A 144,179-nucleotide genomic window follows, 5' to 3' on the forward strand; every position below is an offset into this window, starting at 1 on the left:
TGGAAAAATCCCAAAAAGGTGAGCAGGAATCTAATTTTAGCTTCACATTAAACTTCATGCTTCCGGGCACACCTTTGCCACTGCAATAGTAAAATGTCCTTGTCACAGTTCTTGGATGGGATTTCACTTGTTGATTAGTGTAGCCCAGGTTCAGAGCCCCTCTTTCCAACTCTCTTCCGCTTCCTCCCTTCAGCAGAGTATGAGAGTCTGAGTCAACTACAAGGTTTGGTCTCCATACCAGGATTAAGACAAAAGCCTCTGAGGAATGGGAGAAGTGACATGTAAATTTAATGGCATTTAGATTTCTATGCAGTCCTAACACTGTCATGTTTAGAATTCCTCACAGTGAGCGTTATACATATGCCAAGAAAGCTAACCATGAACTCACTCGTGCTAGCTCCCTTGTGAGAGGGCACTGGCTCACGGCCTCCTTGACAGCTCCGTGGGCAAACTCTAATGGATCTGCTCTCTCTAAAGCTCTAGTGGGAGGATATGAAAACAAGAGGGTCCGTCCTTTTAGTATGAGAGGTATTATTTCTCAAAGGAGTTACACACAGAGAAGTGAAGTTCCTATATTCAGTCTATACGTCATTCTGCCTCCTACTTTGGAGTTGCCAGGGTTAATTAAAGTCAACTTTGTTATGGATATTTCAAGAAAATCTTCAGCAGCATCTTAGAAAAATTATTAAAGAAAATTATCGAGCGAAATTGTTTCAGGTCTACAAAAGAGAAAAGTGGAAGTCAATGTAACAACCAGGGCTTTTGACAAAATCAAATAGAGAGTAAATCGGATTCATTTTCAAAATGAACAATGTATAGACATAACTGACAAATAATTATTTTTTAAATAATTATTAAAAAATAGAAAGAAATAATATGAGTTTTAAAGGATGCTGAAACGAGGTTAGGGTCTGCAGAGATTATGAAATATATGCAAATTCTCCATTTTCATCTTAATAAATTTCCACTCCATAGTTCCCAGAACCCAGCTTTCTATTAGAGAGAAAGACATCTATCTATATGTGACATAAGTCTTCCTCATAATGTGTGGTCTCACCAAATCAGGTGGTGGAGGAACCAAGTATAAAAGCATCCTCAAAATCAGGAGGGGGCATTTAGAAAAAAGATATACACTCTGATAGGAAATTATTTTCAAAATTAAAAGCATCGTGGGAAAAGTGTATTATTCAGCCAAAGGAACAAGCTAAAAAGGCTATTGAAAAGTTGATTTACTCATTGTTTAATGCCAGATTCAAATGTAATTGCAGCAGAGTAATTAGCATTAGATTATTGCATAGCAGTTTTGAAAAATTATGTCTTGGCCAATTTGTTTTTCTAAATCTGTATAATATTAGCTAACATGAGTCAGGCTATGATATTTTTTAGATTCTGCCTACTTAGTGCCAAAGCCTTTGGATCAAAAGTAAAAAATGTGTTTACAGATGGAAATCATGAATTTTTTTAGCTGCATGGCACCTAAGATCATTTAAGTACCTTATAGTTCTTGCTCACAAGAACACGGTTTTATACCAGTTTTGTGGCAGAGGAGAAAACACGTCATTATTTGCCCAAGAGAATGGTTTTGTATGTGGTAGAGAACCGTCTTTCCTGGGAGCTCTCTCTGGGTGCCTGATGCATGTTAATAAGGAATAAGACACCAGGCATAGCAGTTGGAAAGGGTAGCTAGGCACCATCTCATTCTTTGAATTTCAAACTCATGGAGCCTGCTGTTTGTGTAGTCCATTCCATGTGTGCTTGACTTTAATCCCTTATTTCCTCTACACACGGACAAACGGAACTCACTGCCATAGTCAAGGCTTACTCTCAGCGACCCCCTGTGGGTTTCTGGGACTAGCTCTTTATAGGACTAGAAAGCCTAGTCTTTCTCCCTTGGAGCTGCTGCTGGTTACAAACTGCTAACCATGTGGATAGCAGTCCAATGTGTAACCACTACACCACCAGGGTTTCCTAATGGTTCTACCCTGGATGGCCACTCATGAGCTTTTAAGACACTGACAACTATTGACCAAAGTATGATGTAGAGCATTGTCTATGTGGACTATGTTATGCCAATTGATCTGTGCCGCTCATCCTACAAAGTATGGGCATGATGCTCCGTGCCTAGAGTCTCATTCTCTCAAGATGTTTGTTTTTGTTTAAGACTTTTTTTTTACATTAGGAGGTCCTAGATAGACTGATGAAAAAAAACCCACATGGACTAAAACACAGCCATAGAACATATCAGGCGTACTGGCTAGGTAGAAACTGGCAGAATCCATGAGATTATGGCCTTCATCACCCTTCACATATGGAACTGAACTCGCCCCATGGCTCAATTTTTGTACAAACAATATCCAGATTTATAAGGGAAACAATAATTCTAGTGAAATATGAATACTTAGACTAGCCACTTATTAAAAGGGCAACATTTACCGAAGGAAAAAAGTTCAGAAAGGCTAGCAAAGGAGGAGGAAACAGAAACCATAGCGAGGAAGTGGGACAAGTGATGTTACATTGAGGAGAGTACAGTCAATGAGATGAAACAAAATGTGTGTAAATTGCCGAAAGTAAACTTTATGACCTCCTTTATGAACATCTATCCATTCACAATAAACACTGAAAACATGAAAGATAGACAAGGCACAGGGGAGATGTGAATTGGATAAGTTTATATGGGGCCACCTCCTTCTCTAACCACCTAGCTTTTCATCCCTCACCCACTGTGAGGTTAGCGTGGATCCATCCTCCACACGTTCCTGAGTTCCTGTGAATGTAGTAAAAAGCTCTGGTCCCAGGAAAAAAGTGGCATGGTCAGTATTCACAGGGAAAGACAGGGAGATAGACTATGGCAAGATGCCAGGAAAAGCTTTAGGAGGGAACCTTGAACTCAGCACCACCCAGAGCTCTGGAGATGGTGCCATCGAAATAGGAGCTGGGGTAGGTAAGGCCTCAAGTTGATGCAGCACATCCCAGGCAGGTCCCAAACAAGAGAATACAAACACCTCACTACCATTAAGTTAGTTCCTACTCACGGCAGCCCTGTAGGACAGGGTAGAACTCCCCCTGTGGGTTTTCCAGTCGGTAACTCTTTTCAGGAGTAAAAAGCTACATCTTTCTCTTGTGGACCAGCTGATGGATTTGAATTGCTAACCTTTTAGTTAGCAGCTGAGATAGTTAAGGTTTATTGTGCCAACCTGGCTGATAAACACACATGGGATTAACGGAAGAGCAGAGAGCTAAATGACTTGGCGAGGCTCACCTTTTTTTGGTTCTCGGGTCTCTTGCTCTCTAATGGTCGGACCAGGTTGTAGCTGCCTTAGTCAGTTCTCTGCTTCAGCTAGCAAGGCTCACTTTCTGCAAGACATCCCTGAGGAGAAGCCACATGGACCTACCCCGATGCAGTCCTGGGTGCTGGAGCAGCCATGTGGAGACCTCTGCCAGCACTGAGATGCTTACACACTCACTGATTTGGCTTTCCTTCTGCAGTCGGTGTCATTGTGTGTATTTTGTGAGATGGAGGAGGACTTTGTGGATTGGTGTCAGACGTATGGGCTAATGTTGGACTTATGGGCTTGGGAAGCACTGGGCTGGGATGCTTTATTTTTAAAAAATCATCTTATTGGGGGTTCATACAACTCATCACAATCCATACATACATCAATTGTGTAAAGCATATTTGTACATTGATTGCCCTCATCCTTCTCAAAAAATTTGCTCTCCACTTAAGCCCTTGGCATCAGCTCCTCATCTTCCCCCTCTCCCTTCCTGCTTTCCCCTCCCTCATGAACCCTTAATAATTTATAAATTATTATTTTGTCATGTCTTACACTGTCTTACGTCTCCCTTCACCCACTTTGCTCTTGTCCGTCCCCCAGGAAGGAGATTATATGTAGACCCTAGTAATCGGTTCCCCCTTTCTACCCCCCCTCCCTCTACCCTCCCAGTATTGCCACCCTCAGCACTGGTCCTGAAGGAATCATCTGTCCTGGATTGCCTGTGTTTCCAGTTCCTATCTGTACCATTGAACATGGGATGCTTTCTTAATGTACACTTACCCTTTATATAAAGTTCTCTCTTCTGTGTATATGAGTTTCTGTGGATTTGTTTCTCTAGTCTACCCAGACGAACACAGAAACCCAACACTTAGCCCACTATGCCACCAGCAAACTGACCGGTTGGCATAAGGCCAAAAGGCAAACACTTCAGAGATCAACACAAACTCTTGGAGACCTGTCATCATAGCCTCTATCAGGCCACAGCTGCAGTGCACCTCTACTTTCCCTCTCCTTTGGTCTCAGCTACAATCTCCTCAGCCCAGACCAACTCAACCCCATAAGTCCCATATGAGTCCATGAGTCCCTCTTCAGACTCACACAGCTACATGCAAACGTGCAGAATGCAGGAAGAGCACAGGCTGGTGTGTGCAATATTGTGTGGATCCAATGGCAGAGGACGCATCCCCAGAGCTCTGGCTGCAACCGGCGTCCACCAGAAGGAAGATGAAGGCAGAGACAGAAGGGGACGGTTCTCATGGGGCCATCATTATGAGAACACCACACCCAAGGTACCAGCAGGCTGTGACCGGATTGACAGATTAGACTCCACCCTTACACTTTCATATATCATCAAGCTGACATGAAATTATGTAACCATCACAGAGTGCCTTAAAAAAGGTACAATCAAAGCTGGTTTATGAGAGGCTCTGCTGGGCCAGTTATGTCAGGAGCCCTGGTGGTGTGGAGGTTACATATTGGGCTGAGATCCACATGGCTGGCCATTCAAAACCACCAGCAGTTCTGAGGGAGAAAGATTTGGCTTTCTAGTCCCATAAATACTTACAGTCTCGGCCCCACAGGGTGTCACGGTGAGTCAGCATTGACTCTAGGGCAGAGAGTTTGATTTGGTTTGATTGAGCATTTATTAGCAGAACTGAAACTTTGTAATATGTCCTGGTAACCAATTACTCTAAGCATGTTCTCACTGGCATTATAATTAATTATATTTTTCTGTGATTTCTGTATAGGAATTGCAATGCACATTAGAACCAAAAGCATAAAACAGAGAACATTAATAGACATTACATACATTTTTTTGTTTAATAACGGTTCTATGATTTTGTAGCCATAATTTTTGACTTACCCTAGTAAGCAAAGTCAATAGACAACATTAGCCTCAATAAAAATTCTTAAAACTTTCCCCTTGTGAATATGAACCAGACAAGGACACCCATTAGCACCACTACTATTAAACATTGTAAATCCTAGCTTTAGAAAAAGGCAAGAAAGAGAAGTAATAGAAAGCCAAATTGGCAAAGAAAAAGTAAAATGACCTCTCTGTGTACATAACATAATACTACACATAGAAGATTCCAAAGACTCGATAGGGAAATTACTGAAACCCATTGAAAGACTCACTAAAGGGGCAGGGTACAAAACAGACATAGAAAAATCAGTCAGTCTTTATAATAACAAAGAGAACTCCGATAAGAAAACCAGGATAACAATACTATTTACTGTAATCAAACAAATGATGAAATACTTAGAAATAAATATAATCAGAGCATAAAAGCTTGATACAAAGAAGCTACAGAAGCGAGCTGCATACATGGACAAACATGCTATGGTCATGGGGAGGAAGAGTGCACGTTACAAATACGTCACTATTACCCAAAGCAACTTACAGATATAATACAACTCTGATTCAGATTCCAACGTCAGTCAAAAAGGGAAAATCGAATCAACAACTTTATATGGAGATGAGACCTTGGATAAGCAAAACTCTAAAAAAGAACAAAATAGGAGGCCCCCTACACCCAAATTTTAAAACACATTGGACCAGTGGTGCTCAATCTGTGGGTCGTGACTCCTTTGGGGATTGAACGACCCTTTCACAGGGGTGACCTAAGACCATCGTAAAACATATTTTTGATGATCTTAGGAAATGAGACACTGCTCCTCTATCTGTCTCCAGGTGGGTCTGCCCACATGCAGATATGCCCACATACAAGTACCTGGCATGAAGACTGTTACACACGCTACACGACAAAATTTCATTTATTTGTAATTAGAAATAAATATTTCTCAATATATAATTACATATTGTTTTTGTGATTAATCACTATGCTTTAATTATGTTTTCAATTTGTAACTATGAAAATATATCCTGTATATCAGATATTTACATTATGATTCATAATATTAGCAAAATTGCAGTTTTGAAGTAACAATTAAAATAATATTATGGCTGGCGTCACCACAACATGAGGAACTGTATTAAAGCATCGTGGCATTAGGAAGGTTGAGAACCACTGCATTCTACAGCCATAGTAAAACTAGCCTATTACTGGTACAAAGACCAGTGGAAGAGGATTGAGAACCCAGAAATAAGACCACCCACCAATGGATAGTTGATCTGTGACAAGGCACTGAAATTTGTTAGATGGGGAACAGATATTCCTTCTAACAAATGATGCTGGCAAAACTCTATATATTTTAGCACAAAAATGAAACAGGACCTATATCTAATCATATACAAAATATACACTCAATACATATACTCATCATATACAAAAATAAAAACTCAACTCTAGATGGACCAAAGACCTAAAGGTAAAGCCTAAAATGATAAAGATCATAAATGAAAATCAGGACAAACTTAATATAGGGCTTCAGAAAGTTCATGGAAGAGTTCTTTAAGTTTTCAATTCCATTTTTCCCATTATCTCTTTTAAACTACCTTCATAATGCTCTGAAGATGACGGGGTTCCAAAAAGTTCATGGGGAAATGGAATGAAAAGATAATGAAATTTTCTTATGAGCTTTTGAAGCCCCTTTATATGTGGCATAAATATACTATCAAACATAAATTAAAGTGTACACAAACTAAATGTCTGAGACTTCCTAATACTTAAATACTTAGGAGCATCAAAATATTTCACCAACAGAACAAAATAAGAACCTTCAAAATAGAAAATTATTTTGACAATGGCATATCACACAAGGGATTAATTTGTAAAATTTACAGAAAATTTCAAAACATCAGAACAAAATATACAAATAATTTAAAATGGGCATAGAAAATTAACAGTTTTCTAAAGAACACTTTCAGCACATGAAGACATGTTCATAATAATGAGACATTATATTGATGCAAATCAAAACGCCAGTGAGATATCATCTCACCAATGTTCCAAGAAGCATAAAATAACAAATGCTGCCATCTGGGTGAGAGACTGAAACTGGCTGGGTATTCTTACTTGCATGGCTCTGGGGGCTACTGAAGCAGGCTTGGCAGAGATATCACAGGTGGCAAAAGTGGATGCATCCTCCCTAGGTCAGCAAGTCAGGCTTGTGACTGGATAGGTGTATAAATCCAAGGTCAGATGTAATCGAACTATTGCATTACATGATATGTGAATTCTATGTCAAGAAAACGGCTTACAAATAAATAAATCCAGGGTCAGTAGGTCAGATGGCACGTAGCCGATGACTCCTGGGATCTGTAGGCAATCGACAGGCCATTAGTTCAATTCCAAAGAACTAGAAGTCAAAAAGCACGGTTAGCTTCTGCACAGCTTCCATTTTTATAGGAATTAGGCCACAGCCCCGAGAAACCTTCCTTTCAATTTCATCAGGGTGGAGACCTGAGTAAGGAAGTTGTACTCCACTCTAATGATCTTACAACTGATTGGCTGCTTGTAGCGGCTCTAATTATGGAGTTGATTACATTGTGTTAGGTAAAATCATTGGGGATTACCAGGCTTTAACTGCCAAACCACTGAGAACGCTGGCTCAGCCAAGTTGACACAACATCAAACTATCACACAAGGGGAGGGAGAGCAAATCACTAGCCAGAGGCAGACATACATTAACTTAGGTGGAGAGGAAGGCAATATATATAGTAAAGGGGAGGGCAGCCCCAAATGGTCAAGACAATGGAAGCAAGTGAGAGGCCCACATGCCTTACAGTCAGCAGAGAGAAATACTATTACATATATAATCCTATTATAACAGTGATAACAATTATCTGTGAGGGTATACATAGATTAGAAAGCTTAACAGAATGGGAATGGGCATGAGATTATACCCACAAATATATATTGCTTAAATAGACGGTGTTTTAGATGGCATTTACTTCCCCCAAATATACCCATGAATGTAATAGAGCATGTTGTTCATCTCCAACTCATACCAGCCCCACATACAAGACACATCAATACCAGATCTTTCTCCATCATCACAGTGTTGTATTCAGCTCTTTCATTTCATTATTTCTGCTTTAACTACTCTAGTTCAAGAGCAAGTTTCTTGACTTTCTTTTCTTTTTAATGATCTGTGCTTTCTTCATGTGTGATGTTATTGATGTCATGCCACAACTTTGGTTTTCTGTCATTAATGTTCAATGCATCAAATCTGTTCTTGAGTTGTTCTATAAAATCAAGTGCGATACACTTGAGGTTGTATTTTGGCTATCATAAACTTGTTTTAGTCTTTTCATCTTCAACTTGAGCTTACATATGATAAATTAATACTCTATTCTAAAGTAAGTCCCTGGCCTTTCTCTACTAATATTTATGGTAGTGAACTTTATACATTCCATTTTACATCTCATATATTGCATTTAATTGTGCTCATGCGGAGCTTGTATGTGGATCAAGAGGCATTTGTGTGAATGGAACAAAGGAATGCTGTCTGGCTTAAAATCTGGAAAAGTATGTGACAGGATTATATCCTGTCACCATATTTATTCCATTTGTATGCTGAGCAAGTCATCAGTGAAACTGCCTTAGAAGAATGTGGCATCAAGATGGTTATGCAACTATTACAACCTTGCCTGCTGAAAGTGAGGCTTTGAGGCACTTGCTGATGAAGATCCAGGATTGCAGCCTTCAATATGGATTACAACTCAAAGTAGAGAAGACCCAAAGCCTTACAATTTGAGCAGTAGGTAACATTATGATAAGTGAAGGAAAGTTGAAGTTGTCAAGGATTTTGTCTTACTTAGATACACAATGAATGTTCATGGAAGCAGCAGTCCAGAGATAAAAAAAAAATGAGATGCTTTAGATAAATCTGCTGCAAAGGGCTCTTTAAAGTATTGAAAAGCAAGGACTAAGGTGAACCTGACCCAAGCCATAATATCTTCCATTACCTTATATGCCCTGAAAGTTGGGTATTAAATAAAGAAAACAGCATTGGTGAATTTGAATTGCAGTCTTGGAGAAAAATATTGAATGTACCATGGACTGCAAAAAGGACAAGCTGACCTGTCCTGGAGCAAAGACAGTCAGAAAGCCCCTGAGAGGCAAGGATGGGGAGACATTGTCTTACATACTTTGGACATATTTTCAGTAAAGACCAGTCCCTGGAGAAGGAGGTCTTATTTGGTAAAGTAGAGGGGTAGGGACAAAACCCTGAAGGAGATGAATTGACACAGTGGCTCAACAATGGGCTCAAGCAAAGGAACAATTGTGAGGATGCCACAGGCCTAGGCTGTGGTTCATTCTGTTGTGCCCAAGGCTGCTTGCTACAGGTCAGAACTGACTCTACGGCACCTAACACAACATGTTGCATAGATGATTTTAAATTTGCCTAGATTCATTCTTTATACATCTTAGGCTCAATTTATTAATGAATGTTTGACCCCGTTTCTTCTCATTTTGAGTCATGCCCCATCAGCAAACACTGCTGTTAGTTGGTGCTAAGTCAGTTTCAATGCATAGCAACCCTTTGTACAACGGAACGAAACATCACCAGTTGTTCTTATGTTTGAGCTCGTGGTTTCAGGCACTTGTCAATCCATCTTGTGTAGGCCTTCCTTTTCCTTTGCTGCCACTCCATTTTGCCACACACGAGGCCCTTTCCAAAGACTGGTGTCCCCTGATACCAAGACCAAACTGCAGAAGACGGAGACGACGTCTCTTGATGGCTGTCTCTAAGGAGCACATGTCTGGCTATTCTTCTTCCAAACCAGCCAGGTGTTTGATCTTTGGGCCGTCCGCAGTACTTTCCTATTCTTTGCAAGACCATAATTCAAATCCCCTGATTTTTCCTCTATTTTCCTTATTCAGTGTCCATTTTCCACATGCACAGAAAAACATGGACAAAATCATCGCTTAAGTCAGGTACACATAGACCTCAAAATAACATCACTGCTTTCAAATACTTTAAAAAGGTCTTGTGCAGCAGATTTACCCAATGCGATATGTCATTTGATCTCAACTGCTCCTTCTATAGGCATTGGTTATGGGTTCAAGCAAGATGAAATCCAGAACAAATTCAATCTTTCCTCCATTTATCATGATGTTTAGTTGTGAGGATTTTGTTCTTTTGATTGAGTTGTAAGATAAAAGGCTAAAATTCTTGAGTTTCATCAGCAAGTGGCTCAGGCCCTCCACAATTTCAGCAAGCAAGTGTGTCATCTGCCCACCACAGGCTCTTAATAAGCCTTTCTCCTATCTTGAGGGCACCTTCTTCCTCCTGTAATCCAGGCTTTCTGAGTATTTGCTAAGCATTTGGTGGGAGGATACAGCACTGATGACCATCATTTCTAACTTTAAACTATGCAGAATCCCCTTGTTGTGTTCACATACGTGCCTCTTGGTCCAGGCACACTTTGAACACGAGCATATAGAGTGTCTTGGACTTCCTATTCTTTTCACACATATCCCTAGTTTGTTATGATTCACAGTCAGCAGCCTCGGCATCGTCAATAAAACACAACTAAACATCTTTATGGTATTCCTTGCTATCAACCAAGATCCATATGGAAAAGAAACAAAAAATATTAAAAACTAAAACAATTTTAGAATGGGTCAAAGACATCTGTCAAAATGGACTTTATGCCTCAGCTGGCAAGGATCACTTCCAGAGAAGCAATACATACTTACCTTGATGCAACCCTGGGTGCTGGAGAAGCTGCATGGAGGTACTGAGATGCTTACACCACCACTGGATTCAAAGACTTTGTATCCACTGGATTGTGATCCTCCTGCATTTGGCATCATTGTGTGTGTCTTGTGAGTTTGAGGAGACTGTGTGGATCAGGGGATGACATATCGGATAAATTGGAATTATGGGCTTGGACTGGACAGGGTTGGGATACTATCTGAATGTACACTTACCCTTTATATCAAACTCTTATACATATGAGTTTCTGTGGGTTTGTTTCCCCAGTTTACCCAGACTAACACATTATGGCTCTTTGTCTGATAACAATGCTGCACCCATCCCTCGACCATGCTCAGAGGGGAATTACCGGAGTTTTGATCCATGTGTGGACCATGCAAAGGGATTTTGGCCTTTGGGTGTCATTCATTGCCTTTTGAAAATAGCATGCGCACAATTTAAGCTCTGATACCATTCCCGGTTTCGGATTTGGATTTTCTTATTTGAAATCCTAGGATCATATAGATAAGTATTTTCTACCATGTGCACATGAGTACCATTCAGTAGATATGTAGGAATCAAACATGTAAGTTTGCTTGCTCCAGTAATTACCTTAAAGAAAGGGATAGGAAAAAGGCAAAATTAATTTCAAATCTGTGGGAAGGACAATAGCTTACTCTGTTGGTCTGGGTAAACTAGGGAAGCAATTCCACAGAAACTCATGTATAAGAGAGAATTTTATACAAAGGATAAGTTTACATTCAGAAAGCATCCCAAGCCAGTGCTTCCCAAGCCATAAGTCTGATATTAACCCATATGCCCAACACCAATCTACAAAATCTTCCTCAATCTCACAAAACTCATACAATGATGCCGACTGCAGGAGGAAAGCTGAGTCAGTGAATGCATAAGCATATCAGCGCTGGCAGGGGTCTCCATGCCGCTGTACCAGCACCCAGGGCTGCATCGGCATAGGTCCATGTGGCTTCTCCTTGGGGCTGTCTCACAGGAAGTGAGCTTTGCCGACGAAAGCAGGGAACTGGCTAAGGCAGCTGCACCCTGGTCTGACCACCAGAAAGCAAGAGACCTGAGAACAAGAAAGGCGAGGCTCATGGAGCCATTTATCTTTCCGCCTTTCAATTAGCCCCACATGTGTTTATGGGCCAGGTTGGCACAATAAACCTTAACTATCTCACTTGCTATGGGGCCTTTTATTAACTGTGTCTGAAACTCCCACTCTGTCACTGAGTGGAAGCATGAAAATAAGCTATAAAGGACTCTAACTTGGGGATTGATCATTTTACCATTAAGTTGGGTATGAGTAAGCCTTCGCAGAGACAGGAGACAGAGAGCTCCGTGGCCAAAGCAACATAAGAACCACAAGCAGATCAAATGAGAGGATGGTGCTCTGCCTGAATGTCTTTTAGTGCTTAGTAGCTACTGTGTTTGTTGTCCATTCTGGCCAGAGCAGGAAGGTTGAGAAGAGGGAGAAAAATGAGCTGAGGAGTTAAAGAAAGACGAAGAAGTGTGTTCTTCTAGGAAAGAATGTCAGGTTAGAATCAAGAGGAAATTCTTGTACAACATCATCTTTAGCAAGGTACATCATCTTAGTCACTTATAGCATTTAAAAAAATAAGCAACCAATGATTAGAATAATTAATAATTAACATAATTTTTGTATGAATTAAATATAAAAAAAATTCTGGTTAGAATAAATTTAAATTTACTGTTTTTAAATTTACTGAACAGTAAACAATATGTGTTAAAACAAACAACCAAACAATCCCCCCCAAAGCTTCAGCTTACTTTGAAATATTGTGGGTACAGAGCTTTTTCAGAATAATAAATTATTTGCTGTGCCTTTGAAAGATTTTTTTAACAGTTTAAAGACATATGCTACTAGGAATTGATCACTTCTCTTGTTTGTTTCTTATTCTTTCCTCCCTCATTCCCTTCTCTTTCTTCCCTTTTTCCTTCCTTGATTCTATTGATCGTTTCCGCATTTCTACTATGGGCCTACATAATTCTTCTGAGATAAAAAAAGTAAATGAGGTAGGGAAATAATTAGGTTTGTTGATGTTGTTGTTTGTTTGTTTTTGATTTAGTATTAGCTTAAGTTTCCAAGCGATGGTGAAAGTGTTTCCAGTATGCTTTCAAGGTTTTGAATATTCAACATTGTATCATTTATGTCCTTAATTACAAAAATATGAGAATATAGAATGCAGATTTATTCCTGGGTGTGCGTAGAAGTTACCTGGGTCTGTTGAAAGTTCATTCCTATGAAGTACAATCATCATAAATGATTTATGTGACTTGTGGGTGGGGAATCTTCAAGCGTCGGTGCTTGATTAGTATTGGGAAAGGCGACAGCATATAGAAGTTAAAGACAGATACACAGATCAAAGTTGGTGTCAGAGTGAGGCTCAAATACAGGCGCATGCTCTGTATTTTTATAAGGAGACACCAATCTCTAGAAAAGGACATCACGCTTGGTGAAACAGGGTGAGTGAAAGAAATCCCCTCACTGAGATGGATCGCAACTGACTGCAACAATTGTTGAGCTCCAGCAAAAGTGTGGGGATGACTCAGGGCCACACAGTGTTTTGATCTGTTGAATGTAGCAGTTCTATGAGTTGAAGCCAACTTGTTCGCACCTACGAACTAACATTTCCTGATCAAGTTATCCTTGGGTGATTTAAACAGTTAACATGTTAACCAGGGCTTGGCAGTTAGTCTACCCAGTAGCGCTTTGGAACAAAGACCTGGGCACCTCGCACACAGGGCGTTGTCAGGAGTCAGAGTCACCAACATCGAATGTTAATTGCATTGTATTGATTAGAGAAAGCAGTCTCAAACTTTCACCTCCCCCAAACCAAACTCACAAGTATTCAGTCAATTCTCATTCATTAACAACGCCATAGGTCAGACTAGTCCTCCTACTTTGGGTTTCCAAGGCTATAAATCTTTACAAGAGCAGAAAGCTCTGTCTTTTTCTGTGGAGCACTGGTGGATCCAAACTGTTAACCTTGTGCTTAACAGCTCAGTGCATAATTCAGGTAAGCAGATGGTGAGGAAATTGCTAGATTAAATAATAATAATTTTTATTTGTTCTTCCTGGGCAAAAATTTCCTGAAATAGTAAACTCATGTGAATGTAGGTAATCCAGTATAAAATCAAGTCAATGAAAACAACCAGATGATGGTTGGATATGTACATTAGCTATGTGGATATAGTGATTTCAGCCCTTGGGTCTTTGATAAAGCATTAACGTGAAAATTCTGTCTCATCTTTGAAATTAAAATAGACTCAGCTTGAGAATAATATTTGCAAAGATTGTTGATGGTTAAAATTTGATCCTTTAAAAGCCTTATTAAAGTGACTTATCTCCAAAATGCCTTTCTTATGTTAAAATATCTACCCAATAAATCCAAGCACAAATTAACTTAAAAACAAGCAGACCATTAATGACAGAAGAACAATTACTATTATTATATTTGATGATACATATCTGAGTCAAAAATGCTACAACAGAATAACCGTTTCTTAAGAGCACGGATGTTTACATTTTTAAATATTTAATAGCTGATAAAGGTCAGCATGAAGTGTGTCTTTATTTGCAGGGGCCATTGCAAAACTGCCATGTATACAGAAAGAAGCTAACGACACAATAATTTTGTTGTTTTTCCCTAAAAACAACAGTTAAAAAAAAGAATTATTTACATTTTATTGAATTTTCCAGCTGCTGGCTATAATGTGTATTGTATTTTTCAACTCCAATCCAATCAAGTAAATTATTAAGGTGTCATATTTTTATCATATGCCTTTACAAGCAGAACACATCTTAATACTGAGGTCCAAATATAAAAAAACGCTGCTTTTTTTTAGAAAAAATAACTTTTTTAAAACTTTTTTCCTGTATATATGCTTTTTTAAAAAAACAATTTATTAGGAGCTCATACAATTCTCATCACAGTCCATACATATACATACATCAATTGTATAAAGCACATCTGTACATTCTTTGCCCTAATCATTTTCTTTTTTTTTCCTTTTCTTTTTTTACATTTTATTAGGGACTCATACAACTCTTATCACAATCCATACATGTACATACATCAATTGTATAAAGCACATCCATACATTCCCTGCCCCAATCATTCTCAAAGCATTTGCTCTCCACTTAAGCCCTTTGCATCAGGTCCTCTTTCTCCCCCCCCTCCCTCCCCGCTCCCCTCTCCCTCATGTGCCCTTGGTAATTTATACAACGTTATTTTGTCATATCTTGCCCTATCCGGAGTCTCCCTCCCCCCCTCCTTCTCTGCCGTCTCTCCCCCAGGGAGGAGGTCACATGTGGATCCTTGTTATCAGTTCCCCCTTTCCAACCCACTCACCCTCCACTCTCCCAGCATCGCCCCTCACACCCTTGGTCCTGAAGGTATCAGAGTGATAATTAAACTGGCATCCTTGGTCAATGACTCAGAAAACTTGGCAGGTTAGTACAGTGGCTGGTGGAAGTTGGGGTTGGGTAAAGAGTTTGGGTGAAGATCTGGGGCAGGCCTCTGGTCAGAACTTCAGGTCTGGGCAATGTTCACTCCTGACTTAAGTACTTACTACCTCAGGGCTTCAAGCCAACCCTTTCTCCATGCTTTCATTTCCTATCAGCATAATGCTCAACATAACACTGTACTGTAATGAGATTATGAAGTCTACCAGGGAGAACACAGAGGCACTGTCATGGTTCAGTCATGGTTACTAGGCATTTGGAAATACTTAGGAATCTTTGGATGTTAAAGTGATAGCACATCTGTGTTATTCTAGGTTTTCATATAGCTGGCTCACACTCATGGATAAAATTGTTGCCCGGTCTAGCACCATCTAAAAAAAAAAATCGGTGCATTTGAATCCATTGCTGTGACTCTTTTACCTTTTGAGAAACTTCCAAGGTAGGAGTTTATTTTACAGCACTAAATCAGCTAATCATACATTGTGAAGAGTAAGATCTTCATTGGCTAATTTTTGAAAGTAGCTCTCCAGGCCTTTCTTACTGGTCTGTTTTTAAAAAATAAAATACTTTTTGGGGGGGGTCTTACCTCTCTTATCACAATCCATGCATTCATCCAGTGTGTCAGGCACATTTTCACATATGCCGCCATCATCATTTTGAAAGCATTCTTTCTCCACTCGAGACTCTGATATCAGCTTCCCATTTCTCTGTCCTCCCTCACGAACCCTTGATAAGTTATAGATTATTATTTTCATATCTTATATCACCCTGTGTTGCCCCTCACACACTTTTCCATTATTTGTCCCCTTGGGAGGGGGCTATAGATTGATCCTTGTAATCAATTTTCCCCTCCACCCCCACTCCCCTAATCCTCCTGGTATCTCTACTCTCATTGTTGGCCCTGAGGGGTTTATCTATCCTGGATTCCCTGTGTTGCTCGCTCTTATCTGTAGCAGTGTGCATGCTCTCATCCAATTTTAAAGGTAGAATTGAGGTCATGATAGTGGGGGGAAGGAAGCACCAAAGAACTAGAGGAAAGTTGTGTGTTTCAGTGGTGCTATCCTGCACCCTGACTGGCTCATCAATTCCCTGTGATCCCTCTGTGAGGGGATGTCCAATTGGCTACAAATGGGCATTGGGTCTCCATTCCATGCCCCTTCCCCCTTTCACATTGGGTATGATTTTGTTCTGGGTCTTAAATGCCTGATACCTGATCCCATTGACACCTCATAATCACACAGGCTAGTGTGCTTCTGATGTGGGCTTTGTTGCTTCTCAACTAGATGGCCACTTATTTATCTTCAAGTCTTTATGATACCAGACACTATATCTTTTGATACCTGGGCATTATCAGCTTTCTTTACCACAGTTGCTTATGCACCCATTTTGTCTTCAGCGATCGTGTCTGGAAGGTGACCATCACAGAATGCCGGATTGTTAGAAAAAAATGTTCTTGTGTTCAGAAAGTACTTGAGTTGAGGTTCAATGTCCATCTGCAACCTTAATTCTCATCATATAGATATGAGTACATAGTTCTATTCCACTCTTGATTATCTATCTATCAATCATCTATCTATCTATCTATCTATCTATCTATCTAAGTTGGTTTTAATCTGGAAAATTTTCTGAAATATCAGTGACATAGCTTCTGTCTTCTAAGCCATCATTGTATGTCAAACTGGGTGATGGTGCAGACATCTTACCATAAACTAATCCTTATTTTCTTTCATCCGGAGTGTTAAGGGTTAATAGACTAAATAAATTGCCTAAAGCGACTCCATTTTAGAAAAAAAAAATGTTGTTTTAGAGAAATATCACTGTGACCCACTCCCGCTAATCGCTTGGAACGTCAGCAAAAGGGTTTTGCTGACGTACATCTGGTCCAGGACATGTCGACCTAACCGCATTCTGTTATCTTGTAAAAACCCCCTTTCCCGTTCCTTGCTCAACCCCTCCCCACCGCACTAGCTTCGATTATAAAAAGAAAAGAAAAATTTGACTCGGGGCTGCAGTGTGGGACCCTGCGTGGCCATGCTGTAGCCCAAACCCGGGTTTGTCTTTCCTTTTGCTAGTTGTCTAGTTCCTTAATAAACTTTTCTTTCTTGAGCAGTTGTTTGTGAGTCGGTGATTTTGGTCAGGCTCCGCTCCCTTACACAGAGAGGCCAATATTTGACAGTTGATAGACAAATACTGTAGATTAGATCATCAAGTATTGGAAGATGTGTGAGCTTCTCAGGCTCTCATTTCTGAAAGTATAGATGAGTCAATCTTCATAGCCTTCTGATTAGAATAAAACTACCCACATATAAAGAATACCACATATAAAGACTTTTTTTTAAAAAAAAGTGGGATGGAGTTGTGGTTTAGTTTTTTTCTTTTTCAATCAAACATTCTTGACTGTGAATATTGGCTGCACCTTTTCCTAGTTTTATGGTCTTGGACCAGAGCCTAACATCCTTGAAGACTAGTTTTCCTATCAGCTTAATTGGATATTATTCTCCAGATTTGATGACTTGGTAAGATAAGCTATACACAGCATCACTGATTATGCCTGACAGTATAGACCACTATCACCCAACTAAATCTGCTTACTATATAATTAACTGTTGAAGGAGAGGAACTAGCACTGTACTGATAAATAAAATTTAAGATAAACATTTTACTTTGATTTCAAGGAGTCCCTTTAATCCAGGAACCCAAATTAAAAATAAAAACCTTTCTCAAAACTACAGAATTATTCTTGCTTTTAGGTTAAGTAAAACCCAAACTATTAAACTAGTCTGTAGCATCATGGCAAACTTGCTTTGTCTTTCTGCCTTGAAAAAAATAATAAATAAATCCATTATCTTTTCATTAAAAACTGAGTGCTTTAAAAATGTTAAGTTGAGGACATTTCATGGTTACATATATACGGACAGACTTTTTGAAGTAATTTAAACATTTCAAATCAATACATGTTAATTCCAGAATATGATGATCCAGGTAGTTGTGCATTTTCACCTGCTTACAAACGATTGAGGTGGAAAAAAAGAGAGAAGCAGACTAGCACAGTCAACATGGTGAACCAATGGAATGAGACTTTAGCAATTACTGCAACAATCAGAGCGACCTTTGTGACTGAAAGGTTGTAAAGCAGAAAAATATTTCTCTTCATAGTTTATGAGATTTCCTCCTCTCATGACCCCATCTAAGCCAGGGACTTCAGGAATAGCAGTACTTGCTGAGCCAGATGAGAAACACAGATTGGTAGCTGGCTTCCAGGCCTCCTAAAAAACAACAAGAGGACTTCATGGGCCATTAGAGACTTTGAAGTCTTACTATCTTTCTGGAGGGATGCAGGAAGATAGATCAGTCGGGAGAAATTACTCCTCCCCCAATTCCACCAAATAGGAAAATCTCTCTGTCTAATGCTTATAGAGTTTCACCAAAGAGCTTAAAACATGTTAATGATGTAACTAAAGTGGATAAGATTTTTATAAACCATAGATTTTTAAAACAGCTTTTAAACAGTTTTATTGACACTTACGTCACATATCCCCTTAAGCCACAATACAATAGTTCTAATCACACCGAGAAGAGTTGTGCAATCATTACCACAATCCATTTTAGAATACACTTTTGTTTTTACCCCTTGATTAAATCACTTTTAAAATGAGTTGTGTAATCACCATCAGTTGAGTGCCTCTCACCCTCCCTATCTTCCACCCCACCTCTCCCTCCCCTATAAACCCTTGCTTCGGTTCTTATCTCTATGCCTTTATTTCTGTGCTTCACAAACTGAAAATAACAAACAGCAGTAAAAAACAAACAAGATAAAGTGATTGGAATAAAATAATAATACCCATTGGAACCGTTGATCTTATTAATTTCTATTCATGATTGTTTATCCTGCCTATCTTATATAGCTAGACAAGAAGAAGAAAAATCCTACACATAGATCTAGGACTGTGTTGACATTTAGGAATATTTTTTAATTGAGTTTGATGAGGTGCCACATCCTGCCCCAAAGTCTATTTTTGAGATTCCTCAGGGACTTCATTGCTCTGTTCCTCTTGCTGCTCTGTTGTGCTCCCTTTGTGTTTCACCCCAGTGAGTATGGGTGAGTCATATTGGGCACAGTTCCCTCACTGTATCTTTAGCGTTGTCTCCTGTAGCACTGTGCATCAATAAGGGGACACTGTGTCTAGTGGTGGGGCTGGCCTTGTGGTCCTCTCTGTTCATCGGCTGTTCTGAGCAGGAATATCATCCTTGGGACTTGGTGGGCCAGGATGCCCACCAAGTGGGTTATGTCCATTCCTGAAGGACATGGAAGAGGTGGAGGTGGGGAAAAGGAAGGGGAGAGCCAACAAACCCAGGGACAATGGAATAGTAAGTGATCTAAAATCGATATAGTGAAGAGGGCATGGAATGAGGGTGGGGTTTGATTAAGTCCAGTATAGTTGAGAGGAATTACTGAGAGCCAAGTGAAGGTCGAGCATGGTAGTTGAACAGGAGGAAAGTATAAGGAAATAGAGGAAAGAACTGAGAGGGAAAGTACATTTAAAGAGGTATAAATACAGGCACGTACATATGTAAATATATTAATATATAATAATAGGGATATAGGTCTACGTACATCTATTTATATGTTAACTATTAAGGTAGCAGATGGACATTGGGCCTCTACTCAAGTACTCTCTCGATGCAAGAATACTCTGTGTGAATAACCCAGTGTTTTGTGATGCTCACCTTTCTGATCTGATCACTGAAGACAGAATGTGTGCATAAGCAAATGTGAAGAAAGCTGATGGTACCTGGCTATTAAAAGATACAGCCTCTGGGATCTTAAAGGCTTGAAGTTAAACAAGTGGCCATCTAGCTGGGAAGCAATAAACCCCACATGAGGAAGCACATGAGGCTGTGTTATCAGAAGACCCAAAACAATCATATCAATGCAAACAGGGGGAGGGGCAAGCATACAGAGTGGATACCCAAAGTTCATCTGTAGAAAATTGGACATTCCTTCACAGAAGGGTCACAAGGAAGAGAAAAGCCAGGAAGTGTGCCAATCAACATCCCTCTAGTTCTTTAATGCTTTCTCGGTTCTACCTTACAAATCTGATCCCAGTTCTCCCTTACAAATTGGGCTAGGCCAGAGCATGTTCATTGGCACAGATAAGAGCTCTCATACACAGAATCCAGCACAGACATATCCCTCAGGGATAATAATGGGAATGGTGGTATGCCATGAGGGTAGGGGGAAAGTGGTGGGAGAAAGAGGAGGCCGATTGCACCCCCACCCCCCAGGGTGATGAGCAACAGCATCATGGGTGAAGGGAAACAGTGATGGTGTAAGATATGACAATAATAACAATTTATCAAGGGTTCATGAGGGTGGGGGTGGGAGTTTAAAATGAGGCGCTGATGCCAAGGGCTCAAGTAGAAAGAAAATGTTTTAAAAAAGATGATGGCAACCTATGTACAGATGTGCTTGGATATATGGATTGTTATAAGAATTGAAAGAGCTCCCAATAAATGATTTATTAAAACAGGGATAATAAAGGTAAAACTAAAAATAGTGAGTAAGAAAAAAAGACCACTGTGAATATTAAAAAGGCCAGGGAAGAAATTTTTGTCATGGAACTAGCAAGTGATATATACACCTAGAAGAATTTCAAGTTGGGTCAAGAAGGAGGTCAACTGACCAATATCAAGTTCAATCCAGAATAATCATAATTACATCGATCAATATCTGATAATAAAGCTGTTTGACACACTTGCCTATGGCTAGTGGGCATCTGCCAGCGCCTTAATCATACCAGATGCTCTGCAGATGAGTTTTGAATCCCTACTGTCCGCCACAACCTTCTACAAATTGTGTGTTTGCACTTTAGGCTCTGATACTTTTCACTCTGTCATATTTGAATTTTGTATTTGTTGCTTTTGAATCGCGCAGACTGGTGTGTTTCTTCCACGTGAACCTAGTCGACATTTTAGTTAGCTGACTGCTTGGTTGAATACCAGCTTTGAAGACCCCACACTTTGCTGTAGCGCCCTTATCTTCAGGATCATTTCATGGAGGTGAGTCTGGAGCAGGGCCATGTGATCGGAACTAACTGTTCTTGGATTGGAGCTTGAGTTTGATGGGGGCCCAGAATCCATCTGCTTGTCCCTGTGATGTGCATTAATCAGATTTACTTTGGCTGTCATATTATGACAAAGACCCCATAAAATCGAATAGCATAGACCAATATCCCTCATGAATATAGATGCTAAAATCCTCAAAAAAAAATCCTGGCCAATAGAATACATCAGTATATCCAAAAAAAAAAATTCACCAAGACCAAGTGGGATTCATTTCAGGTATGCAGGGACAGTTTAATACTTGGAAAGCAATCAGTGTAATCCACCACACAAATACGACAAGAAATATAAACCACATGGTACCAATAGATGCAGAAAAGGCATTTGACAATACTCAAGACCCATTTCTGCTCAATACATAAAGTCCCCATGGCATGGAAGAAGCACCCAGCCGGTGTGATCCAAGGATTATAAATAATAAGGTTCAAATCTGAGTAAGGTAATACTATAAGAGCTTAAAATTTGAACCCCTGGTATGCAGAAGGCTTTGACTGACAGCTCTAAAATTTGAGCAGTCTGCTTGGTGATCTATCTTTGGAATGGGCACAAATATGAATCTCTTCCAATCAGTTGGTCAAGTAGCTGTCTTCCATACACCCTTGGCATAGACGAGTGCGTGTTTCCAGAGCTTGGAACATTTCCATTGGTATTCCATCAATTCCTAGAGCCTTGTTTTTACCTTATGCTTCTAGTGCAGCTGGAACTTCTTTCAGCACCATTGGCTCTTGTTCATATGCTACCGAATGAAATGGTGGAATATCAACTAGTTCTTTTTGATACAGTGAATCCATGTTTTCTTTCTCTCTTCTTTTTATGTTTCCTGTATCATTCAATATTTTCCCCATGGAACAATGCTCTATGCAGGAACCGATTGCTCTTTTCCTTATCCTCCCAACATGAGAAACTGATCCCAGTTACAGGTGAGACCTTCTCTGAGGGAGTTGTTTTTAATGTGTAATAATAGAGGTGATGTGTGCATCATGAGCATTAGGGAGACACAGTTGATTAAGGGAAAGGATTAGATTAGGATTAGGTGAGACCAGATGGCTACTTTGATTTGATATTTATCTTTATAGTAGTGATTTTACACAATATTTCTCCTTTTTTATTACTCATTTTATTGGGGGGGGCTCTTACAAATCTTATACCAATTCATCATTAAATTGTATTAAGCACACTTGTCCATATGGTGCCATCCACAGTATAAAATATTTTCTTTCTACTTGAGCCCTTGGTATCAGCTCCTCTGTTTTCATCATGCCCTGGGTACAACATTCCTGCTCAGACCAGCCAATGCACAAAGAGGACTATAGGGCTGGCCCCACCATGAGACACAACATTCCCTCACTGACCCACAGCACTTAGGGGGGCAGCACTGGAGACACTGCCGAGTGCCCAATCTTCCCCATGCACAGCGGGTTTAAACATGAAGGGAGTGCAACAGGACAGCAAGGGGAGCAATCTCTCGGCACCTTCTCCAATATTCATTTTCTGTTTTGCTTCTCTAAATTGGACTAGTTATCAATGTTATGTAATATCTTGCTATTTTGGTTTGCATTTCCTAGATGGCTAGTGACCATGAGCATTTTTTCATGGGTTTGTTATCCATTTGAATGGTATTTTTCATGACCTGTCTGTTTATGTTTTTCCCCACATTTTAATAGGATTAGTTGTTTTTCTTATTGAGGTGTTACAGAAATTAGAAATTAGTATTATTAGAAATTAGTTCCTGGGCCATTGTGTCGTTACGGGAGACTTTTTCCCATCATGGGGGTTTTCTTTTTACTCTTTTGATGAAATCTTTTTATGCATGTAAGTGTCTTATTTTTAATAGATTCTATTGTTTTTCTTCTACCGTATGTTCTTTCTTTAATATATTTGGCAAAATGTGTGTGCCCTGCAAAAGGGCACTTAGGTTGATTCCCATTTCTTCACTGATGATCCTAATAGTTCTGGAATTTACAATTAGGTCTGTGATGCATCTAGAGTGTGTTTTTGTGCAAGCGGTCAGGTGTGGATCCTCTTATCCTTCCGCAGCTGCATATCTAATTTTACTAGCACTGTTTGTGGAAAAGGTTGTCTCTTTTTCATTTAATATTTTTAGGTATTTTGTCAAAACTCAGTTACCGATAAATAAATGCATTTATTTCTAGCTTTTCTCTTGCGTTCTATTGGTCTACACACTTACATTGTACCAGTTGCAGGCTGTTTTGACTACTGTTACTGTGGAATAGGTTTTGGGTCAGATGGGGCTAGGCCTCCCTCTTTGCTTTTCTTTTTAAGAAGTTCTTTGCTTATCCTAGGTCTCTCCCCTCTTCACATGAATTTGGTAATTAGTTTTGCAGTTTTTTTAAAGTAATGAAACTTACACTTGTGTTGGAATTGAATTGTATCTATAGATTTCTCTGGGGCAGTGTTGTTATTTTTCCAGAGTAACATTTTCCTAGCCATTAACATGGGATAGTCTTCCATTTATGTAGGTCACATTTTTTTTGTAGTAATGATCTATAAAATCTTTTGTACAGGCCTTGTATTTCTTCTTTTTCTTCTTTTTAAATCATTTACTGGGGGCTCTTAGCTCTTATCACAATCCATCCATCCATTGTATCAAGCACATTTGTACATGTGTGTTGCCATCATTATTTTTGAAACATTTTCTTTCTACTTGAGCCCTTGTTAACAGCTCCGCCTTTTTCCCCTCCTTCCTTCACCCTCCCTCCCCCATGAACCCTTGATAATTTATAAATTATGACTATTTTTCATGTCTTACACTGACCACTGTCTCCCTTCACCCACTTTTCTGTTGTTCTTCCCCCACCTTCTCCCTACCCTCCTGGTATCACTACTCTCATTATTGCTCCTGAGGGGTTTATCTGTCCTGGATTCTCTGTGTTGCAAGTGCTTATCTGTACCAGTGTACATGCTCTGGTCTAGCGAGATTTGTAAGGTAGAATTGGGAACATGATAGTGGTAGTGGGGGCAGGAGGAGGGAGTAAATATTAAAGAACTAGAGGAAAGTTGTGTTTTGTTGGTGCTATACTGCACCCTGGCTGGCTTGTCTCTTTCATGTGGCCCTTCCGTGAGGGGATGTCCAATTGTTTACAGATAGGCTTTGGGTCTCCAACATGCCCCCCTCCTTGTTTGCATCAATATGATTGTTTACTCTGGGTCTTTGATACCTTATACCTGATTCTATTGACACCTCAGGATTACACAGGCTGGTGTGCTTCTTCCATGTGGGCTTCGTTGCTTCTCAGCTAGGTGGCCACTGGTTTATCTTCAAGCCTTTAAGACCCCAGACACTATATCTTTTAATAGTGGGGCACCTTTGGCTTTCTTCACCGCATTTGCTTATGCACCCATTTTGTCTTCAGCAATCATGTCGGAAAGGTGAGCATCACAGAATGCCAGGTTATTAGAACAAAGTGTTCTTGTGCGGAGGAAGTACTTGAGTAGAGGCCCAATATTTGTCCGCTTGGTGAGGTTTTTTCCATGTATTTAATCTTTTTCTGTGGCTATTGTAAATGCTATTGCATTCTTGATGTCCTTTTCATTGCTCTCTTCACTGGGAAACAGAAATTCAATAGATTTATGCCTGTACATTTTGTATCCTACTACTTTACCAGGTCCCTCAATTATACCCAACAATATTTTTGTGGAGTATTTATGATTTTTTCATATAAAATTATATCACCTTCAAATAATGAAAGCTTCACTTCTGCTTTATCCATTTGCATTTCCTTGCTTTCCTTTTGTTTTTAATATTTCTGGCTAAGACTCCTGGAATGATGTTCAGCAAGAGTGGTGATACGGTATAACTTTGATTCTCATTGTGAGGGGACATGTCAATTTTTCTTCACTGAGTGTGATATTGGCCATTGGTTTTTCATATATAGCCTTTATTGTGTTGAGAAATTTCCTTTTAATTCTATTTTAGTGAAAGGTTTTATCAGAATAGGTGTTGGATATTGTCAATTACCTTTTCTGATCACATGGTTCTTGTTTGTTTCCATGGCAGATTTCATTGATTGTTTTTATGATGTTGAACCATCCCTGCATTCCTGTCATGTATCCAATTTAGTCATGATTAATTATTTTTTTGATATGTTGTTGGAATATATTGGCCAGAATTTTGTTAAGAATTTTTGAATCTATGTTCATGATGGGTAGTTTTCTGTCCTTCTGGATTCTTTGTAAGATTTTTGTATCAGGGTTATGGCTCCTTCAGAGAATGAGTTTGGGAGTTTGCTGTCCCTTTCTATATTCTGGAGCATCTGGTGTAGAATTGGTGACAGTTCTTCTCTGAATACTTTGTAGAAATCCCTCGTGAAACCATTTTGTCTTAGGCTTTTCTTGGCTGGACTTTCTTAGTGACATTCTCCATTTCTTTTTTTGGTTGTTGTTATGGGTCTATTGAAATTCTCTAGACCAGTCTGGGTTGTTTTTTTTTGTTTTTGTTTGTAGATCCTGTATTTCTAGATATTTGTCTAGATCTTTCTTCTAGGATAGAAAATTTGTTGGGATGTACTCTTTCATAGGAATGTGATCTTTTTATTACCTTTGCTTCTATTGTTATATCTTTTCATCTCTAATTCTAGATATTAGTATCTCCTCTTTCTTTTCCTTTATCAAGCTTGCCAATGAATTGTTAATTTTATTAATCCTTTTAGAGAACCAATTTCTTATTGACTTTTCCATTGTTTTCCTATTCATTTATATCTACTCTAATCTTTATGATTATTTCTTCCTGTTGGTTGAAGATTTATTTTCTTGCTAATATTCTAATTGTTGAAGATTCTGTGTTGATTTTAGTTTTCTCCTCCTTTTTCACTTGTGTGTTGATTGCTATAAATTTCCCTCTGATATATATATATATATATTGCTGTGTCCCACAGGTTTTGCTATGTTGTATTCACATTCTCATTTTTTCAAGGAGTTTTAAAATTTCATTCATTATTTGCTCTATTATCCAGTCATTTTTAAGTAGTATGTTAAGTCACCATGTGTTTGACTTTATGTTTTTTCTTTTTTATTGATTTCTAGTTGTATAGTGTTATGGTCTGAGAAAATAGACAGCAGAATCTTAATGTTTTAAATTTTATTAAGGCATGCTTTGTTGCCTAAAATGTGGTCTGTTGGGGAAAAATTTCTTCTCGAGATGGAGAAGAATGAATTTTTTTCTGTTTGGTTGAGTGTTCTCTGTATGTCTAGAAGGTCAAGTTGATTGTGTTGTTTAGTTCTTCTTATTTTGATTGAGTGTGTTTCCCGATGATCTGGTGTACTGAAATCTTCTACCACCACTGCTGAGCTATGTATTTTAAGGTTATTTCATTAGGAAAATATATTTAAGATTATATTTTCTTGTTCTATTATCCCTTTAGTCATTACGCGGTGTCCTTTTTCTTTCTCTCTGTTGGTGTAATGAGTACCTGTTGGGATGCTAACTACAAGGTCAGCAATTCAAAACCACCGGCCACTTTGTAGGAGTAAACAAAGTTTCTACTTCCATAGGCTTGGGAAGTCATAGGGGCATGAAAGTGAGTATGATGTTTTTTCTGTTTTCACTATTCTTTATTTTATTAGAGCAATAATTCTCAACCTGTGGGTTGCGACCCCTTTGGGGGTGGAAAGACCCTTTTATAGGGGTCACCCAATTCACAACAGTAGCAAAATTAGACTTGTGAAGTAGCAACAAAAATAATTTTATGGTTGGGGGTCACCACAACATGAGGAACTTTATTAAAGGGTCATGGCATTTGGAAGTTTGAGAACCACCTTATTAGAGGTCAATTATTAGAGTATTAGTATTAGAGGTTAACATTTCCCTTCTTGAATTTGGGGCCTCCAATTAGCTTGATAATTTTTTTCATTCTTTTTTTTTTTAATCTAGTTTTGTCTTCACATTTAAGCTGTCTCTGTAGGTGGCATACTTTCTAATCCACTTTGTTTCTCTCTGTCTCTTGACTTCTTGACTGTGCATTGAATCCACTGATATTAAGTATCACTATTTATTTCACTACTTATATGTATGGGGTTTGTTGCTGTTATTTTCCTGTGAGGGCTTTTTAAAAAATAAGTTTATTTGTTTCTTTGTTATTCCTCTATTCCCTGTTATTTCGAGTACTGTTTCAATTGCGTAGAGTTCCCATTGTTGTTGCTTTGTATGTTACTCTTAGGTCTCTCTACTATTGTAGATTCACTATCCAAAGTGCTCCCATTAATATTTTCTGTAAAGCTTGTTTCCACAAATTCCTTCAATTTTTCCTCTTCTGGAAATATCCTTGATTCTCCCTTGCACATGAGGGGTAATTTTGCTGAATGTAGAATTATTGGTTGGCATTTAAAATATACATTTTTAATATTTTATAAATAAAATAAGTGTTACCTTTTTATTACATATGGTGTATTTGATATATTTTACTGACTTGTTTTCTTCTCTTCATGGTTTCTGCTGAGGAGTTCAATTTGCTCTTCTTATTTTTCTTTCATGTGTGACTTCTTTTCCTCTAGCTGCCCCAGAAGTTTCTTCTTTTTCTTGAAATTGCAGGGATACCTAAGATCTTTCTTCTTTGCCAGGGGATGGGGATAACTGTGGCCTTCCTTGCTGGGTGTGAATCACATCCAGAGCCTTCCTTGCCAGATTGGAGGGGTGGGGAGCATCAAAGGCCTTCCATGCTGGGTCTTTGGGATGGATGGGGTCTTTCTTGCTGGAATGCAGGTACAGCTGCAGAATTCCTTGCTTATGCTACTGGATTCTACGGCTTTCCCTTTGGGGCCACAGGTGCAACTTGGGTCTACCTTGCTAGGCCCCAAGGATATCTGGGGCCTTCCTTGATTAGGGATGATTTGGGTCTTCCTGGCTGGGTTGTCAGGCCTGTAGGGCTGTCCTTTCCCAAGAGCAGTGTTTGGCAGAGCCTACCTTTCCGAGTGGCAGTAATGACTGGAGCAATGACCTTGCAAGGGGGCAGGGTTATTAGTTGCTGGATTGACCAGGACAGCCTGTGCTGGGAGAGCAGGCCTAGGCAGGACCTCACTTTCTAGTTCCCAGGGACAACAGGCCTTCCTAATTGGGGGGAGGGACAGCTGGGCCCTTCCTTGTCCAGTCACAGGGACATCTACCTTGTTGAGTCTCAGACACAGCTGGGAACTTCCTGCGTGGAGGATGGCCAGAGCCTTCCTTCTGGGGGAAGAATGTGATAGTCTGTTGAGGTTTTCTTGAGATTATTTTTAATGGTAATGTATGTGATGCTTTGGCTTAGGTGATTCAAACTCACCAGCCTCGCTGCAGGATTCAAAGGTGAGGCTGTTTACTGATGTAAGTAGACGGATCATCTCAGAAACCCTATATAGGGTTGATAGGGATTATAAACAAGGGGATGGTACTGAGTTTGGTTTTTATGTGTGTAAAAGGAGACTGGTGGTGAAGTGATTAAAGCACTGGTCTTCTAACTGAGAGGCCCATGGTTTGAATTCACTACTGTTAAATGGAGGAGATATGCATTCTTCTTCTGGGAATATTAGAGCAATGGAGATATTCTCTGTCCACGTGGTTACTATAAATTTAAAACTACTCAAGGCAAGGTCCTTGGGTTTTTATGGTTTTATGTGTCTAAAGAGACATGACACACAGATTTTTAAACCAAAGTAATAAAATATTTATGTTCCATAACAAGAAGTTTGTTTAAACTTTTCAAGTGGGTAAAATAAAAGAATCATTATCCCCTTCTTTTCACTCAGGATGTGGATTCAATTCAAAGCATCAGAGTTCTGTGTCTCTATTCCTGGATCAACTGTCTCCATTGGTAATCTGATCCGACAATTCTCTGACACTACCTTTGGTGATCTGTAATAGGCTTGTGGAAATGTGGACCTTTCAGGTTGTCAATTTGTCTTATAATCCCCTCTCCTACATCCCAGGGCTTTTCATTTCTTTCTTCTATGGAGTTTTTAGTTTGTTTTCTTTTAAATATGGTAAATTCTGGGTTCATGTTTAGTCTTACCTCCATGCTGGGGCCTTCCTTCTGGGGAAAGAATGTGATATTCTGTTGAGGTTCCTTCTGCTTGCAATATGTCCATCTAACACATACTGGTATTTTCCCTGGGAAATAAAAATTAGTAAGCTTCCCTGGGACTTCATGTGCCCTTTGATCTGTAAGAATGTTATTATTTCATCATTTTTTAAGTAGGCTGAATGGACACTGAATTCAGCAAATGGGCATCACCCATTGTAGTTAGATGCTGTTGAATGGCTGCTGACTACTGGTGATCCCGTGCACAATGGAGTTAAATGCTGGCCAACCTGAGCCATTACAATAGCTTACAGGGGAAAGTTGACTGATTTACAGATGTCAGGTAACCTGGCCTTTCTCCTAGTGTATCTTAAGCTTGAAGATCCATTGATTCTTGTTCAATGTAGCAGCAACAGAAGCTTCGAGTGGCAGACAGGTGAGTTTTGTATTTGAGGTGCTTTGGCTGGGAATTGAATCCCAAGTTCTGGAATGGAAGGTAAAAATTCTACCACTCCAAGTTGACATTATATGACAAATTATGGCACAGATGTGCCCTAATTACACATCTATTAAAGGCAAGGTTGGATACTCGTTGTCTGTCTTCTTCTTTTTTGGGGGTACTGTTTTCCACTTCTCTGTGACATGCTGTGAGCTGTGACAGTGATGTCACTAAATATGTATGAGATCCCAGGCATGGCAAGCTGCACAGACTCTGTCAACGATGGATGAATAACTTGACTGGACCGCTTCTTATTGAATAAGCCACTCTCACAGGAGATCATACACTTGTGATGTATCGACAAAGATCAAAGGAATGCTGGTGTGTAATTGGTTAACCATTAGCTTGTAATCTATGAGGTCAGTGGCTCAAAACTACCAGCTGCTTCATGAAAGAAAGATGAAACTGCCTGCCCCTGTAACCATCTCCGGTCTCAGGAACTCCATGGAGTTCTACTCTGTTTTATAGGATTGTTATGGGTCTGCATCACATTGTCGGCAGGGGATTTTTTTACTTGTCAAAAATGGCTTTGGTGGTTAAAGAAATATCTTGTTTTCGTTACCCACTGAAGGCTCCTGTAAGCTCTCTCCAAGTCCTGTCCTGGTTTCTCTGGGAAGTTAGACTTCCCTTCAGCCAATTTTGCTTCATTATGTGCATTACATGGTTTTATTATAATAAGGATAAGTGGCAACCATTTTTGGATATATTGAATCTGGGCAGATGCTGGAAAATTTAAATGGACTACTTGATATTAGATAAGAAAATACAGTCACAAGAGTTTCTGTAAAAATAATGATTTTCTAAAATTTAATAAGTTCAAGAGTCTTGCATAAATATATCCTCTACACTCAAAGCAATTTTGAAATCAGACAGGTGAAGCCTATATCTCACTCCTTTCGAGATCCAGATGTTTTCTTGCTAGTACTAGATATTTCTTGCCTATGTCATAGGTATCACTGGTCCTGTATGTACCAAGTCAAAGACTATGAGGACTCTCCAAGAAGCCAGATTCTTTTCCTTTCAGGGGACAAGAGTGGGCCAAACTGACTGGCGTGCAGAAATAACACGCATTGGAGTCATTACAGTTGTGAGTTTCCCCTCCTCCTGGGAAGGCCCTCCCTCTGAGACTGAGCCTGAAAAGCCTCGGAGGACTTGAAGGGGTCATGATCCCTTTCTCCATGGAATGCGTGAGAAAGAACACAACCGAATTCATTATCAATGTTTATTTCCTACCATACACCAAATGTACAGCACTGAACACAATTCTGTTGCTTTGATGTAAGAAATATTAATTGTTTGAAGAAACGGTGTACAAACAAACTACTTTAAATAAAAAATGCATACATCATTTTTTTGTTTACAAAAGACCCAATTTACAGTATTGAAAAAATTACGGCAAAAGAAAAAAGTTCAGCACACATTACAAAACACATCAACTACAAAGGAGGCAAATAAAATGCGAATATACTTTACAAAACATCCTGTCAAACAATCCAAACACAAATAAATTAGCCTGAAGTCAAACAAAATGATAGCAATAAATACATAGGTTGGTAAGCAATTTCATTTAAATTAAATATATAACAAGCTTGTTAAAATATTTAGCAAATTAAACTTTTGCCTTTATAATAAGTGAACTCATTTGTCTGCGTCTATCAAGTACTGTATAGCAAAATGTTTGCAAGTACATAGCTTTAATAGAAAATTTGTTTGGTGTCCCACTTATAATAGACAGCACATTTGATAGATCTTTTTAAAAAATGGATTTTTAAATAAACACCATTCCTATCTAAAACAGACATCTCATTTTCACTAAACTAAGAGTCAAGGGTTCACATGAACCCCCAAAGCAAAGATAGAGCCCCACTTAATGCATAATAAAGACTAGCATTTCATGAGTGTGGAATTACAGCTGAGTGATACTTTTAATTTGTGCCGATAAAAGTGATAACAGTGGAATATACCAAGCCTTTGAATGCCATCACATTCAATCTAAATATCAATGAGGCTAATAAAAAATAAACACTTTTGTCATAGCACAGTAAATTAAGTCCACACTAAGGTCATGTGTACGTTTACACAGAGGCACATCTGCACATGAGGTGTGTGTGCATACCCAAAAGGCAGTTTAGCTGGTTGTCTATACCTTTTTATTAAAAAAAATAAATATAAAAAAACTTTTGAAATAATGCTTAACTACTTACAATCCCTGAAATAGACATTGCCTTTACTATAGCAACTACTAAGCTCTGATCCATTCAGAAATTCAAGATTGCAGGCTCAATTTTATGTGTATGAGTGCATGTGAATGGATGTGTGTGTGAGTGTGTGTGTATGCATTTGCACATATTTTGTAGCACTTGGAGTTCTATGGAAATATATATATATTATTAAATTTAAAGTTGTCTTGTTGCTTAAGAGGGAATAAACCAATGTTGACAGCATTAAGGTAATTACCTAGATTGCAGGAGCATGTTTATGCATTAATGTATTTTCCATACTTTTCATTCAAGCCAGTAAGATAAATGCTATTTCAGGGGATATGGTATCTACAGAATTTTCCATTTGGATGCGTTTTTATTTGCTAAGTACAAATCTACATCAATATTGTCATTTGTATATTGTACCAACATATGGCAGGAAAGCTTGGCCGGTCAGATCAAGTTTTGTTTCCCATCTTGGACTAAGAGTTGCCAACTATCTGATATATCTTCAAAACAAACAGACTTATCTGCATCACTGAAAGAGCTTATGTTTTTTAAAAAGGTTTCAAATAAATAATTCATATTAAAAAGTCTTACAGCCAAGTGGAATACGTTGCTGATCTCTGTATTTAATTATTGCTAACAAATTCTCAGGCTGTTTTCCAGGGTACTGTGCCTTTGTGAGTGAGTGACTTCCAGTAGTGGGCGCCATCTGTCTCTTTCACACATCTCACTTCACAGTATAAATTATAAATAGGAAAGCTAGTAACAAGGGGAGAAAAGAACACACATATCATAGTGACCACAGTGCAGTCCTTAGACAAAACTTTTCTCCACACTTAGTGTTTTCTCCTTTAAACCCAGCAAGATATGTGGTTTCAGAATAGCATTTCTATTAAATTCTATTGGAAAATAAGTTAATAAAACACACTTGTAAAAATATGGCTGACTTCACAATGCAGTTAAAAGATAAATAACTCTTTGATTAGAAATAAATAAAATATAAAAATGTCACATTTATTTTACATATGCTTTACAAAGAAAAGCGCAATGGAGAAATAAAATATATGAAAATAAATAAGATCTAACATCTGACTGCATTGCTTATAACCCAAATAGGCTATCAGAGTTTTCCTTTCCTGTTTCTGTCAGCTGGGGAAAAATTAGTGCAATGTTGCAGTTGTATATGCAGTGCAGCAACCTGCGTGCCCCGTTGCACAGGAGCCTCCCCCGTGCCATGTGGAGTCACTGTTGGTGGTGACTGCTACTCCTGGTAGGGCTGTCATCCTACACGTGGATGCCCTTCACTGCCTGCTTGATGCTTTCCAGGAGAGCTTTGCATTCTGGGGAATAGTCCCGCTCCAGATTGCTGTACATGTCTGTGAGTGTATTTACATAGGCTTCAAAATTCTGCTCACTGATAGGCCCCTGCATCAAGACAAAACACAGTGTATCAAGCACAGTGACTTAAGCAAGTTCAGGGACAAGAAAGTTACCTGTGATTCCGGAGTCTGGGAGGGCAGCCAAGGATTCAAACAACAGAAGGAATTTGAGCAGGTAAAACCAGATTGAGTGTGGACTGGGATTTATAAGAATATCATGTTTGTTTTTTTAATAATGGGAGTAGTGCAATACGAAGCTACAGGATTTTATTGTTCCATTCAAAGACATGTAGAACAGCTCATGGGCCCCTCAGGCCTGCAGTACTCTGGACACAGTTTGTGAACAAACTATGTGCGGAAGGTCAGTGTGGACAAGCCTGTGAGGGTGACTTGAACTGAGGAAGCCAGTGACTTTGAAAGCACTGGTTAGGACATTGGGATTTAATGTTGGACCAAGTATTTCACTAAGCAACCATACGGTGGAAAATCTCCCATCTCCGTTCTCAGATACCATTATGATCATTTTTTTCCCTTGGCACTCATTGTAAATATATTTTGATGTCTACAGTCTATTCTCCAGTGGAGTATCAGATTTACAAATGTAAAGATCTGTCCATGCTTGTTTCACTTATGTGTGTGCAATGGTTTTTATTTGTTGCTGTTGCTTAAGCTGGTGCTTCCAAGATCGGGCATAATCAATGTGTGCAACTTGAAGGTGTGAATGAAAGAACGTGGATGGTACTCATTGAAGGGGACTCATCTAACTCGAGTGCCTTTATTTCCCCATCATTTTGATAGATAATTAAACAAAGACATGCAAAACCCAGGGTTGTGTACCTCACTTGAAGGAGCGTTTGAAAGAAGGACTTGAAAAAGTCTAAATTGTTCTTGCTATTGTTACTATTTAGGATGTAAATGCTCTAAATGTGAGAATTATATAACCGTGCTCAGCAAAGTAGCAATCTAAAGTACAGTGTTTGCATAATAAGGATTTCCTGCTCTCCTGTCCCATGTTGGCTACCTTTGCTACGCTGTTTGTGGAGAACCATCATAAGGTCTCAATGAACCTCTGTGGAAAATCATCAGAAACAGCTGGATTGGATGAAGAAGAATGCAACATCAGGATCCGAGGAAGGCTAATTAACCATCGGCCACATGCAGATGACACAACACTGCGGAAATTGAGGGTGAATTGAAGCACTGGTTGATGAAGGTCAAGGATTTCAGTCTTCAATGTGGTTTATAGCTCAATGCAAAGAAGACCCAAATCCTCACAACTGGACCAACAGATAACAACATGATAAATAGAGAAAAGTTTGAAATTATCACAGATTTTGGATCCACAACCAATGCTTATGGAAGCAGCAGTCAAGAGATCGAACAATGTTTTGCGTTGGGTGAATCTTCTGCAGAAGACTTCTTTAGAGTGTTCAAAAGCAGGGAGGGTTACTTTGAGGACTAAGGTGTGCCTGACCCAACCCATGACCTTTTCAATGACTTCACAAGCATGTGCAACTTGGCCAATGAATAAAGGAGACTGAAGAAGAATCGATCCATTTGCATTATAATGTTGGGGAAGAATATTGAAAGTACCAATGACTGCCAAAATAACAAACAGATTTGTTTAAGAAGTACAACCAGGATACTACTCCTCAGAGGCAAGGCTGCCAAGGCGTCACCTCACGGATTTGGGCTATGTTTTCTGAAGAGAACCGTCCCTGGAGGAGGGACATTATGCCTGGTCAAGCAGAGGAGCTGCAAAAGGAGGGACCCCTTTGACAAGATGCATCGACACAGTGGCTGCAGCAAGAGCTCAAGCACAGGAACATTTGTGAGGACGATGTAGGAGCTGGCAGTGCTTCTGTGTGCATAGAATCGCTCTGGATCACAACCAGCTTGATGGCTCCGACCAACAACTGTGCCCAAGACCGTATGTCCTGGACTAGCTTCGGAAACTTCCGGAGTCGCGTTTATTCCAACTTGACAATGAGAGTAACAGTACTCCCTTGCTAGTGTTTTTGTGAACATTTTATATAAAAATCACCATACGAAATTCCTTGTTGAAGTTTTGATAGCAGAAGGGTTATGCATTGAGCTGTTAATGGCAGTGACAGCAATTTGAATCTACCATGCACTCCACTGGAGAAAGATGAGGCTTTCTGTCCTGGGAAAGATTTCTGATCTTGGAAACCCAGAAGGGCAGTTTGATTATGTCCTGTATGAGTGCTATGAGTTGGAATCAAATCAATGGCAGTGAGTTTTTGGTTTGAGTAAAGAAAATGTTCAGGAAAATGAATTTAAGTTAACAAATGGACAAATTTTAATAAATGATATTATTAATACTATTCAGTAGTTGTAGTAATATTAGAAATTAAACAATATTTTTGTGATCTTTGTTACTATATTATTGATTAAAGTCACTCAGTGATGTAGCTTAACTTAAAAAGTTTATATGTATTAAACTATAAAGCAAACTAATATTCTGTAATTCTAAATGATTGACATATGTAGAATATATATTTAGATTTGGAAAGTAAGGATGATTTACTTACTTTTGTGATTTTCATTCTATATGAATTCCAAATGAGGTGAACTCAAGAATGTTCTTCAGTGTGAAGGAAGCATCAAGTCTTTGGGAAATTAAATTTATTTTGTAGATTTTGAGTTGGTCAATGAGGAGTAAGGTTAGGTCCCAGATTTTATAAATTGTGAAATGTTTACCTGGAACATATTTTTAGTGAGGGAACTACAGCCTTTCACTTTCAGACTACATTATGAAATAAGTGTCATGTACACTCTCAGTCTAAATCCTTCCATGCTATCATGGTCAGTATGATTTACGTATACTGTGGATGCATATCAGATGCACAGGGCGATGCCTGCAGTGATAAGCCATGGTAACTCTGTGGCTGTTGGCAGCTTCTGTGAACGTAAGTATCTCTAACTGCAGCATGTAAAAGTGGCCCCTCAAGCCCAGCATGGGACAAGAGCGTTTTTGCTGGGACTCACCATCTGTGGGAGCTGGATGTCAGCAAGGCTAGAAATGAGTGCTTGACTCAAGCCGGCCAGCTCCTTCAACAAGCTCTCGTTGCTCTGTTCGATAAGTTTGTTCTCCTCCTCTATGGTTTTCAAGTTGCTCTCCATGGATGTGATCTATAATGGAGACAGGCGGGGTGGGGTAAGAATGCCTTCTTCTTGAGGGAAATTCATTGTCACAGACCTAAAACTGCTTCTTTTCGTAGAACTGGGATGTCAGCCATAGGGCTCTGAGGTTTGGATACATAATAGCCTTGCCCACAGACAGAGGGAGTGTATCCGAAAATGAATTAATACAGATACGGTTAGATTAAAATTTAACATGCTATCATTTACTTTCCTTTTGATCGTTCTTAATTAGTTCCAGTCATTTTCTGCGTTCTTTTGGGTTGAGATTTTTGCGTGTTTCATTTTGTTATTTTTGTTAGGGTTTTTCAATAGGCTTTTCTTTATATGAAATCAAGCACGGGTAATTCTGTATAGAAAGTAACTAATAACAATAGTTTCTTAAGGGGAGAAGGGGCTAAATGGAGAGGTAATAACAATGAGTAAAACAATGTAGAGAATGGTTTCAAATTGATTGCGGTAATGATTAACAATCTTTTTAGTATACTTAATCAATATATTATAAAAATATTTTTAAAAGCTCTGATTCTAATAAATACATATTCGGAGATAACAGAAAAAATTAAAGAAATAAAAATATGCCTTGATTTCTTGGATTTTAAATGAACACATTTATCTTCTGATCACATTTAAAGAAATCACTTTTAACTCTATACAATTGTTTATTTATGAGATTATCTGTGTTATTTGATGATAAAACTCTGAAAATACTCAGAAAAACCTATGAGTAAATTTGCCTACAGCATCAAATCGGTGATGACCTGTTCTTCTATTTTTTTTTAAGTAAGAGTGTATGAGAAATGCTCAGTATATTCACTACAAAATATCTGTATATTTTCAAGGATAGATTTAAAAGTTCAACATTTTGACTTATTAAGAATTATGATTATAGCAGAGATAACTGATTATTGAATTTTCTTTACCTGGGTCTGAAGTTTCATCATATCTGCTTCAATTTTAAGGTTGGACTCATTTAGTTCCTTTATTTCTTCATCGAGATGCCTTATCTCTTCATCACTCTCTACACCTACAAAGAGTAAGACTCTTAGTTCATCCAGAAATCACACATAAGACTGTCACTATTTGTGGCTTGCTAAGTGAAAATCAGACATTAGTTTGAACTCCTAGACATTTCCCCAAAGTCATACATATCCATGACTGGAAAAAAGTGAATAGAATGAGCAGCAACATTTAATTTCTTAGTAAGAAAGAAAAGAGGAAGTAGGAAAATATACCACTTAAAGCAGTTCCCTTTTACCGCCTGTATTGTCAGATGTTTGTTTTCTCACTTAAACTCTCCTACCACCCTCAGGCCTTGTTGTGTTACATCTGTCATATCCTTTCCAGACAGGCAGGTAGTGAGCCTCAGACAGAGTAAGCCAGGCCACATTAATCACCAAAACCAAACACTGCCATCGATAAAGTGCCAGCTCACAGCACTGCCTTGTGGCTTTCTGAGATGACAAATCTTTAAGGAAGTAGAAAGTGTCATCTTTTTCAAATGGAGAGGCTGGGGTTTCAAACTATCGATCTTTCAGTTAGCAGACATTTGCCACCAGAGCTCAACCCCAAATAACTCGCTTGAGTTTAAGTGGCAGAGACAGAATGAGAGTGCAAAGCCCCTTTCTCTAGACCCCACGGGTTCTCTACGCAAATGCTGCAAGAAGAGTCGGGACATCGATTATGTATAGTAGTCAAGTTCTCTGTGTAGCTGAGGTGGACCTTATAGACCACAATTGGTGAGAGCTGGGAGGGCAGGCGTGGGTATAGAATCCTAAGGTACACAAGAGGGGGTTGAACCTGAACTTAGATAATAAACAATGGAGAGGAAAGAACAGAGGTGTGGGTTGATGCTATCCTTCAAACTTGTTCTTGAACTTGAGAGACTTTCTCTTTTGTAAAATAAATAGTATCTATGTTGTGAGTATAAATAACACAACATGTAATATGCTGAACATAAAGAGGGGCTATTTTTCTATAGGTTTTTAGAAAACATAAATTTTATTTATTTATACAAATTGAAAGTTATGATTAATCCAAGTGATGACTAATCCCAAGAGATGACCATTAAAAAAGATAAATGTAAACTATTCACTCACACTTACTAAGATTGATTTTATAAAGAAGGACAGGCTTGATATGATTGAAGGATATCCTCATATATTTTCCTAGGTAAGTGTTTTGGGAAATCGTCCATTACCTACTGAAGGTGAACTTTCCCATTCCCTGTTACGGAACAATCCCATATCTAAATAAACACCCAGCACACAGCTACACATGTACAACAGGGGACAGTGCTAAACATAAAAAGAATTACTGTTCCTGGCAACAGGACCTAGATGCAACCTTCCATTCACCACTGCTTCAAAATATAATGTCAAAATTTAAACTGGAAAAATTCAACAGAACACGGCTCATCTGCTTTTGCCCTGTTCCACTACCCAGCTATCAGTTTGTTGCACTGTGGTAGCTTTTGTGTTCCTGTGATGTTGAAAGCGATGGAAAGTAGTAAACAGAACTATAAGAGTGATATAGGTACGTGGCTATAGCAGATGTACTCAGTATATTTGGATCTCTCAGTAGTTAAGATTTTGGCTTTCAGATAATACATATTAGGCTTACACACAAAAATTGTATCTCTGTACATTTTTTATTTGAGGAAAAATTAATGCATCTTTGACTACTTTAGCTACTCAAGGGGTGAAGAGGTGATTTCCAGCAGGACGCCAGGAATCGCACTGGGAGTTTTGCCACATGGGAATGAGGAGCTACAGCTGGCGCTCTTGGCGATTCCCGCCACACATCCTTACCCCCAGTCGCTTTGAGCTTGATGGTCATGAGCTGTTCAGAGACTCCGCCCTTTTTGATGGCCTGTGCGTTCAGAGGACATCCAGATAAACTGCAGAGACAGAAAGGACACTGATGTGTGGAATGTGGAGTCTTTCATCTATAGCTATGTGTTTAAATTCACTTTCTACCAGTCAACGTTTCTCTACACATGGATTGCATCATAATTTTTATAGAAAGCAATGGGTATATACCAATTCAAACAAAAAACAAAAGGTACTCAAATAACCTAAAGCTTTTGTGGGTTTTTTAAAGTCCCAGCATACTGATACTATACAATCATGATGCAATTCATTTGGCTGTGTCATTATTAGTGGTAATTTTATTTTCTGTGAGCCTAGAATGTACATATTACTATGAAAAAGAATTTTTTCAAATTACTCAAAATTCCACGTGTAACATATCTTAACTCTATACAAACAAATAAATCCATTTGTTATGAACTAACTCCCATCAGTATTGGCACAAAATAGTACCACTGGTTATCACCCCTCCTGCTAGATAGAGTTCACTGTTGGAGTATAGGAAAGTTTCTAATGTATTCTTTGACTTTTCACACATTATTGTTCAACTTGAGGAATCACTAGTCTGAAAGGGCAAGGAACCACCATGTCTTTACATGCAGCCACCTCCTGGGTGTTCCGCCCTGTCTCTATGGAGTTGAGCCCTTCACCTGTAGTTACTGCGCTGAACCCAATCTACCTAGTCTGTGGCAACTACAACACTGCTAATGATGTGCTACTAACAATATTAAACAAAGCTTGTTTCTACAGCATATGATCACACGATTTTGTTGTTCCAAGAATCCATTAATTCCTTTGTAATTAATTTTGTTGTATTTTGTAGAAGTTGTTCTATCAAATTCATAGTTACTTGTATTGCTATCAGCCATTTAAAGTACTATTTTTCATAGGAATATAAGTTCAATTCAGATGTGAAAGCATCTCTTTAACATGGAAATTAGGCTACTGGCAAAGTGAAAAAAAATCAGGAGCAGATGCCTCCAAAATATTTCCTGAATTAATGTTTTTCATAAGATTACTATTCTATATTGAGAGTGTGTACAAAGGTATGTCAAAAAGTATTGCGACCAGAGTGCCAGTTCACTCAAGCACATTGATTACAAACAAGATGTATGTTCAACCAGTCTCTGAGATTAGTAGATGGCTTTAGACAAATTTTCTCAGTAATTCACTTTTTTATTCTTGTTAATGCACTTTCTCAGTGCTGTCTGAAAAAGATGCAGTCAAAATAGTGGCTTCTGGGTAAATCTGCTGGATCAGCAAAACCCAAGGCAGATTAGGCCACTGTTTATTGAGATTCCAAATGGATAATCTTGATAGATTTTCTTAAAGGACATAGAATGATCATGAAGTATTCTTATGAAGATGTTTTAAGAAAATTGAAAATTGTGTTGGTGAGGAATTAGTCAAAAAGTTCCCTGAGGATTTTTATTTTTCCATCATGACAAGGTAAAGGTGTATTCTTTTACGGTACGAATGGCTGCCATATAGAATTTTGTGGGGAAGCCTTACCCCATCCAACTTACGTCCCTGAGTTTCACACTTCAGATTTCATTTTTGCTCTCAAAACAAACAAAAAAGAAATTGAAAAACCCCCCCACAATTTTTGTGTCCCCAGAATGTGCCAAAACTTCTGTTTTGATGTGGGATAAATCCAAGACTTCTGGTTTGATGTGGTGTAAATGAGCAGAATTTCTCAAGGAAAGGTTAGAGAGATGGGAAGTCCACCTTCAGAAGTGTATAGAACTCGATGGAGAATTCATGGAGAAACAATCACTTCAAATTTTGATATTTTTGTTTAATCTCTATGATCTTGTAGCAAAACTTTTAGACTTTCGTTTTAAAATAGAGAAAACTGATAGAGGTGTAATATTTGGTACGCTATGAAGTAGTTTACACAGGAAAAGAGAATTATAAGCTGAACATTCACCATGATTCTACTTTGGAAACACCTAGCTGTAGATTGTGCCCTGCATCTGTTAAGTTCTACTTTCTAAAGATATTGGTGAGACCACAACTATAAGAACAAAGAAAGAGCAGCCGAGGCTCTCAGACCATGCAGTCATCCAATTCAGCCACCCAGGTAAAGATATGTGATTGCCGAATGCTCCTAACCCACTTATCACTCCCTTATTTGTGCAACATAAAGAGTACTTTTCCAGAGTGTGACTCACCTCAGCTGGGGACAATTCCCATGAGGGGGCAATAAAAAGGGATTGACTTATCTAAGCCATATGACCGTGTCCCCTGGTCGCCTTTATTAGGTAAACACTCTTACATTAGTGTTGACTATACCTTCATGGACATTCATGGTTATAGGAATGGAGTGTGTGCGTGTCCAAGTTTGCCTTGCTATCTGCCATAACCGTATCCTCAGAACATGGTTGTGACCTGGAATAATAGTGGATATATGTGAAGTGGTCTGTGGTTAAGTTCATTTGTAATGTAATAGCTATTAGAACCTCATTAGCACCTCTTATGCGCCTCCCCACTAGATAACCTGCTTTGTCTAGACAGCTCTCTCTCACTACCACAGAGAGTCACCCTACAGGACAGAGCCTGAGACTGTAACTGTTTACATGAGTAGAGAGTCTCATCTTTCTCCCAAGGAGCAGTTGTACGTTCAGACTGATTGGTGTAGGAGGTTACATGTTGGGCTATTAATCTTAACAAGCTTAGCAGTTTGACTTATGAGAGAAAAAACATATTACATTTTTCCAAGTTATTTACCATAAATTAAATAAATGAATTTTAAACAAAGCGTGTCTCCAGAACAACAAGCAATAGGTTTGATTGTTAGACAGCTTCCTTTGAAATCCTAGTGCTTCCATTTATGAACACCAGACCTTGGTCAGGGCCCTTAACTTAGCTAAGATTCAGCAAAAACGGAATGGCTGCAGACAGTCCTTCCCCGGAAGAGGGATGTGCACTTTGTGCGTGTTAACACAGCTGTGGCACAGTGCCAGCCACGAACAGAGGTGTGACTGTGTTCCAGAATGTGGCCATGCGTTCTAGGCTGTAGCCTCATCTCAGTTTTGCCGTTTCCCATCTGTATGAGAAGTGGGCAGTTCCTCGGCACCTTTGTTTTTGTTTCCTTTTCTCTCTCGAGTGAGGATAATTATAATGCGTATGTAGCTCCTAAAGTTTTGACATTTTTTTATGAATGGCCATGTACATTTCTTAAGATAGTACTCTCCCTTGCAGTAGTAAGAGCCCCAAATACTGTTAGCTGCTATCATAACTAATTGTAAGTGATTGTAAAAACACACTGAACAACTTCAGGAATTTTAATTTTTAAAACATATAACATATGAAAGCTCACCATGAGTTAGAATATGTGATTCCAGTGTAAGTCAATCCAACCTTAATGAATTCCTGCATATATAACATATACTAAATATTATTTTTACAAAAGGAAAGGAAATAATCCTGTCGAACACCTACTACACGCCAAGCCATAAGCTAGGCATTTTAAATTTTCATTAAACTCTGTAGATACTAAATAAACAGCACCCCCCTTAAAGCGATACCTCAAGTTAAATTCAGTTTCTTAAATCTTTTATCTAGCAAGCTATATCTAATGATGAATAATACAATTTTAACAAATCATTTATCTTAATTCTTTTCCTAGAAAATATTATCTTTGCATTATTGCAGTCTATTAAAAGGAAGCACACAATCTTCTTTTTCTTATTATGAAATATATCGTATGTACAAAAAGTAGTTTTCAGTTTAAAGAATACTATCAAAAGGAATATCATTTGCCCTAAAATACAGAATGTGCCTCATTGTACCTTTTCAATTGCCATCTTCCCTCAACAATTGCCTTCATCTGTCCCCCTAATGACGAACATTTTCTTAAATCCTAGTTGAATAATGTCCTAACTTTCTAAAATATAACCGTGTCACACATGCATGTATTTTAACTTCCAAGTGCTGCTGAAACACAAGTACCACAAGTGGGTGGCTTTAAAGAACAGACATTTGACATCTCACGGTTTAGGAGGGAAGAAGTCTTGAGTTTGGGACCAGCGCAAAGTATGTAGTCTGCTCTGGGGGGAAATGCTTCCTCAGCTTCTCTGGTTCCAGTAGTCCTTGGTGATTTCCACATGGCATCTATGTTTGCCACATTTGCATTTGTTTGCTTCTCTGACTAACACCCCCCCCGCCCCCCACCGTGACCTTTTTCAATAATCTCAGAAAATGGGCTAGTCTGAAGACACACATCCTACATACATGACCTCATTAACAACCCAAAAACTCTCTTCCCAATGGGATTACATTCATGGGTCTAGGAGTGAAGATTCCAGTACAAATTTCAGGGAGACCCAATTCAATCTGTAATAGCATGTATCCTGGATTTTGCAATTTTTTTTATAAACAGTATTATCTTGCACATTTTCTTCCATACATTTTCCTACTCAGCTTTATTCTCTAAAATGCACCCATGCACGTGGTGACGCCTTTCCCCCTGCTTTGTGACACCCCCCCCCCCGCCCCCGCTGTGGGAAGCCGCTCTACTATTTACGTAGTGAGCCTGCGGTTCACGTCCTGTCCGGAATTAGAGAAGCAAAGCTGCACCAGACACTCTTGTAATTGTTTCCCGGCTCCCAGGTGTGACTTCCTGGGAATTTGCCCTAACACCAAAGGCCTGGGCCGTAGGACAGGCTCATGCTCAACTTGAATAACAATTCTCTTTCTCAAGCGGCAGTCCAGGAGACTACAAGTTAGGTGAAGAGAGTCGTCCTCCAGTCTGGCATGTCACTTACAGACAACTCCCTTGTTGCTCATCCAGGGACGGCCTTCAAATCTCATGTTACCATCAACGGTGGCACAGACTCGCCCGAGGTCAATGCCTGAGAGGGAAGCCAGTTTGCAGTCAAAGTGCCACTTGGTTTGGGATGGAGGTTTTGATCCAGACTCGAAAGAGGAAAACGTGTGCTGTGGGGAATATGAGCCTGCTTATCTGAAAATAAGCCACTCAAAACATTCAGGCTTTCCTCATGAGCAAGCTTCATCCATTTAAATAAGCACTTTCTGCAAAGCTTCATTGTCTTGCATCATCGATAGGTATCTTCAGGGTTGATCAAACTGTCAAAAGGGTCCAGCCTTTAGTCAAGGCGTGAAGACTCACTAATGTGTCACTGTAGTTTAAAGTGACATCATGGCCAGCAAGGTGAAAGGCTCCCGGCATGGAGACGTATACAGGGAAGCTTCCGCTCCTCCTGATTGGAGTACAATGTGACCCTAAAGTGCCGAGCTGTTGTCGTGGTGGCACTCATCAATGTTTGCACTCAGTGATACAGCTGTGAAGTTTTTGTGACACCGCACCATGCCCTCTAAGTCCCCTTTCGTCTAGAAGATCGAGTGATCACTGGGCCAACCTCTTCCCCACTGCTCTGACTGAGTCCTGTCTTTCCGGCAGTGAGGTAACGATAATTTTGGCATAAAAGCAAGCCAGTTCGTGAGCGAGAAGGAATGATCTAGATATGTAAAGTCACTGTCTATAATGACATCCTGGAATGGAGTAATGACACCACTTGTAGCTAGCCACATAATTACATTAAACACAGCATCGTAGGCGTTCCTTTAGAATACATGCTACAAATGCATCATTTCTGAACTGGCACCTGAAAATTGAGTAGTGAATTCTCAGGCATGAAGAAAGTAGCATTCTTCACGTATCAGCTTCTTCAAACATCTATTTGGAAAGACACATGGTTACAGCAACTAGAGTGCTGAGGTTAATGATCTTCAGGAATGTTTTCCTTCCTATTTCTCCAAAGCAACCTATATGAAAGCTCACATTGTGAGGCACTTGGTTCACGGAAGGCTGTGGTCTACACATGGAGACCTCTTTGGACTTGACATCAACGCACACTCTTTCAAGTTATTTCCCTAGGACCTACTGCCCTGTAGGCATACTTACTGACCTAGCTAAATGAGTGTTTTGCTTGTGATCAGGGACAGCTGTGGAAATAATGTGCACAAGATCAGAAATTTCTTGCCTCAACAGATGCCAAGAACGTGTGTGCCTAAGGATTATCTTGGCATCTTGTGACTTGGGAAATGCATGCTGTGACCTGAGGGCTACCCCTGAATCTCCTAACAGGCATAACTTTTGCAATCATGTACTGTAATCAGTTCCTGAAACCTCACATAATTTCTAAACCAATCTGAGCACACACCTCGCACTGATTTTCACTCCTTTACTTTTATGATCGCCAATACAAACGCTGTAGATTAAGTTCCTAACTTAACCCTTGTCTGTGGGTTCGCAGCTGTGCTGTTTCACCCCGTGATCTACACAGCTCCCTGGTCTAACGGCTTCAAGGCTGAATACCTCTTTTTGCTCTCACTTTCGATAGAGGTTTGGTTCCTCGTTAGCACACTCAGTTGTCAAACAATTGCAGCATCAACAATAAAAAGACAGAAAACGTGTGTTACCTTCTGTGGGTGACAAAAACATTATTGACGTGGCCTAGCCCATTACACCCAGGCAGGGGGCAGTGGGGGAGCTCTTGTTTGTTGACTTTCCAGGAGAGGGAAGCCCCATTGAGAGGAGTCTCCTTCTGTCTCTTGGCAGCCAGAGGACAGCCAGAAGCCGTGCGGTGGGAGGTGTATTTACCTGAGATGTGACCTTGGCTGTCACAGCCTATCACAGGACACCTAGACAGACACAGTGGAGACATTGCTGCTAGGAGACACCGGGTGATGCTCATTCCTTTTCACATGCAGTTCAGAAATAAACGGAATAAGGTGACCGTAGCCATTCCGCACTACTCGGAAGGCAAGTTGTCAGGTTATGGCCTTTGGGAAATGTACAGCGACAACTGTCTGAATAGTACACGTGGTCCACAGGCTCTGAACTAAGCAGATGCTTTCTCATTTACCCTTCATTCTAAACCCACCAATCTGTCTTCACTAGGCTCTCACAGTCTTTGATCTGTTTTCAGGAGAGACCAGTCCCTGGAAAAGGACATCGTTCTTGGAAAAGCAGATCAACAAAAGAGAGGGAGACCCTCACGAAGCTGAGTTTACACCGTGGCCGCAACAATCAGCGTGCACACTGCCGAGTGTGTGTGAGGACGCACACAACCACGGCAGTGTTGCCTTCCTCCAATTGTGCCGAGAGTGGACTTGACAGCACCGAACAGCACGAACAGCCGCCCTACGGGCCGATCACGCCGCCATCTCATTTTAGAGGTACGGGAAATGAGGCTGACGGTACTGAAGTAACTTGCCCTCAATTTACAAAAATGGAGCCATGTTTAGTCTCAAGGTGTGATGGGTTCTGGAGATGACGCCCTAAGCAATCGGTTATTTTGTCTCCCCAGAAAGAATGAAGATAAAACGTGCTACTGTCTGGCTCAAAATCATAGAGCACATCTCTCACAGAACTGGCCTTTTGGTTTCCAAATGTGTAAATATTATATCTAGAACTGTTGCAAAAGTAGGGGTGTTAATTTACATATTGCTAGCTTTATAATGGTGACCAAGACTAGTTGTTGTTTTAGATAAAATTTCACCTTAAGAAAATTTAACAGTTTAGAAGAAAATACTGCTATATTTATTATTCTTTTTAATTTATATAAATATACTGTCTTTTGAACTACCGGAAAAGAACAAAACTTCCTAACTTTTTAGCATTTATCAAAGATCTATGGAAATACATATATCTAGGATTGGGACCATTTCCTGGAACCGCCAAACAGTCTAACTCTTGCTGCAGAGATACTTGTGTTTTGTAGGCTGTAATTTCCCGGGAATGCCATCAATACCCATTGCATCCCAACCTAGGCCTGCACCCGCCTTTTGCCCCTCCTATGTAAGCATAAAGGACAGTGTGCCCTCACGTTGTACTTACTTAAGTTCAGAGGCTTCTTTTTCATCCTTGGTAGGGGTCATCTTGACACCACCTTTCCTGGCACGAGGGCAGCCAGACAAGCTAAAAGAGTTAGCCAACAACAACAATACATTCAAACAAAAACAGAAAACAACAATAATATGATCTGGCTGATTGCTGCTGCAAACATGCTGGTGCACATCTCAGAAGGAACCGGTCCTACCTTCTGTGGGAAGCATAGTTTCCAGTCACATGACCAGATCCATCACAGCCTGGGGTTGGGCACCTGGAAAAAACAAGCAGAGCATGGAGGGTGGTTGGGGAACAGGCGCACTAATGTTTTTTGTAGAACTAAACGGAATGAGTTATTTTATGTGTAATTAATCTTTGCTCTAATGTCATTCGCTTTTGGCTCAGTTTACATTTTTAAGGGGAATTGTAAGCTACGATGCTACTGTCCAGTGCGTGGTAGACAATATATTAGTTAGCTGTTTTAGGTATAATGCCCATTAAAGGTGGAGATGGTCAGACTTGCCTCATGTACAGTCGATATGTTATCAGAAGGGGCCAGTCCTTGAAAGGCCACCTGCTTGGTAAAGCAGAGGCCAGTGGAGAAAAGGAAGATGTTCCATGACATGGCCCCATACAGTGGCTGCAACAATGGGTTCCACTGCAGCAACAATTCTGAGGGTTGTACTGGAGCAGGAAGTGTTCCGTTCTGTGGTTTACAGAATTTCTATGGGCTGGAACCAACTTGAAGGCACAATATGCTTTTTAAAAAGCTTATATTTAAAGGGACTTGAAAGTTAGTTTATAACTTACAACTAGATTACATCATACAAAGCTTTTAATTTTTGTGTAAGAAGTTTTCTGAATTGTTTACAAATACTTTATTTTCTCCAATATTCTATTCAACCGTTATAATCCAACCTTTAGTTTCAAATGAACAGTGGTATATATTTGAGATCTTAAGACTTGGTATATTGACATGATTACTAAAAAAACATTAATAATTTGTGCCTGTTCAATCTTGCCTCAGAGCCCATCTTAATGGCCAGCATTGCTCCCAGACTTTTTTCAAGCATGGACTCCTTTTATATAATAAGAAATATCAAATCCAGGGAATCCAGGGTGGATGATCCCTTCAGGACCAGTGGTGTGAATGGCGATTCTGGGAGGGTAGAAGGAGGGTGGGTTGGAAAGGGGGAATTGATTACAAGGATCTACATATAACCTCCTCCCTGCGGGATGTACAACAGAAAAGTGGGTGAAGGGAGACATCAGACAGGGCAAGATATGACAAAATAATAATTTATAAATTATCGAGGGTTCATGAGGGAGAGAAGAGCGGGGAGGGAGGGGAAAAATGAGGAGCTGATGCCAGGGGCTTAGGTGGAGAGCAAATGTTTTGAGAATGATGAGGGCACTGAATGTGCAAATGTGCTTTACACAATTGATGTAAATATGGATTGTGATAAAAGTTGTATGAGCCCCTAATAAAATGATTTTAGAAAAAAGAAATATCAAAATCTACACTGTATGAATACAGTTATAATAGCTGTTGGAAACAGTAGAACAAAATAAATAATATATTTTAGTAACATATATTTGAAAGGTAGCAGCAATTATAAATAGGAAACAGAGCTCAGTCACTGCCATTGAGTTGTTGCCAACTAAGAGCAATCCCATAGGACACCCACAGTACACCTGGCCCAGGGGGTCTCTGTAACTCTCCAGGAGTAGAAAGTCTCATCTTTCCCCCATGGAGTGGCTGCTGGTTTTCAACTGCCAACCTTGCACTTAGCAGCCCAAGGGGGCGTCCCAATACGCCACGAGGGCAATTTGTAATGTGTATCCAAAACCAGAAAACAAACTCACTGCAATTGAGGCAATGCTGACTTGCAGTGACCCTATAGGACAGGGCGCAGGTGCCCTGTGAGTTTCTGAGAGTGTACCTCTCACAGTAGCAGATTGTCCTGTCTTTCTCCTGCAGAGGGGCTGATGTGTCGAACTTCAGACCTTGAGAGTAGCAGTGCAATGTGCATCTACTAGGCATGAAGGCTCCTACATAATAGGTCTAGGCTACATAGTATATGTGTGTATACTGATAATCTATACCACTGTTCAAAGTTTTCTAAGAATTCTCAGTTGATTTCCCTTTTTCTTTTCCAACCTGGCATAATTTGGTGGCATAGTACTTACACGTGGCTGCCAACTACAGGGTCGGCAGGTTGAAACTACCAGATGCTCCATGGGAGAAAGACGAGACTTTTTACTCCTGTGAAAAATTTGGTCTTGAAAACCCACAGTGACAGTTCGACCCTGTCCTATCAGGTGGCTGTGAGTCAGAACCAACTCAATGGCAATGAGTTTGAGATTTTTTATAATTTGTTTTAATTAATGACTTTTTATTGTGGTTTAGATGAATTGAAATTACAGAGAAAATCGTTTTCCATTCAACAATTCATACACATTTTGCTTTGTGACATTGCAAGCCACAGAATGTAACAGCATTCTTTCCATCCTTTCCATACACTATTTTATTAATTTGATTAATTTTACTGCTTTATATTTTATTTATTCTCTATTGTATTTTAGAGGGTAGAAGGTGGATTATAATTTTATTATTATATATGTAATGTAATTATGAAACAATATGAACACCAAAAGAGGAGATATGTGAAATAAAAGAGAAACTTGGAAAACATAACATAAATAAGTGAAAGTAATATAAATATGACTTTAAGATCTTTTTGATTCAGTTGAATGTCGTTTTTGTAAAATTCAATGAGAAAGATGCTTTGACACTGATTTAACATATAAATTCTGAAATTGACAGAAAATATATTGAGTGTGTGTTATAGACAAATGTCTCCCCAAACTATGTAAATCCTAAACACTGTACTTGTGGTACTCCCCTTTGGAAAGAGGATTTTCACGGTATGTTAATGAGACCATGTCTGTAAGCTGTGTTGTAAGCCATTAACTTTTGAGATATCAAAAGAGTAGATGTAGCACTGAAGCAGAAACTCACAAATGGTAATGGATTTATGCCACGAGGAAATCATCAAGAAGCTGAAAGCAAGAGACAAACATGTTCTCTCTGAGTGGTCTAAGAGGCTTCTTCTAGAACCAGTGCCCCGAATATGGATTTCTAGTTTCCTAATCTGTGAAAACATAAATTTCTCTTTGTGAAAGCCATCTACTTGTGGTATTTCTCATATGGCAGCACTAAGGAGCGAAAACAAACTGTGACATCATTGATTTGCAAAATTATCATAAAATACAAACCTCTAAGGCAAGCATGTTAATGAACTTAATTAGAGTGATTTGATTTTGATCATTTCAACTTTTTGATGAAAAAGCACTTTTCTTATCACTGAGTTAGATTTAATATAAAGCTTGATAGTAACCATACTGAGATTGAAGCAGAACTTCTAACTGGTTCATTCCTGTTTAACTGTCTGCTGAAAACTTGCATTCCCACCCCAGATGTACTAAATCAGAATTTATATTTCTATAAGACCTCATGGGATTTAGGGATCCTGCTAAAAAGGAGAGTCTGATTGAGTATATCTGGCAGAGTGTGGGAAACTGAGAACCAGAAAGAAAGTGTGTGCACTAATTCTCTACATTGGTATTTAAGGGGCCTGGGAGGCCAACACTGGTGGAGGAAGGCCTTCACACTCGTGAGTTGGAGATGAATCCCAGTTACACTCTCCTAACTAAAAGTTATTTCCCACAATGCCCACCCCACAATAATGCCAATCTTAAGAGGCTGCCGCACACACGTGCTTGCTTGAAAGGTAGCTTCTGCTTGAAGGTCATCTGCCTGAACGTTGCCTGCCATTGAGAGCAGTCAGACTGCCCTACCCTAAGTGTGGCCCACTCCCTTCTGAAAAGCATCATAGGTTGCTCCCCTGGAGAAGAGCTCACCTAAGGTCATGCCCACTCAGAGACCACCTAGAGTAAGCCACCACCTGAACTCTAGAACTTGCCCTTCCTGTTACAGGTGTGCATGACGTGGCTTGCATGCCCCCAAAATGATATAATCCCATGAAAGAATACATTTGCCCTCACTCTCTGGTGCTGGTCTCTGCGGAAGGGGTGATCCTTCGTAGGCCTTGTCTGATGTTTCTTTAATTTACCTTTCAAGGACAAAATCGTCGCCCCCAAGGACCCATTTGATTGTGGAGGCTGGTCTCCCAAGGGTAGAAATGCAAATTCATTATATCTGAGGTGAAAAGGCAAATTCTTCACCAGGGGTTAAGCAGAATGGATGGTTTGAAGATGTGGAAGCACTGGGCCGTGGGGCAGCGAGCCTACGCTCCCATGGACTTACTTCAGCTCTTGAGAGTTGGCAGCCATGAGGGATTTGAGAGTCTTATCTGCCAAAGGGCACCCAGAAACACTGAAAAGAAAAGGAAAGCATTAAGCACATGCAAACTTGACTCTGGTGTCGGTGTGAGCTTGAGAGCACACACGTTTACAGGAGGTTGGATGGATGAAGAAAAACCTAGTTTCAACCTGAATCTGCTAGTCTAATCTGTCTGGATTTGTGTTTTTTCAGTCTCAGATTTATTTTTTTATCTTTTAAAAGTTTTTATTCTCCCATCTCCCCTCAGATTTCTTATTAATGAGATTTCTGAGCTCTGAAACTCAGTGGTACAGTGATACACACAGTGAGCCCCTCCTAGTGCGTCATGGAGTGATGATTGAATGTTTTAAAGTTTCTCGCTCAAAAGGAAAAAAAAATTGTATCCCTGAAGAAGCTAAAGTGAAAGGATATAGCCTTTAACAATATTACAGCCTTGAATAATAATGCAGCCTTTATTAACTAGTTAGCCCCCTGAAGCTCCATTGCATCCCTTACTTGGAACTTAGAATGCTGCATCCTGCTGGATGAAGCACCTGGGTTTCTACTGTCTCGCCTGTGTCCCACATAACTCTGAAAGTGAAAAAAGCATACAACCTGGACTCCAAGATCCGAAAAACTTTTTGACTCCAAATAATTTTTTTCTCTACTACATAACATGAAAAGACTGAAGATTTACCTTGACTTTCTATCTGGAAACTATGAGGACAAACAAAAGTCAACTCGATCCTCGTCACTTCCTGACAACGTATTTCTTGAGTGGGTGGGTGGTGGGGGGAAAGGGAGAACTAGAACCAGTTGGTGAAGACTTGACTGCACAAGGGGGAGTTAGGTACCTGCGGTGAGATGCATAGTTTCCTGTTACGTGGCCACTTCCATCACATCCTGGGGTTGGGCAGCTAGGTTAATAAAACAAATTAATATAAACAATTAGGGCAGAGTGCATGCCATGAATGTGGATATTACTTACTCTGTCTGATATGATACGAGGTAGTGTGTCTTTTCAGGATATGTCAGTACAGAGTAGGACATGCAGAAGTTAATGCACTGAAAATGTATGTGTATATAATATCAGTGGACTAGCTAAGAGAAGTAGAAAAAAGCATATGAGTAAAATTATAAGTTACTTCTCAATTATCTCTTTGCAACATCACATCCAATTCTCTGATTCAAAAGATATAGGGAAGTGATGTTAAAATATAGGTCCTGCGGATCATGCACTCTCTATAAATGGTGTTATACTTATTTGTATTTTTAAATGTTATAAAATATTATCAATCCATGGTTCACAATGAGTGGCTTTTAAGGAAGAAATACACATTAACATAACATAGTACAAATCAAAACATTTTATAAACTTTTAAGAGAAAGGCAATAAAGTAATATCTTCCTAGAAAACTTATAAATACCAAGTGGAAAACAAAAGTAGTTGAACCTAGTTACATATGCTGATCTGTAAACAGGTATTTAATGGGCAAGTTACTGATTGTATAGAAATAGGTAAGGTGCTTAGTTAAGCGAGCCCCCAAGCAATTTCATCTACAGCTTGAGTTCTACAAGGACTTTCTAATCCACAATGAAGCTGAGTATTGAGTCCTCCCAGCCATCTGGCAAGGACACTCCAACAAGACTCCATGGGTGCACTTAATTCCATCTCTGCAGTTAATCAGGTCATAGGAATATCATGTGTGTTTAAACAAAATAAAGGTAGCTAGCAGTTTTTCTTCCACAATTAATATAATCAACAGATTTCTTATTTTTGGTCATTTAATTTTCTGTGCTGTTGTTCATAAGTCACGCATTCAGAGTAGGCAGATTGACTCCCACCTCATGTGACAGTGTTCGTAATAGAAGAAAAAAATCAATTATGCCATTCATGCAAGATTTGAGGACAAATAACATTCAATGTTTCTAGGACAGTTATGAATAGGAATGGACTCTATGGCAATAGTTTTTTAAATATATTTTTGGAAGCTTGGGTGGTACCAGTAGTTTTGGATCAACTTCTAATCTATAGAGTGACAGTTGGAATTCGCTCCCTGTTGCCACAGCCAAAAGAACTGCAGTCTGCTTCTGAAACCGTGAGAGTCAAGGAAACTCCATGGAGAAATTCGACTCTGCAACACATACATTCGCCGAGAGTCAGAATTGACTCAATGGTAACAAATTTGATTTTCTGTTTTTTAAATATATATTTCAACCTGTGAGTTGTTTTCCAATCCTTTGAAATAATCATAGGTTATCTATTACAGATTACTCAAAGTAATTACTTTCAGAAGATGCTTCATTTTAGGCCTGGATATAAACTGTATCACTTCATATATATATATATATATATGTATATCATATACATATTTATATATTATTGAAAACTTTAATAGTGATTGCCAGTTTAACAGAGTTATCTTGCGAGTACATTCACTCACTGGATGGTGAAATATTTTTTTCTAAATATTAAAAAAAAAGAGTAGACCTACTACTTGCTTATCAACATGGGTAGATTCCAAACACCAGGTCATTATGTGAAAAAATACCATGATGTAAAAATAGAGGATGATGACTGCATCAGATCACAAATTGGGGGATGACAGCATCATTACACAATGGTGTAATTACATCACCCAAAATTACATGATCACGAAACTGCCAAACCACTGAGGAACATGGCCCACTGCAGTTGACACAACCTTAGCCTTTGTGGCCAAGGCCACTCTCTCCTCCCACTTTGTGGGTTTTGTAAGTCCCAGATGTACATCATTAGTGTGCAAAATAACCATTAACATAAATGCTAATTTTGGATCTGGAGATCATCAGCTAGGGTTTTGAGAAACCTAACAAAAACAGCTTGGTGCTTGTGGTGTTATGGGTGGATGGGATGGGAATTGCAACCAGCTAAGAAAGGTGTAGGATAGTAGACTTTCTTTAATTGAGAAGATCAGTTAAAAAAGAGGCATAAGGTAGAGATAAAGTGAGGTCAAAGGAGTTCCTTTAAAAAAAATCTTAACATATCTTAAGCTGACAGATACAGAAGAGTCTGGAACAGGCACTGATGCCTTACTGTAAGGATTGCTCATTGCTAAGAGTTCTCATGAATCAGCAACTTTAAACATACACACTTAAAAACATTTTGTTCATTTGGAAAAAACATTTTTCCCAAAACTTCATTCATTCACTCACTCACTCACTCACTCACTCACTCACTCACTCACTCACTCACTCACTCACTCACTCACTATCTCACTGACTCACTCACTCACTCTCTCACTCACTCACTCACTCACTCACTAGCTCACTCACTCACTCACTCACTATCTCACTCACTCACTCACTATCTCACTCACTCACTCACTATCTCACTCACTCACTCACTCACTCACTCACTTACTATCTCACTCACTCACTCACTCACTCACTCACTCACTCGCTCACTATCTCACTCACTCACTCTCTCACTCACTCACTCACTCACTCACTCGCTCACTATCTCACTCACTATCTCACTCACTCACTCTCTCACTCACTCACTCTCTCACTCACTCACTCACTCACTATCTCACTCACTCACTCACTCTCTCACTCACTCACTATCTCACTCACTCACTCACTCACTCACTCACTCACTATCTCACTCACTCACTCTCACTCACACACTTACTCACTCACTCACTCACTTACTATCTCACTCACTCACTCACTCTCACTCACTCACTCACTTACTCACTCACTCACTCAATGTGTTTAATACACCTGCCAGTCAGGACTGTGCTTTGTTCAGGATGTAAATGCAAACTCAGGAACTGCCTGTTCCTCTTTTTGGTTTTTGCCATCTCCTGGCCTAGAATTCCCTGTTTCCCTTAGTCATGTGATGATTAACCAACATCTCCTCCTGCCCAAGGTAATAGGAAACTGCCAGCTTAGCCAGGAGAAGGAGCGTTTGTCCTGGTGATCATCAGGACTGACTCTTACATCCCTAAGGAAATTGGGTGAAAAATTCTAAATTATGACAGACACACCTTGGGATCCCCAGGATTAGACAATATTCAGGGTGTGTGACTAGGTGCTATGTCCACCATCTTTGTTAATCTCAGTAAAGGGGCTGAGTGACAGTGCCTCTCTTTTGTTGTGCACACACCTGAATTTGGATTCTCCCACCTTGGTTCATTTCTTGTCTTTGAATCCCCTCTACCGTGTGGTTTCTCTCTTTTTTTTTGTAGACATATTAATAATTTTATTTCTCACTGAATCTCCATGGAAGCAGGGTTGCTTTGCTCCCTTTTTAAAAAAACATTTTATTAGGGGCTCATACAACTCTTATCACAATCCATATATACATCAATTGTGTAAAGCACATCCATACATTCCCTGTCCTAATCATTCTCAAAGCATTTGCTCTCCACTTAAGCCCCCTGCATCAGGTCCTCCTTTTTCCCCCCTCCCTCCCCACTTCTCCTTCCCCCCCCCCTGAGCCCCTGACAATTTATAATTATTATTTTGTCATATCTTGCCCTATCCGGAGTCTCCCTTCACTCCCCTCTCTGTTATCCGTCTCCCAGGGAGAAGGTCACCTGTAGATTCCTGTAATCGGTTCCCCCTTTCCAACCCACTCACCCTCCACTCTCCCAGTACCGCCCCTCACACCCCTGGTCCTGAAGATATCATCCACCCTGGATTCCTTGTGCCTCCAGCTCCCATATGCACCAGTGTACAACCTCTGCCCAATCCAGTCTTTCAAGGTAGAATTCGGATCATGGTAGTTGGGGGGAGGAAGCATCAAGGATCTGGGGGATAGCTGTATTCTTCATCATTGCTACATCACACCCTGACTGACTCATCTCCTCCCCTAAACCCCTCTGTGAGGGAATCTCCAGTGGCCGACAAATGGGCTTTGGGTCTCCACTCTGCACTTCCCCCTTCATTCTCTGTGGTATTTTTTTTTTTGGATGATGCCTTATACCTGTTCCCTTTGGCACCTAGTGATCACACAGGCTGGTGTGCTTCTTCCATGTGGGCTTTGTTGCCTCTGAGCTAGATGGCCGCTTGTTCACCTTCAAGCCTTTAAGTCCCCAGACACTATCTCTTTTGATAGCCGGGCACCATCAGCTTTCTTCACCACATTTGCTTATGCACCCGTTTGTCCTCGGCGATCGTATCATGGAGGTGTGCAGCCAATGATATGATTTTGTGTTCTTTCATGCCTGATAACTGATCCCTTTGGGACCACTCGATCACACAGGCTGGTGTGTTCTTCCATGTGGGCTTTGTTGCTTCTGAGCTAGATGGTCGCTTGTTTATCTTCAAGCCTTTAAGAACCCAGATGCTATCTCTTTTGATAGCCGGGCACCATCAGCTTTCTTCACCACATTTACTTGTTCACCCTCTTTGGCTTCAGCAGTTGTGTCGGGAGGGTGAGCATCATAGAGTGCCAATTTAATTAAAAAAGTATTCATGCATTGAGGGAGTGCCTGAGTAGAGGCCCAAGGTCCTTCTGCCACCTTAATACTAAACCTATAAATATAGACACATAGATCTATTTCCCCATCCTCATATATATATTTGCATGTACATGTCTTTGTGTAGACCTCTATAAATGCCCTGTGACTCCTAGCTCTTTCCTCCATCTCTCTTGACTTTCCTCCTGCCCCACTACCATGCTCCGTCCCCACCTGGGTTACAGCTATACCTCTTCTTTACGTAACCTTACCCTTGATCATTCCCTACCAGGCCTGCCACTCCCCCCTCACCACCATTTTGGGTCCCATGTTGTTTCCTTGTCCCTGGGTTTGTTAACACCACTTTTATATTATAGGAGGACTTCCGCCTATTTTGAGTTATTTTTTTTCAAACTTGCAATGACACTTGAAACTAAATGCTAGGCTCTTAATATTTCATGTTCTAACTCCCTTACAATCTCATTGGTTAGATCTTTTTTCCTGCCGTAAGGGACTCCTCTCTGACTTCTTTGTGGCTTTTCTCTTGCAGGTGTCATTGTGTGTGTACGTTCTCACACTCTGCGCATGGTTCTCTGCCCTTCCTTCATATACTTCTTCCCTCCAAACCTCACCTCTCGGACATACCTGTTCTGCTGTCATTCCAGAATCTCTGCAGATTGTGGGCAACCCTTGAGAGGTTGGTACCACTGGGTTGCCCACAATCTGCAGAGATTCTGGTGTGACAGCAGAACAGGTGCAGTTTGTGGCCTATAGAGTTTGCTTCCTGAGCACGCCTCTATTACTCCTGCTTGTCCATTTCCTGATTCGACAAGTCCTATTTTGTCTCATGGTTTCTCAACAAATCTGAGTTCTAACAAGCCCTCCAATGTATGTTCCATACAGTCTCCCGTGATTGAGATCGCGCCCACTTCCTTAACTGCAGTTACTCCCTTTCCCTCCTGACCATGACCCCTATAATTCTCTGTGTACACACTTCCTCCCACACAAATACACGAACTGCCACGGAGTTGATGCCGACTCACAGTGACCCTACAGGATAGAGTGGAACCGCCCGGCGAGTGTCTGAGACTGTGACTGTTTACGGAAGTAGAAAGCCCTGTCTGTAGAAAGCCCTGTCTGTCTCTCGTTGGACATCTGGGGGTTTTGAACTGCTAAGCTTTCATATCTCAGCCTAACAAGGAGTCCTGGTGGCTTAGTGGTTACACACTAGGCTACTGTTCTCATGGTCTACTGTTTGAAACCACAGCAGCCCCTACCAATAGCTCTGCTAGAGATAGACTGCTTGGGCTTTCTACTCTCATGAACAGTTACAGCACCCAAAGCCCACAGCGGGTCACTCTGAGTCAGCATTGACTGGTAGTAAGACTGGTTTTGGTGAGCTAACCCTGAGGCACTACTCACCAGCCACCCTCAACCCACCCCCCTTCTCCCCACCTGGCTTACCATCCATAAGCCTTGACCTAGAGCTTCACTTCATTGTTGCACGTGCAGGCACTGTTTCTGCTCTGGGACCAATGAGTACTGCATTCTAGTCATGTCCTAGTTGCCTTCAGGGAGTCTGACTTCCTCTTGGCAGACCATCCAAGAGATGCAATTAAGGAGTGAGGGGAACAAGAGCCCTTGGTAGTCTCTGAATTGCTTCCTCCCCTCCCCTCACCCCAGCCCCTGCCCCCACTACCCCCATTTCTGGATGAATCCTTGATAATGCCCTCATAGTGCTATGGGGCTAGTCATGTGGCTTCTAACTGAAAGGTCAGCGGTTCAAACCCACCAGCTGCTCTGCAAGAGAAAAATGAGGCTGACTGCACATAAAGACTACTGAAGTAGGTGCCAGCTCTCTAAATTTTTTCCCTGAGTTTGAGAACACATGGAGAAGCTAATGAAAACCATAATTCTCTTAACCAAATAAAAATTTTCATAACATCTTACAAAGTTTTGTAGATCCTCTGTAACCCACCCATGGATCCTCTGAGATATTATATTTTTAAAAATTATTTTGGTGATATATATATACACCAAATGTGAACATAAACTAGGGGCTACCCCCCCAAAAACTGTATTTTTTCCCAAAGCTATGTATTTAACTTTTTTACAAAACAATATTATCACATTCAAAGTACTCTCCATTATACTTAATACATTTGTCAAATCTGTGATTCCATTCTTGGAAACATTTTCCAAACTTATTTGTTTCGATGGCTGACAGCACCCCCTTGTTTTTGTATTTTTATATTAATAAAACATTTTATTGGGGGCTCTTACAACTCTTATAACAATCCATACATCAATTGTATCAAGCACATTTGTACATATATTGCCATCATGTTCGTTTTAAAAATTCATTTTATTGGTGACTGATACAACTCTTATCACAATCTCCTTTTTCATGTTTTAATTCACCCTTTCTACACCTTCAAACCTCTGTCCTTCCATGTCCCTCTGCATTCATGGAAACAAAAAGAAGTTGCATGGAGCGAGGTCAGGCGAGTAAAAGGTGTGTGGGGCAAGCTGTTTTTTGGGTGTTTTTTTTTTTGCCGCAAATTGGCACATAAACATAGTTGCAGAAGCAGGTGCATTTTCGTGGTGATAAAACCAGTCCCCTGTCTGCCACAAATAAGGCCTTATTTTTGTCATACACCTTATTTAACCTTTTCAGAACCTCTAAGTAGAAAGCTTGATTAATAGTCTGACCTGGTGGAATGAACTCCAAATGCACTATGAGTTGACATTTTCATCTGTTCAGGAAGGTGATGAATATCCAGAATGAGGTTTGTCTTTAGTCAACATTTAACCTTTTTTGAAATGGAAAAACCCAGTTGTACACTCAAGTTTTTTTTTCTCATACCACTGTCCTGAGTATTTTTCCTGAGCAGGAAACAAAATTTCAAGCCACACGCTGTTCTTTTAAATTGGCCATCACAAAAGATGAAGTTCAAGTGAAACTGCTTTTATGAAAACATTCACAGTGACCAAGAAGAACTTTCCCAGGTGATGCTACTGGGTGCATAAGAGAATGATTTCTCTCCAATACTCGCCTAGTGGGGAAATGCATACTACAAAAGCTCTACCATGCCTAGTGCAGTTCTGATTTTTTGGGGGCGGGGTGGGTACCCCCTTTTATATGGACCACACAATAGCAATGGTTTCTAAATCAAAGGAATATGAAGTATGGCTGGGAGGACTCATAACTATGGAGAAACTGTAACAAAATAGGAAAAGCTATGTCAAAAACAGGGTTAAAGGACAACTATAAGGTTGAAACTTTTTTCAACGTATAAATATTGCTAATAGTTTTATATTTTTAAACATTATAATGTGATAGAGAATATACAGCAAAAGTCTGCCTTTTTCATGAAATATAAAGATGTACAGCCAGAATGCTTCTCAGAAGTGGAAAGATTTTGTCTCGTGTGTTTTGGTCATGTGATCAGAGGAGACCAATCTCTAGAAGAGATCAAGTAGAAGGGCATAGAAAGCGAGGAAGACCCTGGAGGACATGGGGCAACACAGTGGTTACAAAAATGGGCTACAATATAACACCAGTGAGATGATGGCAGAGGACCGGTGCTGTTTCATTCTGTCATACATAGGATCACTGTGAGTCAGAATTGATTTGATGGCTCCTACAGTGATGACAGCCATAACATGAAAGAGCGGAGGATGGTATATATAATTCCTTATAGATACCTCTTGCTAAAAGCTAACCTCCTTTCTTCATGAAAATTCTCAAGAAGATTGAAATAGAAGGGAAGTTCCTAATCTGATTATGGGTATAGATAAAAACCAATAGTCAACATGATAACTACTTGAAAGAGATTGGGAATATCCTCTTTATGATTGGTTATGAACAATCCCCAGCTAATGAACAAATTTCATCTCTGTAAGTTGAATTTATATATCACCATGGTTAGGAAGAGTTCATATATAACATCAATTAGTCAAATGTTTGTCTTCGTATGTAGTATATAATGTATCCTTCTAAACATAAAATCATAAAGAAACACTTCCAGATGCACTAAAATATTTTAACAGAATAATACAGTAATAATAATAATATTTGATGTGTGTTACAAAGTAGTGTTCACTTGTCATTACAAACCATTGTTTGCATCTCAAACTTTTAATATATTAGAGTTTACATGGGTTGGTTTATAACTATAGATTGCATGGAAATTGGATGCTCAGACCTAAGGAACAAGTGTACAAAAATGATCAAACTCCACCAATCTCTTCAACATTGAGTAGAAGCTCTAGCCAGAGTGATAAGGAAAAAAAGTGTCTCAATTACAAAAGCGAAACTAAAATTATCTTTATCTGTGGGAAACACAATTCTATGCCAGAGTTCCCAAGAGAATTTCTTGAGTCAAGAAAGGAATTTAACAATGACTAAGAGCACAAGGTCAACATCCAAAGATCAGTCAGGTGAAGGAGAAGGCAATAGACAATAAGAGAGAGGTCAACCAAAAATGATGGAGCCAGGAGAGGAAGACACTGCGAGGATCTCAAGAGTTAAAGACAACAGTAGCAAGTACTGTTGTATACACAATCCTACAAAGATATAAACATGCATGCTGTGGGTCTGGGAGAGCATCGGTGTATGCCCATGAATATGTATAGGTTTGACAGAGGATGTTTGTATATAGGTATTTACCTTTGCTGCAACTATATCCATGAATGTGGAGGCACAGACAAGGGATAAGTTATGGAAATATTTTGGACATAACCAAACATCTTCAGCAAATGAACTGCTGGGTCTAGGGGACTTATACGTCTATAGTCTCAGGAGACACCAATGCTAATTGGTGTAACATAATCCACAAAGATGGCATACCACATCCTACTTCCATACCTTTATTGGTTTAGATCCATTAAAGGAATTTTATTGCTTGGTCCTTTGCTATTTATATTCCCAATTGTTAAAGGAAGCACCATACTGCTTTCCGGTGTTGGCACTGATTTGCAGTCCCTCCAGCAGGAAATAATGGTTCTAATCTCTCCTCAGCCCCGCCAGTCTATGTCATTGTTTGTTTGATTGAAACTTGTTAGAAATGCCAGTGTCAGGTGATATCACAGCTTAGTTTTGATTTGCATCTTTCTGATGGCTAGTGATAATAAGCATTTCTTCATGTTTGTTGGCAATGTGAATTCTTCTTTGGTGAACTGTCTTTTCATATCCTCTGCCCAATTTTTACTTAGAGTATTCATCTTTTTCTTGTTCAGTTATTCCATTTTTCTACAGATTTTAGAGGTGAGTCCCTTGCCCAATGTGTCATTGCTAAAGTTTTATCCCCATCAGGGGATTCCCCTTTTATTCTTTTGATTACGGCTTTAGATGCACATAAGGGTCTTAGTTCAGAAGGTCTCAGTCATCTCTTTTGTCTTATACGTCGTTTTGTATTATATTTGGTAGTGTTTTATGCCCTGTATTAGGGCCTATAAATTTGTCCTTGTTTTCTCATTAATGATCTTTATATCTGTAGGATTTGCATTTAGGTCTTTTATATACCGTGAGTTCATTTTTGTGTATGGGCTGAGGTATGGGTCCTGTTTCATTCTTCTGTGAATGGAAATCCAATTTTGCCAACACCATTTGTTGAAGAGATTATCTCTTCCTCAATTAATGTACCTCAGCCCTTTGTCAAAGATCAATTGTCTGTAGGTAATGAAGTTATTTCTGGTCCTCTATATTGTCTCATTGGTCTGCTTATCTGTGTTGGCCAGGCTGTTTTGACTTCTGTGACTATGTAGTAGGCTCTTTAGGTCAGGAAGTTACAGGCCTCCTATTTTGGTCTTCTTCATAAGGAGGGCTTTGCTTATCCTGGATCTCTTTCCTTTTTATATGAACATGTATATTATCCCCCCCCCATTTCTCTAAAGAATGATGCAGGGATCTAGATTGGAATAGCATTATATTATAAATTTCCTTGGATAGTATTGACATTTTTCACAATGCTAAGTCTTCCTATCTGTGAGCATGGAACAATCTTCCATTTTTGTATGTGTCTTTTGGTTTCTTGTAGTGGTGTTTTTTAGTTTTCTTTATACAAGACTTTTGCTTTCCTAGTTAAGTTTATCCATAAGTATATCATCTTTTTTGGTGGCTATTATAAATAGTATTGATTCTTCATTTCCCTTCAGAGTTTTCTTCCTTAGTGCCCTGGAATCTAATTCATTTTTGTATATTGATCTTCTACCCTGCCATGCTGTGGACCCTTTCAATTATTTCCGACAGTTTTCTTTTCAAATTTGTGAGGTTTTCTATGTGTAGAATCATATAATGAGCATATCTAATTCACTGCCATAGTCAGTGCCAACCCACAGCGAGCCCTACTGGCATAGTAATTATGCATTGGGCTGACAGGCACGAGGTCCACAGCTCAAACCTGCCACTTACTCCAGAAGAGAACAATTGAGCTTTCTACTCCTGTAAACAGTTACAGTCTGAGAAACTCACAGGGACAGTCCTACCCTGCCCTATAGGGTCTCTAAGAATCTTCAAATAGAACTTCACTTCTTTATTAATTTGGATGCCTTTCATTTCGTTTTGTTGTCTGATAGTTCCGGCTGGGACTTGAGCACAATATCGAATAGGAGTGGTGATAAAAGACATCCTGGTCTGTGTCTTCGCAAGGAAAGCTTCTTGCCAGTGATGAAGTGTCGGCCCTTGGTTTTGTTTATATGACCTTTATGATGTGGAGAAAAGTCCGCTCTACTCCTGTTCTTGTCAGGAATAGATGTTAGATTGTGTCAAATGCCTTTTCTTGATCAAGTGATACAATTATGTAGCTCTTATCCTGTGTGTGTGTGTATGTGTGTGTACACCATGCTATTTTTTGTCTGATGATAAACCACTTTCATACCTGATATGAATCCCATTTTATTATGAAGTATAATTAAAGAAAACAATGTTGTTGAATTTAGTGGCTAGAACTTTGTTGAAAAATTTTGCATCTATGTTCATCAACAATATTAGTCTGTAGTAGCCTATTCTGATAATATTGTTGCCTGGTTTTGGTCGCGGGTTATGATTGCTTCATAAAATAAGTTCAGAAACTTGCATAGTTTCCGTGTTCGGGAATACTTCATGTTGAATTGGCACCAACCTTTCTCTGAAAGCTCGTCAGAACTTCCCGATGGAGACGTCTGGCCTTGGCCTTTTTGCTGTATTTGTTGGGGATGTTTTAGTGTCCTCATCTATTTCCTATCTTCTCATGAGTTTGTTGATCTTGCGTTAATTTAGGTAAATAATGCAGGTCTAGGAATTTTTCCATATCTTCTAGGTTTACAAACTCATTTGAGTACAGCCCTTCATAAAATTCTGTTACATTTTTTATTTCATTTCATTCTGATACGATGTCACTCATTTTGTTTCTTACTCTTGATATTACATGTTTTGAAAATTTACTAGTGGTTTGTCAATTTTGTTAATCCTTTCAAAGAACCAACTTCTTTTCATGGTGAGTTTTTTCTGTTCTTTTCCTGTTTTCAGATTCATTTACTTGTGCTCTAATCTTGACTATGTCATTTCTGCTGCTGACTGGTTTTACTTTATTGTTCATGCTCTCATTGTTGAAGATGCTTAGGTAAGGTACTAATTTTGGTTTTCTCATCTTCCTTCTGTGTACATTTGTTCTATAAAAGGCCCTCATATTTTACACAGCTTTGGCTATATTCCAAAGGTGATGTTGTATTTTTGCTCTTGTTTATTTCAAAGTAATTTCTTATTTTGTTCCTCATTTATTTACTTACCCGGTAGTTATTAAGCAGGGTGCTGTTCAGTTTCAATGCATTTGGGTTTTTTCCCTCCATGGTCTTACTGTTTTTTATTTCAAATTTTATAGTACTGTGGTCTGAAGATGGTCTGTGATATCTAAATATCTTAAATTATTAAGACTTGCTTTGCAGCCTTCTTCCTTTCATGGTTTCTGCTGGAAAATCTGCGTTTCTTCTTATTGGTTTCCCTTTGTTGACACTGCTCTTTTTTTATTCGAGCTGCTCTCGGAATTCTCTGCTTCTCTGTGATATTGGAGATTCGTCTACACTATGTCACAGTGATTTTATTTGGGGAATATATCCTTTCAGTTCTTTGAATACTTATATAATCCAATTAAAAATGGGCAGAAGACATCATTAGAAATGATATCCTGATGACCAACAATCATATGAATAAGTTCTTGCGATCACTAGCTGTAGAAAAATGCAAACTAAAACACTGATAGCAAAATTCACAAAACAAAAAATAATAATTGCTGGAGAGGGAGTGGAGAAAGGGGAACCCTCATACACTAATAGCAGGATTACAGAATTTTACAGCCATCATAGAAAACAATGTGTACCTACTTCTAGGTGAATGTAAATACCATATGACCCATCAATCTTTCCACTTGGTATATTTGCCAAAGAAATAAAGAACAAAACATGGATAGACAGATGCACAGCCCTGTCTTTTTCATCATTATCTGCAATGGCAAACAGATGGAAAGAATCGAAATGCCCATCTGTGAAGAAATGCATAAATAAATGCTGGAACACAAATGCAAAGGAATACTACACATCCCTAAAAAACAGTGATGAAACTGTCAAAACACTTCATAAATTTGGAAGATATTCTGCTTAAGAAACTTAATCCCATAAAGACAAATACTGATGCTACCACTAAAATGAAAAAACTCAGGAAATATGATTTTTGCACCTAAAGGAGCAATGCTTGAAGGTTCCAGAGAAGGTAGGGGAAGAGGAAGGAAAAGGGAGGGGGAGTAGAAATAAACAAATAAATAAATAAGAAACACAAATTGCGCAATTATACATGTATATACACACACATGGATATATAGACATGTACACACACACAAGAAAATAATTTCAAACTCTTACAGAATCTCGATTTTCAGGAGTCATAGAGAGTAGATGAACCCTGAACTTATTGCCCTAAGGTAACTTTGATATTTAAATGAAAAACACTCCTTGGAGTCCTCTCAAAGCGAAATAATCAATTATCTACTAATGACTACTTGCCTTAAAAAACTGTGCCCTTTTAAGATCGGTATATGAGAATGACAATTTGAAAGATTAGATTGAAAATGTAGGATGCAGTGATTAAATTTGATGCAGGAAGAAAAACTCCAAAAAATAAAGAAGAAGAAGAAGAAGGTGAGAATGGTTGCTTAGCTCCATGAGTGTAATTAATGTCAGTGAATTGTACGTAGAAATTGTTGGATCAGTGTGTGTTGCTCTATGGATATTCTCAACCACAAAACTAAAATAAATGATTAAAACTAGGATGGTAGCCATTTTTCATGTACAATTCAGTGGCACTAATGACATTTCCTATGTTACACTAGCACCACCAGTCTATCTTTCATAAATGTTTTTATCATCCCAAACAGAAAATCCATGCCCCTTAAACAATGACCCCCTTTCTTCTCCACTCCCCAGCTCCTGATCATCACTAATACACGTTGTCTCTTTGTATTTGCTTATTTTAGATATTCAATATAAGAGGGATCGTGCAATATCTGTTCTTTTTGTGGTTGACAGACTTCACTCAATGTAATGCTTTCAGGGTTCAACCATGCTGTACAGGGTGAGAGTTTCATTGCCTGAATGATATTCCATTGTATGTGTGTTCCCCATTCTGTTTATTCATTTATCCTTTGACAGAAACTGTATGAAGGCAAGCCAAAAACTATTGCTACCAAACTATAAAAGCCCTTTTGAACAACAAATAAGAAAATATGAATCTACTGTTTCTCCACATATCCTCCTTGTAGGTCTATACACGCCTGAAAGCAGTGTTACCTTCTCTCTAACCTAAAGGATTACTGGCTGCCTTGGTGGGTATGCATTGAACTGCAAGCTGCAAGGTCCTTGGCTCAAACCTACTTGTTGCTTTGTGGGAGAAAGAAGTAGCTATCTGTTCCTGTTGACATCTACACAACAGAGTGGCCATGTATCACAATCTAGTCCCTGGCAGGTTTTTGCCCCCTTTTTCTTTGTAATCAAACCTGAAGAATTCTGAGCTCTTCTATTTCTGCCATGTCAAAATGGCAGTTCTCATTCCTTGAGGGACTGAAATTATGCTCCTTTGAATTGTTCTTTGCGTTTGGGGAACAAAATGAAATCTAAAGGGGCAAGATTGAGACTGTAGACTAGATGGAGCCAGGACCGCCTGCGCCCACCCCCAATTCTCATAGGACAGGCCTTACCACCCTTGAATAATGAACAGGTGCACAGTAGGGCTGGGGGGAAAGATCCACAGGGCAACTTTCCTGGCCTTTTTCTTTTCCACCAATTCAGTGAAATATACATATATATAAATGTATAATATAAACATATATTATAGATAAGTAAATATGTATATATATGTTTTAAACTTCTTTCAAATAAGTCTCGGCGATCATCCCATGTTCTTCAGAAAACTCTATCAAGATTACTCCCGTAAAACAGTTACCATAGTCTTGTGAGCTGCTGCCCTGCCTTGAAGTCAACTGGTCCACAAGATCCTTTGGAAGTTTTCACTGGACTTTGCTTTCTAAATAGCATTAGAAATATACACTTGTCCCATTCCTTGATTTGTTCAATAAAAATCATCTTTGTTAGCTTCACTTTTGCTTAAAAGGTTGATTAGGTCTTTGGGGAGGGTGATCTTCACTCACTACTTTTGGCATCAGTTGAGGTGAAAGCTTGCTGAAGTCAAGATCTTCCCTAAAAATTGTAAAGGTTGAATCCGATGAGACCCCAATTCAGTGGCTATCATATCAATAGGATTTCTATGATCTTCCACTGGTTTCTGGACTTGATTACCATTTGTTTTGTCCTTAAGGTTGACAGTCTTCACACACCCCCACCCCCCGTAGCTTTTCTTTGAAATCTTTCTGATTTTCCTTAAAATATTTGGTTGATCTAACAACTGTTGTTTTCTGTGGGGCAGCTTTCCTGTAAACTAGTTGCAAAGCTTCAGTTATTTCAGAGTTTTCCATTTGAATTTTGTTACAGAATTGGTACTAGTCTTGACCTTAGAATGATTTGTATTCAACATGATATAACAAATATACTTAAAAAAACAAAGGAGATGGCACCCTCATGAGACCAAGACAAGTGTATTACTGGGGGCTCTGCAGCCATCAGGTATTCTTTGAAATAAACCCAAGTGTGTAAGAACAGGAACCCTAAAACAGAACCTTTGACTTAGCCTTGTATTAACAACCTAGATTGTTTAATTCTAATTATTATATGTTCCAGCTTCAGGTCATTTCACAAAACACTACAAAAATAATAACTGTCTTTTTTTCTGAGAATAGGTGTAGGTACATATTGCCTATTTAAGGTCAATTCTATAAGCCATGGCATTAACATCCAGAATTGTGAAACAGCCTTTTAAGTCCAGGATCTTACAAGTGTCACTGAACAGCACTTACGTGATCAGTTCCTTTTTAAGATCTCTTGCATGGAGCTTGGCTTTAGGACTCGGTATGGAGGCATCTCCAGTAAACTTGTTTTCCTCGAAATTCTCTTGGGAACTCATTGCATCTTTCTGGGGGAAAAAATTAAAGAAGCACAAGAGAGCATTAGAAAGCCCTGAAAAACAAATATATTTTAGTCATTGGAGATAGTTTTAAGTTTTCGTCGAAATTTTTAACACAATAATTTGGCTGGCTTGAACTTAACCATCTTCATAATGGAGATGAAACCAAAGCTATAAATCAGAAATATAAGGCATGTCCTAATTGTTATGGCCTTTTTTATTGGTGAAGAATAAGGAATAATTAATGGGGTCACGTTTAAAATGTTCACACTTCAACAACTATAACTGCATTTTGAGCTGTGTAATTAACTTAATATTCTAATATGCATCAATTTTTATTGCTCAATGAGTGCTCCTTACAAAATAGATTTCGTATATACCATATAACAGCCTTTGGTACTATATAAGAAATATTGAAAAAAATCTCATCTCTCAAAATAGAAATGAAATAAGTTTAGGTTAGCAGAATATCCTTTCTGATCATCAAATAATTAGGATTTGATGGTTTGTCTAAATACACAATAACTGGGGTCAAATTTTTAGCCTTTTTTTATTTGTTCAGATAATTACTTTTATTCTTTCATCCTTTCCTCTTGTTTTGAACTCTCTTTTTATTCTAAGGTGATATCTTTTAGTGCTTTTGCTCATTGAATGGATATTCTTATTGAATATTATCAAGTTTCACAGTCTTTTTAAGGTTTAATAACAGTCTATGTACTAACAAAGAACCCTTCTATTCTCAAAATATTTATTTACCATGTGGAATATTATCTTAAAATCTCAGGTTATTATTCCTAAATCACACATTTTGCTTGCTTTCATCACTATGTTTTTATAACTAGTAATAATAATGCTGGTCAGATTTAATCTTAAAAACAGACTCACAAATAAAGAAAGCCGCTCTCATTCTTAAAAATACTGAACAAATTATTTGGGGAGTAGTGACAAATGAATAATAATAAGTTAATCAACTATTCTGTATTATCTAATACAGATCACCATTGAGTCAAGTGGATACAAAAATGTTCTATAACAACCATTTTAATAATGCTAAGTCTACATTCAAAATGAAGAGGAAAAACAAAATCTTGTATTTTTCCAATCAGAGAAAAAGTTTAAATATTTGATCTTCATAAGACAAATGATTTTCATGAATTACTTCAGTGACAATTAAGCTCATTATTTCATACAAGCACACACTTTCATCAATCCATGTAATAAATTACCCCAAGTAGCATTTACTAAGATCAAATTAATCAAACTAGTTTAGTACAATATCATTCTTCACATTATTTATAGTATTAAGGATATCATTTCCTTTTCCTGATAAATGTTGCGACATAGTAGTAGAATTAATGTTACACCATTGGAAAATGAAGAGGCGTGAGCTAGATAAGAGTTGCATTTCAGAATACAGAGAAATGCTATTTTAATAGTGCCTCTAAGAATGCTAATGAACATAGATAAATTATTTTAAACTTTTTTAAGTTTATAAGTATAACTAGTTCAAATGAAGCACTCCCTAGTTTACACCCGATACCACCACCATCCACTTCAACGATGGCTATCTAGGTGGTCCGGGGTAGTAGTTCTCCTTTAATTTATAAATATCTTTGCTCTTGGAAAGCAGATATAAATGCTCAATCAAATGTTGTCCTGACATAGAAGAGTCATTGTTTTGATGTTGGCATGCTGATTTCTTTTCAGTAAAGGCACGAAGTAAAGACTCGTTTTGTTATTTTCTCAGTGAGAAAGTTAGGGAGGAAGGCGCTCAGGAAGGCGTGCGCACTACGGTTCAACAAGAAACGTGACCTCCTGTTGCTCTTCTATCGATTGTGTACATTATGGAAGGCAGGGAAATGGGCGGTTTGACAGAAATTATCAGTTATTAAAGCTTAAATTATTGGTTGAAGAAAATGAATACAAAATAGGGCTTTCAGAATATATGGCATTTTATGTGGTATTATCATATGTAGTAATTTTTAAACAGGGTAATTTTGTGAATTTGACTTTCAAATTTTTTTGTTTTGTTTAAGCTTGTAACTCTTTTAAGCAACAAAACTCTATGTAAGCAACTGCACTGTGAACTAATTTTCTTTTGCTTTTGTTCAATACACTAGTTCCTGAAATTTGAAGAATATATATATATATACATATATATACATATATATACATATATATGTATATACACACACACACACACACACATATATACACATACCAAAAAAATCAAACACTGCCACTAGGTCAGTGCTGATTCATAGTACCCCTCTGTGGATTTACAAGCTTGTAACTGTTTATGGGAGTAGAAAGCTCAGTCCCTCTCCCTGGGAGAGACCATGTAGGTCTCCTAACAGCTGACGATGTAGATCACACCTCAACGCGTCACCACTACACCACCAGGGCTCATAAGCACACGCACACGCTCATGCATGCACACACACACACACAAATTCCCAGTGGTGCCGTCAGCTAACCATTAGGCTGCTGGCCACAAGATCAGTGCTTCCTACCAGGAGATCCACAGGAGGAAGATGAAGCTTCTGCACCCATAAACAATGTACAGTTTTGAAAACAATTTATAGAGGTGGTATTAGTTGGGATCAAATTGACTCCAGTGGGTGTAAATATATATTCAGATATGTGTGGTATCTATGAATTATATATTATTATAGGTCATTAGATTTTATGGAAAAATTTAATTTAAAAATAATGGATTTTTTCCATGAACATTTTGAAGAGCCTCTTCATGGGTATGTATGCATTTATGTGGGTGTATGTAGATGGATAGATATATAGATAAAGCAATACTTAGATTAGTTTTTACAGAATAATTTCATATTGGGAAAATTCCTAATTAGCAATTAGTGTAAGATAAATCAGTATTTGTAAGAATTTTCCTTTGCACAACTTAAGTTTGCATTTAAAAAATCATACTTAAAATCCTGTGGATATTTAAGAGTGAGTGTTCTATAATTATTTAGTGTTTAAAGAGTATATGGATTCAATGAACTTTCTTTCATGTACAGATTGAAGTTCATATTGATTTAAGTAAAGAGTTGAACATCATGGTAACATGAATAACAGATACTGGCATCTGGTACTTTTAACAATTTAAGCCCTGAAAATCTGCGGAGAACTGACAGTTGAGTGAAACAGACAGCCCTGGGTAACCTCTGAACACTTTCCTTTTTGAGATATTTTGACTTATTTCCAGATTCAGGAATTTTTCTTTTTAGAGGCCATCTGGGCAGGCTATTTACTTGAGAGAGACAGACAATATTTTCGGGAAAGGATCCCCCAAATTAAACAACCGTTGTGCATACGAACAAGATAACAAAGAATCATGACAGGGCATGTGACCGTGCTGAGATGGAGTGTTTGGGAGACAGGAGGATGCATGTGTGGAAGCAGGTACAGCCTAAACTCCAGTCTGGAAACACCATCAAGGGACAGGGTTGAGGGCCATAAAAAGTCTATTTTAATCTTTTGAGAATGATGAGGGCAATGAATATACAAATGTGCTTTACACAATTCATGTATGGATGGATTGTGATAAGAGTTGTATGAGCCCCTAATACAATGATTTTTTTAAAAAGAAAGAAAGAAATAATAGGACCTAAAAAAAAAAAAAAAGAAAAGACCAGAGCCATCCAGTCACCTGGAGCCCGGCACTCCTGGAGCTTCAGCCTACAACCCGCAGGCATACCTGTGACCAAGCTGTCTCCACAAGACATCACGTTGCCAAATGTAATTTCTTCATTTTTCCTTTTTCTTCTAATTTTCCCCAATAGTCGTGGATGTTTTTATTTCTAAATGTATTTTTATTTTTCCTCCACCCTGTCCCTCTTCCTATCCACTGCCATCAAGTTGATTCTGAATTACAGTCACCGTCCATAGGGTTTCTGAGACTGTAAATCCTTACAGGAACATAAATGGTCTTGAACCGTTGATGTTGAGCTCTCCAGTCCATTGTTTACTGGACATCACCAGGGATCCTTATTCCTTGCCTGCTCCACTTCTCCCCACTGTGCCTTACTCCCTACCTTTTTAAGTTGTTTCTGGGAAGCCCAGATGATTTAATTTCTATATGACCAAAGACCATATAAAAGGTTATGCACTGGACTGCTGACTGCAAGGTCAGCAGTTCGAAACCACTAGTTCTTGGTGGGTGAAAGATTAGGTTTCTCTACTCCTGGAAAGAGTTATAGTCTCAGTAAACCACAGAGGCAGTTCTATTTGCCCTAGACTCGAGGACTCAAGGGTCACTATGAGTTGGAATCAACTCAATGGCAGTGAGTTGGAGAAGCACCAACAACTCTACTTTCCAGACCCTTGGTTTACTCCTCTAAAAAGTTGAGAAGCATTTTTTGCTTTGTGTTAGGCTAATGAAGAAAGATATTTGTGTATAAAGATACCTTGTATTTATTTTTCTTGCTCATGGCATCCCTCTTATATTTCCTCAATGAGGAACTGAATATAATATAGTTTTCCAAATAATACTTATCCGGCATAAAATCTTCAAAATTCAAAACAGGATGTGAAAAATACACTGCATGACTAGAGTTCTTGGGCACACATGAATGAAGAACAAAGGGCGAGAAGCTGCTTGAAGGAGTGACAGTGATTCAGACGCTTTGGTCTGCATTCCCATCAGCTACAGCTTCCCCACACAGTGAGTCATTAATTTCCAAATGACTGCAACAGCCAGCACTGCGCTTATGTAAATTTGTCAACTCAAGCTTAAGGTAAACACTTTGAGTTCAAAATTCACTGAGCATCTTGAAAGTTCCTTTGCTATTTTTAGTGACATTGAATGTTCATATTCCTAAAGACTTATATTGAAAATTATAGCAGTAAATGCTTATGGTGTTCAACCGTACATCACTCTCAAAAGAGCATGACATTAACTAAAAATTATTTGGGGGAAGGGTAAAATTTCTAGGAAAATAGAGCACTCTCATAAATATATAAGCATCAGATGAAAACATACTCCGAATGGTAGGTTTGATATATAAAGTTATCAAGGTGAATCCCATGGCTTTTAGAATTATGAAAAAAGTATATTGGAATTTAAAAATAAAATGTTTAAATACTTGCTATGATATGTCATCTTTTGCTATCAGAAAGCCCAAACAACCACAGCAATAGAACCCAATAGCGATGGCGTGTTCTCATTTACAGTGACTCTACCGGGCACTGTAGGGCTGCTTCCTTGGGTTTCTGAGAATTCAAATATTTATGGTAGCAAACCACTTTATCTTTGTCCCCAGGAGAAAGGTTCTAATTGCTGACCTGTGGTTATCATTCCAAACCATAATTCCCTAGAGTACCAGGCGTCCTGAGTGATAAGCTATAGAGCCAAGGACATCCCTGAGAAACTTAGACTCTCAAATGGGAGCAATATTTCAGAATATAAAAAAGTAAAATATTGACGTTGGATATAAATTTGTTTCATTACTACTCAAGATCATATCTAAGTCTGACACTGAATAGGAACACAAAGACAATTTCTGGTGAATGTCGGGTTCATCGTTCATTTACTGCAAGGATGACGGCAGTTTGCCTGCCTCCGCACATGGGATTGAAAAGCCCCCACAGATCTGATCATAGTGATCTACGTACAACCCCCTCCCTGGGGGACAGACATCAGAAAAGTGGGTGGAGGGAGACATCGGTCAGTGTAAGAAATGAAAAAATAATTATAAATTATCAAGGGCTCATAAGGGAAGAGAAGGAGGGGAAAATGAGGAGCCAATATGAAGGGCTCAAGTAGAAAGAAACTGTTTTGAAAATGATGATAGAAACAAATATACAAATGTGCATGACACAATGGATGGATGGAAGGATTGTGATAAGAGCTGTACAAGCCCCCAATTTTAAAAAAAGGCCCTGGAAACACAAACACCTTAGAATTTTGAGGCTCACACATGCCATCTAAGATGGTCAGGAGTGCAATTTAATCCTGCTGCGAAGCACTGTCCTTCAAAGAACCTGAGCCTTTGAGTAAGACCTTTCCCTTCAGTGACACAGGTGCAACACACCTCGGCTCAATGAGGAATTGGCTCGCTGGGGATTGAGCAGTTCCTGTGAGTGATTGGGACCCCTTTTCCTAAAGCCAGCCTAGACATAGTGGGGTGGAATCAGCAGCCGTGCTGATGGCATGGTGATAAGGCTGCCATACAATCTAGCCACTCCCTCGCTTCTTCCTGATTCCAGCTTTCAGATCCGGTGTGAGAATAGAGCGCAGCTGTCACCTGTAAAACTCAGTGGACGAGGTTTGTGGGTTGTGGGTGGGTGGAACAGGCACACATGGGCCAACTCATGGCCATCACGTAAGCTAAACCCATATTTGCAGTGGGCCCTTCTACACTCATTGTGGTCAACTCTCCGTGATGTTCAGAAGGGGTTATTCTAAAACAGGTGTTCTTTTGTAATTCAGATTTTAACGCTTTTATTCAGAAAATCCACGGATACTTCCATGAGTTAATGAAGTGAAGCAGAATTACGGATTCCTCCTAGTGGGTAGGATTTAAGCAAAGACTTGATAAGTTACCCTCATCCTTTCGGCTGCCTGTGTGAGGAATGGGGATAAGGAAGCTGACTATTCATGGTGAATTTCTTGCACAACACCACCGCGAACACCCCACGCCGCCGTCATCGCTGGACTGTGTGGCAGCTGGTGCTCCTGTGCATGCCAGCCTCTTCACGTACAGGTCAGCCTTTCTGTTCGGCTCTGCACACAAATAGGCTCGGGGCACGTTCTGCTCAGAGCTGCAACCCCCGCACCTGTCTTGCTATCAGGTAAATGTGAAGGTGTGACGAAGAAAGGAAGCAGCGTAAGGGGGTTGGTGATAACTCACTGGTAATGACCTCACACACTACGATTTGACGTGTGTTTTAAACTAAATTGTATGACTGAAATTGTTCTTCTCCAAAGCTTCTGCACTTGAAAAAGCTGAAACTTCCCACAAAGAATAGTTCTCATTCCCCCCTTGATTGAGGCCAGTGGTTCTCAACCTTCCTAATGCCGCGAACCTTTCATACAGTTCCTCATGCTGTGGTGACCCCTCAACCATAACATTATTTTCGTTGCTACTTCATAACTGTCATTTTGCCACTGTTATTTCACAGGGCCACCCCTGTGAAAGGGTAGTTCGACCCCCAAAGGGGTCGGTCTCGACCCAATGTTCAGAACCTGATTTAGACCAGTAGCTGATTCATCAACAATCATAGCACAGCGATCTTTCTGATAAACAGCAAAAGAAGATATGCTGTCATAATAATCAAGGTTATATTCATTGGCGATGGATGGCAGAGCCCTTCACGCTGGCTCTCGGTTGCTCTGAATGAAAGTATGGAGCTCATGTCTACTTCGATCAAGACAGATAACTCAACCACGGAGGGGAGATCTAGAGGGATTTGTATTCAGTCAGATGTTTGTTTTCAGGGTGAAATGCAATCTCAAATCTTTGACTATCCTCAAATACTCTGAGATGATCAGATACACAAGTGTACCCGCCTTTACAATGATTGTAGCTTACGCATCCACCATTCACGATTCAGAGCTTCCGATGGTTACTCTCTATTTGTATACTAATACTGTTCGTTTATGCAACCACGAAGATTAATGTGATACCATTTGGATCCTTATTCTTGAATTTATTTCATCTTTAATCACAGGTGGTTCAAGACAAACTGGCAAGCCAATGTTTCCATACTTAGTGAGGAAGTTTTTCTTGCGGGTTTTGGCATTTTGAAAGGAGAGATGTTGTTCTCCCTTGCAGTCACACCAATGCAGCCCTCACAGGGTTAAAAGTCACTCTTAATGGGGGAGGGACGATTCAAGAAAGGGGGGATGAGAATGCCGGCACGGTTTTGAAAGCAAACTGAATGTCACTGAATTGTACATAATTATCCATGTAGAAATTGTTGAATGTGTGTACTTTGTTGCTCATATTCTCAACAACAACAAAATGAAAACACTTTTTAAAGGTCCCTGTGAGGAACTTTTGTTTATAAATTTCTTCTAAAATCCACAAATATAGACTTTATCAAAATCTAAAACAAGGCACAGAGTTACATATTACATAAATAGAAATGTCCAAAAATAGGACTAAAAAATCTATGAATACTCCGCAATGGTGCTTTGTCTTAAACTTATTGATTGACACAATAGAAAAATACCTCTTTCTCCTCCTCGGTCTTCCCATGGGCTTTGCTGTAGTTGATGGGAGTCGCCCAGCCCTCCGGGTCACTGAGAGCCTGGTAGAAGGCTGCATTGACCAGAAGGCTGCTTGTTTTGAATGGGGAAGAGGAAGGAACTGGAATGGAATTGCTAGAGCAGGTTAGGGGTGCAGCTTTGTCCAGGATTCGATTTTTTTTCATGCTTAAGTCCAATGTGCCATTTTCATCCACTTCTATCTCGGCTCCCTGGTATACGATAGGAAACAGAAAAACATTTCAGCAGTTTGCAGTTACAGCCTAGCCATGTGAGGCTTTTAAGGGATCATTTTAAATGCAAGCTTTTATGCTAGTATATCTGATTTTAAATCTAGCTTTCTGATTTGCATTGGTTAATGTTCAATTCTTAGCCCACTTTTAAGAGCAGCTCCATTAGCAAGCTTCATGTTTCTGGGTTTAACAAAGTAAGCTTAATATAAACAAGATGGTCCAAATAAAAAGTAAATGCATTGACTAAGCCAGTTTAATTTTTCATTTCTTTTCTTTTTTTTAGAGTTTTGTTTTTAGCCTTCTATTCTGGTTCACGGAAATATCACTCATAATCCATCTTGACACATTTTACCCAAAAAGCACAATAAAACTTCCAAATCCCACTTTCCCAAATCACAATAGTCACCTGACATCAAAAATATGCAAAAATAACCAGCTGGAAGAGAATTTTATTGGAATATTAGATCAATATGAAAGCAATGATTTACCCTAAACTGCTTGAAGTGGGAAAGTTTTATTAGGTTATGGGAGAAAAAGAATTCAGAAAGTGAAAACTGTACTTCACTCTCAGAACCTGTATCAGGTAGCATCATAATTTAGGTTGTGTGTTTTTTTTTTAACATTTTATTAGGGGCTCATACAACTCTGATCACAATCCATACACATACACACATCAATTGTATAAAGCACATCTGTACATTCTTTGCCCTCATCATTTTCAAAGCATTTGCTCTCCACTTAAGCCCTTTGCATCAGGTCCTCTTTTTTTCCCCTCCCCCCTCCCTCATGAGCCCTTGATAATTCATAGATTATTATTTTGTCATATCTTGCCCTGTCTGACGTCTCCCTTCACCCCCTTTTCTGTTGTCCGTCCCCCAGGGAGGAGGTCACATGTAGATCCTTGTAGGTTTAAGTTCTGCAGAGATAACTTATTTTCCATAACTTAATATGGCCTTAAAACTAATTCTGCCTCATGACACGCCTCTTTTGGAATACCTGTAGCCAGTTAAAATTCAGAAGACAATCTGCCTTGACTTCAAGTCTAACAAGGTGTTCGTGTCTCCTCCACGTTTCAAGGGACAGTTGCTGCAGGGTGGCTTAGACAAGGTCAGAAACTGCAAACATCACCATGTAATAACTGTACGTTTTCCTATTGAAACTTTCCTCATCCTCTACCAATTCACAGCTCATTTCTCAATAATTTCTCTACTCTTTTCCTATTTGCCTGGCAAGGCTCTGGATGTTGTTGAGTGTGTTAGCTGGATCCATAAGCTTATGAAAGCCCATTCTTTTTGGGGAGTTCACTGAGCTGCCTGCCGCATATCTCCCCTCCCAACAGCTGCCACTGATGGAATGAACACACTTGTCAGGTTCAGAGTTCCAAGGACCTGATGGAGAAAATAAAAATCCTCTTCTGTTCTACTGCTTTACCTGCAGAGATCATATTTTCAATATACCAGCTTAAGAGATATATATGCTTTATCATATTTGTGGGAAGTAAATACACTTCTAATAGGTTTGTAATAAGATGCTTTAGATGTATTTTTTGTCCGTTTTTAGTAAACAGTTTAATCTTCTTTGATAGTTCTAAGCTCTGACTTTGATAGTACAGCTTATCTAGGATAACAATTTAGTAACCACCACATCTTATGCCATCTGTATAACATCAGATACATTTTTAAATCCAGCATTAATAAATAGTTACAGAGTTCAGGATGTTAACTCTATCCATGCCAGGTTCTTTCTATGACACAACAATATATGGGGGGTAAGTAAAAAATTACTGCTACAAACATTATCGAAACCTTTGTTAAACAGAACTATCAAAACAAGAAGCCATTGTTTCTTGACAGGCCCTTCAGGCAGGTCTAGAAATGCCACAAGACAGTGTTTTCTATCATGGAGGTGTGCAGTCAATGATATGATTTTTTGTTCTTTGATGCCTGGTAACTGATCCCTTTGGGACCACTCGCTCACTCAGGCTGGTGTGTTCTTCCATGATAGGATCGCTGAAGACAAATGGGTGCATAAGCAAATGTGGTGAAGAAAGCTGATGGTGCCCGGCTATCAATAGAGATAGTGTCTGGGGTCTTAAAGGCTTGAAGGTGAACAAGCGGCCATTTAGCTCAGAAGCAAAAAAGCCCACATGGAAGAAGCACACCGGCCAGTGCGATCACGAGGTGCCAAGGGACCAGGTATAAGGCATCATGCAAAAAAAAAACCCAACGATATAAGTGTGTGTATGTATGTGTATATATGTGTATATGTATATATATACCATTTTAAATGAAGGGGGAAGTGCAGAGTGGAGACCCAAGGCCCAAGTGTCGACCAATGGAGATCCCCTCATAGAGGGGTTTAGGAGAGGAGATGGGTTAATTAGGGTGTGAGGTAGTATCGATGAAGAACACAGCTTTCCCCCGGATCCTGGATGCTTCCTCCCCCCAACTACCATGATCCGAATTCTACCTTGCAGGGCTGGATAGGACAGAGGCTGTACACTGGTGCATATGAGGGTTGGAGGTACAGGGAATCCAGGGTGGATGATACCTTCAGGACCAAGGGTGTGAGGGACGATGCTGGGAGAGTGGAGGGTGAGTGGGTTGGAAAGGGGGAACTGATTACAAGGATCCACATGTGACCTCTTCCCTGGGAGAGGGACAGCAGAGAAGGGGGGAAGCGAGACTCCGGATAGGGCAAGATATGACAAAACAACGATGTATAAATTACCAAGGGCATATGAGGGAGGGGGGAATGGGGAGGGAGGAGGGGAAAAAAAAGAGGACCTGATGCAAGGGGCTTAAGTGGAGAGCAAATGCCTTGAGAATGATTGGGGCAGGGAATGTATGGATGTGCTTTATACAATTGATGTATGTATATGTATGGATTGTGGTAAGAGTTGTATGAGTCCCTAATAAAATGTAAAAGAAGAAAAGAGAAAAAAATGATTAGGGCAAAGACTGTACAGATGTGCTTTATACAATTGATGTATGTATATATATGAACTGTGAAAAGAATTGTATGAGCCCCAATAAATTGTTAAAATTAAAAAAAAAAAAGACAGTGTTTTCATCTCTCTGACTCTTCCTGAGGAACGCGGGCTTTCTGTTACAGCACGTCTAAACCGGAGCTTGTCATCTTTAAGTACTCAAATTGTTTTCCTTTGACTCTCCTTTGGGTCTGGGAACAGCAACAACGCAGTGTGTTGAGGCAAGAGAGGGCAAATGTTCTGGATTTTTCCTACCCAGTGCATTTTTCATTTTTCTTAAAACATCTTCCTAATACGCCCCCATGACTTCCCAGTGATCTTCAAGAAACTATATCAAGATTAGTCTTTCCCAACCTTCTTGAGATGTTTGATCCATTTAAAAATTATAGTTTGATAGGGGTCAGGATTCCTGTTAACTTGTCGCCAAGTTTCAATGATCTGGGAAGATGCCTACTGAAGTTCTATCAAAAATTTGATATTAGCTGTGACCTCAAAATCATTTTATCCCAAGGCACAAAAAATAAGCTTTTATTTCTAAGACTAGCATATTACTGAGAAACCTTGTCTACAGCCATCCACTGATCACAGAGGCACAACTAAATACATTCGTTTGTAATAAATCTGTGTGTGTATAAACTGAAAACCTAGAAGCCCTACTTTTTGCCTCAAACTCAGCTATGAATACATTCACATTTTTGTTGGGCTTTATTGCTGATATGTCACTATAGTAATGAAACGGAGCTACAGCAATCAAGTTTAATGGTCAATGTAAAGTAAAACGCTAAATATGTAGTTGCTAGCATTTTTTCATAAAAACAAAACAGAACAAAACCTTTGGATTAAGACTTCACAACCAACAGTCACATAAAATTCCAGACCTCTGTGACAGATGGCTTAGGAAAAAGAAGCCATGTGACTGGGCTGCAGAGTTTTATAGTGCAAAACCCATAAATAGTACAGATTCTCACACTGAAAAAATATCAACTAGTCCAAGACAACATGGATGTATATTTATTGTTTAATTTTTTTACAGAACAAAAGTCAGGCAGTAAATTTTAAAAATATGAAGCAATTCTAGGAATTGTTATGATTATACATCATGTGTAATTATAGCTCAATTGTTTAAAACTTTTGCCTCTGGTGCCATTTGTCCCGCTTGTGTCCAGGCTGGCTGCCTCAGGAGCATCTGACCAGGGAGCGTGGCCTGGCACAGATTAATTTCAAGTGAGCACGCAGATGCACTGAACAATTTATACACAGGGACATAGAAGGCCACTTGCTGCCCATAGATGGATGGGCTGTATGTTTGCAGCATGTAGTTTTATTCAGAGAAGCACCAATATTCATCCCTTTTCTCTGTACCCAGAGTCCAAATGGCAGTCCAAAAGCAGGCAGGACAGGGCACCTGAGCAGGAGGCAGGGATTAAAGTGCAGCACATATGTAGATAGATACCCTAATTCCTCAAAGTGCTATTTGGGATCCTTATTTTGTTCATTTTAAAAATTTTAGCTAGGCTTGTATCTATTTATTTATTTAAAGATCATTTTATTGGGGACTCTTCCAACTCTTGTTACAATTCATACATCGCTTGCCTCCGGTGGATTTGTACATATGTCACCTTCATTCTTTTCTAGACATTTACTTTCTATTGAGCCTTTGGGGCCAGCTCCTCCTTTTAGCCCCTCCCTACCCCACCACCCTCATAACCCCTTGATAGAGTATAAATTGTTATTACTTTCATATCTCACACTGACCGCTGTCTCCCTTCCCCCATGGTTTCTGTTGTTCTTCAGGAAAGCATCGATGAAACACACAGTATTCCTCTGGTTCCTTGAGGCTTCCTCACCCCCCACTACCATGACCCAGTGCTGCTTCTCAATTCACACTAGACAGGAGCATGTACACAGGTATAGATAAGAGACGGGAGCTCATCACACGGCATCCAGGAACAGGAGTGGAAATAGCGATACCAGGAAGATGGGGGGAAGCAGAGGGGAGCTGGAGAGGAAGGGAGAAAGGGGAAACCGATGGCAATGATCCACATAGAGCTCAGCTTTGTGAGACTGGGATAGGCTTTCCAAAGTAGGAGCCATATCAGAACCTATGTCTATCTCAGCTCCGCTGAGTTATTTATGTTACGTTCCATTCATCTTATAAGACTGAACAGAGAACAGAGGGCGCCTAGGAGCACAGTGAAAATATACCTAGGGATGACTTACTTGCTTTCTTAACATGTGCCAATCTAACAGTCAATTTTCTGGCCAGAATGCGTTTTAAGAGAGTAATATATAGACAAAGAGAAAGAAAGGAAGAAAGAAAGAAATCCTCATATTTTCATCATCTTTATAAGGTTCTTTGTTTGGCTTTGAAAATTAATAAAACATGCAAATGTTAAAATATGTTTTAAAATGAAAACCAGAATTCTCAGGAGAACTTAATATTTTTAGGTCACTGTTTGGGGGATAAGGAAATTGACAAATTATATTGCTCCTGCCTACTTTCAAAAAGTTTATTTTTTGTAAGAGCTTCTTAGTGAAAAGCAATTTCATAAATATCTTATGAGTTATTGTCAAATAAAAGTTCCAGTAATTATGCATTCTAACTCCAGCCTGCAGTCGATGAGAAGATATGATTTAGGTGGTCACCGACAAAGTAGGAAGCACGGAGCTTGGGTGCTAAGAGCCGGGGCGGGCTCAGTGGCAGCGAGCTTGGTTGGAGTGAACAGTGACAGTTTGGAGCACTGTAGGGAAAACGAGGAGTCCTTAGAAAGCCTGAAGGGGTTAAAACTTTCTGAAAATCGGAATTAAAAGGTAATCAAAGTCCTCGATGTCCTTTCTGACATGCCCTTGAGTGAACGCGGGACACTACCGAGCATTCATAGCATCGTTAGACTGACATGAAACACAGATATTTCATTTTCTGGAGACAAAAAGATAAAAATTTAAAAGCCATTGTGCTAAGCAAACAGACTTTAATGTTAATATCAAATTATTTCTATTACTATGTGATGGATATGTCATTTTTCTCTTGTTTTGCTTAATTTTTTATTATGGCTTAGTTGAAAATTGTAGAGCAAGTTTTCTTTTCAATAATCTATAAACATTTAGAAAATGACATTGTTGAAGATCCACGCAATGTAATATTACCCTCCCCACTTTGTTCATAAGTTCCTTGTTAGGTTGCCCTCCTTTCCTGCCTCCTGGGCTCTGCTTGTGGGCAAATGTTGCTCTTTCAGTCTTGCATACTTGAAAACCTGGTATATTTCTTTTTTGGCTTGAAATATTTGTAAATCTCAGTCATACTCCTCCATTTTCTCTTCAGGGTGTTTTGTTGAAGGGACCCTCTTTTCTGTTTTGTAATCTGTCTTAAATCTGCTTTCAAAGTAGGCAGATATTGACAACAAATAAACATATGCAAATATCTTATGCTTAAAACCCAACCCATTGCCATCAAGTCAGTTTCGACTCATAGTGATCCTATAGTTGAATGGCTTCTCCAGGTTTTTAAGACAATAAATCTTTAAAGGAGCAGAGAGTGCCCTTTTTCTCCCAATGCTTAACCTGCTGGGTTACAGGGCTCCTAGCTCGACTTTTACTAAATAATTGAGTACTGGACATTAAAGAGTAGATCTGGTGAAATACACTTAATATAAGCAAAATGATAACACTCAGAGGAGAAATGTAATAAAAGGTACAAAATTAATATAAAATGGATAACCATTCCCAAAATCTTTGTCTAGGATTTGGAATTATATTCGGGAATACTCTTAGATGAGTGGATTGTCTGTTGTTCCAACAGTTACGACTGTGTACTGAGAGCAAATTAGTTCATCTTTCAGGGCAATTATCTTGCCATGTATAAAATTCCATAACTCTACCTGCATCGCAAAATTTCTAGAAGGACTGAAAAGAGTTAAAATGGGCAGAGTGTGTATTTTTGGTGTCTGACACATAATAACTGTTAAATAGATGACATCTAATGTCAATAATTTGATTTGATTCTTTAAAAATAACAAGAGACATGCCCCTATGTTACCATATTGCTTCTGATGCTGCTGCTGGTGGTGAAGACTCTATTATATAATAGCTACCATCTAACCTGGTAGTGCTGGGCTGCTACCCAAAAGGTCAGCGGTTTGAAATCACCAGCCTCTGCATGGGAGAAAGACGAGGCTTTCTGCCCCTTTAATGAGGCCTTGGAAACCCACATGGGTGCCTCTACCCTGTCCTCTCATGTGACAGTGCCTTGAAATCAACTCGATGGCAGTGAGTTGGGTTTGGTGTTTTTAAAAACAGAAGTCAAAACAAAGCCTTTGCTAAAGAGTTTATTCTCTCTCACAGTAACCCCATAGAACAGAGTCGAACTGCCCCGTGTGGTTTCTGAGGCTGTGGCCTTTACAGATGCACATCTTCCCCAGTAGAGCAGCTTCTGGGTTTGAACCATGGGTCTTTCTGCGTGCCACTCTACCACCAAGGATCCTTTCAGCTACCATATTGATTCTGGGATAGAGAACCTGATATGAAATATGTAGTTTCCCCGCACAGGAATCAATTGGTCCCTTCTGTTAGCTGATCAGACTCCCCTAGACTGTCTTTAAAATATCAGGAATAAGACTGTCAATGGGAAAGCTCCCGAAAAAGACTGCTTTGCTAACCACACAGAGAGCCCACCGAGCTATTTCTGCTAGAAAGATGTTGAAGTGACATCATGTTGTTGTTAGGTCTTAGTCAAGTACAAAACAGACTTTGAACTTTAAACATTCCCAGCAAGTGTCACACTCTCTGTTTTCTTTTGAGGCGTGCTGTGCATATGCCGTCTTGTCTAAACAGGTGGGGAAAACACCACAACAAGCAACAGAATGCTTGGCAAGCCGCAGCACTGAAGATAAAGATAGACTGCAACGCCTGTTCCTACCTCTGTTGGTAAGAGTGGGAGGAAGGAAGAAAAATGGGGCATTTCTCTGCCATATGGAGGCTGTGCTGTCACTGGGGACAGCAGGGTGCCCTGGGCCCACTGATTCCCCATGAGTACTTGACCATGACTTCAGGGAGAGCATTGTCTTTGTAAGTCACAAGGCCCAGGGGCAGATGTTCACAAGTGTGGTCCATGTATAGTAATTTAAAAATCAAAGGGAAGGCAGTATTTATGTCTCAGAAGCAGTGAAGCACTGGAATCTATGAGCTAATCTTTCAGATGAAATGATCTCTAGCCATTATAATGCTCACAAAGTGGTGATAATGTTCATGGGGATCTTGTGGGGGCAGAATAGAACTGTGGACTTCCAAGACTGTAACTTTTTACTAGAATAGAAAGTCTCATCTTTCCTCCCTTGAGCTGCTGGTGCTTTTGAACTGCTGACCTTGTGCAGAACAACTTACCAGGGCTTCCTGTGCATTGGAATTGACTTTATAGCCGTGAGCTTAAAGGTTTTGTTGTTTGAGTGCTGTTGCTCATATTTTTCTCCTGCCTTGATTCCTCAGATCAATACTCAGAGCACTTTTGGGTGACATTGGCCGAGTGGCTATGAGTTAATGACACGCTGTGCTGTGTTTTAACAAGGCACAAATAAAACAACAACATTCTTTCTTTCAAGTTAAGGAAGTAGTTGGCAATGTAATCGAATAAAATATCCTCTGTCTCCAACTTGCCACGCACCTGGTGGTTTATGGATGCTTGTGGCTGAATGGGCCTGGGACAGCAGTGCTCCTTCAGGTTTGACAGTGTAGGGTCAATGGATGTTTGGCCTGAAGACACTTTGAAGAAGAGCATTTTGGAATATACACATCTTTCTTAATTATATTTAGAACTTGTAGAATCTTAAAATCTTCTTGACCCTCTGAAAAGAATCTCTGGTCCATTGTCATTCATGAGAGTACTGATTTTTGGAAACCACTGATTCAGATCTCTTATAAAACTTGGAAGTTAGTTGGGAACTTGCAGATGGCATGGTATTTCCATATTGTTGTGGTTAAATGTTGTACAATCAGTTTAGATTCATAGCGAGCCTATGTACAATTGAGCTCCCTGGTCCATCCTCACTACTGAAGTTGAAAGGATCTATCAAGGTTAGTGTGTGTTAACCTGGTATTAAAAAGGTACAGCTCAGGGATGACAATTTTATCTGTAATTCATTTTCCTCTTGCGTCCTGAATGCAAATTAAGAGATTTTCAATACATAACATGAAGTCTTTGGGTAGCACAGACGGTTATGGACTTCCCTAATAATAGGAAGGTTCCTGGTTTGAATCCAACTAGAAGACTGTCCACAGACAGACTTGGAAACCTACTTCTGAAAGTTCTCACCCAAAATAAAGCTAAACTCATCACGGAGTTGATTCTGACAGAGTCAAACTAGCTCAGTGTGTTTTCAAGGCTGTAACCATAGCCTGAAGCTGACTGCACATTTGACCCCCTGTGGAACAGTTGAGGATTCAAACTACCAACCCTTTGTTTAGCAGATGAATGCTTAACCTTTATGCCACCGGATTTTTCTGAAAAGTTAGAGCCTTGTAAACTCTCTGGAAGAGTTGGGTCACCTTGAGTCAGAATAAACTCCATGACAATTAACAACCACATTAAAGTAAGGGATGGAGAGAGACCGAAGAAAGTAAAAACTCAGTTTCACCCTTGCTATGCTCTGGTGAAACCCTGTGCAGAGCCAGCCACACTTCCTGCCTGTTAGGTTAGGAATCCTCTCTCTTCAAGCCCCACTGTCTCCCTTGACACCAACCTATGGTACAGATATCAATAGCGAAAGAAGGGTCATGACGGAATTGAGCCTTCAGCCCGAGTACTTTGACATTTAAAGGTATCCTCTTGCTCTTCAGAGCCATTGAGTCAGGCCTGACTCCTACGTACTCGACGTACAACAGGGCTGACCATTGCCAGGGCCTGCGCCAGCCTCACCTCACATTGCTCTTCTGGTCGAGCCCATTGTCGCAGCCACTGTGTCAACTCATCTTGCCGAGGGTCTTCCTCACTTTCAGTGTCCCTCTATTTTAACCAAGCTTCTTATGCCCCTCCCAGGACTGGTCTTTCCTGACAACATGTCTTAAGCACCATGAGATGAAGTCTCTCCGTCTTTACCTCCCAGGAGACAGATTTGGCAGTCCATGATGCTTTCAATAATCTTTGCCAGCACCAGAATTCAAATGTGTCAAGTCTTCTTTGGTCTTCTTTATTCAACTGTTAAAACTGATGATACGGAAATTGAACAATTCTACCAACGTCTTCTCTGAAACTGATCAAATACGGAATCAAGGTGGATTAATAATTGTTAGCTATTGGAATGCAAAAGGTGGCAACGAAGAGGAAGGAGCAGTAGTTGGGAAATATGGTTCTGGTGATAGAAATGAAACTGGAGATTGCATAATAGAACTTGGCAAGATCAATGACTGATTAAGCACAACTACCTTCTTTTCAAGAGCACACGAGGTGACTATATACGTGGACTTCTCCAGATGGAACACACAGAAGTCAAATGTACAGCAACTGAGTGAGGAGACACTGGAGAAGCTCAATAACTGCAGCTAAAACTAGGACGGAGGCTGACTGTGGACCCTGAGCAGATGTACGTGCAGGTTGAAGCCTGTCGGCAAGAGTCGAAATATGACCTTGAGTGTGTCTCACCTGAAGGGTGAGAACGTCTCAAGGTCTGAGACATTGAAGACTAATGACAGACCTTGAGGAGCTGTGGGGTGACCTCAAGAATAACAGACGCGAAGAATCAAAAGACCATGAAACAGACAGAAAAGAAAGGATACGATCAACGTAAACGTCAGAAGGGATCTGAAACTCGGAAGGCATTTTAGTGGACGCAAATATGATTCCACCTGCAGGATGCCATTTTCAAACAAACGCTACCGATATTTCCTCTCTAGGGCCAGGGAAGGGAAAATGCTGCACATGCCTACTTCCTCGAGAGACCCTGACCGTGGTAAATCATCATAGTGAGCACCTCAATTGGGGGAAAGACAAGTCGATGCCCACTTAGGAAGTAGAATGAGAACTAGGCTGGCATTCACTACAGAGAAGTTCCTTTATACTCAATAAGCAAAAGGCGCGGAGGAAATGCGACACTGTAGATGGGAAGAGGCCTGCACTGGGGACTATCTGGACAAAGGCTTTATCAACTTCTGGGACAGTGCCCTTAGCTTTTGCTCACTTTCACTAATATAATTACAAGTTTTCCCTGCTTTAGAAATGCATGATACTCTTGCCCATATTCAGAAAATAACATCCTTCCACCAAGACAGGATTCAGCCAATTGTTAAAGTTTTGTGGGCGTGCGCATGGCTGTGGAGAAAGTGTGCGTGCCCCGCGGAGAAAGAATTCTGCACAGTGACACTGTGGGGTGCCATACTTCTCCCATTTCAGCGATCATTATTGCAAGTGAGACAATTGTCATGGGAAAATGGTTTCTATAACCACCAGCACAACAAACACCTAAAAAAAAGATTCAATCTGTGCACTTCTTGTCTCTGACATCATCATCTTCCCATCAGTTGTGTGCCTTCTATAACGACGTCTCTTTTATTAGTGTAGGAGGTGAGGCAAGACCAGAGTTCTCTGACCCTTGTGTGCTTCACCCCCCACCCCCACAAAAGTGCGACATCTGGCAGGGCAGAACGTGCCTAGAAAATTGGTTATTCGATTTTTAATGATGTGTCAATTTACCAGTCACTTTTCTGATTAGAAATGTGCTTGAAAAAGAGAGGAATGTATAGAGAAAAGGGGGCAGGGGGAAGCAAACACCTCAGATGTCCTTCTCTATCTGAACTACTGGGCATTTCTAGTTTATAAAGAAACTTAAGGTTAAAGGGGAATCAAAAATGACCATACTTGAAGGTGGAAAGCAGCTCTTCTAAAACCATTGACTTGTCACATAAATCGTCACCATGATTATAATATTGGCAACTTTATTCATGTAGGGCATCTTACCAACCAAATACAAAAGCACCGAGAAGGAAGATATTCCAGGATGTCTTCAATTAGCCACCTGTATGTTAGACTGTGCCTTTAAGAGACTCATTTTATTCAAGTTTCAATAAAGATTTTAATAAGAACTAAAGATGCATTTAAGAATGATCCGAACGATTCATGTAAATAAGCCCCTGCTGACTTGGATGACTTTGGATTTGTCTAGGGGATGCTTTCTTGTGACAGACACACAGAGGGCGTGGTTTTCTTTGTATAAGAACCGCATTTGTTTGGAAATCTGATTTTGAGTCGGTCTTGGCCAACAGATCTTCCTGTGGCTTCCTTGGCTTGGCTTTGCCCAGAAGCGAATTAATCAAGCACTTTGTGGCTCTGAAGTGCCCGCTTTCTTGAAGGCCTGGCACGTCAGCCCAGGTGAGCAGCTGACCACACAGTGGGTAAGGGCTGGTTTTCAAAAAGAAAAGAAATGCTATATCCTTTAACTGTCTGAGTTGCCAAGATTCAATTTAGTCTGCCTTCTCTTTTGAAAATCAGTGTTGCACTTGACTTCACCTGACTTCCATTGACGTCAGCTTTGTAAACTGCGGCCCATGTGTCAACATGCAAACAAGAGTCACTGATGGTGGAGTGGAGGCTGTGGGATCCAATGCCAATCAGATGTGACGTGCTCCTGGTGGTATGGGTTACCTAATACAGACCATCACTAGCAACATGGATATGCACTTCTCACTGGCAGAAGGCGAAGAGGATTATTAACGACGCACGGATTTTATGGACTGTCAGAAATGTTTTCTAACCTTCACAGAATCTGGTTTTGAATTTTGACACCCGGAATGCTCACATACCCCAAAACTAGCTCTGTAGATTTTATTTATCCAGGTCTTACTATTTGTGCTTTAAAAATACAACAACAATGTAGACCAGTGCAAGGCTTCCTAGTCCCATAAAGGCTTTCTGTTCCCATACAGAGTGACTGTGTCAGAAAGTGACAGGGAAAGTCTTCCCCTGACCTGTAGGTTCACTATGAGTCAGAATTGACTCGATGGCAGTGAGTTTTGGTTATTACATTATCATACAGTCTCAACCGCTTTCATGTGTAGCAAAAATATCATTTTTCCATTATTGAAGTTTATTTTGATAGCAAATATCTTCTTGTGTGCCAAACTCTCCCTCACAAAAATATGTTTGTTACCTGTGAACTCTCCCCCATCAGTCTCCATAACCCACTCCTGCCCAAATGTGGCTACACCACAGTCAAGGAGAGCCACCGAGCAAGGGATGCAGCCTTCTGTTCTTTGGGTGACCTGAGTTTCTTGCCACAAATGTTCCTGTAGGACTGAGAAAAGGCTGTGCTTGCAGGGGAGGAGGGATGAGTGTGAGTGCGTGTGGCAGAGAACATGAAGGCAGTTTACTCTCACAGTTTAGGAGCTGGCCCCCCTCTGGGTTCTTGGACCGGCCTACCTTGGCAGACAGACTTGGTGGTTTGTTGGAGAGGATCGCAGCAGCTTCCCTGCAGCGGGTGGAAAGGTTCAGGATGGCAGCAGCTGCCGCTATGTGGGTGTCTTCACTACACTGACCGGAGCTGTAAGAGCTGGCACGGCAAGGGCTCTGTGTGTGGGCGCCTGCAGTAGGTAGTCGGCTTGGAAATTTCACTGAGTTTGAAAACTGCTTTGCTGTTGAAGAAAGATCTGATTAGCAATTGCATCTACGTGACTTTAGTCATTAGAAAGATTCGTTTGTTATGCGACGACTCCATCCCTTACAAGATGGGAAGAATAAATTAAAGCATGATCCAATGGGGCTTTAAGTGCAGATTTGGATTGGCTTTAGCAGAGGCTCACAGACCAAAGGATGTGATTGCTGGGGAAGAATGCCAATTCTCTTAATAGTATTTATTTGTATGCTCACTTCCTTTGACGAAAACTCCATAGGTAATATTATGGGGCAGGTGCACCTGGCAAAGTTTATGACAAAAACTGTAGATCAAAGCTCTGTTAGCAATACCTACCAGGTATTATTGGGGTTTCCAGCATGCACATCTCCAAACTGGCCAAATCTAAGGGCAGGTAAAGGAAATCTATTGCTTTTTCCATTTGTGGTTGCACAAGAACAATTTGTACCTACATATGGATTATAGTTTTATTATTTGATAGACATGTTTATTCGGTTCTTAAGCCAACAGAAGTTGTTCTTCATTCAACCAAGTAGCTGCCAGAGCCTTGCACGCGGGCAGTCACCAAAGGAAAGGAGAAAATATTCTCAGGGTAAACAGAAAGGTCCTTTAGATATCAAGGTTGGGCTTAGATTTTATATTTCTGTAGTGGGTGTCAACTCATAATAAGAAATGGATTAAAAATATTTCTCTTTATCATAGGATGTTGGTAAATATCACTCAATATTATGGCAGTAGTATCTAAGCATTTAATTTCATAAAAAGCACTCAGTTACTTATTTTGCTTTGAATATTATTTATTGTGCATTTGAGCATTACTTTTTATAAACAACAGAATATCATGAAATAGTATTCCTATAATTTTAAGAATATGAAGATGTCATTGAATACTTTTAATTCTTTAAATTAAAATGCCCATTGTATAAATATTGAGAATGTTTTCATTAACTTGCTTTACTTGAATTATGCACATATGTAATATTGTATGGAGTCTTACATATTGTGTATTCATGAATGCATAATGAAATAAGTAAAGGTGCTTCCAAAAATTCATGGAAATATTCCATTTTTTATTTCATTTTTTCACAGACTTTTAAAAATCCCTTTGTATATATGTGTGTGTGTATTTGCGTATGTGCATACATTTTTCTTTCTGAATTGAATAGATTGGCAGTGACAGAATCTATTTCTGGTAAGAATAGGTGAAGAACAGTATCTTTTGGAGTATAGTATGCTGTTCATAAGTGCTCGATTTTACAGGGTATTTTTGTTCTTTGAAAATGTTTTTCAATATCATATAACGAAGCAAATATTCTCCATTCATGAAATCAGCCAGTCTAGGAAACGTTATGTGGTATCAAAGAGAGTCTATGGATTTGTAAAATTTTTAGAAATTTATAGTCCAAGGAGAAATCATAGTAGGGAGATTCTTCCCTAGGAAGAGCACATTATATATTGAAACCGCACCCACATGATACTTTTTTTGTTTTTAAGTATTACATTTGGAAGCTTACATTCAGGAAATGTTGGTGATTTTTGTCCTTGTCCCGTTTGTAGGAGGGGCCGCTTGCCAAAAACCTGGGCATCAAAGCTGGCATAATCAAATGGTACTTTTGCAAACTTCTCTTGTTCTCTTGCCACAGTGGCTCTGGGAGAGGTTATGGCTTGTGACCGGAAATTGAATTCCATTTGCTTCACTAAGCTCGCCCTGGGGAGAGATGGAAATAGTTGAAAAGAAATAAGAGCAAATGATTGGTTAGCATACTACTATCAGAATTTAAAATGAACTTCTCTATAACTAATTACCACTGAGTCCCACAGAGACATCACATCCTATAGAGACCTGGGTCACAGACATGAGAAGGTTCTTTGTGCTCTGCCAGGACTGTGGGGTTGGGCATATTCCATGTCCCTGCCTCACAGACTATCTAATACAATATGGAAGGTGCAGATGCCACGGAGAATGTGCAGTCAATGTTTGTTCGTAGTCTGAGTTTCTTAGAGAAAATTCCCATTGGTAGGTACTAGTTGAATTGACAAGGTTTGCAAAATGGAATTTTGAATTTCTTCTGAGATATTTTACCATTTCCCCTCATTTTCCATCTGTTTTGCTGAATCAAGAAATATTTTAAATTTTATTTCAAGGTTTTAGCTATTATATTTTGATAATTTCATCACAATTGCAATATTATAATAGCTATGCTACTTTTAATATAATTATGACAGCACCAGGCAATAGTGAATTAAACATCCCATTTGAATTATTGTGGTTGTATTAAATAGTGATATCATATTTGCATACCACCAACTCCAGCCAAAGAGACACAAATGTGCTATAGGCCAACGGGTAGAACAAATTATATATATAAAGTACAGCTATATAATTTTTTTTCTTGTGTCCTACCAGACTCTGCATATGTCTGGCTTTTCAGAATACTGAAACGTCATTTCTGTTTTTGGAGTAGGACATTTTGGATAAAGACATGTTTGCTGCTACATGAACGTATCGTAGTGACAGCTGATTGCGTCATCGTGGGAAGAACTTAGATTAGAACATTGATACAACCTTCGAGGTATAAAGACAATCACTATCTTTTAAGAAATGAGCCAAATTAAACACTATTTGTTTCTTTAATAAGTAACTTACTTAAGGGGAAACCTAGATATTACAGTAGAACTAACCAAGAAACTTGTTTTAAGAAGTTAATTCCAAGTTACACAGCTGAGGCAAATGGAAGTATATTTCCATTCATGATCTTCCTTGCTACTCATTTTCACTGATGTGATTTGAATATCATCCGTGGCTGTTTCAGTTAAAACTATAGCGGCAGAATATTTTAGGGATGCATAGCCTCATGATACGTGAACTAGTAACAACTAACTTTCCCTTGGTGTTACTCCGGGGCAGCAGTGAAGATCTGCTATCAGTCTCAATCCTCCAGTGACTTTCTTTCACTTTATAATTTCTGTACCAGTAAATGTATAACTACCTGTAAAGCGTCACTGTACTTTTATTATCATTGACATTTTATGGTCTAGGTAAAAGTCCTTCAAAACTCTGGAACTCTCTGGGTGAATTGGAAGCTAACTGTAACAATAGGAGCTATTTTATTAATAGTTATTCACAGGATTAGAATTTTAAGTCTAATTAGAATTGAAACCGAGACCAAACTGATTACCATTGAGGTGATGATGACTCATAGCAACCTTAAGGCAGTCAGAGTAGAACTCCTGCGAAAGAGTTTCAAGGCCATGACTTTTAAGAAGCGGATAACCAGCTTGCCTTCTGAGGACACTTTGGATGGACTCCAATCAGCACCTTTCAGGTAGAAGCGGAGCACTTGCTGAATGGGCCACCTCGGCACTCCGTACATGGCAGAGGGGTTGAATATGCACATCAGCACACATTTTGGGTGGATCTGAATGACTTTTGATGGTATTGTCTTCAGGCGAAAAGGTTAACTTGTTCATAACAGCATTTACAGGGCCAGTGAAATGGGTGACATCTGGCCACCCAGAACTTTTGATTCCTACATACCTCGTGGCAGTCCTGGTGGTGCACTGTGTTACATGTTAGGTGGCTCCTCTCAAGTGGTTCCCTTGCACCCCACCGGAGACAGATGAGGCAGCCTGTTTTTGTAAAGACTTACAGCCTTGGAAACCCGATGGCGCAGTCCCATTCTATTCTGAAGGGTTGCTATAAGTCAAAACCACCCAGTAATGAGTTTTGTTGTGATTTGGACGTGTATTCATATGGTTTATTTCATATGGGTTAAGTTTGATTGAACGTTTGTTATTGTTTACCCCAACTTCTCACGTGGGCTCCACACACAGGTCTCTGGTAGCTGAGAATTACGGGAAAGCCCTGGGGAGACTGGTGTCTAATTGATGAGAAGCCCCATTGTACAAAAATATGACACAAATTCAATTCAGGAATGCCATGTGAGTTTTGTACCTGTGAACCTGGTCAGGACACTGTCCACTTTTGGGAGAATCAAGCTGATTTTTATCTTGGGACATGGTCAATTTTTCAGCTGCAGCAATTGGACAACCAGAAAGGCTGTTTAAGAAAAAGTGGGAGGATTTGAGTTAAAATAATAATGGAGTTTGCCGTGGCATGTGTCTTACAGCAAAATGGGCACATGCTAAATGTCAGGTCATTTCAATAGTTCAGTTTAAAAATCCCAAAGGTTTTTGCAAACTATAAAGTCAAGTCTTTCCCCTAACCCCATCTCAAAGGTAAAGGGTAACAAACTGAACTCAAAGATTAAAATAGTATGTAATGGAGAAATGACTTATCATACAGACACTTCTTAATATGTGAAGTTGAATGTACTCACGTAAATGAGCGGCTGACTATAGAAGTCAGTAGAGTAACTCCTTGACTCATCTAAAGACTTCAGTAAAAGTTTAGGGAATGAATTTTATATTTTTAACTGAATGCATAAAATACATGCTTATAATTAATGTGCTCTATGAATAATGTAAAATGTACACAAGAAATAAACATATTTACCAAAATATTCATGCACAATATGCATCTATCGAAAAAATACACATATCTTTTCTTATATCAGTGGCAACGTCAAAGAAATATCTAACCAAAGGCTGACGTAGAGTCCAGACCATTGCATAGTGAAGCCCTTTTATTTCTTGTTGGATATCAGCCAAAATAATCCTTAAGCAATTCTTTTCAGTAACAAGGCAACTATGATAAATCCCCAGAGCACACAAGAGAACATTTGTTTCTATGTACACAGATAACTACCTAAATATATATTTATATATAATTCATATATTTATATAATATAATTTATATATATATAATTTCTGCAACTTCCAAATATAAAAATCTGGTGGTAGGCTAATTTAGTTAGCTATTACTATAAACATGTCTAGCAAAAAGTAATTCAACGCAGATTGTTATATTTGAAAGTGATGCAATGGTTTGTCGGTTCGTTATTTTGCTGGTAGAAACGTGCTTGTTTTATTTCTCATTTGCTTTGAAGGTCAAAGCATGAACATGCCCTTGGCATCACCTGCGGTGGGTGTTACGGTTGCTGTTCACGTGGCCTCGTCCCGTACAGCCTGGGGTGGGACACTTGAGGACATTTTCATGCATGGCAAGAACTGAGAACAAAACAAGACAGAAAATAGAAGGACAATTCAGCATAACCGTATAATGTGCTAGCAAAGTTACTCCTCAGTTGTGCACTAATACTATTTATGCAAAACACACACCCGCGCCCCATGTCCAGATGAAAGCGAGTGAACACTTAATCGCTCCGAAAGCTAAATTCAGAAATGTGTTCCAATTTCAATTTCTCTTCTCCCCGAAACCCCCATTGAATGGCTTTTGAGGAGGAGGAAGCTGAGGCGTTCTCCCCATTGCAATCTGTACAGTTCACCGTGTGTTTCCTAGTAAGTGTGAAACAGGAACACATTGCTTTGTGGAGCCTTCAGAGGAGCTGGTCTTTGCCTTTCATCTCTGGTTTCCTAACGCTGCCCCTTCTCCGGCACACCAATACAGGCGCTGCTGACATGCCATCACAGAGTACATGTTCCCCCTGGTGACGGTGGCCTCGGGAGACGCCTGATTGCATGTGTTTAGATGATGCATCCCTGTATTTGGATAATACACCAAAGGAAGCCACCTCCTGGGCTCAAGGAAGCTGGGCCTCTGGACCCCAGGGGATGTGCAGGTGCATAGCTGGACTGATCAGCAACGTCCAAAGCAATGAAGTGTATCAGTCTGTGTGACCCAAGGGTGTACATCATAAAATCTAAATTCAGGGGAGGGAACAGTATTAAAGTTTAACGTTTGAACACTTAATTTTGTGGAAGGTTCTAGATGACAGTGAACATCCAAAATCCAGTTGCAGGCCCCACATGGATGAACCCTGTGGAGAATCCCCTCGGACTGCGGACCTGAGGGAGGTGGTCTCGTGGTCAGGCAGAGGGCTTCGTAGGGCAGCTTACTGCAGATGGAGGCAGGATCAAAATGTGACACCTTCTCATTTGATCTCCCTTTTTGATCTAATGTATCTTTGTTCCAGATTTAATCATTTCTGCTCTCTTTTCCCTTGAGGGTTTTCTCTGTGTTAGTCTGTCATTGTGAGTATTTTTATATGGATTTCTGTATCTGAAATCCAGGATAGGCAAATCTACAGAGGTACTAACCATATTAATAATTTCCTAGGGGCCCGGCTTAGCCTATGGTGTAACTCAACGACAGGAAGTTTGGAGTTTGTGTGCGGGGCATGGTGGAGGAGGTTGATGGGAAAAGAAGAGCTGACAACAATGAATACAAGGAAGAAGAGATGCCCTAACATGAATTTGGTGACGAATACACAACACTTATTAGTATCTTTGAACTATTGAAATGTATGATCAGGGGCTCAGTGGGAAGAAAACGCTCTGAAAATGATGATGGCAGCATATGTGCAAATGTACTTGACACACTGGAGGAATGTATGGATTGTGAGAAGAAATGTAAGAGCCCCCAATGAAAGTATTTAATAATAAAAAACAATACTACTCAATAAAAATGATCATTCTAATAAATTAAAAAAGAAACATATGATATGTGAATTATATGTAAAAAACCCCACCTGTTACATAAATAAATAAGCAATTTAAAAAACCAAACAAACCATGAAGAGATGATTTACATTCCAAATTAAAAGAGCAAAGTCATGGTGGTCTGGTACGTTGAAAATAAACCTCCATTTGTGGGACAAGAAAGTACTCACTCTCCAGGGGAACCCGCACTTTGTGGGGGCAGCCGGAGAGACTTCGATGGTGTGGATAGAGCCCGGTCACGTGCCCAGTGCCGTCACATCCTGGGATGGGGCACTTTGTCTCCCTCTTGTCAGGCCTCGGCGAGTCTGTGGAAAGATGAATTTGGTTCTTTTCTCTCCCATCCCATTCAATTGCATGCCCTTGTGGACCTGACCCCCACACGCGGTTCAGTTCTAGAAACATAGGCATTCTTCTCACATTGCCATGAAGAAAGCCCTCAACTAAGACCTGTGGAAAGATATAAAATCATCTTCAACTTTCCTGGCTTCCTAAGCAAAGGCTGAGCCAGGGCAAGGGAGTGCTAAAATGCAGACATGGCTTTAAAATTGTCCTGCCACGCATTGTGGTTGGAGCAGCGCTACGTCAAAACCGGAGGACCTGGAGGACCAAAGGGCAACCCGCAAGGGGGCCATGTGAGGGAGAGGAAAAGAAAGTGATTCAAGCCAAAGTCATCGCCGATGGAAAGACTGGAATAAGCCTGAGTCAAAGTCACACAACAGAGGAGGCAGATCCTTCCTTTCCGACAAGGGCCACCTGGCCCGTGCCTGCATGTGCCTGGCAGCCTCAGTCAGGGACCCAGGAACGTGTGGCTCTTCAGCCCAGTCTTTGCAACTCGCAGAGCAACATGCACACCATGCGGGGCAGGAAGGCCCCCAGTGCTGACCCCTGACATGCAGAAGCCTCCCTTTGCGTCTGCTAGCCCGGGATTCCCAAATGCCAGGTTCCCGAAGTGAAGTGCTGGAGGGTGTTTCTACTGGGAATGGAGCAAGAACCTGGGGGAGCTGTCCTTCCTGGAGACTCACGGGACGCTGGACCTACCTAGACGGTATCAGCATGAGTGGACACAGCCTAGCACTTGGGATACCTACAGCTCTGTGTTATTTTCGGGTTACCGTAGGACAAGACCTAAGAGAAGTGGTCTGAGGACGCCCCGCCGTGCATGGCTGAGAGGTACAGAACGATGCGAATAGGGCAGCACTCCAGAGACACTGATGAGGCCGCGCCCGACACAGAGGAAGCTTCAGTAGCAGACACCTTGATAATCATGTTTGCTCTGTCAGTGAATTTCTGACAAGCACGACTGTGGCCACATTTGCCTGTACTTTTCCTATATGGCCCAGTACTGTAAATACGTAGGGAAACCTGTTCCCCATTCTCTACCTGAGAGCCAAGTAAGCTGCTGGATTTAGGGGCAGGGATACCAGTAGTAATCAGCCCACTTGAGGCTGAGAGTGAAGATAGGTCATGTGTTTGATCCCGCCACAAAGCAGCAGGTGGAGGGGCATGAGGGTAAGGACCTTCGTGTGGGTACCCAGGTCCACGTGCCTCTCTCTGCAGCATTTTGATGGAGAAGGGAAAGCTGCGACAGACTCCTTCAATCAGCACACTGGAATGTGGCTCCATGACACACTGGATTCTAAATGAGGGGCACCTGTGTGATACATGTGCAATACGATTATGGGGGGCATCGTTGAGCAGAGTGGTAAAGGACTAAAATCGCACCCCAGTGTAACAAACTACCAACCCAGAGGAGCCACAGAGAGAAAATTGTATGTTATATGAGGGGTGGGGAGGGGGTGACACAGTAGCAGTCATTTATTGTTGAGGGAGAAAAATTTTAAATGTGAAGATGCCACGATTTATACCGTTTGTATTTCATAAGAGATCAAGAGGCATATTAGAAGTCTTGGGACACCCTGTGATTGTATGGATACATATTTTATGTATTCCAAAAGTGTTGCCGAATATCAAGTGGATTTGTATATGTAATATGTGTAGATGACTAGTCAAAAGCCTTGAAGCCTGGCTAACACAAAATTAGAAGAGGTGACACCATGGGAGAGTATACCGGGGAAAATGAGAAAAGCAACAATATGTATTTTGATGCCCTGCCTCTCTTGGATCCTGTCCACCCGAGACCACATTTCTAAACGCCATTGAAATGTTTGGCATGGAACATTTCCCTCTTGCCATGCGATTTGTCTGCAGGAAGCCAGAGAGGGGGTTGGAGATAAGGCCTGGCTGGCACCTGACCAGGTGTGGCCCACTGACAGTCCATCACGCACCTTTGTCTCCAAGTCTCTTCTCTGCTGGGTGAGACAAAGATGCTGATGAAATGCTTTACAGGGCAGAACCTGTTTGCATGATAAGAAGGCAGAATCTGAGCTCTGGGAAACTCTTGGGCCTGGCTCCTCTTCTTATTTTTTTCTCCTTAGGACAATGCTGCATAATGAGCATGCCCTTTTACCTGGGACCTAACATCATGGTTTCTCTGGGACAGTTCCTGTTCACACCTGTTACATTCATGTAATTATTCAGATCAGTCCATTCACTCTCAAAGTATCCGAGGCAAACAGCATTATGCGATGACTTTACTTGTGTTGTGGGCAAGTCTCACTGCCTGTTTCATAGTGGCAGTCGCTACATTTGTGTGACAGTCGCTACATTTGTGTGGCAGTCACTACATTTGTGTGACAGTTGCTACATTTGTGTGGCAGTCGCTACATTTGTGTGGCAGTCGCTACATTTGTGTGGCAGTCGCTACATTTGTGTGGCAGTCGCTACGTTTGTGTGACAGTCGCTACATTTGTGTGGCAGTTGTACAGCTCATTGGAAGGTTTGGGTTAAAACTGTTTTTGCTTCATTCAAGTGCTCTCTCTTAACTACCAGGGCTGCTGGGCTGGGACAAATTGGAAGTAGAGTTCTGTTTTCTAGAACACAGTTATACATTGTGATACATATTGGCTGATAAGCGATGGAGACACATCAGGGAAGAGATTGTGGCCGTGTCACAGACCCTGCATCTGGACAGGAGTATGAACTTGGTTTTTATGGTCATCAATAGCTTCCTTAACTTATTTATTTGGCCATCTACCACATTAATTATTTTAAGTCACATAGTGCTGTCTGGCAATTAAAAACTTTGCACTACAATCCATCATCCAGGATCAGGTGTTCAGAATCTGCTTCAGTGCCCCTCAGGGGGTGGTGACACCCACTTTGGGAAACATTTCTATGCTATGGTTTTCCTGCTCCCCAGGGACCACCTTATTGGCCTCTGTTTAATACTAGTCCATTCCATGTTGCTTGTATAAACGTTTAGCACAATAATACAGCCTTTGTTCCTGATATGACTGCACTCTAGGCAATAGGATACACTGCTGATTCAGCCAGTTCAATTAATAATTCGGCAAGTCTCCTATATAACCCAATATTTACAAACACAGATTCTGTAGTTTTAGTTTTTTAAAGCAAAAAGAATCTGTAAACATGACCAAAGGATCATCAAATATTTTACTCTATGCACAAATAATTAAGGTTTCTTCAAGGTCTGTACTTTATGAACTATAAAATTCCACTAATTGTAAGATGAATTTGGTGTGCTATTAAGAAAGAAATGACTGTAAACCACTAATATCAGATATATTGCATGAGATAACAGTATATCTTAGAACAAAACATGACATATTAGAAACAATTTATTTATTTAACTTTATTGCTCATTAAGCACACACACATCACATATACACACACAAGCACACATTATTAACATGCAATCTCTACAGATCCCTTGAACACTGCCCACATGGCATTCATATTTTACTCCTTCCTAGATGACATTAAGAAATTCCCACTGGTGCAGTGGGTAAATGCTCAACTGATAACCCAAAGGTTTGGACCCACCAGCTGCTACATAAGAAAACATGTGGCCGTCTCTTCATATAAAGAGGTCAGCCACGAAAACCCTACTGGGGCAGAAATACTCTGTCACATAGGATTAGTATGAGTCAGAATTCACTCTACTGCAATGAGGTTCTCAAGGGGAAATGGTATTATGCTATTATTTTTCATTTCCTCGGCTCTGAGCTGCAAGAAATTATTTAGAGAGATATCAGGTGAGTGCTAAAATTGGCTTAAAATGATAAATTACAGTTAATTCATGTAGAAATCTCAGCAACCAAGAAATTGTAAGACATATTAACATGTCCTTGTACGCCTTTTAAATCCGTGGCCTTGGTCTTCTCTTGGAGGACCTTCCCCTAGTCCTGGGATTCTCAGGCGTCGGGTATCACCCCTGTTTCACCTGGAAGACCTGCTAGCAAAATGCAGACTCGCAAACCATACTCCAAGTGTCTGGAACAATAAGTCTGATATGATCCTGGGAGGGCATAGCAGTTGTCTAGGCATTGAGGAGGCCCCTGGCTGGTGATAGTGCTGCACACGCTGGGATGCTAAAGGTTATGTATGCAAATCCTCCCAGAAGTACCTGGGAAGAAAGGCAGTCTACTTCCAAATAATCTGCCATTGAGAACCCTTGGGGCATAGTTCTATTTGCTCACACTTGGGGACACCACGAGTCAGGGTCAATTCCACAACAAATGGTGGTGTTGGTCTGGGAGTGAATGACCACCATTTGAGAATCTCTGCATAACTAGTAGACTCATCATTCAGCCCACCTGGTAAAAGACTCAGGGAGAGAGAGAGAGAGAGAGAGAGAGAGAGAGAGAGAGAGAGAGAGAGAGAGAGAGAGAGAGAGAGAGAGAGAGCCAGATATGGGGAGAGAGAGACCGACAGCAGGGGACACAATTGTCCTCAAGTCGAAAGGAACAGCTACCTCTAAGGTGTTGTCATAGCCTATTGACTCCTTGTTTTCAAGAGCGGTCCATTAGTGGTTGAATTAGAGAAATGATGAAAGTTGTAAATTCATTAATGTCCAGTTTATTCTAAAAGAATTAGCACATCATGTCTGGATGGAAAGTGGTGTGCCGTTATTGTAGAGCAACAATGCATTCAGCGTTTCTCAGAATGAGAAAGGTAAAGTAAACTGAAACGTTTCTGGAATACATTTCGCTGGTGAAGTGACTTAAAATCCAGTAAGAACTGACATACGTCCAAGGATTTCTGATAAAGTACTTTGAAAAGCACTGTCTATTGAAAGTCAGTGGCTGGTGCAAACATTGCCATCGTGGGTTGTTAAACAAAAGGCTAAAAGGTCAGCCCCACTGAAAGGCAACTCAGAGCAAAGTTCTGGTTATACTCTTCTCAAAAAGCATCCCCCGAGGGTGAGGGGGACGTCAGACAGTGTAAGACATGACAAAATAAGAATCATTTATAAATTATGTAGGGTTCATGACGGGTGTATGGGGAGGGGGAATGAGGAGCTTATACCAAGGGCTCAAGCAGAGAGAAATATTTGGAGAATGATGAGGGCAACAAATGTGCAAATGTGCTTGACACGATGTATGTATGTGTGGATTGTAATAACAAGTGTATAAGCCCCCAATAAGATTATTTTTTTTAAAGCATCCACTGCAAACCTTGTGGAAGGAGAGCTCTACTCTGAAACATGAGTGACCCCCAGTGTTGACGCCATGGCGAAATGTGGTGGCACACATGTTTTAAAACTGCAGTCAAATACAGAGAGGCCGTGTTTAGCTTGTGAAAACATTAGGGGAAAATAGCTGACCTCCTTTTATCTGAGTACAATCCAGGGAATAAGAAAAAAAAGAGAGAAATATTTTATAGCATAAATTAATTTTAAAATTGTATTAAAGTTATCTGGCACATAAAAATCCAGCTAATTTCAAAACTTAAAGCAATTCCATCCGCACATAATGTCAAAAAAAAAGTGCCTTACGTTTGCTGTTAAAGATTTGTCTTCCACCCAGGTCAAGAACTTTGGTTTGCCTCCTTTCCCCGGCCAGGTGCTCCAGGAAAAAACGATCCAGGTCTTTGTAAGTGCTGTGACACGAGCGCCCTCTCTCGGCTTGCAGTGCAATTGCTTGCTCCAACAAATTTAAATTCCCCTTGGCTTTCTCCAGGTCCTCAATCTCTTTGGTCATGGTGGACAGGCATTCCTGATCATCCTCTTCGTGTTCTGGGAAAGGAGGCTGCACTTGGCCTTCCAAGGGCTCCACATGAGTCTCCTGGGGGTCTTTCCTTACTTCTTCGGGGTCACACATGTTTTTACACGGGAGACACTGTTCAACTTCGGTTTTTATTTCTGGAACGCCTGAGGGGTCTTTTTGATCATCCACTAAAATATACTTGGCCACTCTGTGCGGCGTGGTTTCTTCTGAAAAATTAGAGGCACATTCCCAGCTCTTCTCTGTGCTTTCTGAGTTACTTTCACTGTCATTGGAGGGAGAGAACCGGAGCTGGGAATCCTTATTTCTGTCTTTCCCCTCATCAGAACGGAACAGAAGACAATCCTCCGCCTCATCACCCTCCGCTTTCAAAGACTGGATACCACTGTCATTTAAGGTTTCACTCACAGTCTGCACAGACGCTTCGCTTTCTAGTTTTCCCAAGTGCATTAAAGATCTGACCACAAGTTCTTGATAACTAGGGTATCTATCTTCCATCATATTGGAGTTTTCGTGTGCAACGGAATAAAAAGGGTTGTCCACAGGTTTTGCCATGGTTTCTTCTACAGAAAAAGAACAGACAATATTTAAAACAGAAGAGCAAAAAATACTGACAGCAAATGGCACCAGAACACACACACGTGTACACAGATATCTATCATATGTAACTCAAGGGGGTTTTCAAGTGCTTGTGGAAAAATGGAATGACAAGATAATGGGATTTTTCTGAGAACTTTTGGAAACTCTTTCACATGTGTGATGCAATGTTTATGCATTTTCTAAACCTTGTGGAATAAAACATCTTTTCTTAAAGCAAAGCAAACCTTTATTGTTGTTGTGCATTATTGAGTAGGTGTTCAAATCATAATGACCCACTGCGACATCATGGGACAACCCTATCAGTGGTCCCAGGTTGGAATCTTTGGGGAAGCAGATTGCCAGGTTTTCTTATGCAGACTGGCCGGTGGCATTTGAAGCACCAGCCTTGTCATTAGCAGCTAAATATCTAACTGTGGAGCCACCAAGACATCTCAGCGAACCAAAGCTTCTGATAATTGCCCTGAAGACACACGCTGTTAGTTGCCTCTGCAGATTCCCCTCTGGCCATTGGTGGGGGTGGGGGGGTAGGGGGGGGATGGGGACTGTGTGTGTGTGTGAATAGACTTGCTACCAGACAGTGCACTGGAAAGTAGACTAATGTAGACGAAGTTAGGTTAAAATTTAATATTTTATCATTTGTTCTTCCTTTTGAATTTGTTCTAGTTTTTTGTGTTTTTCTGCTTTATTTTCTATTGAGTTTTTTCTATATTTCATTTTGCTATTTAATGTTAAGGTTGGGGGCTGCTATGTTTTACTTTACATAAAAACCAGGATAAGTATGTCTATTTATCTATAGATACAGTAACCGGGTGAATAGTTTCTTAGGGTCATGGCAAGGTAGGTTGGGGAGAAATGGTGCGCTAACATTAATACGCACAAGAATGAAGAAAATGTTTTAAAAGTGGGGTGATACTTGCATAATTCTTTTTAATATGTTCAAACCATTGAATTTTGTTTTATGTGAATTCTATGCCAATAAAACTGCTAACCTGTTTAAAAAGGAAATGAACTATTAGAATTTTTGACAAAGTAAGAGCTGATGATTTTTGGAGAACTGATCTAGAACAAGAGTGTTAAAACCTTAGCCAATTAAAAAGAAGTATATATACAATACCATATTTTATCCAGGAAATACTGTTCAGATTTCTCTGTAGGCGTGACAATGTTTTTAGGAGCATCTCCCCTCTGATCCAGAGTTACTCAAATACATTTATAGTTGTCATGGAATATTAGTTAAAATACCAAATACTACATTGTGATGACAACAAAAAAGGATTCTGAAGCTTTCAAGATGTCCTGGTCACTTGCATAGTTGTCACACAAAAATTCCATGTCCAGGGTACTATAAATCAATGATTAGCTGCTTTCTAATTGGCCTGTCTCATAACAACCCTATGGCCAATCAAACGAACCTTTTCTTGGACCCGATCCATCCTCACAGTCGTTCCTGGGTGATTCAGTTGTAGCTTCTCTGTGTCAGTCCAATGAGTTGAAGGGCTTCCTCTTTCGCTCTGACCTACTTTACCAAGCATGATGTCCTTCTCCAGGGACTTATCCCTGGTGACAGCATGTCCAAAATATGCAAGACCCCAATTCCTGCCACCTTTACTCCTAAGAAACATTCTCGCTGCATCTCTTCTGAGGCGACGTGCTCATTCTCCTGTAGTCCGTGGTGCACCGGATGCACTCTGCTAATCCCATACGGCGAAGTCCTCAATTCTCCTGCGGTCTTCCTCCCTCCTTATCCTCTTACCCTATTGAAACACTGAGGCTTGTGTCAGACACAGCTTCCATTCTTAAAAATGACATCTTCGTGTGTGAACACCTAAGAGAGAGATTTTGCAGCAGTTTCCCAGTATATGCTGCCTCTTGATCTCCTGACTGCTGCTACCCCAGACATCGCGAATCCAAGTAAAATGAGATTCTTGAAAGCTTACGTCTTTTCTCTGTTTCTGATACCACTCTGTAGTGGTCTAGGTGTGAATACATTTGTTCGAATTTTGTTGAGATGTACTGAAGGCTGTGTTCTTTGTAGTGGAACAGTAAGTGCTTCCAGGCCTTTATTTTCATTAAGCAAGACTGTCATCCATGAACGAGTCATCCAATACCAGTATCAAATTCTTCATATAGTCCAGCTTCTCAGATTATTTGTTGGGCATTCCAATGGAGTAAGCGTGGTGAAGGAAACACCCGTCCGCACACCTGATTTTAAGCCAGGTAGCATCCATTGGTCTGTATATGGAGTATAATTACGTGGTGTGGTATTCCTGGTCTCAAACAGTTATCCACAGTGTTAGAGCCACATCATTAAATGCCTTTTCATAATGAATAAACATAAGCAGATGCCTTTATGGTATTCTTTGCTTTCAGCCAAGACCTGCCTGACATCAGCAATGATGAGTACCCTCCTTTAATACCCTCTTCTGAATCCAGATCGAATTTCAATGTTCTCTGTCAATGTCCTGCTACAACCTATTTTGAATGATCTTTAGAAATTTAACTTGTGTGTGACATTAATGACATTAATTTCCAAACTTTATAGGATCATCTTTCTCTGCTATGGGCACACACATAGGGATATAGTCTAGTAGTTTGGCCAGGTATCCGTCTACCACATTTCTTGGGGTAGACAAGTAAGTTCCTTCAGTGCTTTCCAATAAAAACTCCCTGTCACTGAGTTGATTCTAAGTCATAGTGGTCCCATTGGATAGCATAGACCTGCCCCATAGGTTTCCAAGACCGTCACTCATTAAGGGAACTCTGAGTCTCATCGCCCTCCCATGGGGCACCTGGTGTCTTTGAACCGCTGGCCTATGGTTAGCAGACCAATGTGTAACCTATTTTACTATGCCCCTATCTTTAGTGCTGCATCTCAAATATATTCCATCAATTTATGGAGCTTTGTCTTCAATAATGCCTTCAGTGCAGTTTGGATGTCTTCAATACTTTTTTAAAAATCATAGACCTCTCTTGCAATGGTTGAATATCAATCATATCTGAAGGTCTAGTGACTCTGTATATTCCTTCCATCTTCTTTGGATGCTGTAGTTTCATTCAGAATGTTGTCTATAGAATTCTTCACTATTGCAACTTGAGACATTCCCCCCACCCCAGTTATTTCATCTTGTAAAATGCAAGTATATTCTTCCCTTCGGGTTTCCTAACTCCGGGTCTGCACATTTCACTATAATGCATTTTACTTTTCAAGCAGCCCTTCTGAAAATTTCTGTTCAGTTCTTTTATTTTGTTGATGCATATTTTACTAGTTGAGCTAAGTACCTGGCCAATTGGGGTCGTGTACACCAGGAAATCTCTGTGACAGAGCATTCCCAAAGTGCCTGGGATCTTAATGTGACTCTTCTCACTACCAGGCATGCTTCACTACCCAACCCCCATACCAATGTAGATGTCCAGCTGGACATGCAAGGGGTGAGCAGGGAGCCCAGCTCTCCGATGGCCAGAGACTTTTGCTCAGGCAAGGAGAGAGATACGGAACATGACAGAGCACAAATACCAGCCTGTGGAATACCCATATCACGCGTAATTGTCCTTCTGCCATGCACTGGAACAAAAACAGGAGAAAAAGAAACGAGATGCACGACCATTTCTGATCTTCAAATAGCAGCATGGGGGATGGGAAGCAGCAGAGAATAAGCCTTTGGAGATACCAATGAAGACCATTCCGTGTTAATCAACATCTTCAGGTGGAAGAATGGTGTAACCACTGGTGGCAAGGGCCCAGGTAGATGGTGTCTCTGTGTAAGACAACATAGCTCTTTGTGTCTGGTTTATTTTTTTGGTAAACATTGTCTCTGACAAGGACACTAGAAAATGCATCTCCATCATCTTCCTTTCTGGTAATTATCTCCCTAAATCAACACTGGACTGCCAGGATCAAGTAAATATTGCCATAGTAACTAAAAGCATTTTTGGATGGAGGGAAGAATTTAGTCACAACACTAGCCCCTTTAAATAATGCTGATTATAGGGTACAGTCTTTTGTTGGGATCTATTCTACATAAACTGAACATTTTAACATTTTACTTCCTAGAGGAAAGCCTGGATAAACAAATCCACAATATTTGATGGAATCGTCTATCTTCCCTGAATTCATAGCAGAGCAATACCAGGTTTAAATAATAAATTAAACAGAGTCGAAAATGCAAATGAATTTTTTCTCAGTATCACAGTTGGCTATTAAGAGAAAGTGTAAAGGGTTACGATAATTTCAAAGTATTATGAACTACAGAAAACAAATAAAAAGCATTTTCAGTGAATATGCTCAATTCATTGAACTCTTCTCTCACTCCACTTAACTACCCACATGTGTACAATAATGATTTATAGACATTATACCTAATTATGCATATTTGGGCTGTGTGAGAGTGCTAACAAAAGCTCTAGAAAGCAACAATTACCTCTGTTGCTTAGCTACATAGTTTAAAATATTCCTATTAAGTGCAGATCACCAGAGAGGGAGGAGGGGCAAACGCACATGTGCACCACAATGCATTGCCCTGCGCTGCTGCCAAACTGCCAGCGCTTGGGTCACTTCCAGTTTACATAATTGTTTGGTTCAACTGTTTGTTACATGCTAAAAGAAAATATTTATTAATTGTTCTTTGGAAAATGAGGAGTGCTGCCGCCAGAGGTGCCTGTGCATGGTGCCTGTGGCTTCTTCTGCAGGAGCCTTCTTTCCCAACACCTGGCCCAACTCGTGGCGCCTGCCTCCAGAAGCACCCTTGTTCTCAGAGAGAAGTTACATTTACTTCTGAACCCACAAGCCACTGCCAGGGCGGCTCTTTCTGCCGGCGGCACTGGCTGCAGAAGTGGTCCCTGGGAGTGGGATTTTATCTTTTTAGGTGACCTGTTGGCTCATCTTTTGATTTTACTTTCCGAGGAGGATCGGGAGAAATGGGGGAGCTAACAACAACAAGCATGAGAAAAAGACTATCTGAAATTGATTTTAGTGATGATTGTACAAAACTGCTTAATATGATTGAATGATTAAATTGTAAGATATGTGAAGGACATGCAAAAAACAACCCACCCCTATTTTTAAAAAGAGGTGCAGTTTCTGCTGCAGTTCCTTAAGCATTTGAGTCTGCATTCCTTGCTGGAATGCTAAGAGGGCGATATTGCATCACACAGGCCAGCAGCTCCATAGGTTACAAAGGGCCCATGTAAGACAGATGACATGACATAGGCAGCAGTAAATGGCTTCAGCTCCCTTCCGTAGGCAGTGTTTTAGAGGCTGTCAGTAGAGTCCCCAATGGCACGGATGTAGCTGTTCTCCTAGAGCTGCTTGTCCCTGCATACATCCAGTTGGTTAATATTAAACATGTAGGGTAATCAGCCCATTGGGATAAAAGCTGGGAAGCAACAGGTCCTGTGCACTTCTTGTCCTCAGGTTGCTGTGCTACCACGAGCAGGCATGACTGTGAAAGCATGCCCATTTCCTCAGGATCGGGATCGTTAGACAAGTTAGGTGCATGTACCTCAAGGCCTGCTACCTTGAGCCAAGATCTTCTCCGACACTCAAGTCAATTTGACATTTCCACGAATCAACAAATGAAATGTATCAGTTTCAAGGCAATACAAGAAGTCGAAAATGACTTTAATCTACAATGATGGACAAAACTCAAAGCAATGTGATAGAGATAGTGAACCTAGGAAATAGACACCAAAGATTGTTAAATCAGATACAACTTTAGTTCAACGACAGATTCCAAAGCTTCTCTTAAAATCAATTCACAGGAGATAGGACGATATACATTAAATCTTTATGTTCTAGTTACTTTGTGTGTGTGTAGACCTTTGTGTGTATAAAAGATATTCCTTTTCAATTGACAAATTATGTGGTATATTTTGATTTCTTTGAATAATAAATCAATGCTCAACAAATATCCCATATATAATAGAACATGTCTTCACCTAACTTCATTTCTAATCAACCAACATTAGATATTCAAAGTTTCCTCACAAACTTAAGGACATTTTTTATGTCCTCAGTTCTAGTTTCATGCACAAAATGGCAGGTGAGATTCTGTCTGAGCCATGTGGCCACTAGAAGTCCATGGGAGCACCTGTGAACTCTGGGGAAGGAAACCCATCCTGAAGCATTTAAATAAGTAATTACATTGTAGGCTGCCTGCAAGCATGTTTCATGAATGAATAAGCAAATGTATTAATAAAAATATAATATTTGGGAAGTAATGGGCTTATTAACAGCTTTCTATAATTCATTTTCCTATGGGAGGTTCCCAATTTGTGGTCCCGTCTATACCATCTGTTACTATAATGATCTATTGTAATCTATATGGAAAATAGTAAATGATGGCTCCCTGCAAGTATTGGTTCCGGTTGCGTTATTATTGGGGCTAAATATTACTCTATATTTTGATAAAAGTATGAGAAAGAATTAGCAATCGCATTATACAGAACATAATTTTTCAGAGATCTAATCGTTTCACTGTGGCCTTTGGTTTGGGAGGAGACCTGGTAGCTGTGGGGCAAAAGCCCTTTGCAGATCACTGAAAGGTCCGTGGTGCGAATCTTCCAGCTTCTCTGTAGGCAAACTCTGGCAATCTGCTGTGGTAAAGATTTCCAGTTCTACTCTGTCCCTATAACGTCACAGGGAGTTGGCAGAAACTTGGTGGTAGTAGATTTGATGTTTTGATTTGGGTCGAAGGGCTCCTGCAGGGATTCCCCACCCGCCCTATTAAGGAGTCAAGGCACTTTTCAACTTATGTCTTAGCCTTTTTGTTGTTTTCCCTCAAGAGAAATCATAACCCAAGCCTATGCTTTTGGAAATGGACTGGTTGTGAGGGCTGGGTGGTGTTTCTCTTTGGACTCGATACTGTGTCTGATCATTTTTTAGTAGTAGATACTAATAAGTAGATACTGAGTTCAATTAACAAAATGCAGTTTGGTTCCAAACTGGACTAGACTTCTTGAAGCACATTTGTCCTGCATGAATTCCGGCATGCCTCTCATGACAGGGAATCGATACAGTGTAGAAGCCGCTGGGTTGCTACCTGCAATGGAGTGCTCATCTGTTGGCAAGAGGAAATTGTCCTCCTCGGCCTCGGTCCTGTCCTCGGTCTCTTCTTTGCAGTGCGTATTGGGTCTGTAGTGGCGAGGCTTCATGAGCAGCGACTTCCTTTTGTTGACGGGGACACCCAGAGCCTGCTCCTCTGCTCTCCTCTTTCTCCCCAAGGAGCCGTCAGCTGCAGCACTGTCGTGAGGGAGGCAAATGAAAACAGGGTAAGACAACGCTCAGTACTGTTCGCCGTTGGACTTCTAATGCTGTAGACGCCGGTAGGAATGGAAACCTTTCTAATAGAATTGGGAAACATGGGTCATGTTAGTTGCTGGCATGAAGAAAAACCTGTTCCTCGGTGGACTCTGTTGGACTGTTTGCATTTTCTCTTACTATGTATCAGAGGGTTTCCTTTTCGTTTTCTAAAATAATCATTCTTAATCCCCCCAAAGCAGAAGTGAACCTTTGGCACCACACCTACTACTGAGGGACGACTGAAGCAAGGTTTAGGCTGGTTTGCTAATCCTAAGAAACGCGAATGCGGCAAAGACACCACCAAGAAGAAACAGACCACACAAAGGGGTCCCATATGGCTCGTTCACAAGGGTTTTCCAATCGTTGTTTGCTATAGAAGCTGTTGATCTGTGACACATTCGTACATCAAATTTGAGATGACCACAGGCACCAGCTTTCGCTTGAAAGACGTGGGCAGAGAGGAGAAAACCAGCCACCAGCATTCAGTCAACCAATCTCTAGTCGCCAAAGAAAAGGCAAGAGATGTGACAGGGCAGCTTGCCTTCTGGGTCTCGTCCATTTGGCACAAAGAACAAATGAAAGGAGGAGAAATAAGATCGGATTTCACAAAAATGGACCATGCTCTCTTCTTAATCCTGTTCTTCTGTGGTTTCATTTAGAAATGCTCCCGAGGCTGGCCCTTTTCAAAATATGATTAGGGAATCAAATCTGAGACAGTTTCATACCTCTGTCCCACTCAGGACTCATGCAGGACAGACAGTGTGTTGAAGTGAAGACAAACATTCTCTTGCCAGGATCCATAAAAACTAGAGGTTTTAGTTAACAGTGAGTGTATGAGAGATATTTATTAATATCTTTGAAGAAAAGTGAAGAAGTTTTATGTGGAAATGTCTTAGACTTAGAGCAAAGATATTGTTATTTCCACCTCTAAAACATCATTGAACACTGAGTAATATTAAGAAATGAAAGACCTCAAATTGTTTCCATGGAGGGAGCAGTTCAAAGTTAGTGGCCTATTCTTGAGAATCACTTGGCAAGAAACAAACAAACAAATGGGTTGATTCCAACTTACACACGCACATACATAAACACAGAGTCTTGACTTTGTCCTTGGTGTCAGGTGTTATTGAGTTGATACACTATCACAGTATGTCCCTGTTTTAGAGTAGCACTGCCTATTAAGCTGCTCTTGGCTGTAGTCATTAGGAAAGCAGACTCCGGGTCTCCTGTGGATCCCCTGGGTAGATTCGAACAGTCACCAAGCACTTAACACTTGCACCTTCTTCTTGATTTTAGAAGCATTTATTTCAAAGCTTCAGAAGAAAAACCTTTTTGATTCCTTCCAGAGGGGAAACATATTTTGGAAGGAGAGATAAAGAGATTCTCAAAATACTAAAAACGATAGAGACAGTAAAAATATCAGTGTCAAGGACTTCGAGACAGGCAGGATGGACACATAGGTGCATCGCAGGGCCTTTGGGAGACAGTGAAATTATTCTATCTGATGTTGTGAGGGTGGCCACATGGCTTCTCACATTTGTGAAAGCTCGTAGAGGGTGGCATCCCAGACTTATTTTTGTTATTTTGCCAAGACATCCATCCTGCCTCATGGCCACCCTGCATGTGATGGATCGGACCATTCCACAGGATTTCCAGGCACATGACCTTTGGGCAGCAGGTCTTCGGCTTGTCTTCTAAGAAGACTTTGAGTGGGTTTGAATCGCCAAACTTTCCGTTAGTGGCCAAGTGCTTAACTTCTTGAACCACCTCTGGATTCCATACACCACACAGAGTGAGCCCTACTGTAACCTATGAACGCCAGTAAATAGTAATATACCCACATAGGAAGGCGGATTGCAGCAAAGGTACCACATCAGTGCATGCTGCTACTCACCAGGAGAAGAAGAGGGCAAAGGAAAGAGGAGCATATTCAATTTTTCTGTATTGTTTAGAAAAATACCTTTGTAAATGTGTAATGGTTTTAATGAAGTCTATTTTAGAATAACCCGATAAGAAAGGACAAGGTCAAGAATGCCTGTACAAGACAGCTTTTCAGAAAGCGAAGACCTGTTCTGCCAGTTGGTCAAAATACACACCCACATGAATTACTCAAGGGAAACATGTCTAGAACATACATGTTTTGGTGTACTGAGACAGAGAAGCTGTGGTCATAGAGATTGTGCAGGACTGAGCAATATTAGATTCTATTATATATAAAGCCACCACGTGTTTGGTTGACTTGTCAGCAGCTAATATCAATATAGGAAAGTAGAATGAATCTTACTTTTGTTTTCTTGGTCAAAGAGACTAATCTTTGTAGGAGATGGAGAAGGAGAAACATGTCAAAGAGGAGGATAACATTCCTAGGTGTTGAAAGAGAATTCAAGATGTTCTCCAGACGAAAATTTCCTAAATGAACTGGATTTCTGCTAAAGGTACTCACGAGGCACATATAGGTGAGATTACTGAATTACTACCAATATCACACGCCTTTTCCTCCAGGATGTCAGATTAGGAAAATAAGCTTGAGTCATGTCAGAATGCTTTTGATATTGCATGGACAATAATATCTCAATGAACCTGAAATTCCTAACTGGGAGGAAACCTACCCTGAGGCTGTGCACAAATCTATCAAATACACTGGACATGTCTTTATCTGAACCTGATACTGAGTTTCAGTGATGTGAAATATGGCATAAAATATAATCAAGGCCCTAAAAGTGGTCTATACCTGGGACAGTGAGAATAAACCTCACAGGATAATATTTATTGTTAATAAAAATGAAGTCCAAGTTTTGATTCCAAACAATAACTCCTCCAAGTATAGAATGAAGGGTTTGTGTCAGGTTTTATGGAAAGTGCCAATATAGACCAAATGTGCAAACTAACCGTCAATTTCTTCAAAGTATATGCAGGGACAATACTGTTGGCTCTGTTTTTAACAATGGATTATCTAATATAGTAAAAAAGAACAAACAACAACAAAAACTTTTGCTCATCAAAAAGATGTTAGCAGAAAATGACGAGGCCCGCTGCTACCTGTGAAGATGTCTTTGGAAGCACAGGTGGGATAAGAATATATATAAAGAACTTCAGTAACCTAACTACAAGAAAACAAATAATCCAATTATACGTGGAGTTGGATAGAAAGTTTCCTACAGAGGGCATTCAAGCCATCCAAGACACAGTCACTCTTCTCTGTTCACCTTGAGCAACTGAGGAAGAGTGAGCGCCAGGGATCACGGGAGGGAATGGCCGCCATCTAGCTAATTGCACCCATTAACAAACACCCCTGTTGCCAGGAGATCAGAAACACCTCACTACCATTACATACCACTTTGATTTAAGAATCTATATAAGAATCTTGATTAAAATTGGGGAAATGCAGAAAATCATTTCAAATTATCATGGAATTCAGACTTTTGGGAGTCACTGAGGCTAAATGAACCCCCCAAATTACTGACACGTGATAATCTACAAACTTTCAACCAGAAAAATCCACTGCTGTCCTCTTAAAACCACGCAAACATGTAGCTTAATGAGTAAAAAGAACACTGCCATTAGCATCATGCTCTTTTAAGATATATTTAGATGAGAACAAATTGACAACAGCAATTCAAAAGGTTAGACTGGACCAGTAAGAGGCAGTGAGTTCATTTACGTAGGAGGAACACCTCAGTTCAGGAGGAGGAGGATGCTTGCACATCTCTAAGGTAATAGTAGACAGCACTGGATTTTACATTTAAGAACTGTTGAATTACTAGTTCATGCTCTGTTGTTCATATTCTCAACATAAAGAGCTAAATTAAAGCAATTATTATAAAAAAGAAAATGTAAGTTCACTTTAAGATAGATTATAATATTTAATACTAGCAGTATATAAACAGAATAGTTTAATATTAACTGTATACAAAAAGTTTATGAGTCTTTGGAACATCAAATTCCTTATAAAATGAGGATAATGTCTACATCACAAGCAATGGAGAGAGAAGATAGCATATGTACTGCTGGTGACAAAGAGCTGACTTCTAACTCAGTTTTTTGGGACTCCATGAACTCAGGTTGAGTACCACCACTGCGTGACATCTAAATGCCCTCCTTGACATACAATGTGAATTTACCCATGCATGTATGTCCATAAACTCACTCTGCTTCTTATATACGATTTCCATTTCCTTTTCCACTAGGTTGACATATAATATTTGCTTTGAATCTCATATTCTGTTCATTTTTCCATTACAAACTATCAATGGTCCAAGCAGAATTTGGAACTGAAGTAGAAGGCTTTATAAGAACTATTACCCTTTGTGTGTGTCTCTGGAAAATGCTCCTTTTCCCAGTTTCCCCTGAGGGTGCACTATTTTGGCTTTGTTGTGACATTGATGCTGCAATAGGGAAGGCCAGGCTTTACATGTCCGTAAAAGAAATGCCACCACATGCTAGCACCGCTTCTCAAGGTTGCCAGAAACAATTTCCACTGGGCTATGTTTTTCCACTGCAGAGTGCTGAAATGCTAAGAAAAAAAATGGTTTCTATTATCTACATTTCTCTAGCAGAAAGAAGAAAGGAGAAAAATATTCTCACCTTGCATTTATTATTCTATTCACTCTAACTGTTGCTTTCAGTCTACTGGGTCCTCTGGAGAACTTTGTCAATGTGGCAAATACCTCTCAGAACCACACTTCATATTTGGACTTTGGGTGGTATTAAAATATCTCAAAAATATTTTTTAAAAATTGTAATTTCACCTGAGCAAAAATATTTTTGTTGCTTATTTGAGAAATGCTGCATTTTTGAAATTGAAATTCTAATTGGGATACTGTCCCCTTGGATGACAGCATGTGCAGGCATACCTCATATTGGGTGGCCCCTCAGAATGGGCTTTGCAAATAGCAAGGTTTTCTAAGTGAAGGTTGGTGGCAAAGCCAAGAATGAATGTGCAATGCTTGGAAAAGAAGGAATGAAATGACCTGCTGGAAAATGGTTGTGTGCCCAAATCCAAAAGAATCGATAGCTTGGCATTTAAAGTATGGACATAAATGCATTAACTCGCCATTCAGAAAGTGATCGTACTTCCATAAACCTGAATTAAACAACTAGAATATAAACATTTAGGTTGCTTCTGACTTGCAGTGACTTTATAAGACAGAGAACTACCCTATAGGGGTTCAAAGATATTAATCTTTCTAAAAGCAGCTGCTACATCTTTGTTCTGTGGAGCAGATGGTGAAGTTGAACTACTCACCTTTTAGTTACCACCTTTTATTCTTCTAAGTCAGTAGCCTCAACCTTCTTAATGCCCCAACCCTTTAATACAGTTCCTCATGTTATTGTGGCTCCCCCAACCATAAAATTATTTTCATGCTACTTCATAACTGTAATTTTGCTACTGTTATGAATCGGGCAACCCTTGTGAAAGGGTCATTGGACCCCCAAAAGGGGTCGTGACCCACAGGTTGACAACCGCTGTTCTAAGCCAAACACTTAATTAACCATTATGCTATCAGGGTTCCTTTAACAGTCAAGCAGGTTAAGTTACTTTATCAAATATCATATAGATATTAATTAAAGAAGTAGATTTGAAAGAGAATATCTGGAGGTAAATTGATAATCAATATAAAATTACTATTCAATTCTATCCTTCAAACTAGCTATTTGGGAGTCTTTTATATACATCTCAAATTATCAGTAACATAATTAATGCAACTTTTTTTGGTTATCAGTATAATATTGAACTTTTTCTTAAAGTACAATAGACTATTCTTTTGAGATATGATGTAATTGATGGATAAGCTTACCATGTATTGGCTAAGAAAGGAAAACCATTTTCCTGCATCAAGTACAAGACAAACATGAATGAAGAGGGGAGATTTTACCTCTTCAGTTAAATCTCATTTTGTAATTTCTCTAAGTAATATCCATATATACAAGAGAGCTTTGAGAAATTCCACTATCTTTTAATTTGACGTTTCCACCAACTCTTGGAAGCCTTTTCACATATTAATTTCTATTAGAAATTATATTTATTAATTAATTTTTAGAGTATAGTATTTTGTCTGAATTATTTTGTGTCACCTTTCCACATTTCTAAAACAAATTCAGCCTGCACTTAGAATTAACCCGCTGCTGCTGAGTCAGTTCTGACTCACAGCAACTCTATGCAGGGTTTCTGAGGCTGAAAATCTTTATTTTCAGAATCAGGTAACTTCATTTTTCTTACACAGAACTACTGAGGGGTTTGAACTGCCAACCTTTGAGTAGCTTACCTCACAGTGCTACCAGGGATCTTTGTACTTAGAACAGTGATTTTTAATTTTAAATTCTTTAACCATAGATTAGTGATTTTTACTAGTGAGTTAATTTTGCACCAATAACTTAAACTCAAGTGCTGTGAGTTCAAGTCTGCCCCCTTCATTTAGCTCCATGATATTTGAAAAAGTATCTCAACTTCTCTGCACTTTAAAGGTATAATAGTACCACCTTCAGAGTATATTATATGCTTTTAAATCTACTTTTTAAACTTACAGGTAAAGCAAAATCCAGCAATTATTCAAGAAAATTTGTTTGTATACATTATAATTCTCAATAACATGTTAAATTTTAGAGGTGAAATATTGGTGATTGCTATCAGTTTCCCATTTAATTAACCAGTTTGGATACTACAAGACTGACTTTGCGGTTAAAATTTCAAAGAGTCAATAATCCCAATTGTAGTTATGTTGCCAAATGTGATATCTTTGCTATAAAGATAAATAAAAACGCAAGATTTTTGCTTTGAACTCATTAATATGAAGCCATGACAGTAATTTCCCAAAGTGGCATTTACTTATGTGTATTTTAATAGCATTGCATTGACTCCTGTGCTGGAAAGAGGTGGCAGGGGCAAGGAGAGAGCAAGAGGAGTGGAGATTATTGCAAGAATCTAGATAAGAACTGATGATGGCTTGGATTCTGGTAGAACCGAGGCCTGAGAGAGAAGTGGTCACATTGCATATACTTGCATGAGACAACAAACCTGACTTTTCTGAGAGGCCAAGTGCGGGATGTGAGAGAACATGAACATCCAAAGATAATAGCCAGGCTTGGGGCTAAGGCCATAAAGCCATGCAAGCATTGTCAGCTGAGGTTGGAAAGATGCTTAGAAATAGGGCTTAGAAGGGTTGGAAACCCAGGATGATATCTGAAAGATGTAAATTTGAAATGTTTGGGGATTTCTTGGTTGATGTATTCAAACATCTTGAATTGTCAGAGTTCTTGAAATCTCCGGACCTTAGGAACCATTACCTTCTCTCTGTTAAAGCATCATCGATAGAAGGCAATGCAAAAGCTCTACCTTCCAAGAGAACACTTTTCTCATTTGCCACCTGAACGGTAGCCATGGTCAACTCACAACATCATCTGATTTTTTAAGGGTAAAGGGGCTCCTTTAACGTCAAAGGAGCTAGCACATCTAGTTAGCATCCTATGGTAGGAGCTGGGAGCCTTTATCTGAGTCTGGGAGGGCTGAATCAAGGGGATGGGGTACTTAGTGGGATAAGGGAAAGCTCATTGATGTCGAACCCTGTCAAGGAACCTGTGAGATAAGACTGATTGGCTGCTAGATTGAGTCTTGGAGGTTTTACAAGGAAATGCTCAGCAAACTAGAAATTCCAGAAGTGTCGTGGTGAATGGTAAGGGACATATAAAATCATTTCAGAGCAGCAGGCATCCTTGAATGATATCTTACCCACTTTGAAAAGCAGTCCCAATCCTTTGCCAAGTGTCTGGGACTAGGCCTTCTCAGACATGGAGCCCCCGGGAGGCTGGTTGCTCCTGAGGAAGCCCCCTGAGCAAAGTTACAATCAGGACGAGCTCCTGCCACTTCCCCTTCCAGTCCTTTACCATGGGCTCTATAGCCATTTCCTTGGATAACAATAACTTGGGGTAACAGGATGACAGACGTTTCTAAGATTGCTGGTTAAGTGATCTGAGTTGATACCCAGAGACTGAAGCTTCATAGTAGCCTCCTTGTTAAAACAGGAAAATGTAGGTCAAATCATTTTATGGAATCTAGATCCAATGGCAAGGTACTGCTCATGAACCTGTCCCTTATTGTAATTTTTCCTGGTATCTACATATGTACTTATAATATCAATTTCTTATCAAGTTGGCTAAAAATGAATGACTTGAAGCAGCCGTGGTTGAAAAGTCATTTCTCTCTCGTTTTTTGCTGTGTGAATTAAAGTTTTAATTATTTTCTTTAAAAAAATATTTTATTGGATACTCTTACAGATATTATAACAAGCCATCATTCAGTTAGATCAAGTATCATTGTACAGTTGCTGCCAACACCATTTTCAAAATATTTACTTTCTTCTTGAACTTTTTGATATCAGCTCCCCTTTTCCCGTCCCCCCCACACACCCTGCCCCCAGGAACCCTTATATATAAACACATAGTTTTTTTTCCTTGCATCTTATGTGATCCAATGTATTCATTCATCTAAAATTGTATTGTTCATTCACCATTTCTCTCTTTTCATTTCCCAAATCGCAAACCTGAAGATCATATCTTAGAAGGAAGAGTGAAGATTGGTGCCACCCTTAAAATTTAGAGGTCCAGCATTGGAGGGCTCTGTCATTTTCCTACTTGATTCACCAGTTTGGACACTACTCAAAGACTGACCCTGAGTTCAAATTCAGACAGAGAATAATCCTAATTGTAACTGCTATGCCCAAATGTTATATCGGTAAAGATAAAGATAGCACACCAACTCAAACTTTAAGATATATGCTTTTGAATCATCCATATGATTATTGACAAGTGTATTCCTTTCCGCCCAGGGAACTAGGACAATTAGCATTTCCGAGACAGGAAGAGACTCCTCATCTATGGTCTTTCCTGAAGACTGTGCCAAATCCCTTCCTTCAGTCACATGCACAGCCTGAAAGGATTGCCATATGCAGGCATCATGCCTATATAGTGTGCTGGTTAATTCCACTGATGATGTTACGTTAATCAGAAGAGAAGTGGCGAGGGTTTTGAAAGCTTTAAGCAAGACATGCTGTTTCCAGAGGGTGAGAAATAAACCCAACAAGGATTCCAGGGCGCACTCTATCAGTGAAGTCCAGGGATTCCGACACGTGGACACAGAGCAATAGTCTCACCTATAATAACGGGGAGAACACCACTTCGTGCCCTTTACAAGGTTAAGAAGGACGTACAATCCCAACAGGCCCTTTGGGTTTAGTGGGACAATGAATTCCATACCTGGGAATACTCCTCTGACACATCTATTGAGCTGACATGAGAGGGAGCCAGGTTTGAGGACCAAAGCTGAAAAAGTTTCAGCAGCAAATCCAGGCAGTCTGTATTCACCGTACAGCTTCTTAACAACAAAGCAAACAAGCAAACAAAAAACCCACGCTCACTGCCATGGAGTTAATGCTGATTCATAATGACCCCTTGTTGGTTTCTGAGACATCTTATTAGACACTATGATATAAATTAGAGGTAGTTAGTATGATAAGAAATGAGTCCTGCTTACATGGTGGTTACATACTGCTAGCCAGAGATCAGCAGTTTGTAACCACCAGCCAGCCCAAAGGAGCAAGATGTGCCTTTGCAGTCTCAGAGTTAAACTATTGGAAATTCACAGGTGCAGCTCTATGCTGTCCTGTAGGCTTTCTATGACTAGGAATTGACGAGATGGCAGGGAGGGTGTTTTGGTTTTGTTTGCTTGATTTTTGCAGTAAGAAAGGAATCAAGGAGTTCTCGTGCTTGGTGAGTTATGTATTAGGCTTCTAACCTCAACATGAGCAGTTCAAAACCACCAGCCACTCTACTTTCTGCTCCTGAAAAGAGTTACCGACTCAGAAACCCAAAGAGCCAGTTCTACTCTATTCTCTATGATTTGTTTTGGTGGGAATATAAAGAGACCATGGATTTTATGGTAAAGTCTAATGAAGGATTAAAGCACAACAGAGAATTACTATTATTTGAAAATCAGCTCAAAGTTTGATCTTGAACACAAATGGAAAGATAAACTCTGGTCCGAGCTGACTGTCACGATTTGGATTCTGTCAGGTCCACCAACTCATCCTGCTCCATCCAGGACAGTGAAAGCGGTTTGCCTAGACATGGCTGAAGCAGGTCTAGAGGGACCGAGGAAGCTGTACAAGTTGGTAGCCAGCAGGGGTGCATAGAGCGTTCACCTTCGTTACGGTAGTACCTCACCTTATGTGGGTTTCCTGATAACAACTGACAAAAGGCCAAAAAAAAAAAAAAAGACTGAGCCTGGTTTACAAATGTAATATATTCAGTATATAAGTGAAAACTGAAAATAGACTGCCAATGCTTGATGACCTTTCTTAGGAGCAGCTCAAAGTGAAATAGAGGGGAAAATATTCTCATTTGCAGAGAAGTACGCAGCGGACAGTGGCGCTGATGACTCACTCTGTGTAGAGAGACAAGGAATGAAAATGCATGAACCAAGGCAGAAAGCATGTTCTAGCTGACCTGGGACAAATTAATAAAGTTGGTGTAGTCACAAGATCAAGAATAAGGACTCCGACTCTTGTTAGAAAATAATCAGGTAGAAGGACTGGGCAAGTGACGTCAGGTAGGCTGTCTTCAGCCTCATCAGTGGGCACACCGGGCTCACTGACGGACCGACTTTAATGGGAGGGACGGCAGCACTGAGGGGCCCACCTAATGGACTCCCCCCATCAGGTTTCCTACTTGCGCAGCCCAATACCCAATCTGCCTGCAGAACAGATCAATTCTGAGCACATAGTACCACATCACATCTCGAGGAGACCAACCAGTCTTTGGACCTTTAAGGACACATAGTCTGTCCTTCGTATGTAAGTTTTCACTTAACACATTTGAAGGAAGGAGGTGAAGATAGCATTAATTATTGTGCATCTAGAAAGCCAAGAGATAGTAATACATTTCATTTTGAATATGGATAGTGCAATGCATGTTAGTTTCTATACCAAAATGTGGATTTGTTTCTCAAATGGTTTATACTGCTCCAATGGACTAATGTTAAGTTGTCACCACTTAGTATTAGAATTTTAAATCTCAAAAAATTGATAGATGTTCATGACTTTTCCGAAGAACTCAATGTTAGTTCAGTATAATAAAGCATACACATCTGTGAAATGCGTCCTCTATTGGTCAAGAACTCATAACTTCAATAAGACTAGATTGTAATCTCAAGAGACAACAATAACTGACAAAAAGAATATGCATTTAAGTTTGAGAAGAGCAATACTAGTAACATCTGATGGCGTTTACAGAGAAGGAATAAGCAGGGCGATGGGTTCTTTCCGTTTACTGCCAGAGCTGTTGAGTGACAAGCCCACTCCATTTGTGCTCAGGGGACAATTGCTCACCATCTTCCCACCTCTTCCCTGGAATCAGGCAGCTACAGGGCTCAGAAGGCAGATAGACTTTGTCCCTAAACTGGTTTTGCCTTTACTAACCCTATCACGTTCCCCACTAAGGCTTCACTGATACATTTGGGTTTCTGCTAATATTTTTGTCTAACAATGTTAGCAAAAATGTCCATTTTGTCAGTTTCTTTTTTACTTAACCAGTTGAAAGTCTGAACTCACATTGTCCACCTGTGTTCTCCTGAGAACCGCAGTGACTGGTAACAGTTCTAAACCAGAGTGCCCTTGTCTACACACTGTGCACATCGACCTGAGCATCTACCTGATTTCCACGTAAGTTGGGGTATTTGAAAGTGTTTGTGTAGTTCCAGAAATACAGAAAAACAGTTCAGGACATGCATGGGCTTAGGACATTTATTTGAGGTGAAAATGGACTTTCATAAGCTCTCCTGTGAATTCCTAATCATAGGCATGTTCTCATGGTTCATTGGAATCATGACCTTAAAATCTTGTTTGGTCCACTCTGTTGTCAAGAAAATGCTCTCCTGTTTTAGGTATAGAAATGAGCTGAAAAGAAATGCTTCATCTATTAAAGAACAGCATCATAAAATGGAAAACGTTTGAATCTTTGACTGCAAGTTCTTTTTTAGATGCATGACATCTTGTTGCTTTTTAAAACATGTAAAGATCTTGCAAAAGACTGGCAGTGGAGGTAGGTTCAAAGAAATGAAAGAAACTATCCTTCAGATGTTCTTAGCTGAAAGCAGAAGCTTAAAGAAACATATTTACTTGGGTTTTATTTATTATTCAAAGGAAATAGATTGTGTGGATCATAACAAACTATGGATAACATTTTGAGTAATCAGAACCCCAGAACATTTTGTTGTGCTTTTATAGAATCTCTGTATAGCCAATCAGCCATTTTTCTAACCGAACAAGATTATACTGAATATTTTAAGATCCAGAAAGGTGCGTGTCAAGAGATCCTTTCCACACACTTACATCATCTACATGCTGAGAAGAGAGTCCTTGGATCATCTGAAGCAGAGTGTACCATTGAGAGTGGATGGAGGCGTGCCAACAACCTGCAATATGCAGATAACACAACCTTGCTGACTGGACATAAGGAGAACTTGAAGCACCTACTGATGTACATCAACTACAGCCTTAAGGATAGATTACACCTCATTGTAAAGAAAGAAAATATACAACTTGATCGATAGACATCATCATAACAGAGAAAAAAAGATTGTAGTTGTCCAAGAATTTCATTCTACTTGGCTCCATAAGCAAGGCGTAAGAAAGCAGCCATCTGAAAGTCCAATGACATATTTCATCCGACAAATCCGCTGCAAACAAAAGACTTCTTTAAAGTGCTAAAGAGCAAAGGTATCACTTTGGGAACTGAGCTATGCCTCAGCTCTACCATGGTATTCTCCATCGCTCTATATGCATATTAAAGCTGCCCAGTGAATGGGGAACAGCCGTGCCTTTGACTAATGGTGTTGACAAAGACTATAGAATATACTCTGGACTGCGAAACGCATGAGCAAGTTTGTTTGGGACAAAGTCCAGCAGCCTGCTAGTTAGACTCGAGGACGGGAGACTTTATGTCATGTGCTCTTGACCGCTATTGGAAAGGACCAGTTCCTGTGGAAGGACCTCTCGCTTCACTAACTAGATGCAAGAGAAAGATGGGAGACCCCAAGGGAGCTGGACCGACACAGTGGCTACAACAAGGCACTCAAACGTAACAAGAATTTTGAAGATGCCACAGAACTGGCCATTGTCGCTTGTTGTGCACAGCGTCCCCGTGAGTCAGAACAACAACAGCATCTTCCAGGGGTAAGTTCCTGTAGAAATAAAAGTTATTCTCAAGGGAGACTATCTGTTCTTCTTTTTTCCTTCCTCCTAAGGAACTCCCTGCTCCTCCTATCCAATTAAAACCACAACACACCCTATACTAGGCTGCTGGAAAGGATTGTCCTTCCATCTAAAATAACGTGCCTTACAGCCGGTCAGCTACCTGCTGGTCAGAGGATCCTGCATAGGTTCATAGGCACCCTTCAAGGTCAAGTCAAGAATTGACTGGTCATCTCTCTTAGTTTTCCTTATAAAAGTCCACTTGATAGGGATTATCAAAAGTTGTTCTCATGGCATTTTATCTATTGTCACTCAGAAATTGTGAGTTCATGTATCTTATCCCATCATCTTCTCCACAAGTGCTGAGAGCACATTCGCTCAGCTTTCTTCATGAATGCGAAATGCATGCCAGGAGCTAAGCCAAACGCTGGGGGTAGTAGCAGTGAACATGAGCTGACATGGTAATGAAAGGAGATAGGTTAGAAAAATATAAAGAGTATTTATGCCGTGCATTAGGAGGGGACATATTCCCTGACTCCCCCCCCACCACCCTCACCCCCTCAAAATTCAGGGAGTCTCATAAGGAGCGCCTGTAACAACACAGGAAGTCACGACGCCTTGCGCACTTAGTATGAGCAGTTGACATTGTTGCGTGAAGGTTCTACTGTGAATGTGTATTGAATTTACAGCCACCAGGTTTGGATGGAAAATTAAATACAAGATCAGGAGAGAGGCCTCCAGGGTGACTCCAAAGAGAAAGCTGCACAATGAACAGGAATTTTCCAACAGGGAGCCTGGCACTGCCTTGTACTAACTTCAGGAAGGTTCAAGATGTCTCCAATTTATGGTAGAATATGAGTTTGAATTTTTAATAATTTCAGTTTTGGACATGCTAAGTTTGGGAGACCTTCAGGGGTCCATTTAGAGATGGATTGTAGAGCCTGAAGTACAGGAAAGAGGAGAAAGCTGCGGGTGTCTATTTCAGTGCCATCAGTGTATGGGTTGCACTGAAAGCCTGAATCTTTATCAAGGTTTCACGAGGGAGGGGGGAGCAGGCAGAGAGGGGAAAAATGAAGATCTGATATTAAGGGCTCAAGTAGAAAGCACATGTTTTGAGAATGCTGATGGCAATAAATGTACAAACGTGCTTGACACAATGGATGGATGTATGGATTGTGGTAAGAATTATATGAGCCCCCAATAAAATGATTTTTAAAAAATCAACAGAAAAAAGACCTGAGGATGCAGCTTTGGGTATGCAACATTTGGAGCCTGTGGGGTTCTGGAAAATAATAAAAATATAATTAGAGAGAAGTAGGCTGAGAACAGGGTGATTACCCTGTCCTGAATGCCAAGGTCCTTTGAAAATGACATACGTGAGAAGGGGTGTGCCAGCCCACCTCTAGAGGGACTCCGAGACTAGTGATCTTACCGACAGGCTGCAGGCCTTGTGTTGGCTTCCATCACACAACAAGGATGCGAATCCTCAGAGTCTGAAGTAATTACCAGGATCACCTTGTGGAGTCTCAGAGTCTAAACATTCTCTATTCTCGCTGGATGGCATGGCAAGAACGGAGTCTGTGTTGTGATTCCCACACAGGAAAGATGGCACCATCCCCATGGCATATTGTAATTACACAGGAAGCGACTTCCCTACACAATCCATTCCCACCTGGATTTATAAATAAATCTCTAAAGGCAAATTCCCTACCCCATCTTGGAGAGGGTCCTATGTGAGTCTCAAGTTGAAAACCATAGGGGGCCGGGGGTGTAGCGGGAAGGTGTGTTAAAGGAAACTCCTTTGAAATTCTATTTCTTACTATTGGTACTGCCCTTTCCCAAGTGTCCCTGCCTCAGCGTCCCCTGAAATCATTGGCATCACTGGTGTTCTTGTCACTCAGCGTGGTAACTCATGGTGTATCCCTCCTGGATGTTTCTGGCACTGTCCTCGTGGAATACTTAGTAATATCTATTTCAATGACTAACTAATATATAACAAATATAGTTTTAAATTGCTTAAATGTTTTGTTAGTATTCATATAACTAAGGAATATTTGTCTTAAATTATATGAATACTACTAACAAAATGGTTTTGCAAATTCCATCTGCATTGAATCATAATGTTACTAGTTATACATTTGTGCTGGCCCCTAACTTATTAACTAACCCAATTCACCAACATTTCCCATTTCTGACAATAGTGAGACAATCTACTATCCATTGATTTGGATTATGATGACATACATCCAGCATCTGCAAATGTCTAGGCACAAAGCAAGAAAAGTGCTGTTTTTGAAGGTTAAGCTTATGTATCCACTTGCTCAGGCCCAGTTCTCAGTGATTTGGCAGTTACGTAATAAAGGAGTCAGCTTCCACGCCATGGTCTGATGTGGTAATCCTCCAATTTCCCCTCATTTGAATTTTTACAAAACGATGTGGTCTTTGAAACCCAATCACGTTGCTAAGTGAGGTATGGCTGTATTAACAACTGAGCAGAAAATATTTTTTTCTTAATCACTGTTTCAATCTCAAAAAATTTTATATAGATTCATATGACTAATTATAGTAATATGTAAAATATCAGCAACTTTGACAAATCAGCATCAAAATGCCAGAAGCAATGAAAATAACAGTGCCTGGTGGTAACAGATGAAATCACTTGCCTCAAAACATCCTTGTAATGAGTATTAATGACAATTCTGACGAGAGCATACATTGATGCATGTTAGCAGCGTTTATGGAATTTTTTCTTATCACTAACCACCTGAGAATCCATGACCATAGGTTCAAATCTGCCTCCTATTTCGGATTGACTACAAATCTGACCCCGAGATTAGCGGTCATGTGCTTAGTCCACTACACCACCAGAGCTTCGTATAACAAACTACAATTTTTTTAATGATAAACTTCTGCTAAAACACTAGACAAAAAATTTATAGATTGTCATTCTGGTGTGTCTCATTCTGACAATGGTCCCTGGTCTTGTCCTCACACCCTCCTCCTCCCTTGGGACACCACTCCTGGAAGTCACCCTGCCTTCTTTCTGGGACATCAAGTCACTCTTGAGCAATGGCTTGGCGTGGACCCTTCTCTCCCAGTGTTTGCAGCATGGATAATGCGGGTTTCTGTCTTGGCTTTATTTGCTCTTCCTGGCTGGCAATGACTTGGTGAGAACAAGGGATTTGCTACCAGAATGAACACTTCTCTTTTATGTCTGGGATTTTGATAAAATATATTTGTAGAGGAAGACACAGATGCTGGGAGCGAAAAATGAGTTAGAAATGATTAGAGGTAGGGTAAGCTGTTTGTAGTTGAGGGTCAGAGGAAGGTTTGCTGGCTGTACACACTCTCCATTGGCCTGTAACAAACAGAACTAGGAAAAAAAAACATAAGACATTGGAAGAAGCTTAAAGATAACTACAGAGGATGCACAATATGCTAAATAAAACTTCCTGAGCCAAGAATCACTAAATTTCTAATTCTTTATACACTAGTAGTCCACAAGATAAAATATTTAAGTGATTTCATGTACTAAAGATACACTGATGAATGAAATAGATTCCTTGTCCTTATTAAGTTGATAGTTTATCAGAAAATATAATTGATTTGTTATAATTTTCAGTTTGCAACATGATTCTTTGTTATTTCTCATCAAGCAAATTACAAACTATTGAAGGCAAGAAATCAGTTTTCTTTTAAATGGCTAAATGGATAGATGAATGAATTATAAAATAGCTATGACTCAAAGTAAAGCATTTTCAAAACAAACAGGAAATCACTGCTTGAAAAGTACACTCCATGGGGGCGATTACATTAGTCCTGAATCTTACAACATGAGAGCAAATTCTCACGTGGGAAAGGAAGGAGAGAACTGTATGGGGCACATTCTGTTCCAGATTTGAGATGAAAAGAGCATTCCAGGAAAACTAGGCGCTATTCGAACAGGTTTCCTGTCAGAAACAGGATGAGGATGGAAAAAGCAACCTTGGGCATTGAGAACTAGAACAATTACCTTTTCTTCTGTTGTTGTTATAGATCGATGTCATCCAGTCAGTTCATAGTGACTCTGTGTACAATAGAAAGAAACATAGCCGGCTCCGAACTACCTTCACGGTCATGGCTACAGGTGAGCCCAGGCTGGCAGCTCTTGTGCCAACTCATCTGCTTGACTCCTCTTTTTACTGATCTTCCACTTTACCAAGCACAATGCCCTTTTCCAGGGACTTATTTCTTTTGATAACCTGTACAAAGTACGTGGCTGAAATCTCACCAGTCTCACTCTATAGAGCATTCTCTTTGTACTTCTTCCAAGACACATCTATTTGTGCTTCTGGGAGGACAGAGTACTTGCAATGTTTTCCAACACCATAATCCAAATGTGCTCATTCCTCAGTCTTCCTTATTCACTGTCCAACTGTCACATGCATATCAGGTGACTGAATATAGTATGCTTTGTTCAGGGACATATTGGTCTTCCAAGTGATATCCTTTCTTCTTCAACACCCCCAAATTCTTGTGCAACACTTTTGCCTAACGTAATATGTCATTTGATTTCTTGTCTGTCAATTCCATGATAGTTTACTGTGGATCCAAGTAAAATGAAATCCTTGACAACTCCAAACTTTCCTTTTCTCTCTTTATGATGATGGTCCACTTGTGAGAATTTGTGTTATTTTTCCATTTTGTTTTAATCCACACTGAAGGCTGCAATCGTTGATCTTCATCAACAAGTGCTTCAAGTCCTCCTTGCTTTCAGTAAGCAAGGTTGTGTTATCTGAGTATTGCAGGTTGTTATAAATAAGCCTTTCTCCAAATCTTCCTGATGTCCCAGTCTTCTTATCTATCAGTTTGACATTCTGGGGTGGCATGTATGGTTCTGTTAGGCCAGAAATCATGTCACTGATAATTTAAATACCAACAAGATCACCCATGGTGAAGAGGCTTCAGTCAAACATCCAAACTAAGAACATATTAGAAGATATAGGTTGTGCACTACTGAGGAATTAGCCACTGAGAAACATGAATATCAGGGGCATAGCATCAGACACTACACTGAAAATAGAATAGGCGGTCCACTTTGAGGAATTAGCCACTGAACACTTTATTAATAGCAGCAGAACATTGTCAAAAATAGTGCCAGAGATGAGTCCCTCCGGTACTCAAAATATGATTAGGGATTCAAAGTAGAGTTGGCCATAATGATGTGAATGGAGTAAAGCTTTTGGAACATTCATTTGCTGATGGGGCAAGACTCAAAATGGGAAAGAGTGGCTATACGCATCCATTAATGATTGGAACATAAAATTATTAAGTCCGAATCTAAGAGAACTGTGGTTGTTAGATGCCATTGAGTCAGTTCATAGAGACTATACACACAATAGCATGAATCCCGTGCTGTCCTCCTCACTATTGGTCCCACGCCGAGCCCATCGATAGAGTCACTGTGTCAGTCCACTCTGTCGAGGGCCTTTCCGCCCTTTCCTGCCCCTTCATTTTACCAAGCACGATGCCCTTCTCCTGGGCTTGTTCTCTCCTGACAAGATAGCCAAAGTATATACGACCAAGTTTCTTCTGACATCTGCTTTGATCTCATCTCTTTGATCTCCTGTCTTTCTCATGACCTTTTGCTATCTTCATAAATGAGGCTCTTGATGCGCTCCCACAGCTCATCAGTCTTCTGTCCTTAGTGTTCAGTGCATCAAATCTGTTAATGAGATGCTCTTTCAATTCAAGGGGGCTAGTGTCAAAGTCACTTTTTGTTGACTCTTGTTGATTTGTGAAGTTCGGCTTCAAACTGAACTTCCATTGGAGCAACTGATGAGCTCTCTGACCATCAGCCATTAGCCTGGTTTTAGCTACTCATCTTGGATGTATCCATCGTGTTTTCCCACAAATACTGTCAGTTTGACTTCTGTGTATTTCCTATGGAAAAATTCATGTGTATAGTCACCTTTGTATTATTGAGAATGATAAATTCCATGAACAAATCACTTTTCTTGCAAATTATATCATGTAATGTTCAGTTTTATGTCTATCCCCAAGACCACATTTTTCAAATATTGTTCCTTACTCTTTGTTTCCAACTTTAGTATTCTTGTCATCAATAATTATTAATGCATCTCGAGGCTATGTTTGGCCAATTTCGACTGAAGACTTTGGTAATCCTTCCATTTCTTCATTACTAGCTTTGGTGATTGATGAATAAACTTGAATAACAACTGCATGGACTGGATTCCTTGAAGGCCCATATGTCTAACCCCATTACAGACAGTTTTGTTACTTCAGAATAGACCTTGAAGTGTATTTTGTGATAACGAATACAATACCATTCCTCTGGATTATTTCCCTTTCAGAATAGTAAACCATAAACTTTTCTCATTCAAAACGGCTTCCTTTCACTTAGGATATTAATCCTTATACCAGTATATTCCATTTACTTTTTGACTTCTAATTTTCCTAGATCCATACTTCATACATTCAAAGTTCTGATTAGTAGTAGATCTTTTTGCAGCTATGTCTTCTTACCTTGAGTTATGCTCCATCAGCAAATGAAGATCCTGAAGCCTCCAGTCGGACACCGGATTTAATTCACCATCATCGACTCTAGAGTGTCTTCCAACCATTCTTCAGCACTATCTCCGACAGTGTTTTGCTTCCAATCATTAGGTCTTCCATTTCTGACATTGTTTTGATTCTCTGCATAAGGTTTTTCATGTCTAATTCTTCTGAAGTAGGCAGTCGAGTTATTCTTCATGGTCTATTCTTAGTCTGGAAGCTCTGCTGAAATCTGTTCACGTTGGGTGACCTTGCTGGCATCGTGATATCAGTTACATAGCTTCCGGCATAAACAAAACACACAAGCCACCACAGTATGACAGACTAACAGACATACCAATTGAGAGTTTACTAAATGGTGGCAAATTCAATGCGAAAAGCTGTGGCTTCGTAAACCAATAAAAGGGGAGGTTGTAGTTGTGAGTCCTTGGGTGGGACAAACAGCTAAGTCCATGGTTACTAAGACGAGGTTGGAGAGAGGAACCCACCCAGCGGCATTTGGAAGATGTTCAATGTTGTGCAGTCAGTTCTAATTCAAAGCAAACCTAAGCAAAACAGAACAGAGGACTTCCCCAAGTCCTTTGTTCTCAGAATCATGCCTATGCTTGATCACATTGTTGCAGTCACACTGCTCAATCCATCTCAAGGAAAGTCTGCTTCTTTTGGAAAAGGAAGATCAAAGAATCGATGCCACTGAATGATAGTGTTGGTAACGGCTATTATATAGCCCAAAGGCTGTCAGAAAAGAGAACAGATTCATGTTGGAGAAAGTGCAGCTGGGATTTTCCTTAGCATCCCGGAGGAGGAGACTTTGTCTCACGTACTTGGGGTATGTTTCTGGAGGGACCCGTCCTTCAAGACGGACCTCTAGGAAGATAGCTCTGGCAATATGCTTTTGAAGAATCAGATATTGAAAACCCCCGTTGAAGTCTTCGATATTCGGACACACATCAGTTTCCATGAAATAGAAATAATCCAACTGGTTTTTATAGGTGATTGCATCTTCCTCTTAAAAGGCAGACTCCTTTTGCTTTAATTCTTATTGGAAGCTTCCCTAATAGACGTTAAGCACAGTATCCATAAGTCATTACCTTCACCTTTGGAAAGACTAATGATGGGTTAGAAGTGGAGACCTTTGATTGGCTACCAAACAGCTTAACCACTGCACTGCCAAGCTTCCCAAGTACAGTACAAAACAAACAAACAAACAAACAGAAGAACAGCACCCAGGAGTCGATTGCAACTCAGAATAACCTTATGGAGGGTTCCCAAGCCTATACATCTTCATAGGAAGAGGCAGCCGCTTCCCTCTTTGGTGGATCAGTGGGTTTGATCCACTGAGCTACTGGTTAGCACTCCACTGCATATCTCACGGTGGCCACATGGCTCTTTACAGCACAGCAAGCATGAATCACTCTATAACAATTGGTAGCTATTGTGCCTCAAAATCGTATATTCTACATGGAATCTGGCTGGTCTCTTGCAGCTGTGCTTGTGAAGGTGAGCAATGGGCTGAAAAGAATATTGCACTTTATACATTCCCTGCACAAAGACGACCTTCCTTCATATTGTTAACATCAGCATTTTTTGTTACCAATTATGTTTTCTTTTAAAAGTAGTTTTAAAAAGTGAAAAGAGAAGAAAGGATTCTAAGATGACAATTTTCTGGATCCTAAGTTATCAATTTGACCACAGTATTTAGAAAGACACCTGACTAACACAATAGTAGATACCCAAACATGGAACGAATGCCTATATTTGAAAAACACAAGATGAAACAAAAGAATACAGATTATTTCCTTTAGCCTGGATGAATTATACAGCATTTATTATTAAAAATCAGTGTCTGCTCTTTTTCCCCCCTTTAGCTATCAAATTCAGAAATCATAGCACAATAAATTGCTCCAAAAAATCAGAAGTAATCAGGGAAACTACTGTTAAACAAAAATAAAATTGGCAAGGATAATGCTAAATACTAAAGTAAAAGCTTAACTGATAGAAAGACTGCTAGTGTCGAAATAAGAGAGAATAAAAAGAGGAAGTCAATTGTAAGTACAACTTTTCTCATATGCTGATTAAATTATTAACCCTATTAATTATTGATTGTATGATTTACAAAATCTTTTACATTCTGCACATTATGAGAACATGTTAATGTTGGAGGCTAAAATAAAGGAGCAAATTATGTAAAATTAGTAAATGTAAAAGTCTTAAAATTTTCAATATCAAAATAAAATCAACAAATTGAAAGTATCAATAAGGCTACCCAAGGATGGTGGGATTTGACTCAGATACATGCAAAGTTTTGAATTTATTTGTCTTTATAGGAAGTCACATACAGTCATTTCAGAGGGTAGAATATATTTTTCTAATTAGAATAAAGGGGCTGGGCTCATGTACAACATTTTTCCAATGCAGAAAACAATTACCAATATTAACAGATGCAGTAGTGTGAGGTTCTGATTAAGGATAATAGTAATGAAAGACAAGAACACAGACACTGTATTGGCCAAGATTCAGAAAGACCTACAGAGATTCTCAGCACCACCTGTAACCCGAATCATGTGGAACGAGAGACTGGCAATACTAATAAGGAGTATGATTCAAGGAGGGCCTGAGGTTATAAATTGCTTTTTTAATGGCAATGATAGTAGCTGACATAGAGTATAATAAGAAGATGAGAATGTCAGTATCAATTTTTATTAGTGCCATGAACAATATACAGTATATTTAAATTAGCTCCATTTGTATGAGCAGTTTTGCAAGTGGCCGCTCTGGAAGCAATAACACGTCCAATGCATTCTAAGAAAATACCTACGGTTGCCAATGTTCTCTTGAAAAGAGCCTTCAGGTGCACACTAGGAAAACATGCCTTGCTCTCTGAGATACCTGACACCCAGGTACACACTTTTCATTCTGGGCCACAACAGATCAGCTGAATAAATTGGAGGAGCAGCTAGAGGAAATGGATAAAGTTGTGCAAAAACACAAAAGATACTTCTGTGAGCTTCCATACAAACCAGTATTGTATTGTGAAGATTGATAGAGACTATTATTCAGGGTCTATACATGGGTTATTTTGGATAATTTACGGAACAACTTGAGCTATAATGAACCTAAAACGGTCAGTTTGCTTAAAATAAATAATTATAAAATGAATGATGAGATAATAATTTTTATAAAAGTGTTCTTATTAAAGAAAAATAGTTGAATTACTTTTGTTTGTGACATTTTTGTAGCAATTATTTACTGTTTTCTGAGTTAGTTTAGTGACAAATTAAAATCAAATATCTGATTTTTAAAAAAGACCTTTAAAGAATTAGAAGAATTGAGAAAACATTGTTTTTAATCATTTTTTGCTCAGAATTTAAGAGAGCAAGACTGTTAAAAGATAAATCATATGAGTTAAAATGTAGAATTTACAGCATCTAATTGTGTGAGAGCTTGAAAAATGAACCACTTCTTTTTATGTATATTCTAGACAGTTGTCTTAAAAACTAATCGTGGGTGAGAAAAAGCATAGCCTAGTGGTTAAGAACCTGGCCCTTGAGTCAGATGTCTAGATTTTAATAGTTTTGGGTTAATTTACATAAACCAATTTCACTTTCTCCATCTGGAATGTGCAATACTCACAATCCCTGCCTCAAGAAGTTATGGTGAGAATTAAATGAGACAATAGAAGTATAACCAAACCAAACTCATTGCCATCAACCCAATCCTGACTCATGCCAACCCTACAGGGCAGGGTAGAACTGCCCCTGTGGGTTTCTGAGGCGGGAAGAAGGTCTCAACTTGCTCTCAAGCAGCAGCACATGAAGTTAGTCATTCAGTGCATAACCACTAGGCCACCAGAGTGCCTATTCTCAGTCTAACCCCTGTAAAAATTTCTGACAGGCAAGACCTTTAAAAATATGGATTTTATTGTAACTAGGTTATTAAATTGCTGAAATAGTAATTTCTAGTTGTTCTCAACCCTCAAATAGGAAAGCACTGTATCAGGTACATTCTGCTGCACAGCGACCCTGTGTGGAGAAGTGGGCCTATAGGTTCGCTGGGCTGTACATCTTTACCAGAGCAGAAGCCTCGGCTTCCTTGGCAGGAGCAGCTGGGGGGTTGAAATAGCTTAGTTTTGGTTAGTACTCCAATACCCAACTCACTGTGCCACTGGCACTCCCGGCTATCTCTCCAGAAAGATTATATGAAATATTTACCCAACAAATGTCAATTTTTGGTTGTTTTTTTTTTTTTTGCTAATTTCCTCCTTGCTTTGCCTTTCTGAGAAGCCCAGGTGATGTTGTAGGCTACAAGTAGGATTGCTAACTGTAAGGTCAGCTGTTCAAAACCATCCGCTGCTCTGCAGAAGAAAGATGAGGCTTTCTATATCTGTACAGATTTTCAGTCTCAGAAACCCACACTCGAATTATGTGTTGCGCTGCTAACTGCAAGGTCAACAGTTTGAAACCACCTGACACTCTGAGGGAGAAAGACAGGGCTTTCTATTCCTGTAAAAAGTTACAGTCTCAGAAACTCACAGGGCCAGTTATACCCTGTCCTATAAGGTTACTATGAGTTGGCATTGAGTTGATAGCAGTGAGTTGTTTGTTTATCTAGGGTTGCTATAACTTTGAATAGACTCTATTGCACTGATGTGTTGTGTGTGTGTGTGTGTGTGTGTGTGTGTGTGTGTGTGTGTGTGAGAGAGAGAGAGAGAGAGAGAGAGAGACATTCACAAGGGAAGTTCTACCCTATCCTCCAGTGTCGCTCTGAGAAGGTGTCAACTCCACAGGGAGTGTGGTTTGGGTTCAGTGCGCTGTGCTTTTAGGAACTGACTCTAAGAACGACATCAGCTTGCAGCACAGTTTGAGACACCCCATCACACGGGTTGACAGCCTGATTCCCTTAAACTCCTCTTGATCGTTCCCCAGTAAGAAGCTGTCCATAAAGCCCTCAAACTTTTAAAAACAAAAATTCACATGAGCCAGGCAACTCAAGAGTTTAATCATGTCTGAGGGGAGCATACACTACATACCTTGTTCTCATAAAAGTAGTTTAGAATTTAAAAATCGTAATGACAGAACTGGCCACACAGAGACGGCTGGGGGTTCTCTGCTCACCGCTTCCAAAGATAGGAGGAACAGCATGTATACGTGTCCCTAAGCAGGTCCACCCATGCTGTGGCAGACTGACTAATGTGAAATGAGGAAGTAACCAGGACAGCGACATTTTCAGGACTCACCAAGCAATGTTGCCAGGAAAAATAACTGTGTAGAGTACTGCCGCATATACTCTAACTTCCGTGTCCAGTGGGACACTCATGCCCACTTCCCAAAGACGGTATCTCTTATTGCGCTGTCCTCAGAACGCACACGGGATGGGGACTTTCTGGGATATTTCAAGGCAGAAGCAAACCCAAAGAGCAGACAGGTCATTTTGTTCTGATACAATTTCTCTAGAAAACATCCCCGGTTTTGAAAGTGCTTCATCGATATATACTTTTTGTTTTTTGGAAAAGTGCACATTTTTTTTTACTACAACATAAATTCTGTGAAACAAAGTCAAATTGGCGTTTACTTTGCATCACCTAGTAAGGTGAACTTTTCAGAATCCTGGGAAGATGCATTCATAGTCGCTAAAGCGGAAATGCACGGCACTGTCCGTCAAACCCGTCCCTTCTCTTCAGATGTCTACTCGGAAAAAACGTGGCTACCTGATGGGATTATCTGGGTATCTAAAGCTAAAAACAAAACAAACAGAACACTGTGACATTGCTCATCCGTTTATCACACCCAGACTCCTGGCTGACTGCTTAGTTCTCTGAGGCCATGAAGAAAGGAGCACACTCCTCGTGAGGGGTGGACAGATGTCAGCACACAGATCATAGGAAAAGTGACAGATTGTTCACATCTTCAGCAAAATATTGCTTTGTTTCACTATCAGAATAATAGATCAGTTGTTCCTCATCTCTGGTCCATTGGTGCACAAAGTCTAGCCAATTTTTAGCTTCCTTATACTAATAAGATGATGGTGAGTATTGAAACACACAGAGCATTCCAATGATTCAATAGAAAAAAGTGATAATGATTGGAAAATCTTACCTTAGCTCCTGGATTAAGGATCCCACTGGCACTGTTTAAAAAAAGAGAAAAAGATGAAAAAAGAAATGAGAGAATCCAGTTTATAATTTTCAAAACACGGGGATCGAGGGGGGAAATGAGGAGCTGATGCCAGGGGCTTAGGTGGAGGGCAAATGTTTTGAGAATGATGATGGCAATGAGTGTACAAATGTGCTCGACACAATTAATGTATGTATGGATTGTGATGAGTTGTATGAGCCTCTATTAAAACAACTAAAAAAGTTTTTTTCAAGACAATGTGCCTGAAATGGATCATCCAGCTAAAGACAATGATAAATACATGGTTATTATAAAGTTCACTTGTTTTCTCATGGGATCGACTGATCTTTTCTGATTGGCCTTGGGGAACAGAGGATAGATTAGGAAGGCCTGGAATGGACTGACTTTGAAATTAGTTCCATAGGTGACCCTGAGACTTGGTGACCATGGACTGGACTTAGTTTTCAATGGGACATGTCTTTAGGGAGCCATAAAAAATTATAAGACCATGAGGGGATGAATTATTTTTATATCAATTTAATTTCTATTGGAAATTATGCAAAAGAACCATAGGGTCACATTTTTCTTGACATTAGCAAGTGCTCTAGATAACAGGCAAAACTTCCTGATTTGAATATATCCTAAGGCTTTATTCCATAAAGTCCACTTGTATTGAAAGAAGAGGAGACATTTTAGCTGTATTAAAAGCACCAAACTTGGTAAAATAAGGACCATGTAGAAAGAAGTGCTATGCTTTCTCTGATGGAAGTTGGGGGACCAAAGCAGCTAGTGTTTATAAAAGGCGTATTGAGAGGGACAACAGGTGACTGCAGAGGTTCTTGTTACACAGGAAACATCAGTTGTTTCCTTTCTGAGAGCAGCTTGACTCTGTTTAAGAGTTTATGCGCATGTGCCAAAAGAATTTCAAGTCCAAAAGGAATTTCATACTAAAACCCCCCAAATTTTAAAGTATTATAAAATTAATTGCTTTAAGAAATCAAACAAGAAATTCAAGCCATCCAAATAGGAATATGCCCATAGTTATCACAGGTGTGAGCCGATTCTAAATAATGGCAGTCTGTTATTTAATGTGTTCTATTGAGATCTTTGTGCTTAAAAGTTTAATGTCCAGAAATACTGTGATACAAGTAGTAGGGCATCTGGTTCAGGTTCTTCACAGGTAACTTCAAACTAAAATTGGAATGAGATATAAAATAACAGTATCCATTTCTTGTACAGCATCATCCTACACTTTGATTAGCGTGGCTAGAAAAAATCTTTCCCTTAAAAAATTCACCCTTGTATTTATTAAAAATAATAATGTCCTGGACTTTCGCACACAGAGATGATCCACCTGAACTGGTGATACTAAGAGAGCACTCAAGATCGCGTTCCAGGAAAGTAGTGCTTTCAAGAGCGCCTCTCAGAGTCTGTCCCAATGGGTGTGCACGCCCTGCCACTGCCTTTGCGGAGCAAGACCCCTCTGTGAAGGGTGGGTAGGGTGGGGACCAGCTAGTTGCCCAAAGTATTTTTAGAGGCCATGATGAACCTATAGTTTTCCACTTAGAACTAAGGGTCACAAAAATATAGCTAATTATAATAAAAGTTATTTTCCTTAAGGGGGATTATTGCCAGTCAATCCTGTTTTCCAGATGTTCAGATCATCAAGGGCCTGTTTATATTTCAATATTACATTACCATCTGTTGGTTACAAAAAGAGAGGAATAATCGACAAGTGAAACCTTTCGAATGTTACTTTGCAGAGCTGCTAAAAATTCCCAGCAGGGAAAGTGCAAAACAAACAATCAGTTTACTTGAACTGGATTTGGCTTGGGAACCACTAAACCCGGTCACATAAAAATCAAAGCCCACTTTGGCAATAAACTACCAACTTTCTGTTTATTTGACCCTTAAAGGTCATTTCCATATTTTGAAGGTCTCTGTGTAACATTCTCTTGCTTAGTGAACCTTAGCCAGTGCTGCGTGACATTCAAATCTACTGTAATTAATTCTATCTTGGAACAATTAGCATCATACTTATACATCACTTTGGACTTTTCTGAGTCCTTAATTTGTGGTTCACAAATTTGGCACTCAATGCCAACAGGCTGTGTTCGACCTTGATGTGAAAGGGAAAGTTCTGTGGAAGCGCTAAACTTTCTGACTGCACATGGGAGGTGTAGCATTAGGGAACGCAACAGTCCGTGCGTGGTGTGCACAGAGACATACATCCTGCTTGATGACTCACCCTTGGTTCCTTTAACACAGGTGAGCAGCATTTTGTCTTCAGCCTCTGCATCCATCTGGAACATTGACACAAAGTCTTGACGTTATTCCTTCAATATTGACCAAAATATAAAAACTTGTCATTTGGGCTTGCACAGGTCAAGATGAAAAGCATAGGAGCCTTCCATTCTCCTGTTAGGTTCACAGGGATAGAGCTGTCCTGCCCTTACATACCACTAGTCCTGGAAATACATTAGGGATACTGGAAACCAGAAATAATCATTACAAAAGGGGAGCTGTCCTTGTCCACATGTATTTGTTAATGATCCAAAAATGCCTGGCATGACAAAGAGCAAAAAAAAAAAGATGGTGTGATTAACAGTGATTTTAAAGGAGACAAAAACCTTCCATGCCAGATCCAAAGCTCTCCATGTGATTTACTAAAATCTAATCCCTTCACATTTCTAGATCGTTCTGTAGGTGAAAGCCACAAGAAAGCAGCTTTCTGGATTGCCCCCAGGAGGGGAACACCCTATTGGAAGTTTTGGTCAAGAACAAATAACATACATGAACTTCTAGAATTTCAGAATGAGTCTTGGTTCTAATCATCCACCTTTCCAGGGTTGCTGTGGAATGAAAATGGGGTGATTTGCTTCTGTAAAGCTACAGCCAAAAAGCATCCCTCCCTGTGGGGTGGCCAGCCTACTGGGCAGCCTATGGAGTTGCGACAATGGCCTGGGTCTCATCATCCACATGTATCCAGGAGGCGAGACTCAGTGATATGTGTCTCCATCTGAAAACCTGCAGTATTCAAACTCCATTCATTGGTATTAAAACATCATCGCTCAACCTTTCCAAAGTATGGACACAAATTCTCCATGGGATGTGAACATTGTAAAAGTCTATTGTTTTCTCTGAAAGGTAGACTCAGAACTGAGTACACCATTGCACTGGAATCTTCTGTACGTTATTTGTTTAATTCAAAGCCACACATTATCAATGAGAATTCTTAAATGGAAATAAGTTCTTTCACCTTCTGAAAACCAGAGGCAGGCATAAGGCTCTCTTCGTGGTTCCTGTCCTTAAAACCTGCCACTCACTAGTGTGGCTATGGTGTGACTGCAATGGTAATGGGAAATGCGCCTCTGCTCTCAGAGACTGAGTTGTGATTGAAGGCACTGACCTGCCATAGTCTTATAATAGGGGAGCAGGTGTGGCAATGATGGACTTTAATTTCCTTTAATAAACCTTTTATGTGCCACACTTTTACTGCCATTCGATGCTCTCCAAGGTCCTGCACATAATAGGTTCATTACTTTTGATTACTATAGTCTATTGAGACAAACAACTCCAGAACACACTATATATTATGTTCAGTTAAACCAATATAGACTATTTATCTATTGTGCATTTTTTTCACCTGCAACACTACAGACAAAATTAACGATGGCTCTCATAAGCTAAAACTATTAAAACCACCAGTACTCTTTTGTCACTGTTTCATAATAAACACCACACCAATCACTGAACAGTGTATGTGTGTGTTTTTTAAATTAGAAAGCAAAAGTGTTCACTGCTTTTGGTGAATAGCAGTTACTTTGGTCTAAATAAGATAGTTCATTATTATGAATATGGTAAAACTACACAATATGAAAATGCAACAATGAGGACAGGTGAATGTTTTTCCTTTAGGTCTCTCTCTCTCTTTCCCTCTTAAGCCACATGCATTTATGACAGATGCAAAATCAGCTAGGATTAAAATGGCTCGGTTTACTCAGGATGGTGAGCACTGTATTGTGAAATCCTCCTCCCGTGAGTATCTCTGTTGCATATAAAGTGGCTCAACTCAGGCAAACCCTCCTGCCTGTGCTAAATGAGTCACTTGATGAAGAGAGATCAGGAGCCTGTGAGGGTTAAAGTGTGCAACTAGTTTGCGCCTTTTGAGAACACTACTCCCATGGATGAACATTAATACAAGATTTTAAGGCTATTCTGAAAAATTCCCCCAAAGCAAGTAATGAAGCCCATGAAAACTAAAACCTGACTTCAGAAAGTAACAGCAGGTGTGTACAAAAGTTACAAAGGTGTATTTAAACACATCCTTCTTTACATTTGCTCTAAACCTAATTCTGTGTAAACATTTAGTCATCAGAAGAATCTAACCATTTGATTATCATCACCTGCAATCTCCTCCCCATTAAGGTAATTGAAAAGCAAAAAAAAAAACAAAACCCTCATCTTGTGACCCAGAGTAACCCTGCAAGGCAGGGTAGAAACAACCCGCAGGGTTTCCAACACTAAATCTTTGCAGGAGTAGACAGCTATTCTTCGTCCCACTGAGCCACCGGTGATTTCAAACCACTGACCTTGTGGTTAGTAGCTCAGTTCATAGGCCTCTATGCCCCCAGGGCTCCTAAAGTAATGGAAAGGAAGGTATAAATATTCATAGAGCATCGCTTCATTATACTTGGAATACACGATATTTCTAAGATTTCTCTAATGGGTTCCATCAGATATGGCCATCTCAATATAGATAAATTTTAAAGATAAAATGTACAATATCTTATTTTTTTCTGATCTGAATCTAAGAAGAAAAGCAAATTTTAACATACAGCTATAAATGTGATGCTTAATGTTTTACTAGAAAGGTGACTTTCCTAGTTATCTATTACTGCTATGAGACATATCACAAGTAGATAATTTTAGTAAACACATTTATTTTCTCACATTTCCCTCTCTCTCTGTCTCACTGCCATTGAATTGATTCCAACTCCCAGTGACTCTATAGGACAGGGCACAACTGCCGCTGGGGTTTTGTGAGACCACCTCTTTAGGGGAGTAGAAAGCCTTTTCTTTCTCTGGAGGATTGACTCGGGGTTTCTAATCACTGACCTTGCCATTGACAGCCCATCACCACGTGCAAAGCCTCCTGTTTAGCAGGTTAGAAGTTCAATTGAGTTCACAGTTCTAGGGAAAGACTTTCTCTTTCCGTTATTTCCAGAGGATAGTCCTCTGGTTGAGCTTTTGCTCCTGCGTGAGCTTTATAGGGCTTGTCACCTCTATTCCCTATTTCTTCATTGCTTTTCCTCCTCCTCTGCCACTCGTCTTGGTTCTACAATAATGGAGTGCTATTCTAAAAGATGCCTAAAATTTGGAAGCTGTTTTGGAACTGTGTATTGGGCAAATTCGGGAATCTGAGCCCAACAGCTACTGCGTGGGAGAAAGAGGAAGCTTTCTGCTTCTGTATAGATTTGCCGCTTCAGAAACTCTGTATTGGGTCACTATCAGCTGGAGTAGTCTCAATGGCAGCAGGTTCGTAATTAAAGCCTAGATTTCCTTGACGTGACTGTTCGTTGGATTAGAGACATCAACAGCAATTCTGATAAGCGGCTCAGGAAGAAGTGAAGAGAGCTATTCAGAAACTCTGTATCATTTCAGCTAATGTGTATGACACTAGCAACAGAATGCTGTTAGACGCACCAGGTTTAAATGCACTTCCGGTGAGGATTTGCATCTCTAAGAAAAGGGCGGTGCTACAGTGGAGGGAAGCCAGTGATTTTTAGGCCGTGGCCAATAACCTGTCTGAATGAGGTTTAAATGTTTGGGGGAATAGAGAACCTGTAAGGGATGAGCATGGGCACGTGACTACGATTTCTAAGCACCGTCTTAAAGGGAGCGCATAGTTTCTCTTTGATATTCTAGGGATAGGTGAGAGGAAGTAGACTTTAAAATGAACTGTGTAAAACAACAACAACAATTAAACGTAAAGATCTGGGAAATTTAGTTTCACAAACTAAGGACACAGGTCCTAGAATTTTCACTTAGGACACGTGCACACAAATGTTGTTAAGGAATGGATGCCATGACTGGTGGGTCGAACCAAGGACCACAACAAAAAACAAAACTTAGCAGCTCGGGAAGCCGGCTTTCTCCGTTTCTCACGGTTCCTGCATCGCCACGGATGGGTCTGAAAGTGCAGTCCTCACCAACCCCGTTTCAGAGTGTGGAGCTGCTGCGAAGGCATGCGAAGGCGGTGCAGCTGCTGCCCAAACGGGGTTTGGGGTGCCATGCCCAAGGAGTTTGCTGCGTCGATGAAGCACAATTGCCATACTAGAGGGCCCCGAAGGTGTAACCTCAAGGATGCGGCGTCTCCATGAAGAATCCAGAGAATGTGACCAATGTCCAGGATCTGGAGAGCAGAGGCATTGTCTCTGATCCCAGGATTCTGGTTGGAGTTGCTTTATGTCTTATTGTGTAGTATAATGGGGGAGATGGGATTGTTTTCACGTGGCAAAGACATGAATCTTTGGGGATCAAAGAGTGGAATGTTAAGGACTGAATTACATGCACACAAGATATATGTTATACATTTTAACATCTATGCCTATTATTAAAATCTCACTTGAGAAAAGATTACCTTTGAATAAGACAGGATTGGTGTAAGATGTATCTGGAGTTAAACTTTTAATATACAGGCATAAAAGTGATATTAAACAAGCTAGGAGAGAGCGAGAGAGAGAGAGAGAGAGAGAGAGAATCCATAAATCCTAAATGCTTGGAGGAGAAATGGGAAGCAAAATATGAAAGACAAG

General features: G+C 39.9%; 1 protein-coding gene across 1 annotated transcript; it reads right to left on the reverse strand.

Annotated features, from left to right (window-relative positions):
- Positions 1-33,512: 33,512 nt before the first annotated feature.
- LOC142449130 (suppression of tumorigenicity 18 protein-like) lies at positions 33,513-118,831 on the reverse strand. Its single transcript, XM_075550846.1, has 19 exons — positions 118,737-118,831; positions 111,193-111,392; positions 103,327-104,118; positions 97,640-97,774; positions 95,927-96,017; positions 94,843-94,947; positions 92,402-92,595; positions 90,677-90,888; positions 77,022-77,267; positions 68,728-68,843; positions 52,697-52,759; positions 51,828-51,896; positions 47,709-47,771; positions 47,507-47,587; positions 46,087-46,308; positions 39,580-39,668; positions 37,693-37,796; positions 36,617-36,760; positions 33,513-33,653 (listed from the first exon to the last, which is right to left on the reverse strand). The coding sequence occupies exons 1-19, from the start codon at positions 118,829-118,831 to the stop codon at positions 33,513-33,515; spliced, it is 3,162 nt and encodes a 1,053-aa protein (XP_075406961.1).
- Positions 118,832-144,179: the final 25,348 nt, after the last annotated feature.

The sequence above is a fragment of the Tenrec ecaudatus genome, chromosome 5, assembly GCF_050624435.1.
Source record: "Tenrec ecaudatus isolate mTenEca1 chromosome 5, mTenEca1.hap1, whole genome shotgun sequence".
Taxonomy (NCBI): Eukaryota; Metazoa; Chordata; class Mammalia; order Afrosoricida; family Tenrecidae; genus Tenrec; species Tenrec ecaudatus.

Coding starts and splice junctions, on each gene's coding strand:
- LOC142449130 (XM_075550846.1), bottom strand. CDS start 118,831: ATGGCTACCGTTCAGGTGGCAAATGAGAAAAGTGTTCTCTTGGAAGGT. Junction 111,393..118,736: donor GATGCTTTAACAGAGAGAAG/GTAATGGTTCCT, acceptor CCCTCACGACAG/TGCTGCAGCTGACGGCTCCT. Junction 97,775..103,326: donor ACAAATCTTTAACAGCAAAC/GTAAGGCACTTT, acceptor ATCTTTCCACAG/ACTCGCCGAGGCCTGACAAG.